Source organism: Nyctereutes procyonoides, unplaced genomic scaffold (genome assembly GCF_905146905.1).
Source record: "Nyctereutes procyonoides isolate TBG_1078 unplaced genomic scaffold, NYPRO_anot_genome, whole genome shotgun sequence".
Classification (NCBI taxonomy): Eukaryota; Metazoa; Chordata; class Mammalia; order Carnivora; family Canidae; genus Nyctereutes; species Nyctereutes procyonoides.
Window position 1 is genome coordinate 5,325,549 of NW_026575020.1, and position 137,780 is coordinate 5,463,328.

General features: G+C 51.2%; 7 protein-coding genes, 1 non-coding gene and 1 pseudogene across 12 annotated transcripts; 6 read left to right on the forward strand and 3 right to left on the reverse strand.

Moving 5' to 3' along the window:
• The first annotated feature begins 6,154 nt into the window (after positions 1–6,154).
• Positions 6,155–24,254, forward strand: CWC25 (CWC25 spliceosome associated protein homolog). Its single transcript, XM_055336268.1, has 10 exons — positions 6,155–6,423; positions 8,947–9,119; positions 12,961–13,197; positions 15,130–15,199; positions 15,913–16,040; positions 16,708–16,771; positions 17,402–17,598; positions 17,983–18,081; positions 21,894–22,055; positions 22,883–24,254. The coding sequence occupies exons 1-10, from the start codon at positions 6,406–6,408 to the stop codon at positions 22,995–22,997; spliced, it is 1,263 nt and encodes a 420-aa protein (XP_055192243.1). The 5' UTR covers positions 6,155–6,405; the 3' UTR covers positions 22,998–24,254.
• Positions 24,255–25,183: 929 nt separating this feature from the next.
• Positions 25,184–53,655, forward strand: PIP4K2B (phosphatidylinositol-5-phosphate 4-kinase type 2 beta). Its single transcript, XM_055326251.1, has 10 exons — positions 25,184–25,465; positions 36,063–36,160; positions 39,368–39,464; positions 42,299–42,451; positions 43,259–43,405; positions 44,434–44,472; positions 44,951–45,064; positions 48,343–48,601; positions 49,037–49,140; positions 49,647–53,655. The coding sequence occupies exons 1-10, from the start codon at positions 25,307–25,309 to the stop codon at positions 49,725–49,727; spliced, it is 1,251 nt and encodes a 416-aa protein (XP_055182226.1). The 5' UTR covers positions 25,184–25,306; the 3' UTR covers positions 49,728–53,655.
• Positions 53,656–54,748: 1,093 nt separating this feature from the next.
• On the reverse strand, positions 54,749–66,319 carry PSMB3 (proteasome 20S subunit beta 3). Its single transcript, XM_055322333.1, has 6 exons — positions 66,200–66,319; positions 65,746–65,930; positions 61,453–61,560; positions 57,328–57,505; positions 55,745–55,839; positions 54,749–54,848 (listed from the first exon to the last, which is right to left on the reverse strand). The coding sequence occupies exons 1-6, from the start codon at positions 66,200–66,202 to the stop codon at positions 54,800–54,802; spliced, it is 618 nt and encodes a 205-aa protein (XP_055178308.1). The 5' UTR covers positions 66,203–66,319; the 3' UTR covers positions 54,749–54,799.
• LOC129518558 (small nucleolar RNA U3) lies at positions 64,257–64,353 on the forward strand (annotated as a pseudogene).
• Positions 66,320–67,146: 827 nt separating the features above from the next.
• On the forward strand, positions 67,147–67,220 carry TRNAN-GUU (transfer RNA asparagine (anticodon GUU)). Its single transcript has one exon. It is a non-coding gene; the product is annotated as a tRNA-Asn (tRNA).
• A 3,524-nt stretch (positions 67,221–70,744) lies between these two features.
• Positions 70,745–82,928, forward strand: PCGF2 (polycomb group ring finger 2). 3 transcript variants are annotated; one of them, XM_055322312.1, is made up of 10 exons: positions 70,745–70,886; positions 77,527–77,678; positions 78,263–78,359; positions 78,671–78,726; positions 78,810–78,860; positions 79,065–79,173; positions 79,358–79,412; positions 79,502–79,600; positions 80,630–80,710; positions 81,256–82,928. In XM_055322312.1, the coding sequence occupies exons 2-10, from the start codon at positions 77,567–77,569 to the stop codon at positions 81,631–81,633; spliced, it is 1,038 nt and encodes a 345-aa protein (XP_055178287.1). In that variant the 5' UTR covers positions 70,745–70,886; positions 77,527–77,566; the 3' UTR covers positions 81,634–82,928. The 3 variants fall into 3 exon arrangements, with proteins under 3 accessions (XP_055178287.1, XP_055178278.1, XP_055178294.1); XM_055322303.1 differs by lacking the exon at positions 70,745–70,886 and adding an exon at positions 71,133–71,204; XM_055322319.1 differs by lacking the exon at positions 70,745–70,886 and adding an exon at positions 71,133–71,204 and having other exon boundaries at positions 79,505–79,600.
• A 229-nt stretch (positions 82,929–83,157) lies between these two features.
• CISD3 (CDGSH iron sulfur domain 3) lies at positions 83,158–86,402 on the reverse strand. Its single transcript, XM_055328412.1, has 4 exons — positions 86,019–86,402; positions 85,677–85,733; positions 85,045–85,164; positions 83,158–83,561 (listed from the first exon to the last, which is right to left on the reverse strand). Exons 1-4 carry the CDS (start codon positions 86,400–86,402, stop codon positions 83,382–83,384), a joined length of 741 nt encoding a protein of 246 aa, XP_055184387.1. The 3' UTR covers positions 83,158–83,381.
• A 168-nt stretch (positions 86,403–86,570) lies between these two features.
• Positions 86,571–108,995, reverse strand: MLLT6 (MLLT6, PHD finger containing). 3 transcript variants are annotated; one of them, XM_055322671.1, is made up of 20 exons: positions 108,542–108,995; positions 107,267–107,346; positions 106,758–106,812; positions 106,406–106,515; positions 105,415–105,518; positions 105,081–105,174; positions 102,663–102,821; positions 101,881–101,979; positions 99,191–99,416; positions 98,068–98,682; positions 97,431–97,618; positions 97,071–97,179; positions 95,599–95,665; positions 95,247–95,392; positions 94,544–94,741; positions 94,347–94,435; positions 92,912–93,261; positions 92,376–92,466; positions 91,015–91,365; positions 86,571–90,444 (listed from the first exon to the last, which is right to left on the reverse strand). In XM_055322671.1, the coding sequence occupies exons 1-20, from the start codon at positions 108,648–108,650 to the stop codon at positions 90,403–90,405; spliced, it is 3,282 nt and encodes a 1,093-aa protein (XP_055178646.1). In that variant the 5' UTR covers positions 108,651–108,995; the 3' UTR covers positions 86,571–90,402. The 3 variants fall into 3 exon arrangements, with proteins under 3 accessions (XP_055178646.1, XP_055178654.1, XP_055178638.1); XM_055322679.1 differs by having other exon boundaries at positions 99,278–99,416; positions 102,663–102,824; positions 108,542–108,994; XM_055322663.1 differs by having other exon boundaries at positions 102,663–102,824; positions 108,542–108,994.
• Positions 108,996–131,509: 22,514 nt separating this feature from the next.
• Positions 131,510–134,731, forward strand: EPOP (elongin BC and polycomb repressive complex 2 associated protein). The gene has a single exon (XM_055325518.1). It carries the CDS (start codon positions 131,955–131,957, stop codon positions 133,077–133,079), a length of 1,125 nt encoding a protein of 374 aa, XP_055181493.1. The 5' UTR covers positions 131,510–131,954; the 3' UTR covers positions 133,080–134,731.
• The last annotated feature ends 3,049 nt before the right edge of the window (positions 134,732–137,780 follow it).

Consider the following 137,780-nt stretch of genomic DNA (forward strand, 5'->3'; position numbering starts at 1 on the left):
CTCAGAGTTATGAGATTGAGCCCAGCACTGGGATCCCTGCTGACCATGGAGACTACTTAAGATTCTTCTCTCTCCCTCTCTCTCTGCCTACGCATTTGTGTGCTCTCATGTATACAACAACAGCAACAACAAATTATATGCATGCTGAAGTATTTAGGAGGAAGTATATTATTGTCCATTATTTATTTTGAAATGCACTGAAAAAGAGATGGCTTAATGGATGGAGAAGGGAATACATATGGGTATGCATATATATACATACATAGGAGGAATGTGATAAAGCAAGTATAGTAAATATACTAAAATGTTCATTGTAGAATCTAGGTGGTGTGTTTATAGGTGTTCCATGTCAAGTTCTTTCACTATGTTGAATGTTTGAAAATTTTCATAATAAAATGGAGACTTTTTTAAAAAGTGAATCAATATAAGTAAATGTATTAAATAAGTATCATTGCTATATGACAGACTTATGACAGTGGTACTTGAATGACTGAAGTGGGTTAGCAGAGCATTGCTTCATTGAATCCACACAACAACCTTATGGAGTAGGTTAGGTAGTAATAAAATGATTGTTTTAGCACTGGGGAAACTGAGGCTCAGAAAGGTTTTTCTGACTTGCAATGTGGCATTCCAGGATCCCAGCCCAAGTGTATTTTGACTCCAGAGCTCATTACACTTTGCTGCTTGTGCAAAAAATTATTTCTCTGTGTTAATGTGTACATTACTTTGTACATTTCTCAATTATAGCCTGAGTTATACCATAGTGATGCCAAGTGTTTACCTCTTTCATACCATGAGCGCTTTGAGGGCAGAAACAGTTTCCATCTTTGTAGCTTCTGTGTATAATATAGTGCTAAATAGCCTATAATCATCTCTCCCTTAAGGTGCTGATGGATGAAGAAAGAAGAAAAGTGAGGAAGGAAGGAAGGAAGGAGGGAGGGAAGGAAGGAAGGAAGGAAGGAAAGAAAGAAGAAAGAGAAAGAAAGAAAAAGAAAGAAAGAGAAAGAAAGAAGAAAGAGAAAGAAAGAAAAAGAAAGAAAGAAAGAAAAACAAAAAGAAAGGAAAGGAAAGGAAAGGAAAGGAAAGGAAAGGAAAGGAAAGGAAAGGAAAGGAAGAAAAAAAAGAGAGAAGACTTCCTGACTTCGATGATGTTTTGGCTTAACCTACCTCCAAAGCTCTCTCTCCCATCACTTTCTGCAAAGATCCATGCCTAACCAGACCATTTGATTAGAGCCTATCCTTGTTCACTGGGCTCAACAGCTGTGGGACTATTTATGGTTACTTGACATGGCTAGTTGCTACAAGCGCCAAGGAAACATAAGTTGGAGCATCTGTCTTTGGAATAGCTGAGGAGTAGCAAAGACTTAACTTTACCTCGGGAAGAGCATTAATTAGTTTGCAAACTATGGCTACAATACCATTTATTCAGTGTCTGACATCTATCGAATGGATGAATGAATGCTGTATAGCTGGATGAAAAGGCAACACAAGTCAGCAATGGTGATTCATTCCTTTTTTCTCTCCTCACTGGGGAAACAGCTCTGTATTACAGTGTTTGTGAGCAACCTTCACACTTCCTGGCTTAAGACAACACTACTTTATTTTTTTTCTTTGAAAGCTAACTTTATTCTAAAGAGGTTTTCAAATTCTACTGTGTATTTGAATCACAGGAGCAACTTGTTAGAATCTGGGAATTCCACCCTCTGGGAAGTCTGATTGAGTGGTCAGGCGTAGGGCCCAGAATTCTCTAGGATTTAATCAAACTCTCAGGGCAATCCATTATGGGTAGTCCCCAGGTCACAGTTTGAAAAACACTGGTGAGATGAAATTGATTATTTCTAGTTCTCTTTCCTCCAAATACAGCTCTGTCCTGTTTTCAAATATTTCCCACCACAAAACTATGGCACTGTTGACCTTTAGAATCATCCTTGTCCTCCTCCGGGCTTTGGTGTCAATCAGATGGAGTCTTAGAAAAGAAATTATTGTGGGTAATAGTAACACAGTAGGTAGAATGATCATTTTTAATTTTTAAAGATGAGAGAGATATCTTTTTAAAAGATGAGTGAATAAGGGGTAGGAAGTCTTACGAGGCTGGAGAGTTAAGATGAGTCAGGTCATGAAGGGCCTAGAGAGAGAGGCAGAGACACAGGCAGAGGGAGAAGCAGGCTCCATGCAGGAAGCCCAATGTAGGACTAGATCCCAGGACTCCAGGATCACGCCCTGAGCTAAAGGCAGATGATCAATCACTAAGCCACCCAGACGTCTCTAGAATGATAATTTATTGAGCACCTGCCATCTGCTAGGCACTATGTGAAATGCTTTACAAATGCTATTTCATGTCATACGACAACTTTTCACAGTAGCTGGTAGTAGAGTTATTTTACAGATGGGGAAAACCCCTCCAGAGAGGCTATATAACTTGTCTAAAGTCACAGTAATACACACAGCAGACTTAAGATTCAAACTCAAATCAGGGATCCCTGGGTGGTGCAGCGGTTTGGCGCCTGCCTTTGGCCCAGGGCGCGGTCCTGGAGACCCGGGATCAAGTCCCACGTCGGGCTCCTGGTGCATGGAGCCTGCTTCTCCCTCTGCCTGTGTCTCTGCCTCTCTCACTCTCTCTGTGACTATCATAAATAAATAAAAATTAAAAAAAAAGATTCAAATCAAAGCCATTGGTTTTCAAATATATAATCTTATTTATTTATTTAAAGATTTTATTTATTTATTTTAAAAAGATTTTATGTGTCTCCAGAGAGACACACACAGAGAGAGGCAGAGAGAGAAGCAGGCTCCCTACAGGGATCCTGATGTGGGACTCCATCCTGGATCCTGGGATCAGATGCTGAACCACTGAGCCACCTAGGCCTCCCTATCCCATTATTATTGTTAATTATTAATAACATTAATGATTACTATTATTTCTATGAGATCATACCCTAAAGAAATATCTTGGTCAACTTTGACTCCAGGACACATGGCCTTTAAGAACTCAGTAATCCATTCACTCATTCATTTATCCACAGGTGTTGAGAAACTATCCTGCACCAGAATCGGTGCCAGGCAAAAGGGACACGAAGGTGAACTAAAGTCTCTAGCACTATGGAACTCATTTAGATACAGACAAGTATACAGGCAATTTATAAAACAGTGATAAGTGCTGTAACATAATTCTCCAAATTAACCTAAATATACGATCTATCCCACAAAAAGGACTATTTCTGGAATGGACAAGTTGACGTTGAAAGTCACTTGGAGGGATCCCTGGGTGGCGCAGCGGTTTGGCGCCTGCCTTTGGCCCAGGGCGCAATCTTGGAGACCCGGGATTGAATCCCACGTCGGGCTCCCGGTGCATGGAGCCTGCTTCTCCCTCTGCCTGTGTCTCTGCCTCTCTCTCTCTCTCTCTCTGTGTGACTATCATAAATAAATAAAAATTAAAAAAATTAAAAAAAAAAGAAAGTCACTTGGAGGGGATCCCTGAGTGGCTCAGCTGTTTAGCACCTGCCTTCAGCCCAGGGCATGATCCTGGAGACCCAGGATCGAGTCCCACATTGAGCTCCCTGCTCCCTCCTCTCTCTCTATCATGAATAAATAAATAAAATCTTTTTAAAAAATAAAAAAAAGAACGTCACTTGGAAAAACAAAAGTGTAAGAAGGGCCAGGAAATTCTAGAAAATAAAAGAGCAGTGAGGAAGTAGTTTACCAGTCATTAAAAGGAAGTTATAATAATGAGGTCAATTTGGTAACAGCATATGAATAGATGGACTAATGAAGTGAAATGGAGAGTCCAGAAACAAACTAAGATGCAAATGGGAATATAAAAATAAATAAATAAATAAATAAATAAATATTAAAAAATGGGAATATACTATATAATAAAGGGATATTTCACAACAGTGGGGGTAATATAAGATAATTCTGTAAAATGTTGAGGCAAATGTGTAGCCAACTGGAAAGACAATATGCAAAAATAAATTCTAAATGGATCAAAGACTCAAAAATAAATATTCAATATATAATCGTAAAGGAACATGAGATAAAAGAGCTCTGAGGAGGATATAAGGATAGTGGGAGACTTTTTTTAGTGTATTGTCTTTTGCATCTTTTAAAATATATTTAAAATGTATTAACTATTTAAAAAATGTTAAGAGTGTTTGGCCAGGGAAATAAAAGTTAGGAGAGCGAATAAGGGGTAGGAAGTCTTATGAGGCTGGAGAGGTAAGATGAGTCAGGTCATGAAGGGCCTAGATACGTTTATTTATTTTATTTTATTTTTAAATTTTTTTTTATTTATTTATGACAGTCACACACAGAGAGAGAGAGAGAGGCAGAGACACAGGCAGAGGGAGAAGCAGGCTCCATGCACCGGGAGCCCGACGTGGGACTCGATCCCGGGTCTCCAGGACCGCGCCCTGGGCCAAAGGCAGGTGCCAAACCGCACCCTGGGCCAAAGGCAGGCGCCAAACCACTGCGCCACCCCTAGATACGTTTAAAGTGTGGTCTTTGGGACGCCTGGGTGGCTCAATGTTTGAGCGTCTTGCCATTGGCTCAGGGCATGATCCTGGAGACCTGGGATCAAGTCCCACATCGGGCTCCCTGCATGGAGCCTGCTTCTCCTCTATCTGCCTGTGTCTCTGCCTTTCTCTGTGTGTCTCTCATGAATAAATAAATAAAATCTTAAAAAAAAATAAAGTGTGGTCTTTTAGTATGGATAATGGGGAATTATTAAAGGTTTCAGAGCATTGGGATGGATACATCAGCTTTGCACTTTAGAGAGATCACTCTTAGCTATAAAGGAGAGTATAGATGGGTAAGGATACAACTGAAAGTGGGGAAATAAGACTTCTCTCAGAGGAGGGATGATGGGGCCTTAGGCTGGTGGTGAATGTGATAGAGAGGTGGACAGATGTGAGAGATACTTAGCAGTAAGGATCTTGTGAAGTGATTGGATGTTGGAGGTGAGGGAAAGGTCTTGAATGATGTCCAGATGGAGAAGTGGTGGTAATGAGAGAAAAGAGCCAGACTGGGGTAATCGGGATAGGTTAGGTAAGGAGTTCAGTTTCCAACTGGAAATGTCTAACAGCCAGGTTTAAAACCCTGGAGCTTGAAAGAGAAATAGGACTGGACATAATGAATTTGGGATCCATCAATATACAGATGGTAAGTGAAGCCCTGTGAGTAGATGAGATCACTCAGGGAGAGCATTCAGTGTGAGAAGACTCAAGCCGGAACCTAGAGCAAGATGAAGAGGCAAAATGAAGTAGAAACAAAATGATCCCTGAGAAGGGAGTAGGGAATAAAACAAAACCCTAGAGAGTGGTGCAGACAAGTCATGGGCAAAGTGTTTCAAAGAGGGGAGCGTTGTCCTCAATACCTTTCAAGGCTAGGGGAGGTCAAATGGGGATGCAATGTGGCTTTTGACTTAAATCGGGGCGGGGGGATTACTGAAGATTATGGGGGAAAAATAGTTAAGTGGAGGGCTGAGGTTAAGCAGGAGATGAAATGGAGGCACCTTGTCTCCTGAGTGGAGACAGCCCATTTAAAGTTTGGTTAATAAGACAGAGTGGAACAGCTGGGGGGAAAGATGTGGTTGTTTTCGTTTGTTTTGTTTTCTTAAAGGGTCAATTGAGCGCATCTAGAAGGCTGGTGACATGGGGCCTGGCTGGCTGAGACAGTAGGGCTTGGCTCTTGATCTCAGGGTCCTGAATTCGAGCCCTACGTTTTGGGTAGAGATCCTAATGTGGGTGGGTCTCACCCAATAAAAAAATAATCAAAGTCTGGTGCAGGGGAGCTGATGGAATCTCCGCTGGATGCTTTCCACCTCGCTCGGTAACCCAGGCCGGGACTCAGGGAGTTGACCCTGCGCGGAGGTCGGGGAGGAGTGCAGGTGTGGAATGCGTTTCTAAACCGCCGGTGTGTGGGCGTGCGTGCCGGGGGAGGCGAACAAGCCAAAACAGTAGCGGAGCCTCGCGACGAGAAGCGGGGTGCAGCCTGTGGGGGGCGGGGTGAACGTCCTGGCACGCTGCCATGGCAACAGGACGGCGGGGCGGAGCCCCCTGTAAGTGGCCCGGCGCGGTCTCAACGCAGCTTTCCCGAAACCGGGTGAGGCGCCCGCAGAGGAGTCCAAAACGGGACCGCGGGCGCCGCGAGATCTGGGCCCCAAACCACGAGACTGCCCGTGGCGCTACCCCCGCGCTGCGCGACAGAGTACCAAACGTCATCGTCGCGCGACGCCGACGCAGTAATAGGACGCCCTCCCGGAAGTGGGCTCTAGATCGGGCAGTAAAAGTGGCAGCCGGTGGCCTCCGAAATCCGGGGAGGTCGCAGCTGATCTCTTTCTCTACGTTTCCTCTCGATTCCGCCTGAGTCCTCCAGGTTCGCGGCGAGAGAGGAAACTTCGCCGCCGTCATGGGGGGCGGAGATCTGGTAAGTGAGCGAGGCCTGGGCGGGGGAGGACGGAGCCGGAGATTGACCGGGGGCTGAGGACGGAAATTGGAGGGTGTGGGAGTGGGTGACCACGGCTTTCGAGAGAAGGGAGCCGTAGCCTTGGAGAAGGAACCGGTCTCTGTGGCCATGGAGGGACCGGGCGGAGACTTGGGAAGGTGTGCGAAGCGTGTCGCCACCGGTGCCGGCTGATGTTTGTGTGTTTGTTGGAGGGGGGGCCCTTACGCCTGGAAATTCTGGGAAGGGCCAGGAGGGGGTGGTGGTGCTGGAACCATGCCTCGGAAAGGAGACAGATACCGAGTCGAGCAGGCTTTATTTTGTGCATCTTGGGACACTTCTCTCTTCCTCAGCTGGGGGTTGAGCCTTGTTTTGGGCTGTAGTGGGAGTGGGAGTGCTGCCCCATTCTCTAAGCCCTTGAGCCATTTCTATTTCAAACCTGAAGAACTCTTCTACATGTCCACTTTTCTGTCTCCACTTCTCCTTCAATGCTGCATTCTGATTTGTAGTGACAGTTTTCTTCTTAATTTATAGCACTTAGTGTAAGTCATGTGGCAATTTCTCTTGAACTGTATAGTTCATTTGTAGTGTGCTGAAGCCCTCCGTAGGGCAGAGGACCCACAGGAGCATGGTGCAAGATCGGAAAGATGCTAACCTGTTTAGTGTCCCTGGTTGAATCAGCAAATAGATCAAGTTAGCCACCTATCCAGTATCTATATTAGAGTTTGTCAGCGGTTGTTGATTAGAATGCTTTCCAAGGCTCCAAGATTCATGTAATGTAGTGCATTCTTCAGGTAACTGCATTAAGAGACAGGAAAGCTCTAAATCAGGTTTCTCAGCCTTGGCACTATTGACATTTTGGGTTGGATACTTCTTTGTTTTGCCTTGTGTGTGGTTGGGTGGGTGGTGGTCCTATGCATTGTAGGATGTTTAGTAGCATCCTTGGCCTCTAGCCTTTGGATGCCAGTAGCACTCTTCTCCTCTGATTGGGACAACCAAAATTGTCTCTGGACATTTACCCTAGGGGGCAAAATCACCCATATTGAAGGAGAGAGAGAAAGACCAGTAGGATAGGGCAGGGATGGGGTCGGGGTAGGGGACTGAGCAACCCGATGAAGGGAAAAGAAGGACAAGGCAGAAAAGAGAAAGGAAAGAAAAGAGCCGTCATTAACTGAATACCTTCTACATGCCAGGTACCTTGTGTAGGTTTTCTCATTAGGCCTCTTAACTGGTCTCCTGGTCCTCAATCTCTGCCCTCTCCAGTTCATTCTAAACACAATAGCTAGGGGACGCCTGGGTGGCTTAGCAGTTAGGCGCCTGCCCAGGTGTGATCCTGGAGTCCTGAGATGGAGTCCCACATCAGGCTCCCTGCATGGAGCCTGCTTCTCTCTCTGCCTGTGTCTCTGCCTCTCTCTCTCTCTGTGTCTCTCATGAATAAATAAATAAAATCTTAAAAAAAAAAACACAATAGCTAGTCATACCTGTCACCTGCATATTACTGTTTAGTGTTTCTTCTTGTCCACAGGAGAAAGCCCACACCTTTAACATGGTTTCAAAGGCCCTTATTCTTTTCCTTTCTTTTTTTTTTTAAGATTTTATTTATTTATTCATGGAAGACACAGAGATAGAGAGGCAGAGACACAGGCAGAGGGAGAAGCAGGCTCCATGCAGGGAGCCCGACGCGGGACTCGATGCCGGGTCTCCAGGATCATGCCCTGGGCTGCAGGCGACGCTGAACCGCTGAGCCACCCAGGCTGCCTTCTTTTCCTTTCTTAGTTGTCTTGGACCCTCCTCATCATTATCTTGCATGCTATCTTTAGCCACATGGAATCATTTGTGCTATGTTCTTTCTCCCCACTGAGCCTGCAGTTGTGTGTGCTGTTCCCTCTGGAAATCTACCCCTGCTCCTCCTTGCTTCCTGGATCACTAGGTTAAGTTGTAATTGTCATTAGAGGTCACTTCTTCCCCCCTTCCCTGGTTGGAAGCTGAAATAAAGCAGTGGCTTGTGGGGAGGAGGGGGAGGAGAAGCATTTTTGAGGTACTTCAGTGGTGCAGCGTGAAGGAGAGATCAGAACTAAGGGGAGATTCCCAGGAAGGAAGACTGAAAGAGGTACTTGGTGGGGTCATAAACTATGCAAGGTTAAGGCTGGTTAACTGGACTCCAGGAGAAGAAGATTGTGTTCATAAAAAAACGATTGTCCCCTGCTAAACACATTTGAGTTCTCTTGCCTTTCAGAGTTTACCTTCCCACCCCTCTGCTCATTTGTGAAGCTGATCCATAAGCATTTCAAGCTAAAAGTGTTCAAAGGAATCCAGAAAAGGCCTGTTCTATCCTGAAGCTTTACGTACTTGAACAAAACCCCCATACGTGCAAGAGATAATTGGGTGCCATTCTTGCCATTATGAAGGACATCTTGCCCTTAGATGTGTGCTTTGGCACAAATGGAATATGGGGAGGGGGGCCCACCCTCACCCCCTGCATTGTTTTCTCCCTCCTTTCATTCACAGAATCTGAAGAAGAGCTGGCACCCACAGACCCTCCGCAATGTGGAAAAGGTGTGGAAGGCTGAGCAGAAGCATGAGGCTGAGCGGAAGAAGATCGAGGAGCTACAGCGGGAGCTGCGGGAGGAGAGGGCCCGGGAAGAGATGCAGCGCTATGCTGAGGATGTCGGGGCTGTCAAGTGAGTAAGAAGCTGAGGCCGCAGCGGGGCAGTGGGTCTGTGGCTGTCCTGGTACATAGGGCACTATGAGGCTGGCCTGCCACTGCATCATCCACTTGCTATAGAACTGCTGGCTAAGAGCATGGGTTTTGGAGTCAGTCTGACCCAGGCTCTAAGGCTGGCTTTGTGTGTCCTAGCTTAACGGTGTAGCTGGGAGCTAGTTGGGGGGGGGGGCTCAGTTACCTCTAGAACTGGGGGAGTGAGAGTACCCAATTCCCAAGGTGTGGGGAGGATCAGATGAGATAATATGTAAAGAAAGGGCTTAGGGTAGGCCTAGCTCATGGTAGGTGATCGACAAATAAGCATGCCATGCCTCTCCACTGCTTCTCAGTGTGTGTCTCAGCCTCAGTCCTCCTTTTGTTTGTTTATGTACTGTAGACTCATTTTCAGTGGCAGTGAGGTCTCATGGAAGCAAGTGGGTAGCGTCTGTCAGTAAAAGTTGTGACTGTGGACAGTCCCACTCAGTTTCACCTGGCTTTAATTTCCTCGTATATAATATAGGATAGGAGTAGCAGATACTCGTTAATGTATCCATCTCATAAAATGAGGCAGGAGCAAATGTATTCTGAGAAAAAAAAAAGGCATAAAATGTACAGTGTATTCTTAAGTTCAGTGAAAACAGCCCATAGACTAAAATCGAGTAATCTGTACTGTCATTCTCCTGTTCATGTCCTTGTGAGCAAGTCCCTGGAGTGGTGTATGGCATACTCTCCCCATTGGATATCTAGGGCTTTTCCTTAATACTTCATGTCAAGAGGATCTGTGACTTGCAGTGTTGTGTGTCTGTGTCAAACTTCTACATGGAAATGCCATTATGGAACTTAGGCATGGTGACAGTCATATTCTTTCAGGATATTGGATTGGGAAGAAGGCCATTCTGACTCAAGTGTGAAACTTGGAAAGTTTTAAAATAACGTTTTAGAATTTTTAAGTAGAATAAAATTTATTTATGACCATAATACATCAAATGAGATAAAGGAATGAACTTTTATGGTTTTTTTATCCATAGACATACATTAAGTTATTTTACTTTATATAGTTTATGTAAATTATTTACTCTACAGTTTATAAAATGTGGGGTTTTTTTTTCTTTCTTTTTTTAAAGTAAACTCTGCTCCATCGTGGGACTCAAACTCACAACTCTAAGATCAGGAATTGCTTTCTCTAGCCAGGCACCTACATTATAATTTTGTGTAAATACATTTCACACATTCAGATTAATTCCTGAGCAGCTTATAAGGTGCACACACATGGTTCTATGGGAAACTTTAGATTTTGTGAACCCTTGATTTTAAAACAGATACCAATTTTAGATTCAGTACTCATTAGTCAGGAATTTGCTTTCCCACTAACCAAAGGTAAAAGATTATTTTGGAAAAAAAATTTTTTTTAAAGATTTTATTTTAATATAATCTCTACACCCAACATGGGGGTCAAACTCACAGACCCCAAGATCAAGAGTCACATGCTCTTCTGACCGAGCCAGCCAGGTACAAAGCACCCTTTGAAATTCTTATTCAGCAAAGCATTACACATCATATGCCTAATGTATCAGAAATTTGGGCTTTGCAGAATCTAGGTAATGAGGTGGGAGTATAGTTGAACAGCTCCAGAGCAGGGAGCTCAATGTTTATCCATTGCTGATCCTCATGCCTGCTTATCTGTTGTGAATAGGAGGAAGTTGATTGATTGATTGATTTCCCCCTCATATATCCTCCAACTTTATAAAACACAAATGTTAGCATGTATGTCCTTTTTTTTGGTCTTTACTTGCAAATGTATTTAATCATTTGCTTGTCTGTCTCATGGCTTTGTATAGCTGTTTGCACAGTGGCATGGTTTTTTTTTTTTATTTTTTTATTTTTATTTTTTTTTAATTTTATTTATTTATTTACGATAGTCATACAGAGAGAGAGAGAGGAGGGGGGGGGGCAGAGACACAGGCAGAGGGAGAAGCAGGCTCCATGCACCGGGAGCCCGACGTGGGATTTGATCCCGGGTCTCCAGGATCGCGCCCTGGGCCAAAGGCAGGCGCCAAACCGCTGCGCCACCCAGGGATCCCCCACAGTGGCATGGTTTTAATTTATCCTATAAAATGCCAGTAAGAACTTTTTACTATGTAGTGATTAACTTCCATGAGTCAAATAATCTTTCCTGTGTTTGTAATGCATCTCTCTGAACAATTAGAAACCTTAATCCACATATTATCCTGGATGTCCAAATCTTTCTTTTGCAATAGAGTGTTGCTATAGGGTTTACTGATAATGATAATGCTAGGAAATTATGTGTTCTATAAAGTGGTCTATACCAGTGTTTCTCAATCTTTTCACCTAGAGTGTTCTTGGAAGATTTTATTTTATTTTATTTTTTTAAAACAGGCTTTTTTTTTTAAGATTTTTTTTTTTTAAAGATTTTATTTATTTATCACGAGAGACACACACAGAGAGAGAGGCAGAGACACAGGCAGAGGGCAGCCTGGGTGGCTCAGCGGTTTAGCGCTGCCTTCAGCCTGGGGCCTGATCCTGGAGACCCAGGATCAAGTCCCACATCAGGCTCAAGTCCCACATCGGGCTCCCTGCATGGGGCCTGCTTCTCCCTCTGCCTGTGTCTCTGCCTCTCTCTCTCTGTGTCTCTCATGAATAAATAAAATGAGTAAAATCTTAAAAAAAAAAAAAAAAAAAAAAAGACACAGGCAGAGGGAGGAGCAGGCTCCATGCAGGGAGCCCAACTGGGACTCGATCCTGGGTCTCCAGGATCACGCCCTGGGCTGAAGGCGGCATTAGCTAAACCACTGAGCCACCTGGGTTGCCCTTTTTAAGATTTTATTTATTTATTCATGAGAGACACAGAGAGAGAGAGAGACAGAGAGAGAGAGAGAGAGAGAGGCAGAGACACAGGCAGAGGGAGAAGCAGGCTCCATGCAGGGAGCCTGATGTGGGCCTTGATCCCGGGGCTCCAGGATCACACCCTGGGCTGAAGGCAGGTGCCAAACCGCTAAGCCACCCAGATGTCCTTAATTGTTATATAATCTTAAGCAAAACTATATACACAAATGTTAAAGAAGCATATTCAAAAAGTGTTGAATTTGATGTTACAGTTGATGCTGTTTTGATGAAACTACTTTGCTGCTTTCAGTGTGAATGATATGTTGGCTGCTTTAACACATGCACTTGTGAATTCAGCATGCCTTTACTGTCTGTTGTGTAAGGGTTCCATTTTCCCACGACTTTTTTCTCTCAGAGCCAGTGGGCAGTATTCGTTTGGCAAATACTGGACATACTTGGCCCCTCTCTTTTGGCTTGAAAGTATAATTTACTTATTTGGTTATCTCTGATCTTTTCTCCTTATCTTCTCAAGTGTAGAATTAGTGCATGCTTGTGCACATGTGACCATACACACCAAAACACACTTCACACAACTGCATATGTGGTCTTTGAAATTGTTCTTGATAATGAGATGATCCAGAATCTATTGTTTCAGATTATCCTCAAAATGAAAGCATAATATAAAAGCTTTGTAAAGGAAGCTTAAGAAGCCCTGAGCAAATGATTGAGAGATACTCTTTCCACATAAATGGCTTAAGTGTGTGGAAACGATGTCTTCACTGAATGATGAGCCCCATGCCGACAAGCATCATTTCTTCTTGTGTGCCACATGGAGCCCAGTGTTTAGCCCTTGCTAGATGCCTGGAGAATGAGTCTTGCTCTGACCAGCTGGAGTCCTCTACCTTGTGTTCAGGTTGTATGTGCAGGTCTTCAAGAATCTACATTTCCTTTCATTGTATTTTTTTGTCTCGAACTAGGAAAAAAGAAGAAAAATTGGATTGGATGTATCAGGGTCCTGGTGGGATGGTAAACCGTGATGAGTACTTGCTGGGGCGTCCCATTGACAAGTATGTTTTTGAGAAGATGGAGGAGAAGGAGGCAGGCTGTTCTTCGGAAACAGGACTACTCCCCGGCTCTATTTTTGCCCCTTCCGGTGCTAATTCCCTTCTTGACATGGCCAGCAAAATCCGGGAGGACCCACTCTTCATCATCAGGTACTGATAACAGGGTGGGAAGGGTTGTTGTTGTTGTTGTTGTTTTTTCTTAGTTGGTTTCCTCTTGGCTTTTGTCTGCCCTGTAAAAGGATTTGTTTCCATTTGGGCTCCCTGATGTTGGGAAGGAGGATCCATCAAGTGTGTCTTATCTAGGCCATGTGATAGGACTATGGCAAGTGGACCAGACCAGACCAGATTATTCATTTACCTTTGACCCTTGAACAAAAATAGGAGTTAAAAGCAAGGTGAGAAAGGCTGGCAGCTTCTTGGAAATGTGAGGATATGTATAGAGTGGGATAGGTCAGTGAGCAGTCCTTCTGCCTCCCCCAACCCCTCTTTTTTTTTGTACAGCAGAACCTTTTAAAAAGAAACCTTAGAATCTTCCTTGAAACCCTAATATATACTATATCAAAGTAGAGTTGCATTTTGAGTGCCAACTCATGCTGTGTATACTAATTTTTTTGGTTTAATTTGTAGCATTTTATTTCAGGTATATAAAATTGAACATCGAAAACATTTGTCATTTATATTTCTAATTTTGACAACAATTTTAAGGCTATTTACATAATAAAGACATTGCATAGGCGTATATAAAGGTACTGTGTGTGTGTGTGTGTGTATATATATATATGCAAATATTTCTCCCTCTTTTGTCAGCTTCTTAATTACCTTAGTCATGGTAAGATAAAACATAACAAAATTTACAGTCTTAACCACTTTTAAGTGTACAGTTCTGTGTATATTCACCCTGTTATGCAACCATTAGCACCACCCATCTTTTTTTTTTTTTTTAAGATTATATTTATTTATTCATGAGAGATACACAGAGAGAGGCAGAGACATAGGCAGAGGGAGAAGCAGACTCCCTGCAGGAAGCCTGATGCAGGACTCAATCCTGGAACCCTGGGACTGTGCCCTGGGCTGAAGGCAGATGCTCAACTGCTGAGCCACCCAGGTGTCCCAGCACCACCCATCTTTGGGAGTTTTTCACCTTGCAAAACTGAAATTCTTTAACCATGAAACATGAAATCCATGTTTCCCCCTCCCCCAGCCCCGGGAGCCACCATTCCAGGTTCTGTGTTCATGAGTTTGACAACTCTAGGAACCTCATGTAAGTGAAATTACAGAATAATTATCCTTTTGTGGCTTATTTAACTCAGCAGAAGGTCTTCATGGTTCATATTGTAGCATGTATCAGAATTTCTTTCCTTTTTTTTTTTTTTCCTTTTTTTGTTTTTTAAAGACTTTATTTACTTATTTTAGAGAGAGAGTGCACACATGCAGGGACAGGGACAGAGAGGGAGAGAAAACCTCAAGCAGACTCCCTGCTGAGTGGGGAGCTGAGTGAGGGGCTCAGTACCACCACCCTGAGACTTGACCCAAGCCAAAATTGAGTGCAACGGATCGAGCCACCCAGGCACCCCTCCTTCCTTTTTAAGGCTAAATAATACTCCATTATATACATTTCTGTTTGTCTCTTCATCTGTCAATGGACATTTGGGTTATTTTCACCTTTTGGCTATTGCAAATAATGCTGCTCTAAACATTGATGTGTTTATATTATTTTATAAACTTTTTTTAAACCTAGTTATATATGGCAAGCATCTTTCTGTATCACTAACTGTGCTTTTAGAATATTTTTTGTGTGTGTCTATATTGTGTGAATATACCGTAATTTATATGCTTTCTTACTGGGTCCCTAACTTGTTTCCAAATTTTAATTGTTATAATATGGACAGCTTTGTAGGGACTCTCCTTGATTATATCCTTACAGTAACAAATTCTTATGGAAAAATTTATATGATTAAAGAGTATGCAGGCTGTGATAAGTGTTGTCCAGTTGTTTTCCATGAAGGCTGACCAGTTTACCCTTAGTAGCAATAAATGAGAGTAGGACTTTTTTATAATTTCCTCTTTTTTATTTTATTTTAGGAAGAAAGAGGAGGAGAAAAAAAGAGAAGTGTTGAATAATCCTGTAAAAATGAAGAAAATCAAAGAATTGGTAAGCAATGCATCAAGGAGGGTCTTGTAACTACTTTACGTGAGAACTTCTCTCCATTCCCTCTTATGAGAGGGAAAACAGAATGGCTTTTAAATTTTGACTTTAAGAGACCTTCTGGTGATTTTATGCAATCTTCCTTGTCAAGCTTAATTAAGCTTGATTTCCTCTTATGTTGTTTGGTTGGAAAAGCACCATATGATGTCATTTGTTTTAGAAAAGGAGTATGGGATGTGCCTGTGAAGTCCTGATCATACAGTGTGTTCAGGAGATCAGGTGTTATTAAGCCTCTAGGGCCCATTTATCATTCACGTGACAAGTCATGCGATTGTGGGTTTTTTTTTTTTTTTTTGCGATTGTGTTTTGGATTGTTGGTAAGGGAAATGTAAAATTGATCTTGCAGTCCCTGATTGCTTTCAGGGGAGTTGGCGTTCTTTTGACAGTTTGGAAATTCCTAGGCATTGGTTCTAGGGATGGTTTAAAATACCAGTTCCTAGCCCCAGCCACCAGAGATTCTGTTCAGTAGTCTAGGGGGTGTCTGTGTACTCCCGGGGTTAAGACTTGCCCCTCTTGTTGACAGGGAAGCTCTGATGGCATCTTGGACCCCTGTAGACCCAGAGGCACAGAGTCAGGTAGTTTGTGTATAAACCAGGCCCTTCTGAGGGACTGACAGGATCTCAGTGATCCTATGTGGCTGTGTTCTGGCTGTTTTCTAGTTGCAAATGAGCCTGGAAAAAAAGGAGAAGAAGAAAAAGAAGGAAAAGAAAAAGAAGCACAAGAAACATAAGCACAGAAGCTCAAGTAGTGATGGTTGCAGTAGCGAGGATGAGCGCGGTCGGGGGAGGTGAGTGTGTGGAGGCGGGCCTCCCTCATTGACTCATTGACTCATTCATTCTCCAGATAGTCATGGATGCCCCGCTCTATGCTGGGAACTGCCAGGCACTGGGGTTGCAATGGTGAGCACTCATATGCGGGCTCACCATGTCCACAAAACTTGCCATCTAACACTAGAGTTCTTTGGAGGTCTTGGCATGGCTCTGGACAGAGCTGACCATAGCCTTGCAGGTCTTGGTGCAGACATCCTAGATGTGACTTTCATCTCTGCTTGTGACTCCTCCAAAGTGGAAGTGGATTTTATGTAGGCCTTTTTTTTTTTTTTTAAAGTGCATTAATGGGCCCATCTGGGCCCATTCTGTGTGTCTTCTCTGTGGGAGCAGTGAGCATTGTCACTGCTGACTCACTCTCAGTCCCTGGAATAGCAGCATGAGGTGAGGAGGAGAACGTGTTCAGGCACTGAGGCTGAAAAGCTAGGCCCACGGGTTTTCACAGGAAAAACATGACTGTGCTGGTGCATCTTCCAGCAGAGAGAGTCCAAATAGAGAGCCACGCTCCTGAGTGATCATGGAAGTGGGAAAGATCACGTTTGAAGCAGGAAGCACATTTCAGCACAAGAGACTTACCCTGGACCTTTATGCGTTACCTTTTTCAATGACTGTCTTTTAATCCCTTAGATCTCAAAAGAAGTTGGCAGATTCTTCCTCTGTGTTGTCCAAAGCCTCTGGATATGGCTTACAGGTAAGGATGTGAGCTTCTCGGAGTGACTGTGGGCTATAGAACGTGTTAACTCAAGAGCGTTTTTGGACAGAGAGCATTTCTAGCAGCCAATCAGACATAAGGGAAGGGAAGTTTGGGCAGCCAGGGTGGGGGCTTCTGGGGAGCTGGCCTGTTCCTTATCCCGGAGTCTCTGACCGGGGCTGAGAGCCCTCTGAGCGCAGAGCCTAACCCAGCAGTGGGGCCTGTAGCCATTCTGTCTGGTCCTCTGCAGATAATTTACATGGAATGCAGGCATTTTAAGCTTCCAGATCGATGACTTTTGACAGATGGACATCCCTCTGGATTCCTTTTTTCCTTAGTAGGTTTAACCTTAGGCCTTGTTCTCCTTGCTCTGTCTCTTGGTCCTGCCCAGGCTGTGCTGAAGAGTCAACAGAGTACAGGTGGCTGGTGGCGTCCGTTCTCTTAGGGGATTCTGCAGAGAACTTGGCTGATAACTTTGAGTGGTTCTCTGTGGTAGCTGTGTGATAGGATCGGTACGCCTAGTTGGCTTCTTAACCTCAGTGCTTATTTCATTTCCTTGTATTGCTGCCTTTTGTCCTGAGCTGCAGATTTTCCTGTGAATACCTTTTCTTCTTTTCCTTGATGCTGCAGATCAGGGACCCCTGTCATAGCCAGGGAGTACAGAGTTCTTTAATGGCCAAGCAAAAGGGAATGCACGGGTTGAGGAATCATTCCAGGTCCAGAAGCTCCTCCCACTCACCCCCCAGACATGCCAACAGGAAGAGCACCAGGGAAGCAGGGTCCCGAGACCCAGGCAGAAGGTCACGGTCCCCGAGGCCAAGCAAACCGTGAGTGTGGGAATTCACTGGGAAATGGCCTGTAAATGCAGGGGCTGGTTACAGCAGATACTTGCTTTTACTGATGTCTGTTTGTTAATTTTTCCAAATGTCTTTGCTTTATTTCCTTTATATATTGTCCCCTCCCCACCTCAATGTAAAGCTCAGGCTCCTAGAACTACATATTTAGATATGTGGAATCTTTGGAGGGAGTTCAATATCAAATCTTATATATCTTTATGTGTTTGTTTTTCTTCCACTTCTGCCCTCTGTTCTCTTCAATCTGGATTATAATTCTAAGACTGTTAGCTTTTCTCCAGTTATTTGAGGGACATGATAAAAGCCCCTGTATTAAAAAGGCTTTTCTCCTCTCTGCCCTCTGTGTGTCTGTCACAGGCACAACTCTAAGGTAAACAGGAGAGAGAGAGGCCGAACTAAGAGCCCATCGCCCAGAAGAGAGGTCTACCAAAGGCGGCACGCTCCCGGATACACCAGGTGAGTCAGGAGCCCCAGAGGTGAACTGCAGATTCTGCAGGCTTAAGTCCAGGAGTGGCTCAAACCGGGGCAAGTGGAAAATCTACCTCACCTTTCCTTGCCAAACCAGCTTTTTTTTTTTTTTTTAATTTATATATTTGACAGAGAGAGAGAACACAAGCAGGGAGAGCAGCAGGCAGAAGGAATGGGAGAAGCAGGCTCCCCACTGAGCAGGGAGCCCAATACGAGGCTTGATCCCAGGACCCCATGACCTGAGCCAAAGGCATACGCTTAACCGACTGAGTCACCCAGGTGCCCCTAAAATAGCTGTTTATCTTTAACAGCTATAAAGATAAAGCTTCTCTTTTGTAGTAAGATGCTCAATTTATTTTATTTTATTTTATTTTTATTTTTTTAATATATATATTTTTTAATTTTTATTTATTTATGATAGTCACACAGAGAGAGAGAGAGAGAGAGAGGCAGAGACACAGGCAGAGGGAGAAGCAGGCTCCATGCACCCGGAGCCTGACGTGGGATTCGATCCCGGGTCTCCAGGATCGCGCCCTGGGCCAAAGGCAGGCGCTAAACCGCTGTGCCACCCAGGGATCCCCTATTTTATTTTTTAAGATGCTCAATTTAAAGAGATTTTTGAGGTACCTGAGTGGCTCAGTTCGTTAAGCATCTGACTCTTAAGTTTGGCTCAGGTCTCACAGTTACGAGATTGAGCCCCACCTAGGGCTCCATGCTCAGTGTGGAGTCTGCTTGAGATTTTCTCTCTCTCTCCCTTTGCTCCTCTCCCCGCTCGTATATCTCTTACTCTCTCTCAAAATAAATAAATGAAATTCAAAACAAAACAAAACAGGGACGACTGGGTGGCTCAGTGGTTGAGCATCAGCCTTTGGCTCAGGGCATGATCCTGGGGACCTGGAATTGAGTCCCACATCGGTCTCCCTGCATGGAGCCTGCTTCTCCCTCTGCCTCTGTCTCTGCCTCTCTCTGTCTCTCATAAATAAATAAATAAAATGTTTGGATCCCTGGGTGGCTCATCGTTTAGCGCCTGCCTTTGGCTCAGGGTGTGATCCTGGAGTCCCGGGATTGAATCCCACATCAGGCTTCCTGCATGGAGCCTGCCTCTCCCTCTGCCTGTGTCTCTGTCTCTGTCTCTCTCTCTCTTTCTCTCTCTCTCTCTCTGTCTCTCATGAATAAAAAAGAAAACAAAACAAAATAAAAACCACTTTAAATAAATAAAAAATGTTTTTTAAAAATTTGGAAAAAAAAAACAATTTTTATGGGATGACTTTTTCTTTTTTCTTTTTAAGATTTATTTATTTAGAGAGACACAGAAAGAGGCAGAGACAGAGGCAGAGGGAGAAGCCGGCTCCATGCAGGGAGCCCGATATGGGACTTGATCCTGGAACTCCGGGATCACGCCCTGAGCCAAAGGCAGACGCTCAACCACTGAGCCACCAAGGCATCCCAAGACTATTTTTTCTTGTAAAATTTTTTGAGGGTCTTGTGGGATTCCCATTTAATTAAATATTTTTCATTGCTTTCGAAATTTCAAAATTTCTTATAGGCAACATAGCACTTTTATAATTTTTTAAAAAGATTTTACTTATTTTAGAGAGAGATGTATTTTAGAAAGATTTACTTATTTTAGAGAAAGAGTGAGGGAAGGGTCATAGGGAGAGCATATCAAGCAGACTCCCCACTGAGCTCTGAGTGCAGAGCCCCTGAAGCTGACTGATCCCTTGACCCTGAGGTTGTGATCTGAGTCAAAACCAAGAATCAGGCACTTAATGGACTGAGCCACCCAGGCACCCCCTCCCTAATTTCCAAGAGCTCTTTTACATTCTGATTGTTCCATTTTAAAAATCTTTCTCTTTTCATCAATGTAATATCTTTCATTATCTCTGAGTGAGATTTTTAATTATAAACTTTAAAAAATTAAAAAAAAACATTTATTTATTCATGAGAGACACACACAGAGAGAGAGAGAGGCAGAGGCACAGGCAGAGGGAGAAGCAGGCTCCATGCAGGGAGCCTGATGTGGGACTCAGTTCCGGGTCTCCAGGATCCCGCCCTGGCGGAAGGCAGCGCTAAACCGCTGAGCCACCAGGGTTGCCCCCCAAAAAAATTTTCTATAGAAGGAAAAAACCCTCTGCTTGCCTGACTGATGGCTCTAACTGGCTGCTGACATCTTGGGAGGCATTATTTTCACCCCTGGTGGCCCTGCCAGCTTTCTTTACTGTGCCTGATGCACCTGCAACTTCTGAGTTCTTGTCTGGCTTAGTTCTTCAGAAACTACCAAAACGGTCTCTTTTGGATGGTCTCCTGTTGATGTTTGGAAGAACAATCACTGGCTTCCCCAACTTGGGCATGAGGACTTGGGGTGTCTTAATTGCTTCTCATACAGACTTTATTTATTTATTTATTTTTTTCATACAGACTTTAAATCATTCCCTTTGTTTATAGCTTTACCACCATCCTCCACTTGGTGCCTGCAGTCTCTGAGCCTTCCCTGGATTTTGCTTCTGATTAGTGTCTGGCACTTCACAGGATTGAGTTTTCTTTAGTCTGTGAAAACTAGTTACGACTCCTTCATCCACTTCCATCTTCCAACAGTTTTTAAATTTTTTTTTAAATTATTTATTTATGATAGTCATACAGAGAGAGAGAGAGAGGCAGAGACAAGGCAGAGACACAGGCAGAGGGAGAAGCAGGCTCCATGCACCGGGAGCCCGACGTGGGACTCGATCTCGGGTCTCCAGGATCACGCCCTGGGCCAAAGGCTGCGCCACCCAGGGATCCCACCAGTTTTTAGACATCTCTTACCCAATGTCCTCTCCTCTCCCATTCTCTTTGTGGTTTTGTATATTTTATTTAGTGGGAGTTTTGAAGTGGATCATTGTCATTTCACTATAGACAACTAAATGTCAAGTTTTAGTGTTTTAAGTTTCTGTCTCAAAATTGGGCTCCACTCCCTTATGAGACTCCACCAATTATTTTTCCTCTTTTTTTAAAAAAATATTTTATTTATTTGAGAGGGAGTGAGAGCATGAGCAGTGGGGGGTGGGGTTGGGGGTTGCAGAGGGAGAGAGAGAAGCAGGCTCCCCACTGAGCAGGGCCATGGGCCAGGATCCTGGGACTGAGCCAAAGGCAGACGTTTAACTGAGCCACCCAGGTGCCCCAATTATTTTCCTCTTAAAGGGTGATATTTTACATGGGTATATCACACCCATTTGAGAAACAATGGATTTGGATTTCTAACCTTGTCAAATGGTGATTGAACTGGTTCGTTACCTCCTCTTCTTGCTCTGACTTCATTTGCAGTGAGTGCCAGGAAAGAAGACCTACCTATTACTCTCTGAGGTTAACTTGAATTGACCTGAATTCTTCAGACATCTGGCTTCTAGCTTATTCCTAAAGTGGTATACTCCTGGGCTATGTCCATGAATTTCCAAGCATTTCCAGCGAGGGGATGGTAGAGGTCCACAGTCACATGGCTAACTTAGTCCTGTGTTCTTCAATAAGTCAGTGAACAAACAATTGGAATATTTTGAATTTAATGTTTAGAATAATCACTCCAGAGATTATTGAGAGTATGAAATTCTTCACTACAAGTGTTTGGAATTTGGATGAAACCACCTGCCCAAGATATTAGGAATGAAGGAACCTCATGCCGAGTGTGGCTCTGGGTTGGGCATTTCCATAGAAAGAGCTGGGTGAATGGAGAACCTGGGTCCTACCTGATTTCTGTTCTCCCTATAATGTTTATTTTTTTGCTGGGAGAGAAGCAGACCTGATATGATGGTTTTTGTGTTCAACAGAAAGCTCTCATCAGAGGAACTAGAGCGGAAACGTCAAGAGATGATGGAAAATGCCAAGTGGCGGGAGGAAGAGAGGCTGAACATCCTCAAGAGGCATGCTAAGGATGATGAATGGGAGCAGAGGTTGGAGAAGCTGGACTCCCGGGATGGGAAGTTTATTCAGTGAGTGCATCTTCTTGCTGCCTAACAGCTTTCATGGCTGTGGACCCAAGGAGGCAGCTAGGCAGCTGATCCATTCATTGTGTCCTGGTGTTTCTGTGTCTGTGCAGTGAGAACGGGGACATCAGCCTCCAAGCTAACCTTTGTTATTACTCCCAGCATCTAGCCAGACATTGGGATATTTCTCATTTGAAGGGAGGAGCAGTGAAGTGTTATTTTCATTGAATCTCCTTGATTTTTATTTAAATAAGAACTCATGGCTCCTCCGGAGGCCTTTTTCCAATGAGGCTTTACTTTCCAAAACAGATAACTTTTCCCTGATGGATATTGCTTTAAAAATTGAGTTCCCGGGACGCCTGGGTAGCTCAGCGGTTGAGCTTGTATGCCTTTGGCCCAGGGTGTGATCCTGGAGTCCCGGGATTAAAAAAAAAAAGTAAAAAAAAAAAAAAGTAAAATTGAGTTCCAGATGGGAATCCACTCAAAAATTACCTACATGGGTTTAAAAGAGCTTGGGTTTCTATTTTTTTTTTTAATTTTTTAAATTTATTTATGATAGTTACACAGAGAGAAAGAGAGAGAGAGAGGCAGAGACACAGGCAGAGGGAGAAGCAGGCTCCATGCACTGGGAGCCCGATGTGGGATTCGATCCCGGGTCTCCAGAATCGCGCCCTGGGGCAAAGGCAGGCGCCAAACCGCTGCACCACCCAGGGATCCCGAGCTTGGGTTTCTAGATCTGTTTTCTGGCAACCTGTTTCTTCTAATTCTGCCAGAGAGTTGACCAGTTGACAAGTATTTGTTACTCCTATTATTCTCCTATCTTCTCTTCCTAGCCGCATGAAGCTGGAGAGCGCATCTACTTCCTCTCTGGAAGATCGGGTGAAACGGAACATCTACTCTCTACAGAGAACCTCAATAGCTCTGGAGAAGAACTTTATGAAAAGATGAAAATTATTCCCTCTCCTGCTGGTTTTCCTGAATTTTCCAGGGAGGCTGCTGATCCCTTAAAAATTCTCTTTATAAGAGTTCAAGTGACTTCTTCCATAGTTGGCAAACCACCACTGTTCAAAGTGACTCTCCTCCAGTGATTCCTGAAACAGCTTCCTTCCTTTGAGAACCAGTGTGACTCGCTTTATGGGACCCTCAGTAACTTTTGCTGAGTGCCAAGTAGGTTTTAACAGGTGGGCAACTGTGTGCCTCGGTGTAGACCGTACCTTTCAGAAGCCTCTCTCTGGAGTTGGCCAGATAGATTGTGCTTAGTGGGGTAAATGGACATCTACTTGATTTAGTAGATAATGTATATCAGCTTAGGGCAGAGACAAGGGGGGTGACAAATAATCTGGACAAGGAAACAATACAAAAAGGACTAAATGAGCTGTTGAACTATTTGGACTATCTTTTGAACTGTAAAAGTGTAGTGTGTATGTGTATATAAATGTATGATTTTTACATGCTTTTTAAAAAGTTAGCTTCGTGAGAACATCTTGTTTGGTAAGTGACTTTACCTATATCATGGAACCATATTGTATCTTGTTACTGAGTAATTACAGTAAGGCAGATCAACTATTTTTCCCCTCTGGGTCTGGCTAGTTTAGGAGAAGCTTGGGTTTGTAGATAGGATCCAGGGTATCTATCCTTTTAACCCTGCTTACAGTCTCCCATGTGGGCAGTGCAGTGGTGAAGTCAAATGGTTTAGGAGTCAGGACCAGATTACTTGTGTGCTCCCACCCTGGCTCTTAAAATGGAAGCGGTTTATTTCATGGCTTCCTTTTTATCATGTAACAATCTTATTCTAATTCTAGATTTTTAGGAGTTTGCTACTATTTTTTTAGTCAGGTATAAAAAACAAACCAAAACAAAAACAAAGACCTAAAACTTGTGGGACCAGTCTCCTAATTTTACGCCTTTCCCTTTTGTTTTACCAGAAGCCTCATTTGACCCATGAACTCCTAGGCCTTCTTGACCCACACATTAGCCGGGTTAGTTCCTTGTTCTGCTAATCCCTAATTCTGCTTAAAACGAATTTGGATTTATATTTTTGCGCACTCAGGATGCCAGGCACTGTAATACTTAAAACCCAGTCTTTCCCCAGAGAGAAAGAAAAGTAACATACACTTGTTATTCATTTAATCACCTCATCCTGCTTCTCTATGCTAATTATGTCTTTTATTTTATTACTTGGTAATAAAGGCTACGTTTATTTTTGTAAGTGTTTAAAGAGCAACCATGCGCTGAGTACCGAATTTACAAACAATTCCTGTGCAGAACAATACTGACCCCGTAATTTGTGTGGCATGTATGGAGATCCTTCGTCCGAGAGGAATTATGTAACAAAGCGTGGGCAGTTTACTCAAAAGATGTCATGAAGTGAACCAGAGAATAAGACGATTACGATGCTCTGCTGTAGAATAGGTGTCTGAAGGTGCCGCCGGTCTCTGAACTCGACGCTTTGGAGGGAGGGGGCCGAGCGGCCGGTGGGTGGGTGCGGGACCCATTCATAAATCCCAGGGCTCCCGGCCCGCGGCTGTCATTGGCCCCGGGGGGAAAGGGGCGTGACCTGCGGCTGGAGTGCGCGCCAGGTCCTGGGGAGTGGGAAGATCCACGCACGGGTGGAGCGAGGGGGCGTTCCTTGGCTCTCCCGGCTGGACTTTTCCCCCTGCTGTGTTCCGCCTCTCTCCCCCGGGGTGGGATGGTACGTCCCACCCTCCTCGCATTCCCGTCCCTCCTCCCCTACGGAGCTGTGGCGCCGCCGCCATCTTGGCACGTCAGGTTGAGGGAAAGAGCCAAGCCTGGGCTTTGGCGGGGGGGAGGGGGAACCCGGACAGGGGGACTCTCCCGCGATAGACAGCGACCCTAGCCCCAGCCCTTCTCCCCTCCCCGTTGCGGTGCGGGGCTCTGAGGCGTCTCCAGGCCAGCCCGGTTCCTGTCAGGCCCGGGGAGGAGGGCCGGGCCGGGCGGGGCGGCCGCTGCCTCCCCGGGGCGGGCGCTACCACTCGGGCGGGGAGAAGCGAGCCTAGTGACGGCGGGGCGGTGGCGGCAGCGCCCGGGGGCGGGGCGGGGCGGGGCGTGGGGGCGGGGCGCGGGGCGGACGAAACCACTGGGGCGGGGTGGGGAGGTAACGGGACGGGCGCGACCATGGCGCGGTGAGGGAGCGGGGGTGGGGATCGGTCCCGGGGAGGCCTGGGGCCGCTGGCTCGTGCGCCGTCTCGGCCGCCCCCCCTTTCGCCGCCGCCGCCGCCGCCGCCGCCGCCCCGGGCATGTCGTCCAACTGCACCAGCACCACGGCGGTGGCGGTGGCGCCGCTCAGCGCCAGCAAGACCAAGACCAAGAAGAAGCATTTCGTGTGCCAGAAAGTGAAGCTATTCCGGGCCAGCGAGCCGATCCTCAGCGTCCTGATGTGGGGGGTGAACCACACGGTAACCAGCTCCCCCGCGCGCGCCCCTCGGAGCGCGGCCCCGCGCGCTCCCACGCCCCCCGCAGGCCCGGCCGTCGCCCCGCGGGCCCTGACGGGGACGCCCGCAGCCCCTCGCCCAGCCGCTTGCACGCCCACCGCGCCCTTGCACACCGTCCCGGCCGGGTGTGCACTCCCCGCGCGCCACGCGAGGCCTGGTGTCTCCGACGGTGGTATGCCGTCGCCCCCTCCCTTCCTTCCAGCCCCTCCAGCTTCCTGCGTCTGGCTTGCTCGCTACGGGCAGCCCCTGGAGCGCAGGGGGAAGGCCTGGGTGCGGCGGAGCCGCTTTCATCCCCTCACCCTGTGTGTTGCATGTGTTTTACCCCCTTGTTCTTTAACTGGCGGCCAGCTCACTGTCCAGTTGACAGGGCAAGTGGCATCGGCCTGCCTGAATGTTCCTCCGTTTCTGGTTATTTGGATGGTGCGGCTGCTTAAAGTTTCCCATCCTCCAGACCTCACCCCTGACTGTAGAAATCCTCCCTGGGTTTCCTTTTTTTCTTCTTGAACGAGGTGTATCAACTGGAGAAGCACAGGCTTCCTTGAACCACCGACTCTCTACCGGGGTCTTCCTAGGTTAGGGAGAAGAGAGAATGTAACCATTTGAGAGAAGGTGAGGCCTGATTATAAGGAAGACTATCCGCAGTAGAAATAATGTGGCTTCCTGCATTCCCCTGTCGTGTTCATGTCAAAGACGTTGACTTCTCTTTTATTGAGCTTTCTGTTGTATGGTCATGAAAGCTGTGGTAACGGGCAGAAGTTAGGATGAGAGGGTGATCTCTGGACCCTTAGGGTGCTTGAGAATGTCCCATTAGGAAGTTGGAACCCAGCATTAGCGCTTGAGCTGGAGGACTTTGTGCCCTGTTTGTTGAGGGTCTTTTTTCTTTTCCAACCACTCGCTCCTTGCCTTCTGACCATTTGCACTGTGCGTCCCAACGCCAGGAATGAGCAGAGGAAATAAAAGGACCTGAAACACCCAACTTCACCAACTACAGGTTTGGAATGAGGAAGATGGAGCTAATAGCTTGGGTTTCCTGTTAATTTCAGTTCTTTAGGCACCCTGACTTTTCAGAGCACTTGAAATTGCCCACAAGATCAAATGCTGACAGAGGGACCTGAGGCCAGCGAGACTTTTTGCTTTGCTTTGGTAGAGGAGCCTTTGGCTGGAGGCGGATGAACCTTAGTCTGAGCCAGAGTTTTAGATCTTTGCATCTAATACAGAAAAGTGCATATGTATGGGGGTGAGGTCGCTATTGGTGTTTTGGTCTCGGGCAGGTTACTGTTTTCAGTAACCTCACTCTGGTGAGAGTCCTGGCCAGAGTAGGGAGTAGTACTGGTTTAATGTCCAGACCCCTGGAAGCTGTTTTGGGCCAGTAGTCCAGCAGACTTTGTTTCTCCTGCTTTCTGCTGCTTCAGGGGTCATCTGACAACATTGCAAGGGAAACTGGGTCATCAAAATGTGGACCTTGTGTCCCTGCCTGAAAGTCAATCCTTGATTTTGTTCTACAGCCTGTTTCTCACTAGAAAGCATCCTGTCTGTATAAGAACTGGTGGAGGCTCTTAACAGCTCCTACATTGGAATAGTACACCTACCTACCTTGGGTCCCTTATTTTATACACGAAGAAATGGAGACCCCAGGTGGAGAATTAGCTCACCCATGGCCACAGCAAAAGATGCAGCTCATTGTCCGGCACCACGGACTGTTATTCAGCAGTAGTGCTTGAATAGTAGGTCTCACTTTCTGTGCCTTCTGGTCCTTATTCTGTTCCTCAGCCCAGTGCCGGGATAGGTGGGGATTATGGTCTTGTTAGGGAACTCAAAATGTACGCTCAGGTGTGTGTGCCTGTGCATGCCAGCTCATGGGAGTGTGTGTGATGTTGGGTGTTCTGATACGCAAGCAGTGAGTCTGCCTAGATGGGGGCCTCTGAATGGTAGATGGATAGGCATCTGTGAGTCTTACTTTCTTGGACTAGGCAGTCACCCTCTTTCTTTGCCAACTTGAAGGAAAGTTGGAGGACTAGCTGGAAAGGCATTGACTTTAAGCAAGACCCAAGGTTCTGAGCGTAATGAGTGGGCGCCTCAGGGGAAAGGCACTGGCGCAGCTCCCTGGACAGGGCAAGTTGTGCAGGCCACCTGGTCCCTAGCATTTAGTGTTTCATCTGGACCTGAGGTAAGGTCTAGAACTCTAGGATTTCCATCTGGGAAATGGAGGCATCTCCCCAGAAGAAGAGTGGTATAAAATCTTGTGGTTCTCCAGGGGGTCAAGACCACATAGTTGTGGATTGCTAGCCTTTCTGAGAGGTTACCTTCCTTCAGAAGCCCACTTTTGCCACTTTTTGCAATCTGAGGTTTCAGATGTCACATTTCTTTGATTCTTTAGTTCCTCCCCCTTTTAGGTATTTAGGGCATGATAGTCTATGGCTGATGGTGGATGAGATATGAAGGATGGATATATATCTTTATCGAAAGCAAAAGTCACTCTTTCCTGATGTGGTTGATTTACTTCCAGGTGGAAAAAGAGAGGTTTTTGAGCTTGGTGTTGTCACAGGAGCTCCTCTCTTGGACAAGAGTTGCAGCCCATGGACTTTGTGGAGAGAGAGTATAGGAAACAGGATCTAGGGTGCCTGGCTGGCTTAGTCAGTGGAGCACACGGCTCTTGGTCGCAAGTTTTTGCCCCATGTTCGGTGTAGAGTTTACTTAAATAAAACTTAAAAAAAGAAGAAGAAGAAGAAGAAGACTTTAGCTCTGTCAGGGAAGAACTAGTAAAGAGAGAACACTAGTGTTTTAGTGGATGAAATACAGTGTAGAGGCTCTGGAATTAGAGAAGAGATTTCCCTGGAGAGGGGCATGGAGACCAGAGGGGCATGGAGACCAGAGGGGCATGGAGACCTGCAAGAGGAGGCAGACCTGGCTTGATAACCTGCTGGTTTTAGAAACCAGGTATGCATGAAACGTCACTCAGGTGGTCACAAGGAATAGGAGCAATTGGTGGTAACTGTATTCAACTATATTGGAACCTGCTAGACTGTTCTTCAAAGTGACTGCATCATTGTACATTTCCACTAGCGGAGTGTGTGTGTGTGGGTCCAGGTTCTCATCCTTGCACTTCTCTGCACATCCGCAACACTTGTAATCGTCTTTTTTATTATAGCCACATTGATGGGTGCGAAGCGTTACCTCATTGTAATTATGATTTATATTTCCTTGATAACTAATGGTGTTGAGTATCTTTTCATGTGCTTATTGGCCATTTGTATATTTTCCTCAGAGAAACGTCTGTTAAGATCCTTTGTCCATTTTTTTTTTAAGATTTTATTTATTTCTTCATGGAGACACACAGAGAGAGGCAGAGACACAGGCAGAGGGAGAAGCAGACCCCATGCAGGGACCCCAATGTGGGACTGGATCCCGGGTCTCCAGGATCAGGCCCTGGGCTAAAGGCGGCGCTAAACCACTGAGCCACCCAGGCTGCCCTCCTTTGTCCATTTTTAAAAAACATTTTTGCCCAGTTTTAAATTGGGTTATCTTTTCATTGTTGAGTTATTAATAGGGCTTTTTGTTTGTTTGTTTTTATAGAACTCCAGCACTAGTTGGGGTGGGGGGAGGCAGTGAAGGGCAGAGGGAGCAGGAAATTCTGAGCAGGGAGCCAGATGTGGGGCTTGATCCTAGGACCCTGAGATCATGAGAAAGCAGAAGCTTAACTGACTGAGCCACCCAGGTGCCCCTGGAGTTATACGAGTTCTTTGTATAGTTTAGGTACAAGTCCCTTATTAGATATATGATTTGCAAGTATCTTCTCCTGTTCTTTGGATTATCTTTTATACTTTCTTTTTTTTTTCTTTTATACTTTCTTGATGGTACCTTTTGAAGCTCAGGTTTTTTAATTTTGATAAAGTCCATTTATGTATTTTCTTTGCTTGCACTTTTGGTGCATATCTAAGAAGGCTTTCCCTCACCCAAGGTCATGAAAATTTACTCCAGTATTCTAAGAAAAACTCTCATAGTTTTAGCTCTTACATTTAGGTCTGTAATCCATTTTTAAAAAAGATTTTTATTTATTTATTCATGAGAGATACAGAGAGAGAGACAGAGACACAGGCAGAGTCAGAGAAGCAGGCTCCTCACAAGGAGCCTGATGTGTGACTCGATCCTGGATCCTGGGATCAGGCCCTGAGCTGAAGGCTGACGCTCAACCGCTGAGCCACTCAGGCGTCTCAGTCTCTGTAATCCATTTTGAATTAATTTCTGTTTGTGGTGTAAGGAACAGATTCATTCTTAAGTCTCCATTCTCTCCCACACTCCACCCCCATTCTGTCCATGCATTTTCTTTGCTTAATGCAGACCTAGAACTTCTTTTACCTGCCTTTTTCTCTTGCTCTGCTACTTTGAAAATCTTTGGTAAATATTCCTGCTCTGGTGAGACCTTTGGACAAATTTGCCCTTCACCAGACCTTTCCACCTCATGGAGAACAGGAAGAGAAGAAAAACCAGGGTGTGAAAAAGGAGGAATAAACCTAGGAGTGAATTTGTTGGCACCTGTGGCTCTGTTCTTGCCCACTTCCCTCTCTAGCTTGAGGTGTTGCCTGGACTTCCTTGGTCTTAGGGTTTTTCAGTATATCATATTTTCTGATGGTGGCAGGTGAACATGATTGTCTGCTGTAGCCAGCTTATTGCTGAGCCACCCACAAAATCGCAGGACAAGTCAGGAAACCTGCGTGCCCTGCCCACACCTCCTGGGTAACAATTCCTATGAAGGTCACATAGGGAAGTAGAGGCTTCTGGACTCAGAAGTTCAACAGACTGGAACTAGTGACTGAATTTTCATCTCAGTAGGATCAGTGTAGAGTGAATTCTCTGCTCCTGAATTTCTTACTCAACTCGTTTAGCCTCCTTATTATTTATGCTGATGGCTCCTGGAGTTAATCATGTGGATAATCCAAAAACCACCTACATGTTGTGAGATACAGCAGATTTACCATCCTAATATGTTGTACTTAGCATGATACTTGAATGAATATGCATACCAAAGTGTGCTTATGCTGAAGGTGAGAGGGGTCAGCCAGGATTATGCTAGATAATAGAGGACAGACACATCTTCCTGAAACATTCAAGAAGTCATGACCTTTCATGCTTCAGAACTTTTAGTTACTTTCCTTTGTCTACCACATAAAGTTTACTCTTCTCTCTCTGCTATTTAAGATTCTTTATAGGGACGCCTGGGTGGCTCAGCGGTTGAGTGGCTGCCTTTGGCTCAGGGTGTGATCCTGGAGTCCCGGGATGGAGTCCTGGGATGGAGTCCTGCATCATCCCTGCATGGAGCCTGCTTCTTCCTCTGCCTGTGTCTCTGCCTCTCTCTCTTTCTCTTTCTGTGTCTCTCATGAATAAACAAACACATCTTTAAAAACAAGATCTTTACATCATAGACTCATTACATCTGGTCATAGACTCCATAGCCAACTTTAACCTTCATTCCCACCCTCCAGACCGAGTCTTTGGTATGGTCACAACAGCTTTGCTGTCTCTTTTCTCTTTATTCTGGAGTTAGCCATACTTCAGTCCCCTTTTTCTCGCCATCCATCCCCCTAGCCAGCATGTATTGTGCAGCTACTCTGTGCCAGTTGTTGTGCATAAACATGGATACCATATTTTCTTCCTTCTAGGGCCTCATAGCCTTGTGGAAGAATCAAACATGTAAGCAAACAGTTGCCCAAAATGAATGTGCCATTTGCGATATAAAGATGCACAGAGGAGTGAGCATCTAATTCAACCTGGGGAAGACAGGGTAGCTCTCATAGAGGAAGTGTCATTTAGCCAGATCTTGGATGATTCTATTAGCTTTATCCTTTCTTCTCTTCCTGCTGCCATAGTCTATCACCTGAACTACTAAAGTGGCCCTATAAATGGCCTTACTGCTTATTTTTACCTTTTCCAATCCCTGCTTGATTTTGATTCCAGGATACCTTTCTGTATCACCCGTTTTATCATGTGAATTCCCAGACTTGAACCCAAGAATACTTCCCATTTCCTGCATAGTCAAGTCTAGGTTTTTATAGTGGACAAATCTAAGTTTAAATCCAAGTTCTGCCCCTTACTAATAGCTTTGGAGCTTCATTTTACTTTTCTGTAAGATGAGCAGAAACACTTTCCTTGCAGATTATTAAGAGAGAAGCAAGGAATGGGGAACACTGCCTCAGTCAAGTTAGCTATCCAGAAGAAGGCTCACACAGCACTGTATACAGAGCCAAGGTGTGGGTACCAGACAGACCTGGGAGCAAATCCTGATTCTGCACATCCTGTCTCTGTGACCTTGAGGAAGGTTTCTTGAACCTCTTTTGCAAAATCAGATTAATAACAATTAGTGTGGCAATTAAGTATTAGAAATAATAGCAGGGATCCCTGGGTGGCGCAGCAGTTTAGCGCCTGCCTTTGGCCCAGGGCGCGATCCTGGAGACCCGGGATCGAATCCCACATCCGGCTCCCGGTGCATGGGGCCTGCTTCTCCCTCTGCCTGTGTCTCTGCCTCTCTCTCTCTCTCTCTCTCTCTCTCTCTCTGTGACTATCATAAATAAAATAAAATAAAATAAAATAAAATAAAATAAAATAAAATAAAATAAAATAAAATAAAATAAAAATAAAAAATAAATAAATAAAATAGCACAGGGCAGCCCAGGTGGCTCAGCAGTTTAGCGCCGCCTTCAGCCCAGGGCGTGATCCTGGAGTCCCGGGATCGAGTCCCATATCAGGCTTCCTGCGTGGAGCCTGCTTCTCCCTCTGCCTGTGTCTCTGCCCCCCCCCCCCGTGTCTCTCATGAATAAATAAATAAATTATTTAAAAAAAATAGCAATAGGGGATAGAAAAAAATAGAAATGGGTGGCTCAGCGGTTTGGCGCCTGCCGTTGGCCCAGGGCGCGATCCTGGAGTCCCGGGATCGAGTCCCACATCGGGCTCCCGGCATGGAGCCTGCTTCTCCCTCCTCCTGTGTCTCTGCCTCTTTCTCTCTCTCTCCCTGTGTCTATCATAAATAAAAATAAATAAATAAATCTTTAAAAAAATAGAAATAATAGCACAATATGTGATATCTATGTGATGCCTATGATATATAATATATAACATTGCCTGTGATATATAATATATAACATAAAGCCCCAACCACTTCTAGGTATTCATTAAAAAGAAGCAGCTGTTATTTATTAATATTAATAATAGGCTAGGCCATTCCCCTATCTTCCTATGTTCTTTCCGTGCACTCCTTAGAACTTCTATCCTACCCTGCCACCTGCCAATCTACTGTGACACACCGTACTTAAGCTCTTGAGTCTTGGGTCTGACTCTTTCCACTACCTGGGGATTCCCTTCCCCCTACCCCCTACCCTCTCTCTCTCTCTCTCTCTCTTTTTTTTTTTTTTTTTGAGAACTACCATCCTAGGCCTTTCTCACATGCATTTATTTCTCTACAGCTTCCTCTAGCAAACAGCTCTTGGGAATCCTATCCCCAGGCAGCACCGATTTCTTCACCTGTTTCTCCCCCCTCCCTTTATTCATAACTCTGCAGCACTCATCACATTGTATTCTTTGTTGTCTGTTTTCCCAGCTGGACAGAGCCCACCTTCTCATTGTTGTATCCCCAGCTCTGGCACAGTCCTGGCATATATAGTAAGGCCCTCAATACATTTGTAGAGGTTAACTGAAAAGGAGTTTGTCAGATCAGAGTCTGAGCCAGGTCAGGAAAGGCCTTAAATGCCAGGCTAAGAAGGTGAAACTTTACCCTGGGATTGATGAGGAGCCATGGAAGATCTTCAGTGGGGGTATAACATGATCTTGTAGTCTTCCAGTGTCAGGTGCTCTTGGCAAAACCAGGAGAGGCATTAGGTGCTCAGTTTCTAGCCTGATGTGTGAGGGCCAGGAGTTTGTGACCATATTAACCTCACCCTCAGCTGTTCTTGCTGTCACTTCCCCGTGTTCGCGCTCATTGTATACTACTTGATTTTGAGTTTCTCTGTGCCATGAGTCTGTCTCATCTCCCAGATAATAGAATAAGCCTCCTCCTTTTTGTGTGCACAGTGTGCAGTGTGCCCCCTCCTCCCTGACATGAAGTGAAGCATGTAGTAGGTATCTTATTAAGTGCTTGTTCAATTGAAATTGGCTATAACTCTCTGGGGTGATAGAATTTAGCACAACTAAAAAATAGTACAGCTAATCCCTAGAGTGAATCATCTGCATGGGCCCAGTGGAAATGAAGGGTGAGCCTACCTCACCTAGTTCATATATATGGATTGTTCACCAAAAATTATCTCAGAAATCTCCTGCCATTGGGTTGTGTAGTCAAGAATTGAGATGAAGGGAGAACTAAAAACTGACTAAATTACGACCTTCTGAAGTAGGTGGAATCAAAAGTTACAGAGAATTAACAAATAGAGCATTCTTGAATAGCTGCCGTTAGAAAAATCCACCCTGGCTGGCTCTCAGGCAAGGGCTTCAGTCTTTTCTAGTTGTTCTTGCATCAAGCCCTGGCCTTCACACCAAATCTAGATTTTAGACTAACCCAGAATCAATGAGTAGTACATTCTAGAACATTCTGTATAAAATCATGCCCTTTGAGTCAGTGTGGAAGATGAACTAGAAAATAGAAAAGGTGGGATTACACAAGAGCCATGAACTTCTTAACTTCTTCAACTGTCCAAGCCAAGCAAGCAATACATGCCAGGAAAAAGGAAGTGGGACAGCTACCATGAATTGTTTCTGTTGACAGGAAAACAAGGAAGTGGAATGGTTTCCTCTGTAGGCACACACTTCACAGTCAGGTTCCCTCGTGAGCACCCCCTGGAATGGGAATTGGTGTGGTTTTTTTTTTTTTCATGTGGCTGGTAAGCCGGTGTGGTGGGTACCATAGACCTGGGTGCTGAGAATTTTCAGTGTCTGGTTTGATGAATTTTGATAGATGATGAATTTCGATAGATATATGGTCATGTAATTATCACCCCAAACAATACGTAGAACACTTCTGTCACCCCAGAATCAAATCTCTTATGTCCCTTCATAGTCAGCTGCCCCCAGCCAATCGAGGCAGCCTCTTACTGGATTTCTCTCACTGTAGATGCCTGTTCTAGAATTTCATGTAAATAGACTCATACAGGATATACTCTTGTGTCTGTGCTCATCACTTTGGGCCAGGAGTTTATTGAGTCTCTGCCCCACTGCCAGTTTCTGCCGCCTCCCCATATATACACATGCCTGTGCCTTCATTTCCCCAGGAGCAAATTAGGTTTTTCACCACTGCTAGAAAAGTAGGGTTCCCCAGCCCAGATACTGCATTAATTTGAACATCTTCCGTCCTCTGACATTTCTAAATAAAAAAGGTTTGGAGCATGAAAGGGGCAGCAAATTAAATGCTGTTTCCCCTATTTGTGCTCCTAATGACTCTCTGTTATCCCCTCACTGCCACATGGGCCTCATTGAGATAATAGGATTTGCAAGGAAGGTTTCTGGAAGACCTAAGGCTGTGCATCCCCTCCCCCCCCATCCATTAAGGCAGACCTAAGGTTTCCTCTGTAAATCCTGAATGCATTAGTGGCAACTGGGTTGAGGGTCAAATGTCAAATACTCTGCTGTGAGGGGAGAGGACATCTGTGGCTAATTAGACCACTAATTGGCTAAGCTGGGGACTGGGAAGGGCAGGGTATACTCTCTGAGCTCTGTGCCAATGGGAAGCCAGCTCCCTGTCTGCCTCCAGCTCCCTTAAGAGGGATGAAAGCCAATGGGAAGGTTTGCTTGCAGTGGGGGCAAGGCATCCTACCCCATCTCCTCCAGTTCAGTATAATGCAGGACATGGCTTTAGGAACTGGCCCTGTTTTAATCAGGAGAGTAAGAGTGAGCCAGTGGCTAGATGTCTACCTCTTCTTCTCACTTTAAATTTGATCCTTTACTTTGGAGATGAGTTACATACCCACACAAACTCATCCAGCTTTTTTTCCTACCCCATCCTGACATCTTGAGTGACCCACAATTTGTATAAAGATGTTAAAGGCCTCAGTACCCACATAGGTTGTGTAATGTTTATTCATTGATCCACTTATTGCTACATTTAACAAATATTTATATAGTACCTGCCATAAGCAAATCACCGGGCCAACCCTGAAGGAACCTCCAGAGATCAGTTAGATGACCTTTGCTTAAAAAGATCAGTAATACAGTCTTGCCTCACTTATAGTCTAGCAAGCTTGCGAGGTTTATAAGCATTAACCATGATATGAGGGAGACTGTGTTATGGCCAAAGGATGGATACAAGCACAGGAATTCCAGAATGAAGAAGAACATTTATGGTCTGGAGAATCATGGAAAGCTTCATGGAGTAGGTGCCTTTTGAGCTGGAACTTAGCAGGTGGGAAGAATTTCAATAGGTGGAGATGGGTTAGGAACTTATTTGAAAAGAAGAGCAGAAATAAAGGCAAGGAGGGAATCCATGGACATGTTTTTGGTAAGATGGTGGCATTCACGTTGTGGCATATTGTGTCTCTGAGGCAGGTGGCCTCCTGGCTGAGAATGTTGCTTTTCCCTTGCTTTGCAGATCAATGAGCTGAGCAATGTCCCTGTCCCTGTCATGCTAATGCCGGATGACTTCAAAGCATACAGCAAGATCAAGGTGGACAATCATCTCTTCAATAAGTAAGTGGCCTCCTGAGTGGGCTCAGGTTTTGTGGGTAGTCCTTTCCCTCAAGGCAGAGAACTTCTGAAAACTTGCACATGGCAGTGCCAAGCCAGCACCTGGCAGGGTGTGACAGCGACACCTGGATCTCAGTGCTGACAAACTGGCTGGGAAAATGCATTCATTATGTGCCTCTCCTGTTTGTGTCATTCTGTCATCTCCTGTATCCGCCTACCTCCAGGGTCCCTCAGGGCATGTGGTCCAGGCCTGGGTGATTCATCTGGGGCCAGATTAGGTAGCAGTGAGCTGCTCACGAGCTGTGGTATCTACTGTGAGGCTGACAACAGTGGCCCTATCTTGATCTTCGTCTGTGGCAAGAAGCTGCCAGACATGTTCCTGGCCCAGGATACAGCCAAGCTCTTTTCTCTCCCGATGGTTGTGTGAGCCACAGGCTGAGCATGGTGCCCAAGGGTGCCATCCAAAGTAATTCCTCCCACTTTTGTTCCTCGTGGCTTCTCGGACGGTGTCTGAAGGGCATCTCCAGGTTGGAGCATGCAGGGTGGGGCCTGCTCTAAGCCCTTGGGAGGCCGTACTTTTTCAGCCCATCTTGGGTCATCCGGAGGAGCTCTTGCTGCCCACACCCTTCTTTCTGCGCTTGCATCCTGGCACCACTTTCCATTGTCCCACGGTCCCTGGCATCCCTCCAGCTGGGCTCTGTCACCTCACTGTTGCCAGACTGTTAGCCTAGAGGGGAAGCTTGGTTTGAAAATATCCCTTAGTGGCCTCTGTCTGCCATAGTAATATCAACATCTTATTCTAGAAGCCATCTGTCTTCAGAGCTAAGTGGCTACCTGTATAGAAGAAAGACTCCTGTTTCTGCTCTGCTCTCACACTGCCACCACATTTCACTTCACTGGGTTTTCGGAATCAAGCAATTCTGAAGGATACCAGCAGGTTGTCCTGCCAATTCAGTTCAGTTCTGATACTATCTACCCGAACTTAGCATCAGGTCCCTCAGGTTCAGCCCCACAAAACTGCCCTCCTGCCTTCAGATCCCAGTTAGAAGTCTAGGTTGTCACCTGTGTTAATGACCAACTTGCTGTGGGTCCTACATTCCCATGACTCTCGCCCCCTGGATTCAGTGAGTTTGCTAAAGCGGCTCACAGAATGCGGTAAAACATTTTATTTACTCGATTATGGGTTTATTATAAAGGATACAGCTTAGGAACAACCAGATGGAAGAGATGCATGGGGCAAGGTGTATGAGGAGGGGCACGGAGCTCCCGGACCCTCTCTAGGTACACCACCCTCCCCACACTTAGACATGTTGACCAGCCTAGAGCTCCTGAGCCCTGCCTTCATTGCAAAGCGTGATTGATAAAATCATCAGCAAGTGGCGATTGGCTCGACCCCCCAGCCCTTTACCCCTCCCTGCTGGCTGGTTCCCCTGGCAACCAGCACCCAGCCCTCAAAGTCTTTCCAGAAGTTACCATGCGGCTCTCCAAAAGTCACTTTTTTTTTTCTCTTTTTTTTTTTTTTTTTTTAAATAGGCTCCATTGGATGCCCGGGTGGCTCAGCGGTTGAGCACCTGCCTTTGGCCCAGGGTGTGATTCTGGAGTCCCAGGATCGAGTCCCTCCATCAGTCCCACATGGAGCCTGCTTCTCTCACTACCTATGTCTCTACCTCTCTCTCTCTCTGTGTCTCTCATGAATAAATAAAATCTTAGAAAAAATAATAATAAAGTTGGCTCCACATCCAGTGTAGAGCCCAATGCAGGGCTTGAACTCACAACCTGAGATGAAGACCTGAGCTGAGATGAAGAGGCAGATGCTTAACTGACTGAGCCACCCAAGCACCCCCTCCTCCAAGTCACCTTTTTAACATAAACTCAGATGTGGTTGAAAGTCTGAGAAACAAGCATTACTAGAATGTAACAGGGCTTGTTGAAATGTTGAAAGGGGTTTGTTATGAATAAAAAAAGACATGTTTATTGCTCTTATGACTTCAGAAATTCCAAGGGCTTAGTTGCTCTGTGCCTAAAACAGGAATGAAGGCTAAATATATATTTCTTACTGTATCACAATATTATACCTTCTAAGAAAGGAGAGGCAGTCCTTGGCCCTGAGTCAGGAAAGGAGGTGGGTCTGTCCCAGGGCTCAGGGCTCTGGAAGAAGACGTTGCTCTGTTGCCTATTTCAGGGTCTGTGGCCTCTGGTGAAGTTCTACCACCTTGACATCTTGGCCTAAAGCAGAGTGTCCAATCTCTTCATTTATCTTTCTTTATCCCTTTTGTCCTTTTAGCAACTGTTGATGTGCTAATTATTGGACTACGGTGCAGTTTACTAAAAGAAGGGCACATGAGGTAGAGCAGGCCCCTACCTTCATGAGAAGCCACTGCTGTTTATTTCCTCAAAGTATGTCATCCTGGAGTATAGTCAGGGAGTCGTATTTCTCAAAGGGAGTTCCCAAGAAAGGGGACATTGTAAAGGTGGAGGATTCAGAGAAGGCATCCCTTCAAGGCGATTCTCTCCCCTCCTGGGATTATTGACTAACAGGTGGGCAGGGTGGAGATGGTGCCAGCAGCCCACAGACGAGGCTTCCTGAAAAAATGGGATCCTAGTCAGTTGACTGAGGACCTCTTCAACCCAAAGCACCCTCATCTTCCATCCCAAGGGAAGCCCAGCGTAGGGCTTCCTGGATGTAACCATCTTTAGAACGTGTTGATAGAAGCATCCTCAGAAGAAAGGGTCCCTGGGTCAAGAAAGGCCACTCCTTTTAGTGGCCAGACTGCCATCCACCTCACAGCAGCTGTTCACATGCAGCCACTCACATGTAGCAAGTATAGCTCTTAAGCAGTGGACCTACACTCTGTCACACTTCTCGGCAGGTGAGGGTTTTTCCCCTTTAATGTAAATTTTGTCAAAAGAGACCATACACTCAGAAAAAGTCCACAAATTTTAAGTATACAGCTCAACTAGTTTTTACAAAATGAACACACGGATGTGAAGTTTAAAAGCTTTTACATGCTCAGAATCACCAGGATTGTCTGTTAAAAGTGCAGATTTCCAGACTCATCTCCAGAATTTCTGGGGCCTAGAAACCTACATCCTGAGTGCTGCAGATTGTTCAGATCCCGGTGACCTGTGGACCAAACCCAGAGAAGTTCTGATGTAAGAATTAGATGGACAAGGAGAGGCTCACAAAGACATTTCTCTGCTTTGCCCTAGGGAGAACCTCCCCAGCCGCTTTAAGTTTAAGGAGTACTGCCCCATGGTGTTCCGGAATCTCCGGGAGAGGTTTGGGATTGATGATCAGGATTACCAGGTACTGGCTATGGGCTTTCTTTTCAAAGTCAGAGGGGTCAGAGAGTGGAGTGGGGTCAGGAGGCCACGGGACAATTTGAGGAAAGACTTGTCTACTGTCCTTGTGCTATGCCTTCCTGTGCTGTCCTGTTCCAGCCTGTTGGTCTCTACCTGGGTGCTTGCAGGCTCCTGGAGGGGTCAAAACCCTAGAAGTGCTTCTGAAGCTGCCTGGCAGGCTCACACTCCTCTCGTGGGGGAAAGAGCCGTGGGAGGGACAGGGGCTGCAGAAGCTGCTTCATCTCAGTCTGACATTCCCAGTCTAGGCCCAAGAACCCTTCTCCTCCATAGTTTGGCTTAAGAGAGAGAATTGTTGCCAGTGGGTGATGAGGCCTCTTAAAACAGATAAGACAGAGTAGAAAAGGAAGACTTCCAGGGTAGTGTAACCTTGCCAGGTACACAGGCCGCCTCCTACATGCATCCTGGCCTGCTGCGGGAGTGGGGCAGGCGTGGCTGGCGACTGTTCCTCCTGGGCCTGACAATGCCAGGTCCCAGTATCAGGGATGGTACAGACTGACTCCTACTCAGTGGTTTCTGTTCCTGCTCCACCTCACACCTGCCTCCAACCTTCTGCCCCTGGCAGACAATCTGCCAATAACTGTGGGAGAATTTTCCACTTTACTTTGCTAGCAGTAAGAAATACAGCTGATTTGTGGTTGTCTGGAGAGAAGAAAAGGAGTGCATTTCCTAGTGAAATTTAAAATGGATGTCCAAATCTTTTAAAATACTATAATGCCTCACGGCTGGCCAGCCGGATCCCAGCAAGCCTTTCAGGGAGTAGTTCCTGAGGAGCAGAATGCACTTCAATGAGGCCCCTCCCTGCTCCCCTCCACTCGGAGGACCACCTGCAGAGATGCCATTCCCCAAGAGGAGGGCATGGGGAGGCAGGGGTGGAGATGCCAGGGACAGAATGCTCAAGGCGCCAGGAGGCAGGAGGAGGAGATGCCAGGGACGGAATACTCAAGAACAGCTGTGTCTAAGGTACTGGGAAGAGCTTCCGGCCCCTTCTGTCAGCACCAAACCCTGAGCTAAATCATGACCTGATTGGAGCTGGAGGTTTTCTGAAAACTCTTGCCACTGTTGAAACCCCAGGTTGCTGAGACATCTTTCTTCTGCTGCGGCTCCCTTGGTGCTCTAACCACATCCTTTCCATGTCTGCATTTTTTCTCTGCGAACCTTGTGGGCAAGTGACTGTGCTCACGACTGAGGGAGACGGGGTGTGTGGTGCTCAGGGAGGGGACTCTAACCGTGTAGAGTATCCAAGCACGCAGCCTGGAAACTAGGCAGGGATGGAAGCATGCTTCCCCATGAGGCTGGGCACCTGCACATCTTACCAGAAGTAGGAGAGTGAGGCCCTTGGCTTAGTACCCTACTCAACATTTCTGGGTTGGGGACACCCTATTTTGGAGGTGTCCTTTTTTTTTTTTAAAGATTTTATTTATTTATTCATAGAGACAGAGAGAGGCAGAGACACAGGCAGAGGGAGAAACAGGCATCATACAGAGAGCCTGACGTGGGACTCGATCCAGGGTCTCCAGGATCACGCCCTGGGCTGCAGGCGGCGCTAAACCGCTGCGCCACCAGGGCTGCCCTGGGGGTGTCCTTTTAATTTAGAGAGCGCCTCACTACCTCAGACTTGAGTCTTCCCTTGAAGGTGGCACTCTGGGCAGCCTGGGTGGCTCAGCGGTTGAGCACCTGCCTTCGGCCCAGGGCATGATCCTGGAGACTCGGATCGAGTCCCACATTGGGCTCCCTGCATGGAGCCTGCTTCTCCCTCTGCCTGTGTCTCTGACTCTCTCTGTGTGTGTTTCTCATGAATAAATGATCTTTAAAAAAAGAAGTGGAAAAAAAAAAAAAAGAAGTGGCACTCCCTCTTGCCCCCAGGGTCTTGTGAGGAGGCACTGGGTGAAGGCAGAATGTGGACTCCTAGGTGAGAGCTGATGAGAGGGCTTGGAGAGGAGGCATTTCTGTGAGCAGATCCCTATATGTGTCTGTTTGGGAATAGGGACAGCTGGGGCCTCTCTCTCTGCCTCGCCTTTCAAAGGTCCTCTCCCGGCGTCTGCTTTGTGAACACATCCCTTTGCTTGACTCACACCTCCCCCTCCACCCTCTCTGGAGGCTTCTACTGCTCTCTGATCCTAATGGGAATGGGGCCTCGAGGAGGAGCAGTGTCAGAGCCAGAAAAGCTCCCCAGAACTGCCTCATAGCTCTGCACAGACAAGCAGGAGTTTGAGGTGCTCAGGGAGAGGTGCTGGGCAGAGAGGCCAGGAACACCTGCCTGCTTCGGGAAGGGTTCTCCAGCATGTATGTACAGGGAAGAGGTGGCTGCCCATTGCTGCTCTATGCTGGCCTGCTTAAATGTTTCCTAAGCTTTGTCTTTGTCACCCCAGGAAACTGGGAAAATCATCCTGGACTGCCTCCTTGTGTTCCAGGTCAGGAAGTTCAGGAGTGGAAATGTGAAGTGGCTCACCCAAGGTCAGGTTACCTGTGGGCATCAGGGTTAGGGCCCAGCCTGAGGCAGAGATTTAGTTGACAGGGGAGTTCTCAGGGGTCAGAATGAAAGATGTTTCACAGCCAGCCCTCTGCCCATCCAGTCAGGGATTAGGAGCAGGTGGTCTGGAACAACTTTACCACTCTTCAGGAGGACTTTTGGGAGAGAAGCAAACTTCCCATGAGACCAGGGGTGGGTAAGTTCCTGCCTGTCTCAGCATTGTTGGCCTTAGAGCAATCTGGCCCAAGTAAAGATAAGAGTCCTTGTTCTTCTCCCGAGACCAGCCTGCTTTTGTCTTGGTCCCTCAGAACTCAGTAACGCGCAGCGCCCCTATCAACAGTGACAGCCAGGGCCGGTGTGGCACACGTTTCCTCACCACCTACGACCGACGCTTTGTCATCAAGACTGTGTCAAGTGAGGATGTGGCTGAGATGCACAACATCTTAAAGAAATACCACCAGGTATGGTGAGTCCCGAGCCTGGGCGGTAGAGGATAGGTGGCAAGGGGGAGGAGAGAGCCCCTGGGCAGCTTCCTGGGGAGAGGTCAGTCCCCTCATGGTGGTCCCCGCCTCCCGAGACCCAAGCGCTTGGCCCTGCCTGGCTCTCCCTGGGGCCGTGTGCTGAACCGAAATGCCTGCTTGTGAAAAGGGAAAAAGGAGAAATGAAGGCATGTTACCCACTCAGTCCCCATTGAACAGCTGTTTCTTGTCAGAGTTGGGAAGTTTCCCACTCTGGCACCTGCCACATTTCTTCTAAATGAGGTCCTGTGGGCTTGCAGGGTAGCTTCCTTTCCATCTTGACTCTCCACTCGTCAGGAAGCCGTCCTGGAGAGAACTAGGGGAAAGCTGCCCTCTCCCCGGAGTACCTGGAATGTACTGAATGGGATTGCTGATCTTTGGGGCTCCATTGGAACCCCTGGGACACAGCATGGCTGAGAGCTCCTGGCAGGAGGCCCTTACTCTTTCCCAGACCGCAGCCCCGCCTCCATCTCCCTCATATGCCCCTGGCCTAGCCTGCCTCAGTGACTCTCTGGTGGCAGAAGCCTATTTCAGACAGAAGTCTCAACAGAGTCCCAGTAACATGAAGCCAGAGGCCTCTGCCAAACCTGCTGGGGGTGGGAATGGCGTGGTCTGTTTAAGTCCAAGGAATCCCCTGGGACCTCCTGGGACCCATCTTAAAAACGACTGGTCTGGAGGCCTGGGGAGAGCCCTGTCCATCCCAGTGTCTTCATTGTCCCTCAGCCGCCGACCTTCCTCCCTCTGCTCTAGTTCATCGTGGAGTGTCATGGCAACACCCTTCTGCCGCAGTTTCTGGGCATGTACCGCTTGACCGTGGACGGTGTTGAGACCTACATGGTGGTCACCAGGAATGTGTTCAGCCACCGGCTCACTGTACACCGCAAATATGACCTCAAGGTAAAGGGCTTGGCGTTTCCAGCTCTGGGGCTGCCCTCCACCCCCCGCCCCCAAGGCTTGGAGGGGCCGAGGCTCCACCTTGCACAGAATGGGAAAGCCTCTGGAGCATAGGTTTTGGTACAGAATGGGAACTGGAGTTGATGTGTCTAATTCCTTTGGGTCAGAAGCTGTTTGAAGTCCAGGTGACAATGACAAGAGGTTATTTAATGCACCATGTTTACATCACAGTTGATGTTCTTCAGCTCCCGTCAATAGGACGTGCACACTGAGGGTCACAGTCTGGGGATGGGCGTGCTGACACCCTCACCCTGGCATCTGTGAGGGCACTGTGGCCTAGCAGCACAAACACGTCTCTAGACACAGAAAGGGACATGCTTGTGTCTGTGAGCTGTAGTGCTCCGCTGTTCTGAAAGCTGCCTTCGTGCTTCGTCACCTTACACCTCTGTCTCTCTCCCTGCCACAGCCACAGCGCTGTCTCTTCCATTCCTGCAGGGCCTGTGGTCTGCTCCTCCCCAGTGCCTCTCATGGCCGCCCAGCCTCTGCCCTCCTTGCTCTTTTATTCATCTCTGCCTTTCTCAACCTGATTACTTCTTTCTCGGCTCAGATGTCACTTCCTGCAGGAAGCAAGCCTGGACCGTTGCCCCGCCCCAGCCTAGACCATCCTGTGCGACCTGCTTGCAGAGTGTGGTCCTCCCTTGTACCACCTAGCACCCATGTCATTGATGGATTAATGAATCGTGTAACTACTTCTTAATGCCTGTCTCCTCTGTTGGAAGGAAAGTCCCCTGAGGGCAGGGACTATGTCTTAGTACAGTCCTGTTTGCTGAGCGCAGGCCTTGTGTCTACTCAGTTCTGACAGTGGTCTGTGAAAGAGGATGTTGAACAAATTGCTGCCTCCTGGCCCCTCTAGGATTCTAACCAGCCTCCTTCCGTTCACCTGCTGCCTTTCCCCAAAGACGGGTGCATGTTTCCCTGCTCAACGGACTTTGCCTCAGCTGGACCTCTCCTGATGGCTCTTATCCTTTCAGGGCTCTACTGTTGCCAGAGAAGCAAGCGACAAGGAGAAGGTATGCTGGAACCTCTACCGATCAAGTGTGGAATGGGTCGCTTGGAATCAGAAACACGTTCTGTCGGCCATCCTGTCCCTTCCTCCACCACAGCCCCTGGCCTGGTTCCCAGACATGCAGTCTGTCAGTGCTGTGTCACTAGGCACCCACCTACCCTCATCTCTGGCCTAGGCCTTGCTCTCCAACCTTGCTGGGTTGTCCACAGTCCCACAGGGCTGGTGATTTCTGTCTCATAGTCCAGCTTGACTCGTGGAGTGGCTGCCTGAGCCCCGAGGTGGTCCAGGCTCATTGTGTGACATATGCCACATATTTGCCATCCCTGCCTACTTGAGGCCTGAGACTATAGCCTCCTGTGCTGAACCTATTGATTTGACAAGTTGCCATCCCGTGCTCTAAGGACCCTTCCCCTTTTTGTACCATCACCTCTTGGGGTGAGTGTATTAGGTCACCCAGCCTAACAGTGCTGTTGCTCTCCCAGGCCAAGGACTTGCCAACATTCAAAGACAATGACTTCCTCAATGAAGGGCAGAAGCTGCATGTGGGAGAGGAGAGTAAAAAGAACTTCCTGGAAAAACTGAAACGGGACGTAGAGGTACTTAGTAACCCTTATTTTCACCTTGGTTGAGGAGGCCCCCCTCTTGTCCTCAGAGCAGGAGCCTCTTTAACCTTAAGAAAAATTGAATTCATGGGGCACCTGGCAGGCTCAGTTGGAGGAGCATGTGACTCTTGATCTTGGGGTTGTGAATTCAAGCCCTACATTGGTTGTAGAGATTACTTAAAAATAAAATCTTAAAAGAAAATTTTAATTCACAACGTTTCACATTCTTGGAAAGGAAGGCTGGTGATTTGAATGGTATAGGTGCAGATGAGTATCCCATCAGGGGGACACATTTATGCCAGTAGAATCTTTGTAGCACAAGTTGGAATGCTTTCCTTTATCTTTTCGCTAATCTGTTCCAACACCTTTTTCTAAAGCCCCTAACCTTCCTTTCTGGAGGTATCCCCATAGTGGAAGAGGGGTCGGCCATCAGAGCAATGGGAAGCCAGCTGTTAAGATCCACAACCAGGCCATTCTGTGGCTCGGATTCTTCATTACCCAGCAGCCTTCTTTTAGAATAGGACTTCCTGCGGAGAAGTTCTTCTGGGGAGGACAAGTGCTAAATAGTGAATTTGTCACCTGAACCACTTGATAACTGAGCATCTCCTATTTTAATAAATTGGGAACCTGTTCGTTGAAACCAAATCCTACACACTGTTAGAAGTGTTTTATTATTTTTTTTATTAGGGTAAAAGATGCATAAAGTTTACTATCTTAACCATTTGGAAGTGTACAGTGCAGTGGCATTAAGTACATCCACACTGTTGTACAACCATCACCAACATCCATCTCCAGAATTTTTCATCTTTTCAAACTGAAACTCTGTCCCCATTCAACACTAATTCCCCATTCCTCTTCTCCCTAGCCTCTGACAGCCACCATGCTACTTTGTGTCCCTATGAATCTGACTATTCTAAATACTTTTTATATAAGTGGAATCATACAGTATTTGTCTTCTGTGTCAGGCTTTTTTCACTTGTCAAAATGTCTTTGAGGTTCATGCATGTTTAGCATATGTCAGAATGGCCTTCCCTTGTAAGGCTGAATAATATTCCATTGTACATTTACACTCCACCTTGTTTTACCTGTTCATGCATCAAAGGGCCAAAGGGCTGGTATAATAGTTAAGATTTTCCAGAGAAACAGAACCAATAGATGGTGCTGAGACATAGATGGTTAGACCAATACGTAGTTAAGTAGACAGGCAAGTGTTTATTATAAGGAATTGAATCTCACAGTTATGGAGGCTGGCAATTCCTAGAGCCGTAGTTGATACACTGGAGACCCAGGAGAACAGATGGTATAGATTCAGTCTGGAGGCCAGTGTGGTCTCAAGACCAAGGAAGGGCCAATGGTTTAGACCATGTCTGAAAGCAGGAAAAATTGATGTTCCTGTTCAGAGGCACTCAGGCAAGAGGAGTTCCCTTTTACTCACAGAAAGGTCACCTTTGGGGATCCCTGGGTGGTTCAGCAGTTTAGCGCCTGCCTTGGGCCAAGGGCATGATCCTGGAGACCCGGGATCAAGTCCCATATCGGGCTCCGTGCATGGAGCCTGCTTCTCCCTCTGCCTGTGTCTCTGCCTCTCTCTCTCATTCTCTCTCTCTTTCTCTCTGTTTCTAATGAATAAATAAAATCTTTTTTTTTTTAAAAAAAAGGAAGGGTCACCCTTTTTGTTCCACTCAAGCCTTCAACTGATTAGATGAGGCCCACATCAAGCCCAATCTGCTTTACTCAATTTGCCAATTCACGTGTTAATATCATGTACAAACATGCTCATGACGCATGCAGAATAATATCTGACCAAATGTCTGGGCACCTAACATTAACCATTGCACTTGGATTGATTCACTGTGTGCTGCTATGCACATGGGTTTTGCAAATGGCTTTAGTTCCTGGGAAGCTTTTCTTTCATCCCTGCCTGCTATGTCTATGCCTTTATTCTGCCTCTAAGTTTGTCCCTTTCTTCCCTTTCTCCCTCCTCTCTTTCTGAGAGGAATTTAAGGCAGTTTACACATTTTGTTTGTTTTCACTTGCCTGTTGCTTTCTAAATGTTCTCAGGTCGATAGGAGTGGGTGTGGGTCAGGTACTCTCTTTGGTGACCTTGGCCCCCTCTCCTTGGACCTTGAGAAGGGCTCGTCTGGGGGTGCTTGGCATGGTGCCCCCGCCTTTCTCTATAGAGGAGATGCACCTGATCTATCATCAGGGCTTCTTATGTTTTTAGCAGCCCAAGAGTCTGTGTAAGGCTGCACTGGTCACAGTGCTCAGTCAGACAGTTTCCTGGTGACTGTGGCAAGTCCCGGCTCATGCCTAATGGCGGTGGCCAGCTACCTAACAGGATTTGGAGCATGACTGTGGCGTCAGTATTCACTGAGCTGGATTTCCAGCTGGCCAGTTCCATCCGTATTAGCCCCACACTTTCATTTTTCAAGACATGGAATCCTAGATCAAGAGACCTGAGATGCCGTCTTGCTCACAACACTCCTGTAGATGTGAACTCTGCAGCCCGTGCCTTCTCCCCCTTGCCATCTCCCCCTGTGCCATAGCCTCTTCTGACCTTTGGAAAGAGGTTCAATTGTCGCTTGGCTCTTATGGGATGTCCTTTTTCTTTATCTCCCTGTTCTCACTCTTGACTGGTGAAGAAACTGAGTCACATGGTGTTTCAAACCTCACCTGTGACTCTCAGAGATACATTTACTTCACAACCCAGCACACACACATACACGCACACAACTGAAATACTGTCCATCTATTTAATATTACAAACTCTGGCATTATCTATTTCTATTCTATTCTATTCTATTCTATTCTATTCTATTCTATTCTATTCTTAGTATTTAATAATTTAAAAAAAATTCCTGGCCCCAGACTACTCAACTAGATATAGGGCTCCTGATGGGGAAGGTTCATGGTCTGAAGGAAACTGGCCTGTGGTGTCAGCCTCTCTTGATCCCAGACCCAACGGGTCATTTCTCTTCCTCGGTGTTCCTTCTGCCTTTCCTCCCACAGCTTCTGCCATCCTTCTCAACTCCTCTCCCCAGGGAGGCCCCTCTCCCCACTGGCCCTGGTTCCCGAGGCTCCTTGCCCTCGGGGAATGGCTGTCCTCCCCGCTGGACTCGGAGCTCACTGAAGGCAGAGATTCTGATGGCTCGTTCTCACCTGTTTCCAAAGTAGAGAATGGACTCAAAGGGAGTGCCTTTTCTCCCCTTGCCAGATGCTCCCCGGATGCCCTGTGTAACCTCTTCCTTCCATCTCTCCTTCCCCACCTTTGTTAGTTCCTGGCCCAGCTGAAGATCATGGACTACAGCCTGCTGGTGGGCATCCACGATGTGGACCGGGCGGAGCAAGAGGAGATGGAGGTGGAGGAGCGGGCTGAGGACGAGGAGTGCGAGAACGACGGACTGGGTGGCAACCTGCTCTGCTCCTACGGCACGCCTCCCGACAGCCCTGGCAACCTCCTCAGCTTCCCCCGCTTCTTTGGCCCTGGGGAGTTCGACCCCTCCGTTGATGTCTATGCCATGAAAAGCCATGAAAGTAAGTGGGAGGCCACACCTGCTCCGCCCAGCCCTGCCCCCATGGCCTATTGTTTAGATACCTCTGGGATCTGGACCCCCCACTTCATTCATTGCTGACTTTGGCCTTTTCCTGCCTCCGGGCTCTCTTACCAAACCACCTCCAGGAACTGTGGCTTCTGGGGCCCCCAGGGTCCTTCTCTGTCAGGCTTTCCTTCACCTCTGCTTATCCTGGATGTCTGAGGCTTGCTTCTGCCCTCCTTCACGGTTCTGAAACCTTCTACAGACTGTCAACAAGAAGAGAAGAGCACTGAAGACTTGTGAAAAGGGCCCCATTAGGATTCCTTTCCTCAGGTCCAGAGCACTAGGGGTGGCTCTGGATCTCCGGTCTGCAGGGTTCTGGAGCCCCTGCTTTCTGCTGTTCTCCCTGCCACCTCTCCTTCCTTCCCTGCTCTAGGTGCCCCCAAGAAGGAAGTCTATTTCATGGCCATCATCGACATCCTCACGCCATATGATGCGAAGAAGAAAGCTGCCCATGCTGCCAAGACAGTGAAACATGGGGTAAGTCCTTCCTGCTGCCTCCAGGCCCCCTGCCTCGAGACACCCCACCCCCCCAGGCCACCCAGGCGCTCTCACTGCTCTCCCTGCCAGGTGGTTTGCCTAGTGGATATTCCCTGGTTCTCAGGCCGGCGGGGCTGAGCTTCTGTGGCTTTTCCCTTCTGGCTGGGCACTAATAGCTTTGGAAATGCCCATGCTGCTCCCCCAAGAACCTCTTCCCCATGGACTTGAAGCTCCTCTGTCCAAACAGGAACCTGGCCCCAAGATCCCAAGTCTCTCCACCACTTCCCCACCACCTTGCCCCTCCTTCAGTGGGTGCAGGCTTAGGGTTGTGAGTCAGAGGAGCAAGGCCAGGGTAACTCTGAGTGGGAACTGCCGTCTGGACATAGCGTTAGGCTCTAAGGCCGAGCCAGAGGCTGCTGAATCCGCCGCCCCTCCCACTGGATCCTTCCAGTAGCCTCCCATTTGGGGCCATGAGCTCCACCTGAGTCAGCCTCTGTGTGTTACAGGCGGGGGCCGAGATTTCGACGGTGAACCCTGAGCAGTACTCCAAACGCTTCAACGAGTTCATGTCCAACATCCTGACGTAGTTACTTTCTACCTTCAGCCAGAGCCAGAGAGCCGGATGTGGGGTCGGGTCAGAAAAGGGAGAGGGTAGATTTGGGCTGGACGGGAGGGTGGGAAGCAGAGTCAGAGTCGGGGGACGGGAGGGCTTTGGTGAGGAGCTGGCCGCCTGTGAGGGAAAGACTAGCTGGGGGGCAGGAGAGATGCTGCGTGAGCTCTCTCGGACTCACAGGGTGCGCCTCACCTTCCGCTCACCCTTAATTTTCCTCCCATTTGACCCAGGTTGAAAAGGGGTTTCCTTTTTGTTCCCTTGTAACCTTTTACAGTACCTCGGGGCTAGAGATGACTTTGTGGGTTTATGTGGGTTTCTGAAATCTCATTGCTCCAGGTTTGCTATTTATAATGATGTATGTCATCACCCCATCACTCTCCCCATCCCTGCTCTACTCTGGGTTCCCTTTAGTTAAAGAGGCACCCCATGGACCTGGCCAACGGTCCAAGTGCTCTGATGCCAGAGAAGAAGAGGTCAGACACCTCAGCCCTGCTGCATTTGATCATGTCTGGATTAACTTTTTTATTTTACGGAGTTTTGTGCACAACTTCCTCCACCTTTCGCCTCGGATCCAAGTGAAATGTTACCTGATTCCTCCATGTAAATGCTGTCCTCCCGAAGGAACGTTCCAGATCAACATCAGGCACCTTGGATCAGGAGAGATCTCCCAGGGGCGTGAGTTCATCCTCATGGGATGGTTAGGGGTGGGGGTAACGGCTGGGCTCTTGGACAGCTGGTTCTCACAGAACCCCGCGAACATCACCCAGGCCCCTGGCTCCTGGCGTTCCGATGTCCTGTCTATAATGCCTGCCTTTCGTTGGGTCAAGAGGAACTAGGGAGCCTCTTTACTTATAGCAGGACCCCCAGAAGCTGATGAGTATCAAATGAGGTCTTGTGCCCTCCATCTGTTCACTTCCTTCTAACCTTGGCCCAGGTGCCCTCCCTTGTAGTTGAGCTTTTAGCTGGGGCACATCTCCACGCGCCTGGGGTGCTCCTTGCAGAGATACCTCTTCAAGTGCCAGGGCTGCCATGTAGATAATCTGATGCCCTGTGCCTGTGGTCTGTCCCTCGGACGGTCTTGGCCAGCAGGGAGCGCCCCCCCCACCTTGGAAGGTGGCACCCATGCCTGACGTTGCTTCAGAGTTACTTGATGATGGGACCCAGGAAATCACATTTGGAGGCCTGATACAGGGATCGACCTGGCGCCAGCTTTGGGACTATTTTCCTTGATGCCCGGGTGTCAACTTTTAGCAGATCTGCCATCCCCGGGCTTCCTCAGGAGTGGCATCCTGCAGCTTCCTTCTGGGTCTCCACCCACCTGCTGAGCTACCCAGATCTTAGAACTGAGCCACATGTCATTCTTGATGCCATCAGAGCAGCTTGGTCTGGCTAGGAGAGAAACAGCCTTGTGTTGGGGGAAGTACATTCCTGCATCTTCTCACCCCCTCACCAGGAACTGGGGATTTGGGATGAGATATGGCAAAACTTGTAGATAACCCCACAGATGCGAAGAAAGTCTGTGGAAACACTGAATGGATTGCTTTCCTGTGGCTCCCTCCAAACCTGGCCAAGCTCAGCTTCCGGAGCAGGAACCAGCACTGTTTCCGTGACCTCCCCACAGCTTTTAAGGTCAGGGAGGAATGGAGGCAACATTTTTGGACTCCACAGGGGCTTGCTGGCACTGTTCTGGAAAGGGCAAGCAGGTCAAACAACCACCCTGGCCCCAAGAAGGGGCCGTAGGTAGCTCTGAACATCAGCAGCAAGACCACCAGGTGATTTGGGGAAGAACGTGGCACCAAGTGGTTCATGGAGAAAACAAATCTGATGTAGGAAGGGATTATGTAGAATAATGTTTGGACTTGATTTCCCCACCTCCTAATCAAGAATGAAAATTTGGATCTGCCCCTCGAGAGGCCCAACATCTTCAGAACTTGGCAGGCTGTCCTTCCGTGGCTGCCACAGCCTTGGGCTCCCACCGGCTTCCTGCGTTTGGTCCACTGATCATGTTGCCATCATGTGTATGAAAAGTGTAACGTAACACAATCCATCAGTTAAAGATGAGCTACCAGGTATCTAACTTCTTTAACATTGAGTTTTTGTGGGTTTTTTTTTTTTTTATATATATATATTGTTTACATTTTGAGAGTAGCATTCTGTTTCAAATGCTCTTTGTTTTTCTGACAGTATTGTTGTTTGGGCCGAACATTTGAGCTGTGGTTGGGTGGATTTTAGATTTTTTTTTAAAGGTCATTGTCTGTGCTTCTTCAAAACCTTGGGTTTGGCTCTCTAATTCCTTTGCCATTCAAATGTTCAAGAGCTATTTATCTTGGTTTCTGTCAGTTTTCTTTCTCTTTTTTGGAATGATGCAGGTATATTTGGTTTGTGGTCTGAATGTGGAGAAAGGGAACTGACCCCCAAGCTTTTGTGTGCCCCTACTCCTTTCCTGAGCCCCACTGTTCCCTCTGTGGGGGCCCTAGAAGGTGTCCAAGGGCACTACCCTCAGCCCTCCTCTCTGGAGCCTTGCAGAAAAGCTCCAACGGTCTCCCAGCAAGCATCCCAGAATAATTTGGGGTCTCCCAAGAACAGGGGTGTAGGAATAGGACATGACTGATGGGGTGAAGCCTGAATGGAGAGAAGAGCAAGATTCCTCTCCACCACCCCCACCCCTGCCCTGACCGCCTAGCCAGCCACAGCTTCTCCCGTCCTCAAAAGTTTGTGGCTGAGACACCAGCCTCCCAGGCCTCCCAACCAGAGCGAGGCTTTTCTGGAAAGTCTGCCTCGACCACTAGATGAAGGCCTCTGGCCCTCGTTCCTTTTCACGCACCAGAGTCTTTGTCTCCCAGTGCAAGCTCCTTCCCTGTGCCCTGCAGTTTGGGGGTCCCGGGCAGAAGCCAGCAGTTCCAGGAGCAGACTGAAGCAGTGCTCCATCTCTCCTTCTCTAGCTCAGGGGTTACTGGTCTGTGGCTGTGCTCAGTGGCTCCCTCTAAGTTCCCACCACAGGCAGCTCTTCCTCCCCTCCTCCTTCCTGTTTCTCCTGCCTATGCTTTAGGCCTCAGACAGGTCCCCCACCCCCACCCCCGTAGTGCTCAGGACTGGGGACAACAGACTTCTGCCCTAAGAATCTGCCCTGGGGAGGTGGACCAAAGACCCGGGACTTTGCTCAGCAGCCAGCCCCACTCCCCCAGTTGTCTTTTTACCAATTCTTGTTGGGAGAGAAAAAAACTTCAGCACTCCCTAGCATTTGAGTTACTCAAGTGTTAGGGGCCAAGAGGGACCTTACAGCTCGGGCTTTAGAGCTGTGGTTCCCCCAAGTCTAGGGACCTCACTTCTTTCTGGCAGAAATGGAGGGTCCGGCCTGAGCACAGGAATCCTAGGGAAAACCTATTTGCCCCCCAAATCTACCAGCCATCTGCAGGGGGCAGGGACATGGCCCACCTTTCCACCGAGATGTGCCACCTATGAATAGTGCCTCCAAAGAAAAGAGGAGATTCAGCTGCCCCCACTGGGTTGTCTTGAGATCCTTGGGAGGCTGAGGAGGAAACTTCAGAGGATTCCCTTCCCCTGCTCAGAGCTATTTCATGAGTTGTGAACCAGCAGCCTTTAGGGGGAGGCCAGAACTGCTCGGCACATCCAAGCATCAGGTCAGATCATCGTCATCAAAAAATGTGAATGAAGCTTAGATTCACCTCGTGGGGGGCGGGATACACTAGCACCCATCAGATGTACGTGACTTCTCAGTTTCTCACTGCGACCTCCATTTTTTTAAATAGGAATTTTCAACCCCTTGTGCTTGTCTCATGTCTGCTCGAACAGTTCGAGACCCTATTACTGTTTTAAAATGCATGCACGTTAAGATGAATCTCCAACCCAAGGAACAAATAAAACTCAAAAAGCTTTGTGTACACACCTGTCACGTGTGAGTCCTTTGGAAACAACCCTGTTTTTCAGAATTAAAAGGTTTGGGTCCCAGTTTCAAAAGTTGCTTGGACAAAATCCGTGTATGACTTGAGTCTGGAGAAAGGGTATATAGGCTGGGACTGTGGCCACCTACTTTCAGACCTGGCTAATAAGCAGGGATTAAGGGCACAGGCACCAAGCTGGTCAGGTATTGTGACCTCACTGTGCACATTGAGAAATGGACAGATTGCTCACCTCTCACTTCCAGCTGTGTAAAACCAACACTGGCTAGGAGCCACACACATACACCTGTCCCAGCTCTCCCTTGACCAGCTACATGGCTGTCTTTGAACAGGTCACTTCTGTGTAGCTCATGTTCTCCATGTAGACTCTTAGCTTAAAAATCTAGGGGTCCTCCCAGTGTGGTCCTCCACCAGCAATAGCAGTAGCAGCTGGGAATCAGAAGTGTCCAGGTCCCGCTATAGGTCCAAATCGGAAATGGTTTTAGCGGGCCCTCCAGGTGATTCTGATGGAGGCACAAGTTTGGGAGCCACTGCCACAGGTTGCAAGCAGGAATCATTTGAGAAGCTTTTAGGAAAGACAGACCTTTAAAAGCCAGTTAAGTCACAATCTTGAGGGATGGAATCAGAGTAGCTGTGTGACTAATGTGCAGCTAAGGTTAAGAAACGCTGATCCCCAAGTTATTACTTGTGGCTACCTGGCCCAATTTCTACCTGAAACAATGAAAGATTTAAGAGTTTTCCAGTAGAACGGAGTGAAAAAGGATTCTAGGCTTTGAGGTCAAATGGAATAGGAGTTTCCATCTTTGCTCTACCACTTATTAAAGTGGCCCTGAGCAAGTTAACTGCCTTAAGTCACCGCGGTGATTAAACTCTAGAATGTGTAAAGCACTTTGTGCAGGCCTAGCACACAGCAGGCACTCAGGAAGTGACTTGTAGGTGTCATCCCCACTGGCGTACCACTAGGGAAAGCCACCAGTCAAGAAGAAAACCAAGGTATACCCTGGGTAGCTCCTTTTAACTGCCCAGATGGAGACAAAGATCCCTGGTAAAAGACTCAAACACAAAGAAACAGAAATGAAAGAAAAACTATTTATTAAAAAAAAAAGTAGTCTCTGGGAACGGAGGGTTAGTCCATGCGGGCCTTCAGTGTCCTGGTGGTGATTTTGTCCTTCTCACTGCAGAGGGAGAAAGTCACAAAACATCTGTACCATTCTAGACTGCAAAACAAAGAGCTGTGCTGCCAACTCTCGGTGGAAGTGTCTTGCTCGTGTTACATTAGCATTAGCTTGTCTGCCTGGCCCGGGAGGAGGAAGGGGAGAAAGGCAAAAATGGGGAGCCTAGATTCTGGGCCTGGCAGTGCAGCCCTCAGAGAAGGGCAGGGGCTCCCCCAGGCCCAGAGAACAGGGAGGTGTGTGGTGTTTCGTCCCCAAGAACATAAAGGACCCGAGTGGTAAATTCTCTGTATCAGCCCCACTCTGCTTTTCATGATAATTAAGCAAGCTATCCTGTAACAAAAGGGTCCAAATGCTTACTTTGGGATGCACCCAAGGAAAGCTATCGGGAGGACCTCTATTTCATCCAACCAGGATCCTGGTGACAGCTCCAGAATTACTAAGGGGGAAAGGGAATGGTGGGGAAGAAGCTGGCTGGGGCTGGAAAATCCGTTCCCAGAGCTCAGGACATCACCCAGATGTGCCTCAGAATGTCACCCAGAGGCAGGAGCTGGGCGAGGAGGGAGTTCCTTAGAGTTCTGATCAATCTGCAGGAGTTCTGCTGTGGCTCATCCCAACACAGGTCCCTGAGACCTTGGGGACACTTAGGAAAGAAATGTCAACTGTGAGCAAGCGGGGAGGAACTCCGGGTCATGGAGCCTCACCTGACAGAGGGCAGGGGACCCAGGAGAGGCTCCTTGTTGCCACCCTTGGAGAGGCACAGATTTCTATCCCAAGCCAGCCACAACTGCCTTTCCTTCCTCACCCCTGATCAGGGAGGTGGGAAGATCGGGTGTTTGTTGGGGAGAGGAGAGGCAGGTGTCTGCAAAGCTTCTAGACTTCTCCCCACTCATACTCACATGATGTGGACAATGACTCCCATGCCTGACACCGCATCCCGATCCACAGCATTCAGCATGGCTTGTGAGATGGTTTCAAACAGGTGTTCTGGGTCCTGCCAACAGACCAGAAACCTCAGACTCAGAGCCTTGGACCCTAACTGGGTTTGACCCCTTAATTCTCTTTTTATAGGCTCAAGGTACCCCCACTCTGCCTATCCCTGTGCCTGAAGTGAGGGATGGTTCCCTGGATGTGGGAAGCCCCATGAGCTCCTCCAAAGAAAGCAGGGAATGTAAGGGAAAGTGAAGGAGAATTCAAGCCCTGAACTTCCTCCACTAGCCAGCAGTGACCGGGGCAAATCACATGTCCCTTCACTAAGCTCAATCTCTTCTGTAAAATAAGGAGAATCCCTGTTCAACTTCCATGTGCTTTACGAGTTGTCTATGGGCTCTCCTCCTGGGTGTCACAGGTATGTCAGAACCTGTCCACAAACCCACACCCCGCACAAACCTGTTCCTTCCACATCCTCCATCTTGGTTAGCTTGGCTAGAAAACTCCGATATCTGCATTATCTCACCACTCTCAACTGTTTGAGGTGACCAAATCCTCTGGACTCTGGCTGTCCCCGACCTCCGACTCCCTCTCCCAACGACCTTTGCTCAGGTCTCACTCAGTGCCTCCTACAGGTGACCACGAAGCCTACGAAGCCTACGGCATCTACCTGCAGGCTCTGGATCCTGATTGCCTTTGATATCAAGCGCTAGGAAGAAGTTCAAGCTCTTTGGCACGGCATTCAAGGCCTTCTGAAGTCTCAGCCCACTCTTGCTCTCCACCATCATCTCACCCCACATTTGGCCCACACTGCAGCAGCCACAGCAAGTTCTCCATCACTGAACACACCTGGCCCCTCCAGTAACTTCCCACAGGCTGTTTCTTCTGTAAGCCAGGCCCTTTTCGCTTCCCTGATTCCTGGCAAACTGCACTTTAACACCAATTCGGGTGTCTGTCTTGCTTCATTAGCTTGCAGTAAACCCGTGAAGACAGACTCCCTGGTCCCCAGGGCCCGGCAGCGCTGGCACGAGAGCCAGCCCTCACTATCAGGCACCATTCCAGTCTTCATGTCTTCCTCACACCACTCCCCCTAAGGTAGGCTACGTTATCATCCCCGTCTTAACAGCAGGGGCAGTGGAGGCACAAAAAGGTAAAATGACTTACCTAAGAACAGAACTAAGTGACAGGTGGGTCCAGGTTTCCAACCCAGACAACCTGGCTCTGGAGCCCATTCTGTTGAGCTTCCTCTAACCCTACACCTGTTAAACGTCTATTTGATGAATGGATGCGAGAACTCTGTAAACCCAAGGTCAGAAACTATCTTTTGTTGCAGCAAATATCTGACTGGGATCTCCTAACAAAAAATGCTCTCCCCTGGAGCTGGCCTGCATCAAGCCCTGGCAGATGGGGTTTCTGGACACCCTCGCAAGGCCCAGCAGCTCTTGCTTTCTCCCATGTCTCCTCTTATCACATGCCACACAAACACGTTTCCCCCTGATGGCCAAGGGGTGGACAGCTCTGAGCCTAGCACTACTCCATGCCACCAACTTACCATGTTGGGCTCCCAGAGGGACTCGCACATCCCATACATTTGTTCGGAGCAGGTGCCACTGACCACAAAGTCATCAGTCACCATGGGGCAGCCGATGAGGTCTAGAGAGCAGATGAAGGGCTTAAAGGTCTTTGGGTCCAACCCAGCGATGACTGGCTCTGTGTAATAGGGGCCAAACCTGTGAGGGCCAGGAGCAGAGAGAAGCCACAGCTCAAGAACATTTGCTTTCCTGCTCAGGCCTACTCAGACAAGGCCCCAGCTCAGACCCGGGGAGGAACACAGAGGGCCTATCTGGGAAGATCCACTTTCCCGACGTCAGCTTTTATTTATTTAAATTTTTTTTAAAGATTGATTGATTGATTATTTATTTATTTATTTATTTAAGACAGAGAAAGGCAGAGACACAGGCAGAGGGAGAAGCAGGCTCCATGCACGGAGTCAATGTGGGACTCCAGGATCATGCCCCAACCTGAAGGCGGTGCTAAACTGCTGAGCCACCCAGGCTGCCCTGTTTTGTTTTGAACTCTATACACCCAACATGGGGCTTGAACTCAAAGACCCCAAGATTAAGAGTCACCTGCTGTGGGACGCCTGGGTGGCTCAGCAGTTGAGCGTCTGCCTTCGGCTCAGGGCGTGATCCTGGAGTCCCGGGGTCGAGTCCCACATCAGCTCCCTGCATGGAGCCTGCTTCTCCCTCTGCCCGTGTCACTGCCCCCTCTCTCTGTGTCTCTCATGAATAAATAAATGAATAAATAAATAATGAATGAATAAATAAATAAAATCTAAAAAAAAAAAAAAGTCACCTGCTCTACCGAGTAGAATAATGAATAAAGAAATAAAATCTAAAAAAATTATGAATAAATAAATAAATGAATAAATAAATAAAATCTAAAAAAAAAAGTCACCTGCTCTACCATGAATAAATAAATAAATAAATAAAATTTGAATAGATTTTCATGAATAAATAAATAAAATCTAAAAAAAAAAAAAGTCACCTGCTCTACCAACTGAGCCAGCCAGGTGCCTCCCCATACAGCCAGCTTTGGTTCACCCTTCGCCACCTCCTGGCATCTGAAAATGCTCTAAGACTTCTTTTCCCTGACACTTGCCTTCATATCCTCCTCACGTCTGACCCTCTCTACCACACTCTTTTTTTGGGGAATTCCGATTTCTTCTCATCTTCCTTATCCTCACCAAAGTCCTGGCACCATTCAATTCTCTAGTCATACATCTATCTATACCTCTACTCCTTTAGAAAGCAGCTTTGAAGCAGTTCATAAGAAAAACACTGAAAAATAAAATGAAACCATGAAAACAGAGACACTCAGACCGAATCCAAAGTTTTGTTGTGAGTCTCCTGGCAGGCAAGGCAAAGGACACTCATCGAGTTGGGTTATTTCCTTGTCTGCCTGTGCCAACAAGGAAATAGGAGATTATCAGTTACTTGTTCTGGGGGACGCTTAGATGGCTCAGTAGTTGAGTGTCCGCCTTTGGCTCAGGGTGTGATCCTGATCCTAGGATCAAGTCCTGCATCGAGTCCCGCGTCGAGCTCCTGATGGGGAGCCTGCTTCTCCCTCTGCCTGTGTCTCAGCCTCTGGGTATTGCTCATGAATAAATAAAATCTAAAACAAAAACAAAAACCCAAAACCTTGTTCTAGATCCTGAGCTTTTTTTTTTTTTAAAAACAATGTTTTTTTTTTTTTTTAATTTTTATTTATTTATGATAGTCACAGAGAGAGAGAGAGGCAGAGACACAGGCAGAGGGAGAAGCAGGCTCCATGCACCGGAAGCCCGATGTGGGATTCGATCCCGGGTCTCCAGGATCGCGCCCTGGGCCAAAGGCAGGCGCCAAACCGCTGCGCCACCCAGGGATCCCTAGATCCTGAGCTTTGAGAAGAATTAATCTCTGGAATCTCTCTATAAAATACTCAGAAACTAAAAAAAAATAAAAAAAAAACAACTCAGAAACTGACCACTATTCTCAATAGAAACAGTAACTAAGATGTTTTGTCTTTACTTATCCCATGTCTTATACCAGTTCTCAGTAATATCTAAGAATATGGCCTTCAATTACAGCTCTACAAAAGAAAATTCTAAAGACAAAAACCTAGTTAATTGTAACATGAAGGGGTTGAGACAGTGTGCTTTGAACCCTTGTTTCTTGAACAGAAGCCTGGGTATCAACTTATTTAAGAAATTTAAAATCCAGGGGCACCTGGATGGCTCAGTAGTTGAGCGTCTGCCTTCAGCTCAGGTTGTCATCCCAGGGTCCTGCGATCGAGTCCCACATTGGGCTCCTTGGTCAGTGGGGAGTCTGCTTCTTTCTCTCTGCCCTTCTCCCTTATTCATGCTCTATCTAAAATAAGTAAGTAAAATCTTTTTAAAAAATTGAAATCCTGTATTTAGTTTACAATAAACTGTAAATACATATAAGAATATTCTAGGGATCCCTGGGTGGCGCAGCGGTTTGGTGCCTGCCTTTGGTCCAGGGCGCGATCCTGGAGACCCGGGATCGAATCCCGTATCGGGCTCCCGGTGCATGGAGCCTGCTTCTCCCTCTGCCTGTGTCTCTGCCTCTCTCTCTCTGTGACTATCATAAAATAAAAATAAAATTAAAAAAAAAAAAAAAAGAATATTCTAGATTATTTGGGCGACTTTTTTTTTTTTTTTAAGATTGCATTTATTCATGAGACACACAGAGACATAAGCAGAGGGGAGCCTGATGCAGGACTTGACCTGAGCCAAAGGCAGACGCTCAACCACTAAGCCACCCAGGTGCCCCTCCAAGTGACAACCTTTAAATACAAAACACAGTTCAGGGTCAGCATTTAGATATCAAGTCACACTGACCAAGGTTCCACCTGAATGTAATAACTTTTACGGACAATGTCTCACAAAGAGAGGTACTTGGATGGATTCTCTGGGACCATGGGAAGTTGTTTCTTTGAAAAAGGCTTTGCACATTGCTCAAAGTTGCAAATCACAGCACTAGCCTATCCTGCTGGAAAGTCACTGACTTCAGCTGGGCTTATAGAGAAAGCTCCTGGCTAGCGAAGAACCTAGAATTTTCCAGGTCAGCCTCAATGTTCTGCGTTTTTCTTATTTTCAATAAACGCAATAGCTAAGTTGGTAGAGCATGTGACTCCGTTTGTGGGTTTCTTTTTTAAGTTTACTTTTTTATTTAAAGTAATCTGTGCACCCAATGTGGGGCCTGAATTCACTACCCTGGTTGTGAACTCAAGCTCTATGATGGATTTATGTAGAATTTACTTAAAAACAAAAATATGAGCCATTACAAATATACCTAAATGTGAGTTATCTTTAGGACTGTGTAAGACATTGTCCCCCTCTATTAATCAGTTTTAAAAGTCATTTAGGCCTTTGTCAATTCAGGATTTTGATAAACATGGTTACTATACATGGCAGACAATACACATCTGAGGATAGATATTACCACACCTAGAAATACGCAATCGTTTTATAGGTTTTTAGATTGTACACTAAAAAGGCAACAGTATTGCTCCACGTATGGAAATGGCAAAGACTTAGTTGTAAGAGCTAAAGAGTACTTCTGTAACTTTTCCACAAAGTTTGAAATTATCGTAAAATAAAAAGTTTAAAAAGAAAAAAGAAAACAAAAGAATCCCACTTGTCTTTCTGCCACCCAGTGTAGCCCAGAGATGAGTGGAAAAGTCCCCGTGGGGCTCTTCTTTGATTTCTGCTTCTGCACTGGATTCTGTGCCTAGGCCTTTACTTTCCTCATCATGAAGTCTTCAAAGAAAACTCCATTCCTAGGTCCCGAGAATCTAGTGCCAACAGAATTAGCTCTGGAGTCAGGATGGCTCCTGGCTGGGAGACTCCAGGGCACTCTCTGGAAGGGTTAATTCTGTTGCCTGGAAACAAGTTTGTCTGCTATTTGCATTCCTTGTCTTCTTCTGAAGTAACTGTTCCTGTCCTATTTGGTTATCAGAAAGGCCCATGGAAAACAGACCCAAAAAGTAAGGTTATCACCCTGCAAACAAGAAACGGGAGGCAGAGGAACCTTCCCAGGCATCTCCCCATACCATGTGCCTACTCGGCCCAAGGTTTCTGCATTCCCCAAGTCCTAGGCTACACTCCGCTCACCGTTTCTCATACAAGAGGTTGGCCACCATGCTCATGAGTGTGTAGGGCTTGATCTGCCGGCCTTCCTTCAGCTCATACAGGTTTAGCCGGAACTTGAGACGCTGGGCACTGTGACAGAAGAAAAGTCAGGTAGTAAGTCACAACTGAATGGTCCCCTGGTGTCCACCCTCTGGAGGTCAGGATGTATGTAGGGAGACACACAATTGCCTCCCCCTGCCAAGACTCTTCTCTTTCCCTCCCAGTGATTTTTCTCACCAGAAATCCAGCCTCACGTCCATGTTTCAGATTGTCCAACATTTACCACCTGTAAACCTACCATTCTGTAACACCTCTCTTCCCATACCTTTTGCTGAGGTGAGGGGAACTAAGGAACAGATTTTGCCTTTCTTTTTTAAAATTTTAAAATTTTTATTTATTTATTCATGAGACACACAGAGAGAGGCAGAGACAGAAGCAGGCTCCCCATGGGGAGCCCGATGCGGAATTTGATCCCAGGACCCCAGGATCACGACCTGAGCCAAAGGCAGTCGCCCAACCACTGAGCCACCTAGGCATCCCCTTTGCCTCTCTTTCTTGAGGGACAATTTATATACCATAAAATACACAGCTCCTCTACACTCTTGGCAAGAGTCTACCTGCAGACACACAGATGGGAAATGACAGTCTAAAGAGCAGTGGACCAAGAAAAAAAAAAAAAAAAACAAAATGAAAGAAAAGAAAGAGCAATGGACTGCAAGAGCTGACCTAAGCCTTCGTCCTCCCACTTAATTTTACCGTCTCTAAGACAGGAACACAACAAATCACTAGGCAGTGAGGCAGTGTATGGGGGGACGATCAGGTGCTTGGAAGACCACAGTCTTCTGTGCGTTAAGCAGCAGCTGCTGTACTAATGGCCTGGGAGGTGCATAAGCAAAAAGGTGGGGGATCCCTGGGTGGCTCAGCGGTTTAGTGCCTGGCTTCAGCCCGGGGCCTGATCCTGGAGTCCCAGGATCGGGTCCTACATCGGGCTCCCTGCATGGAGCCCGCTTCTCCCTCTGCCTGTGTCTCTCTCTGACTCTCTCCGTCTCTCATGAATAAATAAATAAAATCTTAAAAAAAAAGCAAAAAGGCCACACCTCCTCCAGTGCCACAATTCAGAGCCCAGGATAGGCCCCTGCAGAGGGCAGACCAATGCGAGAGCTGCCAGAAGCAAAATGGTGAGTCAAAGGAAACAGAACAAAGCCTTAGACAAAACATGAGCTTCCTTACAGGTGAAGAACCTGATGCCTAGCAAAATTACCAGTTACTGCCCACAAACACACAAACTTGGTGAGAAAGCTTCCTGAAGAAAAGGAAGGAAATGGTGTGAGGGGAATGCCCGTGACTGGGGAGAGAAAGGCTGATGGGGGCCTTTAAAGGGATGGGAACTCAAAGCTGTCACCTTGATTCCACCAGGATCTGGCTGGAATCTAGGAAGAATTTCTAAGTCCTGTGTTCTTGAGACTGAGGAGCTTCAAGGGGAAGGGGAAAGAATTCTCTGACAAACTTTCATCCACATTAGTGAACCATTGTCTTGGTCTTCTAAGAACTAAGTACAAGAATTGCTGTTCCTTGAGACGCCTGGGTGGCTCAGTGGTTGAACATCTGCCTTCAGCTCAGGATGTGATCCCGGAGTCCCAGGGTCCAGTCCCATGTGGGCTCCCTGCATGGAGCCTGCTTCTCCCTCTACCTGTGTCTCTGCCTCTCTGTCTCTCATGAATAAATAAAATCTTAAAAGAAGGGATCCCTGGGTAGCTCAGCGGTTTAGCCCCTGCCTTTGACCCAGGGCATGATCCTGGAGTTCCGGGATCGAGTCCCACATCGAGCTCCTGGCATGGAGCCTGCTTCTCCCTCTGCCTATGTCTCTGCCCCTCTCTCTCTCTGTCTATCAAGAATAAATAAATAAAATCTTTAAAATAAAAAAAATCTTAAAAAGAAAAAAAAAAAAAGAACTGCTGTTCTTCAGGCCACCAGCTTCCTGCAGGACTTGCCACCTGCAACTACATCTTCCCTCTTCAAACCCTATCCTGATTCTTTCCCTTTGGCCTCTCTTCTTCGCCCATTGCCAAATATACAGTTAGTTAAGCTCTCAAACGGCAGCTAATTTTTCTCCTCTACATATTTGTCTCTCCAAAATCTGTTCCCACAGGGTTAAATGATCACCAGAGTCTCACCAGTCCTGAGATACATAACTTCAAGATCCCAATTGCTTGAAGGTTGTTTCCTACTTGGCTTGGCTTGTCCCTTTCAAATTAGTGTCAAAATCAGTCATCACCTTTCCCTAAAACTAGTCCTCCCAATTTCCATATTTCAGTCAATATGCTCGAAACACAAATCATCTTTAAAACATTTCTGGATTGGGATCCCTGGGTGGCGCAGCGGTTTAGCGCCTGCCTTTGGCCCAGGGCGTGATCCTGGAGACCCAGGATCGAATCCCACGTCAGGCTCCCGGTGTATGGAGCCTGCTTCTCCCTCTGCCTGTGTCTCTGCCTCTCTCTCTCTCACTGTGTGCCTATCATAAATAAAAAAAAAAAAAAAAAAAAAAATTAAAAAAAAAAAAAAAAAAAAAAAACATTTCTGGATTAAAGACTATACTTTCGGGATCCCTGGGTGGCGCAGTGGTTTGGCGCCTGCCTTTGGCCCAGGTCACGATCCTGGAGACCCGGGATCGAATCCCACGTCAGGCTCCCGGTGCATGGAGCCTGCTTCTCCCTGGGCCTGTGTCTCTGCCTCTCTCTCCCTCTCTCTGTGACTATCATAAATAAATAAAAAAAATTAAAAAAAAAAAGACTATACTTTCAGAGATCATTTCTATAGTTTGTTCTCTAAAACATTTCTGGATTACTTACATGTCATGTACTAATCTAGATGCTAGTAATAGATAAAAAAAGACACAAGCTCCACTCTCTTTTTTTTTTTTTCAGCCCTAAGTAATTTTATTTTTAGTGAAAACATACTTCACTACTGTAAGTGGAAAAAAAACAAAAGCCAGGATCATTTTGTCCCAAATAGAAGACATTTATAAAATTAATACAATGAAAGCAAAACAAAGTTATTAAATTCAAGCTAGAGCCTGCAGAAGTCTGAGATCTGCTCTCTGTTAATAAAAGAAATGAACAAGTTGGAGAGGGGTGTTGAAGACATACTAGCAATTGACCAAGTCTTTCTTCCTGTAGGAAGCAGAAATTTAGAGATGAAATGCTGTCTCATGGTGATCGCGTGCGATTTACCACTAAAAGATTCTTTGAAAATCAGGCCAAATAGTGGTAAACAACATTGATGCTGCTTCAGCTGATAGAATAAATGCTTTATGTACATTTTTTTAGGTCATCTTCTCACCACCTAGGAGGTCAGCATGATCATCACCACCTCAGGTGGGAGCTGAGGACTCAGGAAGCAGCTGGGTCACCCCCACATCAGAGCCGCTGTAACTCACCTACCGCATGCCAGCCTAGGAGGGCTTAGCCTCCCATGGGAAACTGGGATGGAGGGGGTGCATCTGCCAGTTATCAGACCCCAACCTTGGCCCCACAGGACTGTCATCAGCCCCACTCCATTGAGTCTGCTGGGGCAGGGTGATGGGGCTGGAAATGACAAGCTCCACTCTCAATGAATGACTCTGTAGTCTCACAATATTCAGGCAGCCACTAGGACTGGTCAGCAACAACTCTCAGAAACACCGTCCTTTCCTTTCCCACCACTACCACCCCGTCAGGACAATAACCCTCATTCCTGGACCAACACAAGAGCTACCTATTTCATCTCCCAGATTCCCCCTCCTTTCAAATCACACAGCCTCTATCCACATCTGGAGCCTCTATGACACATCTAGCAGGTAATATGCGTCAGGTGTATGCTGGGGTTAGTTATCTTTCTGTATGCGTTTCCCAACTAAACCTAAAGTTATTGAGGGACTGCCCACAGGACTGAAAGAGCCCTGCACTGGGATCCTGGATGACATCCATTAGCTTTCCTCTTGGGCAAAAAGCTCTAAGACTCTCAGTTTCCTCATCTGCCAATGGGACAGCAATAGGGTAATGTAGTTAAGAGAATTAAATGAGTCCATGCATGTAAGGTGCTCTGCGCAGAGTCTGGCACTGAGTAAATGCTGGTGCAAGCTGGTTAGGACACAATTCTGCAAGGTTTACGGTGTCCGGCAAAGTCTCGGATTCACTGGTGCGGTCTGGTACATGACTGATACCTGGGCCACTCAGGACGCTAGGCAAGGCTAGTCCAGGAAGAGGCCCGCGCGTGGGCGGGGACCCCGACACTTACACAGTCTGGACATCCGTGGCGAGCCCGGCCAGGCCTATGTACAGCCGGTCACCCATGGGAAAGATCTTCTGGAAGTCCGTGGTCACCATCTGGGCCTGGATCCCGAAGCGCCTGTCGGCAGCGATGGCCACGCAGTTCTTCCCCTTCATGGCCATGACGGCCCCTCCATTATAGGACATAATAGACTGCGGCAGACAGAGCGAGGGGGGCTCAGCGCCAGGGGCCAAGTGCGGCCAGAGCCCCCGGCGCCGCCCCTGGCCCAGAGGCGCCCGGACACCCCGAGCTCCAGCTCTGTGCAACTGCGGGGAGCCGCCTTCCGCCCCTCGGTCCTCACCGTGGTCCGCTTACCTTCGAACTCCCAACGACCACCGAGCCCTCTCCGCCTCCCACGCCCCCCAGGCCCCCCTCGCCGTTCACCCCTACCCCGCGTCCTTCTGCTCGCTCCCCATCTCACCATGGCTGCGGTGCCGAGGGACCCCCAATCGCCGCAAGCCCACTCTACCGGCGACAGCCCTCACCGCGCAGCCACCCCTGCTGCCCTCCCCTACTAGCCGGAAGGCCGACCCTTCCGGGACACTTTGACTTCCCATTGGCTGAGGCTCTCCGTCAGTCGTCGGTGCCGGAGTTTGGTTGAGAAGCCAACGCCGAGAACGGGAAAGCGGAAAGTGAAAAGTCACTGTGAGTGCGGAAGAGCCTGGAGCCGCGTTGCAAGCTGGGATCGCGGCGGACCTGGACTCCGGACGCCAGCGGCCCGGGGCGGGGACCTGTGAGCACGTGGGCTGGGGAAGCCTGAAGCGTCCGCGGTCCTAGCTGAGGAGCCGGGGTGATGCTTATGAACGCGGCGTGTGCGTCGACGTATTACTCACGCTAGCTTGCTTCATTTATTCACTGCAGAGATACATCTCTTACGTGCCAGGTACTTTGCTGGGCTCTGGACATTCACTGGCCTAGAACGATGCCTGGTGCTTAAGAGGTGCCCATTCCGTAAATATTGAATGTCCCGAGCAGGGTTAGGGTTAGGGTGGAGCTGGGGGAGGGCGTCACGGGTGTACTGCGGGGCTACAGGGGTTCAGCTGCAAAGGTTATTATGCTTTTTGGGACTCTCAGCAGGTCGACTTCATGTAGCCCCAAGACTCAGGTCACCCTAAAAAAAAAAAAAAAAAAAAAAAAGACCAGAGTCGTCTTGTCTTCCTCTAAGAGCGCCCTAGAGGAAGCCGGCGACTACCCCTCCCAGAACCAACCGTGAAGGTCCCCCCTCCTCCGCTCCTTCGATCGGGACCCTTCCCTTTCTCTCCAGGGTCTGACTTCTTTCGCCCGAGCGCAGGGTTTCGGTTGGGTTCCCGCGCCACCGCAGGCTCGCTCCCATTGACTCCGCTCGCAGCCACGCCAGCAGTTGTCGCAGTCTCTGTGGCGCAATCGGTTAGCGCGTTCGGCTGTTAACCGAAAGGTTGGTGGTTCGAGCCCACCCAGGGACGTAGTTGTTTTTTCTCCCTTCCTATTAAAAGGAAAACCTAAGCGCATCCTCTCCACCTCTAAAATGCCAAATTTCGTTTTGAAATGGCATAGAGACTTTCTTGTAACAAATCAGAGCATCAGTGATTGGAAATTCCTTGTTGTTCTGAGATTTTTTTTTTTTTTTTTTTGATGGGATAATTTTCTCCAGCACTTTCCAACCACTGCCTACCTCCCACTCCACCCCCAGGCTGGATTGCAGGAAAGGCAAAGACAGAGGTTTTTGTCTCACTGTGCAATACGTTTCAGGTTGCATTTTTCATAGGATTAAGAATGGATTTGCAGTGGAGGTGGGACACTTTTCCATTGTCTGCCTGAATCGATGTTACAGTCTGGAAATACTACGTTTGGAAGGGAGGAAAGTAGCGCCGGAGAGAGACAAAGGCAGGGAGAAACTGTGGGATGAAGTGAAAGGTGAGAAAGCGAGGACGTAGCTGAGATATACCCAGACGGAAAAGGGACACCACCAAGAAATAGGCGCGGTGAGCGGAAGGAAGGCTCCAAGAAAATGGAGGGAAAACAGAGGCAGTTAATAGAAGCTTTTGAAAAAGAAAAATGACAACAAAACTAGACATACACACAGAGAAGTGGGGCAGCGGTTGGAGAAACAGAAACTGACAAAGGACATTGTCTTGGGGAGAGAAGAGTGAAGGACAGGTAAAAACAGTCATAAAATTACTAGAGGAGCTGCCCTGTGCTACCATTGTCATCATCTTCAAAGGGATCTTATCTTCCCAGTAGCTCTTGGCATATGCCAGAAATTGATTACATATCCTGGATTCCTGCCCTCTGGAAGCTTCTAGTCTGTGACAGACACAGTGATTCTTCTGATGAGAAGTTGTCAGCTAGAGGACCCTGTGAGATGACGACTAGCACAGAACGCAGGGGAAGCATTGACATCTAATGGCAGCCAGAGGCACATCCCAGGACCAGGAGCTAAGCAAAGGACTCTCAGGCAGTTCCCTTCAATGTCTGGCTTCTCTTCAAGTTTGGACTCAAAGGACGCCTCTTCTGAAAACCTTTCCCAGCTGCCCCCCTCCCCCTTACCAGGTGCTCACAGGACTGGTGGGGACAAATCAGAGGGATATCTAGTGTCATGGAAGCTAACGGGACAGGCTATGTAGTACCACTGGCCTGTGAGCTCCTTGTGGGCAAAAATGTGGCTCATCAGCTTTAGGTCTCTGCTGCCTGGCAAAGTATTTGACTTCGTATATGACAAGTACTTTTTTTTTTCCCCCAGGGAAACCAAAGAACTTCAGATGAAAGGTTGGGTCTCCGAAGGCTCTCCTGATAATTCAGGAAAGGTCAGGGATGTGGAGACAGGTGGCTGAGGATGGAAATGATTAAAATGAAGTTTTAGTGGTAGTGGGGTCTTCATCTCTGTGTCTCATAATTTGCTAGTGACTGGCACTTAATGACTGAGGGACACGTGAATGGATGCGCCGCCAGCTCGGTGGGCCCCCTTGCTGCAACGCTCCGGATAAAGGACGGAAGCAGGGACTTATCAGCCCTCTTCCTAGTAACTGAGACCACCTCCCCCACCCCCCACATACATACATACATACCCCCTAGGTCCCAGGTGGATTGTGTGTGATGGAGATCTTCAGGAAGCCCCTACAGTTTGCCTTGCCCCCAGATCTTCTAGCTGGAGTGACAGACAAGGAGTCCCTGCTGCGCTACTGCCCCACAGGGCAATTAGGGGACAGTAGAGGATGCACAAGTCTTCCCTGGCAGAGTTCGGGAGGCTGGCGACACACTTGCCCTAGAACAGTGGGTGTGTCCTCCCCAAGAGCCCCCTTTCCAGGAAGGGCGGGGAAATCCCAGTCTCCGCGTGCAAGTACAGGGGAATAGGTGACCGGGTCCTCCCCCAGACCTTCTCCCTTCTCCTGCGGGTTCTCAGACCACCCCCCCCCCCCCCCCCCCCCCGCTCTGGGAGGAAATCTCTCCCGCCCAGGCTCTTCCTCCCCGCCCCCATTCGGCCGGTGTGGGCTGAAGGCTGAAGCTGGGGTCACTGGGCGGCCAGTGTCCACAGGTCTCCTGGTCGCTGGCCAAAGGGTGAAAGCCTTCAGTCCGGGGGGCCCAGCTCCGGGTGGGCCTGAGCTGCGAGAGCGGAGAGAAGAGGAGGCGGCGGGCACTCCGAAGCTTGCGGATTCGTCTCCTAATTTCCTAACTCGAGCCACCACCGCCAATGCGCTTAATGGCCCGTCTGGCCGGATAATCGAGCTCTCTGGAGGGACAGACCCAGCGACCATCTCTAATAAATCTTGAATAACGAATAAGCGAATCGACCGTCCTAACGAGGCAGGGCCCGGGTCGTCGCCGTAACGTAGTATCGATTGGCTTCCCCGGCGCCAGCCTCGGCCGCTCCTCCCCGCCTTTCCAAGCCTCCCTCGGCGTTTTCCCCTCCCGGCGGGAGCCACTGGCGACGGGAGCCCGAGCCCTGGGAGGAGCTCGAGCGGCGGTCGGAGGCGGACTGGCACCAGCCGCCTTTGCGCTCGCTCGGCTCCTCCCGCGGCCCGGCCGAGGGAGGCGCACCAGCCGTGCAGGGCTGCGAGCGCGATCGGCGCCCCGGAGAAAAATGCGGGAAGCAGCGCAAGGCAGGAGTAAAAGCGCGGGCCCACTTTCGAAACCCAGCGCCTGGTGTTCTAGTCCAGTCGGACCGGGTTACTGTGTCCCGGACCCGGAGCCCGAGTCCCCGTCTTCAGCTTGTCTCCCGGCCCAAGTTGTATTCCATTCTTATCCGCGCGAGCACGCGGGGGACACCAGCCTCCACTCCAGCAGACCGACCCCCACCCCCAGCCTTTCCCCCGAGGCGCCCCAGCTGGGTCCCGGGGGGACTGCCTTTTAGAGCCGGTGATCGGGCCGCCGAGAGGGGCCGGGGGAGGGGGGGTGGCGAGGACACGCTCTCTCCCACGGTTGCAGTTATGCAGTTATTAATTTTAAGGGAGTGTCACTAGGAGTGAATGAATATACCCTGGACGGGTGGCCGGAGGCGTCGCGTCCGCTGCCCCAGCCCAGCGCCCACCGGCCCGGGCCGAGGCGGGCAGGACTGCAGAACGAGCCTCATTTCAGCCTAGTCTTCATTTTCCAGGCGCCCCAGCTTAGGGGCGGGGATCGCAGGGTCAGGGGGTGGGGGGCACACACACACACATTTTGGGGAGAGGCAGGAAGGGTTAACGGAGGTTAACAGAGAAGGTTAACAGAGAAGAGGATGCACCTTCCAGGCTCACGGGCAGTTTGGGAAGAGTGAGGTCGTGTCCCAGTTTAGGGGGCCCCGCACCCGGCGTGGGGGCAGCCGCGTTAGCCTCTCCCCCCCCTCCTCTTCCCCTCTCCGCAAACACCCTAAAGGAATGAGGTCACGTGGGTGAGTAGTGGGCGGGACCTACTCTTGTCTGGAGGAAAAAAGCCATTTTGTACCCCCCCAGCCCCAGTCCCTCCCCTCCCCCCTTCGTCCCCTCCCCTCCCCTCTCTCCCTCCCACCCCAAGCCGCTTTCACAAACTCCTTTCTTACCGTAGGTTTCTCCCCTCCCGCCGCCGGAGCGAGCGACACGGCTGCGGCCCCCCTCCCCTCCCTTCCCTCCCTCCCTCCCATCCCCCCTTCCCCGAGACCCACCGGACCCCGAGCCCAGGTAAGTGGAGGCGGACTCCGTGTCCTTCCCTCCTCCTACCCCGCCACCGGAACGGGGCTGGGGGGCCGGTCCATCCCTCTTTACACACCCCTGTGGGAGGGGGAGACTCTGAGCCGGGCCTGCTCCTCGCGTCCCCGCCCCACCCCGCCAGCCCCTATCCTGGCTCGCCCCGTCCGCCTTTCTTTCTCCCTTTTCTCTCCCCTTTTCCCTTTCCTCCCTTCCAAGATGGCCGAAGCGGATTCCCCCTTGTAGCGATTTGGCGTCTCCCTCGACCACCACCTCTTTGTGCCGCAGCCCCCTCGCAGACCTGCTCCCAAGGTAGCGAGGGGGAGGGTCCGAGGCCGCCGCGGGGGCTGCGGGCTGCGGGCTCCGCGCCGCGCCGGGTCTCTGCCCCCCTGGCCGGCCCCGCGAGCCCGAGCGGCCCCTGGCCCTGCCCTACCGCCCCCTCGGGTTTGGGGAGGGGGCGCGCTCCGCTCCTTCCGTGGGCACCGGGGCGTCGTAGACGCGCAAGGACTTGAGGCCGGGGGCCCGGCGACAGGGCTTTTGGATCGCGGCGGGGCCGGGGGAGGGCGCTCCTCCTCGCGCGGGGTCTCCGGCCTCCCGGGCACCCCCCCAGCGGGTCCCTTTCCCCCCCTGGCCCGGGACTGGGCGCCCCGCCCCCTCCCCGAACCACCCCGGCGGAGCCTCTTTCTCCGGAACACCCCTCCTTGGGCCCCGCCGAAAGTTTGACTCTAGGGAAGAAGGTAGGAGCGGCCGCCGGGTAACTGGGGTCCCGGATCCTCTGCCCCGGGCTCGGGGGGAAGCCCGGGAGGAGTGAGCAGGATGGAGATGGGGGGAGAGTTATCGCGATATTTCTCGTCGCCGGCGGAGGCGGGAGGGGTCTGCCCCGCGGGCCCCCTCCTGCCTGGAGCCCCGGGCCGCCCCCTCCCCGCCCCGGCCCGCGGATGGGGTGGGACCTCTGGCCCGCGGACGCCACTGCCCCTCCTGCCTCCACGGAGGGCCCCGGCCTGCCTCTCCCCCTCCCCCACTGCCCCCATCTGCCCAGAATTGCTCCGGATGGCTTGAGGTGGGGAAGGAAGAGGCCTGGGGGTGGTGCATTTGCCTGTAAATATTGTGGAAGTGTTACCCCGCGCGTCTCCCCGGTCTTTGTCTCTTGGAGAAATCCCTCTCCCCATACATAGATCTATGCCTCAGTCTCTCCTGGGCTCCCCGTCGCTCCCGGGGAGGCAGAGGGTTTGTCTCCGGGTTGTCTCCCGCTATTCTGATGCCTCCTTCTCTGGACCTCTTGCAGTTTGTATATGTTCCTGAAACTCTATAATTTCTCTTCCTCCCGCCTTCACTCTGTTCCGAGGTGTTCCTGCTTGGAGCATAAAGCCAGCTCTGTTGCAGCTTTTGGGCTAGGAGGTTTTCCCTGGGGTTCCCTGGTTTGGAGTTGGGGATTGAGGTCTTAGAGCTGTCTTTGGAGGAATGAGGCCAGAAACAGACCCCAGGTGAGGCCTGGACCCAGGATGCGGACCCTGTGTAGTTTGAGGGGGGTTCAAGTGGAAGTCTTTGGGGGTGGGCAGCAAGGGGGGGGGTGCTCTCTACTGCCCCTGGCCTTGCTGGAGAGATCTTGGTTGATGGAGCTGTTGCCATGGGAATGGAGAGAGCCTGAACAGGAAGAGGCTGCATCTTTGTGCAGGTCAGATGCCCACCCTACCTCCTGCAGCCTCTGGCCCCCAGAGTGGAGGTTGGGAGCTGCACTGCCTTTGTTGCTGGAAGACTTATGTTATAATTTACCCTGGGTGGACCAGGGATGCATAAATGGTTAGTGGGTATTTGCAGCTCTGGTTTCAGGCAGGCATGTCATACTGTGTGCTTCTGGGGTAGGTGGGGGTGGCTTGTGCATCTGGCAAGTGTGGGCCTGGGCTCTGGTCTGGCTGTGTGTGTGATGGGGTGTGTCTGGCCTGGGATGTGTGTGTGTGTGTGTGTGTGTGTGTGTGTGTGTGTGTGTGTAGTGTCTGGCCTTGTGTGAGAGAAATGGAGGGGGTGTGTCTGGCTTTGTGTGCATATGTGTGTATTCGGCAGTGTGTAGCTCTGTGTGCATATTTTGGGATTTTGTCTTTGTTTGGTCTTAGGAAGCTGTGAGGGGCAATAAGCCCAGTTTCAGGAGATGAGAGGATGTCTCGATGCTGCTGGCAGGAGAAGCAGTTTCCAGGTCCAAGGATCAGGGAACACTGAGAGGTTGACATTGTCCCAGGGCAGGCCCCTGTACTCCCCCTCCACACACAAATACACGCAGAGCTTGTTCAGTTGGACCCATGACACCTCGAAGAGAAGCGGATCCAGTAGGTTCTGGCTCACTGTACTTCCATGGAGCCTCAGTTTTCCTACCTGTTCCATGGAAGTGGGATGAGGTGATTCTTCCCTGCCCCTCTTCCTGCTTCAAAGCGAGAATGTGTGCTGAAGGTCATGTTTGTGCCAGACTCTGACCCCTCCCAGAAGGCTCACTGAGTGGTCTTCTAGGGAACCTGGAGTCCTTCTACCTTCTACCTACCTGGATGGAGTCAGGCCAGGCTTACTGATTTCTTAAATGAGTGGGGAGCCCAGCCTGTGTGCCAGTGTGTCAAGAGCACTGGAATGGGAGTCAGGCAGTTTCTAGTCCTAGGACTGCCACTGTGTTAGTGGGTGATCTTAGCCACCTTTCTTCACTTGGAAAATGAAAAGATTGGGATCCCTGGGTGGCGCAGCGGTTTGGCGCCTGCCTTTGGCCCAGGGCGCGATCCTGGAGACCCGGGATCGAATCCCACGTCAGGCTCCCGGTGCATGGAGCCTGCTTCTCCCTCTGCCTGTGTCTCTGCCTCTCTCTCTCTCTCTCTCTCTCTCTCTCTCTCTCTCTCTGTGTGACTATCATAAAAAAAAAAAAATTTTTTTAAAAAGAAAATTAAAAGATTGGACAAGATTCTTTCTTTCTTTCTTTCTTTCTTTCTTTCTTTCTTTCTTTCTTTCTTTCTTTCAGGATTTTATTTATTTGAAAGAGAGCATGAGCAGGGGGAGGGGCAGAAGGGAGAGGGACAAGCAGACACTGCTGAGCAGAGAGCCTATGCAGGGCGGAATCCCAGGACCCCTGAGGTCATGATCTGAATCAAAGTCAGAAGCTTAAGTCATGAAGTCCACTTAGGCACTCCTCTTTTTTATGATTTATTTATTTATTTATTTTAAAGATTTATTTATTTATTCATGATAGACATAGAGAGAAAGAGAGACAGACAGAGGAGGGAGAAGCAGGCTCCATGCCGGGAGCCCGACCCAGGACTCGATCCCGGGACTCCAGGATCACGCCCTGGGCCAAAGGCAGGCGCTAAACCGCTGAGCCACCCAGGGATCCCTTGATTTATTTATTATTTTAGAAAGAGAGCAGGGGTGAGGGGAAGGGGTAGAAGGAAAGGAAGAAAGCATCTCAATTTGACTCCAAGCTGAGCAGGGAGCCCAACGTGGAACTCTGATCTCACCACCCCAAGATCATGACCTGAGAATAAGATGCTCCACCAACTGAGCCACCCAAGTGCCCCTGGAGAAGAGGCTTATAAGATCCCTTCTACTACTTCTGTTTTTCTAGGTGTTGGGATGTGACCTTGAGTGACTTTTCCCAAGACCTGATGATGCTCTAGTGGGGGAGTGAGCTAATTTCATGTGAAGGAAAGGCAGAGCAGAGAATGCTATCTCAGAGCATCTGAAGGAGCAGAGACCCCTGGGTTATCAGAGACAGGCTATCCTGCAGAGGAAAATGGAAAAAAACAAACAACAAAACCTGGCAGTGAGAGAGGCCTAAATGGCAGGGAGCTTCCAGCAAAAGACTGGCTAGGACAGAGGCGGGGTGGGGGGGTCTGTAATTAGTAGGGACTTTGAGGAAGGGGAAAGACAAATGCCGGCTTGAAAGGCCAGGAGGAACTGGGCTTGGGTGCTGGGTGCTCACCCGAGGTCCTTTGCTGCCACTGTAGCAGAGACCTGGATCCCCAGGGGCCAGGAACATGGGCTACCCAGAGATCATGTTCTCATAAAGACAGTGGTTTGAGTATAAAAAGTGTTGAAGGACTTGGCTGCCGCTGAGGTGGGGGGCAGTGCTCACGTCCCTGTGTTGCTATCATTGGAATTGACCTGTTAAAGCCCCCAGAGCCCCACAGAAGCCACTTCCAAATGGCCCATGGCCTCTGTGGATTTTGTTTCTTTCTCCCTCAGGCTGTTTCCCATTTCCCAATGTCTTCCCTAGAGTGATGACAGCTGGAGGTCCAGCCACCATCACCCCTCTTCCCTCTCCTTCCCATAATACACCCACTAGCTGCAACGGGGGAGGAATTGGGTGTCAGGTGTGGGGCCCTGAGGCCTTGGGTTGGGAGGTGCGCCTGGGCTCCTGTTTACAGTTGTTCTTGGCACCTGCTGGCAGGGCCCTGCAGGTAACCATGGCAATCAGGTGCAGAGCCAATCAGTGCTTCTCCCCGCCCCCAGCCCCAGAGGTAGCAGTCTGAGGCCCCTGGGGATAGGGTGGGGGGAGCAGGGAGCACAGTGAGGGGGCCTGTTCTTACACTGGAGGAGGAATATTTCATTCTGTAAGCACCACAGGGCTCCCTCTACCCCTGCGTCTAGAAAGGAGCTGGTGTGGGAGGGGTAATCTTGGTCAGAATTCTCACCTATGCTAAGGGAAGTGAGAGGGTAAAGGTCATGGCCACTTGTCTAGGAACTCCCTTGTGTTGAGGCTGCAGTCTGCCGGACAGGAACTGGATGGGAATTCTTAAGAGAAAATGTCTGTTTTGAAAACACAGCCAATGTGTGAATGAGGTGACTAAGGCAGGGGGAGGCGCCTGCATGTTTGTGTGTATATACATGTGTGTGTATGTGTGTGTGAGAGAGAGTGTGAGAGAGACGGGGGTGCAAGATGCATCCGTGGCAACTTGGACACCCAGCATCAGCCACAATGTGTTGTTTCTCTCTGTGCGTGCACATGTAGATTCATCTAGACCCAGATACACGTAGGAAGGCCGTCACACAAAGTGCCTTTGGAGGCCCAGACATCACGTACACATCCGATGGATATTACACACACACTCAGTGAGACAGGCACTGGGAGTTTGCTCTCTGGATGGTTGTAATAATATTTGGGCATCTTGCCAGGGCCAGGGTTACTATGGAAACAACCAAACAGTGGAGTAGCCAGCGAGTCTGCATCATTTTTAAGGGGGAACCCTTGTAGAGAGGGCCTGGCCCTGGGGCTGCCCTCTGAGAGACAGGCACCCCTCCTTCCCAAAGCCAGATCGCTGCTGCCCGGTTGCTGCGTGTCCACTGGCTCCCTGGGCTTGCCCGTTTCCCCTCCGTCTGCCCTGCAGATTTGCTGTCTCACCCACATGTGGCCTTTGTGCGTCTCTCCATCTCTTTCGGTCTCTGGCCAGCCTCTGTTGGCTGTTTGGGTCCTGGCCAAACTCATCCTGGGGTCTCTATAGAAACTGTTGATCCTGGCTGCGAATTTCTGGTCCTAGAAAACCCAATGTGGTGGCTTTAGAAATCTTTCTGGAAAGGAGAGAAGGGTGTGTGTTGTGAAGGCGTCTTTGGGGGCTTGGCCACCTTCCCGAGCCCCACCCCTTGGACTTTTAGCTGGGAAAGAGGAAGGAGGGAGGGGCCTTCTGTAGGTGTGGGTTTGATTTCTAGATCAAGAAGTTAAGCATCTCAGCCAATCCAGAGTTCAGCTCTGACTGACCTGTCTGGACCCTGCCAAGGCCTGGCTGGGTCTCGGGGCTGCTGCTCAGAGAACTTTCTTGCCCCGCTTTGGCAGGCATCCCCGAGAGCCTGCGGTCTGTCACTGGACAGTCTGTGGAGATGTGCCCACATAGGGGAATTCGTGGATTTGCATGAGACGGAGGTCCTGGGATCCAGGGGGACTTGTGCAGTGTGCTGTCCACCCGGGAACGGTGGCCGCATTCCTGTGGAAGGGGTGGTAGTGGTTTTTTCTTTTTGCCCAGGCTCTCTGCCATTACCTTCAGGGCCCAGGGCCGGGGTCAGGCTGGAGCTACATGGTCCCCACTGTGGGCATATGAGCACCAGACCCAGGGCCAGGCTGGATGTTGAGCTAGGAAGACAAGCGATGAGGTGCTCCTTCTAGTCTTAGGGTGGCCCATGCCTATGGTGTTTTCAGGGCTTCCTGGAAGAAGAAGTGTTGGGATGGAAGGAGAGGAGGATGGAGCAGAGAGACCCAGGCGGCAGTTGGGGGGTGGCTCATATCCAGGTAGAGGGAGAATCTATGTTTCCTCAGCTCCTAGCACTCACATGAGAGAATATGGGGCTGGGGAACATCAGGGACATTTTTAAAAATTATTCTTTTCCATTTTTCCTGCCTCCCTATATCCTCTGGAGAGTTGTTCTTACTTCAGACTGCTCCTGCTCTTGAGATGGAGCCTGACCTCATTGCCCAAGGTCGTAGGACTCTCCACAGCTCCCCAGTCCAGGGAACACACAGGGACCAGGAGGAGCCAGTCCCAGTCGTGTAGCCAGTCTAGCCTGGGAGGCAGAAAGCAAGGGTTTTGGGCCTCGGGCCAGATGTCGGGTGGTGCAGAGGGGACTGTGGGAAGGGCTGTCTGGTCTCTGGATGTCTGATTCCACTCTCATTTCTCAGGGTGACGCTCCCCAGGCCCCCTGCCCCCCACCCCGGCATCATGCACCGGACCACCCGGATCAAAATCACGGAGCTGAATCCTCACCTCATGTGTGCCCTCTGCGGGGGGTACTTCATTGATGCTACTACCATCGTGGAGTGCTTGCATTCCTGTGAGTTGGGTGGAGGGGCTGCTTCTCAGGGTGGGCGGTCTCTGCCCAGGTTGGAGGGGCATGGCCTTGGGAGGGCAGAGCATGAGCTCCTGCCCTGAAGAGTGCACGTGTCCACATGTCTGGTGGTGGTCCCTGGTCTCAGGAAGACTACTGGGGTGGGGAGCCTCGAGGGTTCAGCCCAGAGGTTTGTTTCAGAAGCTTTCACTGAACCCTCATGGGTCCCCTGCACTGGCAGTCCTGGAAGATGCAGGTGCCCCTCGCGTGCACTCTGGGCTTGGTGGCAAGGGGTCAGGGACCCTGGGAGGTGTCCCGACAGGCTGGCTCTTGTTCTGTACTCCGTCAGACTTGGGGCTCACCCACTTGGGACACAACGCTGGTCTGACACAAACACACCCACACTCCGTCCTCCAAGGATAGACAAGGGGCGATTGCCATCTATGCAAAATAGGACCACATTGAGCCTCTGAGTGGGCTAGCTGTGGGGACAAGCTGGAGAGGAGGGGATACCTGAATGTGAGCAGTGAGCGTTGGTCCTGGATTACAAAGGGGGCTCTGACTCCGCTTTCTTTCTCCACACCCCTAAGTCTGCAAAACCTGCATCGTGCGCTACCTGGAGACCAACAAGTACTGCCCCATGTGTGATGTGCAGGTCCATAAAACCAGACCGCTGCTGAGCATCAGGTGGGCCTGGCGCTGTCCCTCCTGCCACGCCAATCCTGTGGGGCAGCTGCCTTCTGTCCTCAGGCGTCCCTGCTTCTGACGACCAAGGTGGCAGAGGGGAGAAGCACAGGGCGTCAACCCAGGGCCCTGCCCCTCCCCTTGTTCTGTATCCAGCTTGTCTAGGCTGAGAAATGCCAGAGGGGTAAAGACCACACCTCTAGGGACCCTGATAGCTGGGCCCTGGATCAAGGAAGGGAGGTGGGAGTAGGGATTCCTGGCTGGGGAGAGGAGGGTGAAGTGGTCGCCCACAGGACTCCGTACGTTTTTTCCAGATCTGACAAGACCCTCCAAGACATCGTCTATAAACTGGTCCCTGGGCTTTTTAAAGGTATCTGCACACCCTTTGTCTGCCCTGCTGCCCCCCACTTCCCTACCTGGTGCTCCCATCCTCACCCTGCCTCCCTCTTCCAGATGAGATGAAACGGCGGCGGGACTTCTACGCAGCGTACCCCCTGACTGAAGGTGAGTGTGTGCACGTGTCCGTTCGCGGGAGCGTGTGGTGCTGCCGCCGGCACGCGGGCTGTCTCTCTTGCACAGACCGCCACACCACCGTCCCAGCCTGGAGGATGGCTGGACTCACCCCGATGAACGCTGAGGTCCCGGGGTCCTTGGAGGGGCTCTTTTTGCCCTCTTAGGCCACCCCCTCAGAGCTCTCTTCTTCTGCAGTCCCCAATGGCTCCAATGAGGACCGCGGCGAGGTCCTGGAGCAGGAGAAGGGGGCTCTGAGCGACAACGAGATCGTCAGCCTCTCCATCGAGTTCTACGAAGGTGTCAGGCAAGTGTGACCCACGCTGGTCTTCTGGGGTTCTAGGGTGGGTCGCCCCTTTCTCCCACCCTGACCCCTCCCCCTAGGAAGAGAAAGGACCCTTGGGAGGGCCTTCTGGATGTGTGCATTAGGGGATTAGGGGATCCTGCCGGTTCCGGGGTCTCCCTAGCTTCATTCTTTGTCCTTCCCCCAGGGACCGGGAGGAAAAGAAGGGTCCTCTGGAGAATGGGGATGGGGACAAGGAGAAGGTGAGTGCTAGGGGCCTGCTTAGGAGTGGGACGTGGGCTGGGAGAGAGTGCCTGGAACGGACCCCAGCCCTTGGGTGCCTCTTCCCCAGCAGACAGGGGTGCGATTCCTGCAATGCCCAGCAGCCATGACCGTCATGCATCTCGCCAAGTTTCTTCGCAACAAGATGGATGTGCCCAGCAAGTACAAGGTGAGTCCCTGGGCCTTCAGAAACTGAGTGTCTGTGTGTGTGTGACAATCTGTGCATCTCAGCCACTGTTCTGAACTGGCTGTGTGATTGAGCTCGAAGAGAAGAGTAATTGAAACCAAGATTAGGGTGGGGCAGTCATTATCTGTTGAAGCCAGTGTTCCAGGGTGCTGGGACAAAGATGACGAGTAGTGTGTGTGCATGTCTGTGTGCACACATGCATACTTGCACGTTCAGAACTGTGGCAGAGGTACAGGTGCAAAAATATAAGGTCTTGTCTGGGGCAGCTGGCTGAAGGAAGGCCGGTCTGGACTTCCAACGGCGCTCTTGGACAGTGCTTCTCAAATGCGAATGTGTCAGTGATTCTCTAAGATCTTGATAATGCGAATGCGAATGTGTCAGTGATCTCTAAGATCTCTAAGAGTAGATTCTGATTCAGTAGGTTCTGCAGTTCTAGCAAGCTCCCAGGTGCTGCCAGTACTCCTAGTCTAAATACCACACTTTGGGTATCAAGGCTCTAGGACAGTGGATCCCAAACTTTGCTGCAGGTCAGAATCAGGTGGGGAGCTTTATTTAAAACTCAACTTACGTCATACCAATTAAATCAGAATCTCTGGTGAGATCCAAGCACTGGTATTTCTTTTAAAGCTCCTTGGGTCATTCCACTGCAGCCTGGGTGAGAGCCACCTTTCTCTGTGAGATCTTTCTCAGCAGGGCTTTTTCTTTGCCCCCATTATCTCTGCCCAAGATAAAAGGGGACCCAGACAACTGTGTGGATGGCTGCAGGCAGGGATTGTTAACAATCTGGAGACTTTCTCCGGATCCTTTCCCATCTGGTGGTTGGGAATTCTGTTGGGTCAAGTCTGGTAGCGAAGTCAAACCCACCATGAAACCCCAGAGTATCTCAGGGAACACCTGCTAACCCTTCCTCCCCAGTGTCCCGTCTCCTACCCCTGGCTTAGAGCCTCATTGCCAAATGGCTGGAGCCTTGAACCTGACCAGGGTCAAAGTGTCCTCCGTGTCCTCCTCTAGGTGGAGGTTCTGTATGAGGATGAGCCACTGAAGGAATACTACACCCTCATGGATATCGCCTACATCTATCCCTGGCGGCGGGTGAGCTGGGCAGGATGGCGCAGGGCAAGGGCAATGCCGGGAGGGGAACCCTGCAGGGTCTGGCATCGGTCTATGGCCACAGAGACCACACAGTGACCAGTAATCACAGTTTGTGCCTTGTCCCGAGAGCTGGGTGTATCCAGGGTGGCCTGCCACACCACACCAGCCTCCAAGCCATCCTTTGATGATGACCTGCCATACTCTGAAGTATAAAAGGATCCTTTGGCAGATGACATGCCCCAATTTGGGTCAGAAAGTAGGGTCGGGTGGCTACAGAGGAGCAAATGTTGCTCCCTGCTTTTCAACCTCCCTCTCCTCTCCAGCCTGTGGCCTTGCGTGTTCTTTCTGCCTCTCTGGGGCTTTGTGTGCTCCTGTATCTCTGGCCTTGCTTGGTCCCTCAGCTTTGCCTATCCCCTCATCTCCAAGGCCTGGACCCCTTTCTTCCATTGGGGCACTCTGGGGTGAACGTCAGCTTGCTGCCTGACCAGCCTCTTTCCCCTGACCCCCTCCCCTTCCCTGCCTCTCTCTGCCCCCTCTCCCTGCAGAATGGGCCTCTTCCCCTCAAGTATCGGGTCCAGCCAGCCTGCAGGCGGCTCACCTTGCCTACAGCACCCACCCCCTCGGAGGGTACCAACACCAGCGGGGCATCCGAGTGTGAGTCCGTCAGCGACAAGGCTCCCAGCCCTGCTACCCTGCCAGCCACCTCCTCCTCCCTGCCCAGCCCAGCCACCCCCTGCCATGGCTCCCCCAGCTCCCATGGGCCCCCGGCCACCCACCCTACCTCCCCCACTCCCCCTGCCACAGCCGGTGGGGCCACCGCAGCTGCGAACGGGGGTACCTCGAACTGCCTGCAGACACCATCTTCCACCAGCAGGGGGCGCAAGATGACTGTCAACGGAGCTCCTGTGCCCCCCTTAACTTGAGGAGAGACCCTCTCTGTCCTCCAGCCATGCCTCTCCATCCTCCACTTTTTCTGGGCCCCCTTTCCACCTCTGACTTTCCCCAGCTCCTCCCGCCTTAGGGGTGGGGGGTGGGTTTTATAAATAAATCTATATATATATGTACATAGGAAAAACCAAATATACATACTTATTTTCTATGGACCAACCAGATTAATTTAAATGCCACAGGAAACAAACTTTATGTGTGTGTGTATGTGTGGGGGGTGGAATGTTCATTTTTAGGGGGTCTTGTGTCATTTGCCCTGCTCTCATTTTGGGGGTGCCTGGAGGTGGGCTAGAGGGGCCACCTGAGGCTCAGTAAAGCTCTGCTCCATCCTCCTCCTGTTCCCCAGGGCAGATGGGGTGTTCAGGGAGCACTCCCAGTCCCCAGAGCTTTAGACATAACTCCAGCTGGCTGCATGTGGGGCCTCCCCTCTCTTCCCCCCATCTTGGCTGCTGTCCTGCCTCCACTGGTGCCCCTACCCCCACCCCCCATTGTTGAATGTCCAGAGAATCGCTAAGACAGTGCCTTTTACAAATGCAGTTTATCCCCTGGTTCTGAGGAGCGAGTGGGTGGTAGAGATGGCATCTCCCTTACCTCCTCCTCTTGCAGTGGAAACTTTGTGCAAAGAATAGATAGTTCTGCCTCCCCCCCCCCCCCCCGCCCCATGTGTGTGGCCTTTGCATCATTTATCTTGTGGAGGAGAAGATTCAGGCCACGGGAGGCCTCAGCCCTTGAAATTCCACTGTGGCTTTAGCAATGTGAACCACTTCACCGGGTCCTGCCCCTGCCCCCAGCTGGGAGCCTTGACTGGCAAGGCTAGCACTCCTGGGGGCCTGGGGTGCAGTGGAGAGGTGGAGGGGGGTTCATCTCAGACAAGCACAGACCCCAGATTGTGCCAAAGGCCATCAGCCCTGCAGTCCCCTCCCTGCCCCCAGCTGAGGCTAAGTCAGGACAGACTAAAAGCACAAGATGGAAACCTGTAAGCTCTGACCTTGGCTCCATCCTGAGAGGTCAGTGGACTGCCCCCTGAAGGGCAGACCCCAGCAGATCCCTGCACACTTGTTTTTCCTCCAATGTACATAGGATCAGCTTAGGGAGGAGGTGAGGAGGCAAGACTCCCTTGGAACCTAGGTGTTTGGGGTCAGGACCCTGCCCCCCTCCCCATCAGGTTTGTCTGTGTTTGCACCTTGTCTTGTGTCTGAGGTGACTGTACCCTCCTCCTGCCCTGGGACATTTGTATCTCCTGGCTTTGTAATAAATGCTGCATACTCTCCGGAACCTGTAGTTCTTTGGGGGATAGGGGACAGGGAAAGGGTGGGCGGGTCCTTTGGCCTCCTCCTTGTGTCTCTTGTCTCTGGGCTAAGCCAGCCTTGGGAGGCCCCATATGGAATGAATGTGAACTGCCCCCCTCCCTGTGGCCAGTCAGGTGCCCCAACCCAGGTTAAGATCCAGAGCGGTGGGACACCATGTGCCTCACACCAATGACCACAAGAGCACCATGCTGGGGTGGGCATAGTGTTTAATGCCATCTTCACTGACAGGCAATGAAACTGGGGGCATGTTCCTGGCTGCCCGAGACTCCTCAGGTATTGGGAGCAAGCCCTTCACAAGCCAGCAGTGTGTACTGGGATCCCTGGGTGGTCCCTTCTTGGGCTCAGCACTCCCATCTCCTTCCCCACAAATGGGGTACCTGTCAGAGGCCTGGGGCTGGGCAGGAGCCAGCCTCTCAGAGCGGGGAGCCCAGTTCTGCCTTCTGCACCCGCTCACTCCTGTGGGTACCATCGCAGTACGGAGGCTTCTGGGTGGCCTTGCAGGTACAGAGGGCCATTACTCGGGTCTCCTGGGCCTTGAACTTGAGTGGGGAGAGGCCAGTGCGTTGGAAGAAGTGGGAGCCATCACAGAAGGGCTGGTGAGGGAAAGAGAGAAGTTAGAGGCCCAACCCCACCTTCTGAGGTAGGACAGGTCTAGAATAGGGTTCAGGCTTCTAAGGGAAACTGCCTGGATCCCCTAGTTTACTCTCATCTGCAGTGTGAGAGTGAGAGGAGAGCTGTCCCAAGTAAAAGAAATAAATAGTGGTTCTTACACACTTTGCTGGCAGAGAGTGTTCAGTAAGGAGTCTACAGCATTCGTCTCGGGGACCCAGAAGACCAGGATACAAGGGCAGAATTTTCAAGGTGAAATGGGACTTTCAGTATCAGCAATGTTTACATGAATAGATTTTTTTTTTTTAATGTCTCTGAGTCTCCAGTGGCTCATGAAATTTACTTCCTTCCACATATTCTCAGGGTAAGACCTCTGCGTGGGAGAGAGCCTGCATGCATCACAGTGCTCTGAGACTGGGCTATCGCTTTTGTTTGGCCCCAGGAAACAAGTGGGCATGTTATAGGGAGTGGATGTCACAGGGAGGAAGGGTGAACCGTTGCCTGGTGCAGGCGAATATTCCCCATCCTTCCCAGAAGCTGTTCAAGCAGAGACAGGGTAATGAAAACAGGCCTGCCTTGACTTGCTAGTTAGCAGCAGAGCTGAGCCAAGCAAGGCCTCTTGACCCTGAGGTCAGGGGAGGGGAGGGGAGGAGGCGACCTGAGGGAAGTATACAAATAAAACACAGCAACCTGTCCCAGAGGGCAAAAGGCAGGGAGGCAGAGTGCCAGCCTGCGCCAGGCATGTGGCTGGCGTTCCCTCAGCACTGTTCTACCCTCGGGAGGACATGCTCCAAAGTCAAGTCAGTGGCAAAGTAGGACTTGGGACCCAGGGCGCTGACACCACACCACACCCACACCACTTAGAGGCACACAGTTGAGAGCCCAGCTGAGGAAGGAAAGGGGCCCTGGAGGCCAAGTGTATGGGTCAGGTTCCTGCTGGAAAGAAGGCTCCTGGGGCGGGAGGGAGTGGGAGGTGGGAGCAGGCAGTGCCCGGCAACCAGGGAAGCCATGTCAGCTGAGAAAGGGAGGGTCTGTGGGAGAAGACGCAGGCGAGGGGCACTTGGAACCGGAGAGCCTGCAGTCTTCCAATGCTGGGGTCTAAGGCCTGGGAACCTTTGGCTCAGATGCTTCCTAGAAGGAGGGACAGAAGAAGGGAGAAAGACAACCCAGCTTCTCAGGGCTCAGAGCAGAGTCCAGGCCGGGGCTCCAAGGGGGGCACACGGGTAGAGGAGGCCAGAACCCTGGGCTCCAGCCACCTGGCTGTGGGGCTGAGTCTCTCTGTCTCTCTGGCCTCATCTCAAATGGTGGATACAGAAAAAAGGGAGCTCAGGGATGTGGGTGGCATTGGCTTGAGGGCATGCTTTCGCCCCCAACCTCCCCTGTACTTCAGGTATGTGTGGGAAAAGAGGAAGGTCTCCGCAACCAGGGGTGCCCTATGGTAATGAGAGGCGGGTAGGGATCTCTCACCTGCTTCTTGCTGCGCCCACACACACACCATCTGTAGGTTTTCCCAGCTACCAACTCCACCTTGATGGGCGCTTTCAGGGCCACCACAGACTTGGCTGGGGTTTTAGGGAACCATCGGCTCTGTGGCAAGGGAAGACGAAGGGCTTGGGGTCAGCCCATGTCCTGGAAGCAACTTCCTGCCTATGGACTTGTCCAGGTTCCCAGTGGCTCTGGCTTATGGCAGGCTTCCTCTGCAGGAGGCTGATTTGATGCCACTCCACAAAGACATTCCCCCAGGACAGGACCCTGAGCTCCAGACAGGGAAGAGATTTCAAGCCCGTCCAGGCATTCTAGTTTCTGGGGCGCCCAGCTGCTTTCCCCAGGTGGGAGTCCAGGATCCTGGCAGCCTGGGGCTGTGTTTGTCAGGCACTGCCATTCCCAGCGGGGAAGCCTGGCTCCCTGCCCTGTGCCCCCTGGTCACTCTACCTCCCATCGGGGAGCCATCGGGGAAGGGAGCTGGATAGAGGCAGGGCATTCTGAGGTTGGAGTGGGGAAGCAGAGCTGACCGTTTCTCGTTTCTTCTCTGGTCTCTACCTTTGGGGGTCTCTGGGCCGGGGGGACTTGGGGGAAGGGAAGGGGAAAGGGGTACTTACCAGCCAGGAGGAGAGGTCGCGCCTCTGGCTCAGCCTCTGAAAGGTACGCAGGCATGACTAGCCAGGCGGTTTGGAAGCAGAGGGGGAAAAAAAATCAGTGGAAAGCGTCGGAATTCCAGAGGGAAGTCATCTGGGAGGGAAGAGACGCCAGGGATTCGGGGCGTAGGAGAAAGCAGAGGGTAAGAAAAAGAGGGTCACAGACAGGAAGTGGAGTTGCTGGGAGGTGCTGGCTGCATCCACCGCGGCGCGGCCAGGGAGGGCCGCACGGCAGCGGGCGAGGCGGGACTCGGGGACGCTCAGCGGGGGACGGACGGGGCTGGGGCGCGGGGCCGAGGTGCTCACCCAGGCCGCAGGCCGCACGGACGCCCCCACGCCACTCATGCCGGGCTCCGCCGCCGCGCCCCGCCGGCTCCGCCCCGCGCCCGGGTCACCTCCCGCTCCCGCCCAACGGGCCGGCCCAGCCTGCCGCGGCCCGGAAGACGCCCCGGGGCTCCGCGCGGTGGGGGCCGTGGCCTGCGCGGTCGGCCGGCCCCGGGGGGGGGGGGGGAGGGGAGGGGGAGGGCTGCGCGGGGGCGTCCCGGCCGCTGCTCCCGTAGCCTCGCCGCCCCGCGTGGGCGGGGACCTCCCGGGAGCCGGCGGCTCCACGTCCTCGCCCGGGGGCTCGCGTTGTGAACGGATTCCCGCCTGGCCCCTCCTTGTGGGTGGCACCGGTATCGGAGTCTTCATCAGGAACCTGGGGCGCTTGCGCTTACCGGTCTGTGAACTATTACGAGTGCTTCTAGAAATATGACAGACCACCAGCCCCAGCCCCTCCCCAGGCTCCCACAGTTGGCACTCCCCTCCCTTCCCCTTCAGTAAAGCCAGACAAAGCAGGGGTCTTTGGATTTTTTTTTTTTTTGTAAAACATTCTTTTATTAAAAGAACAAGTGCTGTTTACGAACTGCCCTTCGTACAAATAACATCCGTTATACAAAGATACAAGATCCGGGTTATGCACAATTCCAGGCTTGGAAGTGAAAGGAGGGGGGCATTGCCTTTTGGGCTGAGGATATAAAGGAGGTTCTAGAAAGAATGTAAAAGGAGCCCCTGGGTTTGCAAACTCTGGCTTCCCCTCCCTGCTCCCCTAGGAAGGGTCTGCTACATTGAGACAGGCTGGGATGGCTAGGAGGGAACAGGGCTGGGAGTCAGGATTTGGGTCTCCAGTCCTGCCACCTGAGTCCCAAGTTGGGCTGGAGGAAGTGAACAAAGGGCAATGAAGGCACCCCTCAGTCCCCAACTTATCAGTAGATCAAGTCAAAGTGGTTGGAAGCTAGACACACTTTGAATCCGGATTGATGTGACTGGAGGGAGCCAGGGTATTGTGCCCCACTTCCTCCAAATTCCCCACCAAAGTCACCTTAATCCCTCTAGGCACCTCTCCCCGGGGAAAAATAAATTGAGATAAAGGACAATAGGGAGCAAGCTGCCTACTCCTAACTTTGGCCCACTGCACACACCAAGAAGATGCTGGAAGTTGGCCAAGGGAGCCTGTGCCTTTGAAAAGTTGTCTGCATTTCCAGTTTGGATGAAAGGAAAATGTGGAGGTTACCCTTTCTCAGAGCTCACCCCTGGCTCTGTATCCCCTCACTCGTCCAGGCCCTTCCCTGGAACTCAGTATAGGCATGGGTGGGGAGCTCTCGACCTCAAGGTTAGAGCACCAGGAGGCAGTGGGAGACCCAGGAGCCTGAGGGGAAAGACACACACAAATAGGAAAAAACTTAAAAAAAAAAAAAAAAAAGCAATCTTTAAAGTGTCATTGTCTACGGAGAGGATCCATCAGCTCTGAGCTAAGACTATCAGTGCTACATAGACACCCTCCCACCCCAGGGCCAAGCCCAGCCCCCCCCCCATACACAGGGACAGACAGACAGCCACATGGAGGTGGTGCAGTGGGGGGCGAGAGAGCCCAGGACCAGGAGGCCAGGGTCCTGAGGGCTGGTCCTGGCTCTGCCCCTAGCCCCTGCCCCTCCTAGGCTTGGAGCTATCACCTGTGAAGCAAGGAACCGGTTTCCAACCACCCCTAAAGACAAGTCCCTTCCAGCTCTGATATTCATGCACCAGTCGTGACCTCAAAGCCAGACAGGGGTTCTGCATGCACACCCCTCACACCTCCACGCTGAGCGTGCTTACACACGAAGCTCCTCTCATGCATTTTCAGACTCCATTTCCGTCCTGCAAACCACATCCTTTCTCTCTGCTAGGCAGAGAGACCTACAAATCTGTATTTTTTCCCATTCCCCATCCGAATTCGTCCTTGAAAAAAAAGGAACAGGGGATGGGAAAGGAGGGTGAGGTCAGTAATAGCCATTCCCCTGCATTGGGATCCAGAAGATCTCCAGAACTTTCCTATTATAAAGCTCCCTCTGAGGAAGGAAATGCACTACTTCTCTCACGCCCTGCCCCCTGGCAGAAATAGAGGGACAGCAGCGATTCATACCCAGCCTGGGTCCCTTCTAATCTAACTTAACCTACCTGCTGCTGCACCCCAGCCTGGGGAAAGCTGAAAAAAACATAGGCTCTTGGAGATGAGAACCCCAGGCTCTCGGGTGCTGGGAGGGAGGGGGAGGTCTTGGTTCCAGTGCACTAAATCCTAGGGACCCCTCGCTCTCTGCCACAGCAACCTTGGAGTGGACTGGCTTCCCTCAGCATCCAGAACAGAAGTTGACTTCAGCTCCTAGTGGGTGTGAGTGTGAATGAGCAATTCTTCTAAGAATCTCTGAAGGTTATTTTTCTTTTCAGTGGTTTGGGGGCAGGGAATTAGAGAGCTTAACAGATGAAGATGAATAAAATGCTGAATCCTATCGTTTCTTTCTAATTGATATTTAGCCTTAATAAAAAGTGAGTATTTCTGAGGTCATCACAACTGCCTTCCCCCCACCCCCAAGCCCTTGCAAGTGCCTAAGAAATTGCCTCTGAAGGATTCCCACCCACCCCCTCCTTTATCAGCTCCCTAACATCTTACAAAGTCTTATCAACAGGAATATTAATATTATTTTCAGTATCAGAAAAAAACCAGTTGAGCAGCACAGGCAAAAATATATCTGCACTACGTTTCTGTCGTTGCCAAAAATATACACATCTTCTTTTCTTTATTTAAAAAAAAACCAACAATAACAAAAACCCAAACAGAAACACACACAAAAAATCCACACATGCAAAGACTGACGAGACATGAGCATCAGGGAAAGCTGGAAACGCCTTCTCCCGGCTCCAACCCCAGTGCAACTGAAACAGAGACACAGGCTTCCCCCCACCACTCTCCTGGCTGCCCTACTGGCCCCTCGGCCTTTGCCACCAAAGGCTCTGAGCAGGTGGGGGCTCTTTTAGGTGAGAACTGCCCCCTCCACCCTGGGGAAATAGCTGGTGGGGGAAGGGATGGCTGTCAGGTCAGCTCAAGTGAAGGCTCCTGGCTCCCATGGTTGGTCGGGGCGGGAGTAGGGTGCCGGGAAGCAAGCTGGCTAATCCTGGGAAGGAGGTTTTCTCCGCTGAAGGATGTGGCACTTTACCCCCCACCCCTGCCCCATCCCCCAGATCCTTGGGACTCCCCCTGTGCCAGTGAGGCAGGACCAGCTATCAGTGGGGGAAGGAGAGCTCTGAAGGGGGCAGTGAGGCCAAGTGGGGTCTGGGGGTTGGGAAGGCAGGATATTACCCTGATTCAAAGCCCCCAGCCCCCATTACTCTCCAATAGTGGAGTACTGTTCTGGTTTTTGTTAACCATTCACGCCCCAGAAAGGGACCAAAGTTGGTGAGGTGGGGAGGGTGCAAACAAAAGTTGGGAGCCCCCTTCTGGTGCTGCCTCATCTGAGCACTGCTCCTATCCCTGCCCTCGGCGGCCCCAGGCCCAGGGGGAGTCAGTCAGACAGACAGACAGACAGACAGACATACATACACACACACACACACACACACACACACGGACACACAGGCACACACGCTCTCTGAGTCAGGCAGCTCCATCTTCCCACCCTCCGCACTCCTAAATCCAATAGTGCAAACAAGGGGCAGGGCCCCAGGGGGCTGGGCCTCCTCCCCCTGCGCTCCCCCAGCCAGTCACCTGGGGGCTCGCCACAGGTGGGGAGGCTCCCGCTAAATCTGAGGCCCTGCTGCCCCTTCCTCAGCTCCCTAGTCTGTGGGCTTTTACAAGCTCAGCTTGTAACCATTGTTGGGGGGGCGGGGGAGGGGTACCAGGGAGACACAGTCCCAGGGATCTCTTCTGCCATCTGCCCAAGCTAGGAAGAAACTGCAGGTAAAGCAGGGCCACCCCTTCTTTCCTAAGAGATTTCCGTGCACGAACAGGCCCAAGCCTGTCCCCCTACCTCTCCCCACTCAAGTGCTGATCCATTTTCTGTGGAGGGTCCAACCAACCCCCCACTTATGCCATAGCCCACTTTGCTCTTGGAGGACCTCAAAGCATTACTGAGAGTGGGGGCTCCTAGGTGGGCTGGAAGCCTGTCCTCCCTCTGAGCCCCTCACAAAGGGGTCAGTGCGGAGGGAGGGGGGCCCAGTGGAAGGGGCACCCTTCTCTGGCTCAGTCCTCGGCACCAGGTGCACCCTGCACTCCCCAGGCCTCAGCACACGATCTGGGCTGGGGCTCTCCAGGGTCTGGATGCAGGTGCCTGCTCCAGGCTAGGACCCTCAGGCCAAGATCTGCCCCCTCCATCTGGGGATCAGGAGGGGCTGGGTGGATTTAGCCTTTTTCCTGGTTGGCTGAGGTTCCTTTGTCAGCGGTCTGGAAAGAGAGGAAGGGAGGCTGGGGGTTTAGGAGGTGTCTGGTTCTAATACCCAGTTGAGAACAGCTGCCAGGGGAAGGATGCTATTGTAGGGTCCAGTGAGGGAGCCCAGCTGAAGCCCCTGCCCTGGGCTCTTGGCTAAGGCCTGTGTTTGTGGTTCATAGGGGGAAGGGGAGGGCAGGCTGCCCTGCACAAGCGCACCCATCTAAGCGGGCATGTGCCTGCCAAGGCTGGCAGCACCCTGGGCTCTGACAATATGCCCTCAGAGGAAGGAGGGAGAGGTGGAGCCTTTGGAGAAAGGCCCACCCAGAGCATCATCTTTTTCTAATTGGTCCACTCGGAGAGCAAACAGACTTTTCTAATTGGTCTTCCAGAGGAACATCATTTTCCAACTGGTCCTTTTGCTACTAGCCTGTGCTCAGTTTCTCTCTGGCAGATCCAACAGAGGCCCTGGGGCCTGCAGCAGGGTGCCTGGCTGACCTAGGGGGTCACTTCCTTCCTCCTTCTGATGCTCCACCTCTGCCCCTCCCGGAGAAGGCAGACAGGACAGCCCTGTGCCCCCTACTCACCCCGCCTTTGGGGCCACTGCCATCCGCCCCTGCCAGGCTGAGGAAGGGGTTGGTCTGGGCCGTGAGGACTGGAGGTCCGCCTGCTGCTGCTACTGCTGCGGCTGCTGCTGCTGCGGCCATGAGACTCGTGTTGTTGCCGAGCGAGGGAGCCACCAGGGCCCCGGCAGGCAGCAGTGGGGGGGCGGAGGCCGCAGGCAGCAGGCCAGGGGTGCCCGCAGACAGCAGCGGGGTGGAGCTTCCCGCCAGCAGGCTGGCCATGGGCAGCTGGGAGCCCCCAGCCATCTGCAGCCGCTGCAGCTCCCGCTTCTGCTGGATCTGCTGGATCATCTGGTAGACAACAGTCTGGTGTTCCTGCAAAGGGGCCAGAATGCTCATGGGCCAGTGGTCCCCGGAGCCAGCTTGCCCTACTTGGCCCAGGCCCCGTCCCATCTCACTGGAGCCCTGAGGAAGGAGACCTGGGGACAGTCAAGGTCCTGTTTCTAACTCCCTGCTCGGGGCCTCAGTCTCCCCATCTGGATAAGAAAGTGGTTGCTGCCATCAGGGTTGGTAGACAGGCATTACAGGCCTAGTGCTGGAGGATGTTTGACATCCCTGGCTCCACCCCCTGGCTGAAGCGATTCCTCAGTCGCTATGACAACCACAAATGCCCCCAAGGGTGGGATGACCCCAAGTTGAGAAACAACTAGACTAGGTCAATAGTATTCAACTCCTCCTCTTTTTGTTTGGTTTCTTTCAAGATTTATTTTTGCTTTGAGTAGGCAAGGCGTTTTCAGTGTTCTAAAAACCAAAATGATATCCAGGTTTACCTTTAAGGAATCTTGCTGCAACCCCTGTTCCCTTCTGGCCCCTACAGGTAACCAGCTGAATTGATTTCTCGGGTTTTTAATGTTTCTTTATAGGAAAATGGTTCTGTTTTCTGGTTTTTCAGTTCCCTCCTTTTTAAAAAGAACTTTTCTCCAAAGGAAACCATCGAAGAACCCGACATACAACACAGACGTAAAAGGGGCTGCTCTGGTTGAGAGGGTGACCACCTGCTCAGCCACAGACCCTGCAGCTCCCGCTGAAGATCCTTGGGACTGGGACTGGAAATGCTCCGTCACTGGGAACTCACCCCTCAACAGGCCTTTCCCCTAGGATGTGATGCGGGGTCACTAGAGCATCCCTTCTGCTATGCCCAGGGCCGGTAAGCGACCCTTATCCTTTTTGTCCCTACATGCCCCACAGGGGCCCAGCCTGGGGCTGCCCTCCTCCTTCCACCTTCCCTCCCAATCCCTGCGGTGCCAGCCTGGGTCAGCCCTAACACGGTGAACCCCCACCTTCACCCTGCAATGCGGGAGCTGCCTGGGCAGGGAGGGCATTACCGGGGTCAGCTGTGGGGAGGCCAGGAGCTGCTGGAGCTGCTGGAGCTGCTGCTCTTGCTGCTGCAGGAGATGTCTCTGCTGCTCTGTCAGGCTGAGGCAGGGGGACAAAACACAGACCATGGGAAGGGGCGGGGCGACACTCCTCTCCCACCCAGGCCCTCCAAGTTCCCAGACTCCCTCAGACCCAGGTGGAGAAAGGCAGGGGTGTGCGGTGTTAAAGGACTACAGAGAAACAGAGTGAGCTCAGAGACCACTGGGAGGGAGACAAGTTGGACGGAAGAATTTTTCCGGACGGGAGATCAAGATTGGGGGTGCAAGAAGGAAACTGATGATTTTGTCCCTGGAGAGCTACCATCCAGAGGACACTCACATCTACCATCTAGGGAATACTTGGGGCCAAGAAGTGACTAGATTCTATACCCTGTAAGACTGAAGAATGTTCTTCCTTTTGGGGGTGGGGACTATGGGTGTTTGGGGGGGAGTCCCTCCCCAAACCAGCCTCCCCATTCCCTTCCCCAGGCTGAGCTCTCCCTCACCTGTTAAGACAACCTGGCAGCTGCAGCGTGGGGGCCCCGCCAGCCTGGCTCAAGCCCGCAGGGTTGGGGGCAGCAGCCCCATTCAACCCCCCCAGGAGCCCATTGAGGGGCAGGGCCCCGCTGCCCGCCAGCCCCCCCAACAGCCCCTCAGCCATGGGCATGGCCCCCAGCCCCGATGCCCCCGGTGCCCGGCCCAGCCCGTTCTGTGGCTGGGGCGGGAGTGGGGCCGGGGCCCCAGGCAGGGCCAGGGGCAGAGTAGCAGGGCTCTGCTGGAGCAGGGGCAGCGGTGGGGGCGTGCTGTGGAAGGACAGCGACGAGCTGCTGCGGCTGGGGCAGCCTGAGTGTGGGTCCTGGGGAGGGAGGGGGAAGGGAGGGGTCAGAGGGGCAGGGGGCCAGCATGATCTTTCTGGCCCCCGGCCCAGCACCCACCAGCATTCTCACAGAGCACAGCCACCCCCACCTCACCCAGGCAGAGCCACCCAGGGGGAAGGGGCATGGCCCAGAGATAAAGGCTAAAGATCCCAACAGTCTTCACAAATATTTACAGATCACATCCTGGGGGCCCAGTGCCCCTTGCAATCCTTGTTAATCAGGAACAGTGAGGTTGGCGGTGGACATCTAGTGAACTAGACCCCAGCCCCAGGGTTCACTGCTTGCCCTGAATTATCTAATTATTCCCATATACGGGTGAAGCCATTGATTCTTAGGCAGGCTAAGTAACTGCAGGCTGGAGAATGGCAGCTGGAGGGAAAGGCTCAGGTTCAAATTCTGTGTCCACAGTTCACTGGCTTCTCTGTCTTACTCATAACGTGGGGGCAATAGTAACACCTATTCCATAAAGTCTAAAAAACAGTGCTTTGAAAATCTCAGCATAGGACATGATTTCAGATGGCAAGTGTGCAATTAATATTCATTATTGCTATGATCACTGTTGCTCAGGTACACAAGCACCCCATTTGTTTGATTTCACTAGTAACCACAACCTAACAATAGATTGTTCCTCCCCACCTTGACCGCAAAGCACAGGAGGATTATTTGGTGCCACTTGCTATAATGAACCCTTTCCAAATAGTCTCAAAGAAGCCTTCCCTAACCACCTCCTAGCTCCAGAAGAATCCCACCCCCATTCTGCCTCACAGCCCTCAAATTATTCCCATTTTTGCACTTTTCCTGGTTTGTAATGATTATTTTCTTGGATCGCTAGTCTATCTTCAGAGGCAGGGCCCAGGCCGTTTTGCTCACTGATTGTTGAGCCAGTGCCCAGCATTAAGTAGGCACCTATAATTATCATTTAAGGAAGGAAGGAATGGATGGGTCAACCAATTGCTCAGCCAGTCACTTCACTGCCAGGCCTCCAGTAGCTGCAGCGTGGAGGCCTGGCGCTTCCGCTCTTGCTCCCCCCCACCCCCTCCTTGCCTCCCCCCGCGGCGCCCACCTCGGAAGACGTGGACAGAGAGTTGTCCAGGCCAAGGCTGTTCTTCCCTGGGGGGCTCTTGCTGGTGCTTAAGGAATCGCTGCTGCCGGCTGAGGGAGGGGAGTAGGAAAGGAGGTCAAGGGCTGCAGTCGGGGCCCTTGTCGCGCCGCCCGCCCGGCAGAGGCTCCCACTCCCGGACCAGGTGGGAGTCCCCTTACCTTGGGGAGGCAGGCCATAGGGCCCAGGGACTGGGCCGTTGGCGGCAGGAAGGGCGGCAGGCAGGGCGGGGAAGGGCACAGACAGCTGCACATTGAGAATCTGCAGCCGCTCCTTCTTGGCCGTCAGGCTCAGGATCTGCTCCTGAAGCCGCTGGTTTTCCTTCTGCAGCGCGTGCAGCGCCTTCAGCATCTCCACGACTGCAAGGAGAGGGCGAGAGCGCCTGAGCCCCGCGGGCCGGGAGAGGCGGGGCGGAGGCGGGGCGAGAGGCCCGGGGCGGGGCCTGGAGGGCGGGGCCTGGCGGAGGAAATCAGTCTGAGACCTAGAAGAGAAGGCGCCAGGCAGCAAGAGGCTCAGGTGAGCTCCGGAGAGGCGGGACCTGGGGGAGCCAGAGGTGTGAGGACTAGAGGCGGGGCCTGAGGCTCGGGGTCGAGGTGTGACCGAGAGCGTCGAGGTGGGAGGAAGTTGGAGCAGAGTAAGTTAAGGGCCAGGAGGCCGCGGGGACCGAAGGCGGGGAGCACAGGTGGCGGGTCCAGGAGTGGGGCCTAGCGAAGGTTAAAGGTAAGGCTCGGGGTAGCCCACAGTTAAGGCTGGAGCGGGGCCCAGGGGCGGAACCTTAAAAAAGTTTGGGGACCTCGCAGAGCAAGGTGACCGAGCCTGGGGGTCCTAGGGCAGGTCTCCCCGCCCGGCTCCACCCCTCCTCACTGTTGACACCGGCCTCGCCGTCGCCCTGCTTCTCCAACAGCTGCTCCATGTTCGTCGTTCCGGGGGCCGCTGGGTCTAACTGGCCGCCCCCGCAGGGTGCAGACGCTGTCTGGTCAAAGAGTGCGGGGAGGCTGCTGATGGGGGACCTGGGGTCAGAAGAGAGAACCGGGCTCAGGCTAACCTCATGGCCCCACTCCTGTCTCTCTCCCTCCCCCCTCCCCCTTCAGGGGTCCCAGTCGCCCCTTCTCGGATCCCACCCTCTCCTGGCGCCCCGCAGCCGTCCCCTCCTCCCCCTAGTGTCCCTCCAGCCCCGCTCCCAGCCCCTCCCCCAAGCCGCCGCCCCCTCCCTCACATGGAAGACAGACTCTCCTGGGGGGAGGTCCCCCGACACCGGAAGCTGCAGTCCTCCAGGTCTGGCTCTTGGAAGGAGAAGGGGAGCAGGGATCAGCGGGGGAGGGGTGCCATCGGCCTCACGGTCCCCGCCTGGGAAGTGGGTGAGGGATCTGGGACTTTACCGCAGACTCCTTGCCCCCAGGATCTCCCCCAACCCCAGGCTGGCAGTTCTAGCTCGTAAGGCTCTGGGAGCCCGGTCTTGGAAACCTCGCCCCGTGGGAGGCACAGTTATGGATCTGGTCTCTTTTCCTTTCTTTAGGCCGAGAGGCGGCCGCTGCCTAGCTTCTTTCAGAACCACCTCCCAAGTTCTTTCCTGGTGGATTCGGGGTTCTAGAAATTCAGGGCCTAGACAGTCCTGGGTTGAACTTGGACCTGACACTTCCTACATGACCTTGAAAAGGAAACTAATCTCAGTGGGACGCCTGGGTGGCTCAGCAGTTGAATGTCTGCCTTCGGCTAGGCAGGGCGTGATCCTGGAGTCCTGGGATCTAGTCCTGCATCGGGTCCCTGCATGGAGCCTGCTTCTCTCTCTGCCTGTGTCTCTGCCTCTCTTTCTCTGTGTCTCTCATGAATAAATAAAATCTTTAAAAAAACAACAACCCTATTCTCTCTGAAATGACTGTTAGAGGAGGATTAAAAATAAGGTAATAAATGTGAAGTGTCAGCTGTCCTGCAACACGTCCTAATAACTGCCACTATTCTAATTAGTCTTGTGCAATTTTTCATATCATAAACTCATAGGTTAGAGTGCAAAACCTTTTGCTGGGCCACAGAATGCCAATTTTGGTCTTGGAAAACGTAGTCACCCTGCGCTATCAGGCCATTAATTCTGGGATCGGATTCGGCCCCTTTAAGAAGGTTTACCTGGACGGGCGGGCGGGAGGTGAGCCCCGCCCCCTAGCCAAGCAGGTGGTGTCTCAGCACCAATGAGCTCTTTGGGGCTCGGTGGACTCTCCAGGGAGGGGGAGGGGCGCTTGCGATCTTCCCCCTTAACTCCGAAATATCCGGAGCGCAGCTGCCAAGCTAGTGGACTCTCTGGAGGCCCCATCCCGGGGAATAAGAGGCCAGCTGGGAACTATGCTGCAGTGACCAGAAAACTGGGCTTGGTGTCAGGACCAGAATTTGAGCTCTGGCTCTGCCTTTCTCTACTTCAACTGTTTGAGCAAATCATTAAGCCTCTTTCTTCTGTGGGATGGAGCAGTAGACATTCTGGCCGGTCCTGCTCCCACCGTCCACGGTTTTGTTTTGGTTTTGTTCTTAACGTGAACGCATACTCTGGTTTGTTGTGTGTGATTTTTTTTTTTCAGGGCAGGCAATGGCCAGAGGGAGGGGGCAGCCAGAAAGCCCTCCTATCCTTCTGGGGTGACATGCAAGTGATGGGTACCCCTTAGGTCCTTGGGAAGACAGGGGAATGGAGTCAGAAACACATACCTGTGTGGCTGCTCTCAGCTTGGGTGAGGAGGGGGTTAACGGCACCCATGGGGGTTCCAAAGATGTGGGTAGAAGGGAGGCTAAAGGTAGAGCCAGCCAGAGAAAACACCTGAGGGAAAGGAGGTATAGCCCAGCCCATGGTTATTCTTGGATCTAGGGCACAACTGTGTGTGTATGTATGTGTGTGTGTAGGGAGGGAGAGGGGGATCAGGTGTGCTGGGGAGGAGAGGACCAAGGAGAGGGAGACATTCTGGTGGCCATCAAGCCCCATCTCTCAATCTCTCCCCTGGAGAGCTGGCATTCTGGGCAGCCTGTCCCCCACCTGCCCAGGGATGGAGGAGTGCAAGGGTAAGGCCTCACCTGAGTGGTGGAGATAGAAGCAGAGGAGGAAGGGAGGGTGCTGGTGAATGGGGAGCGGCTGAGGCGGGGCAGGGCCGAGGTCCCTGGGGGCCCCAGCAGGCTGGAGGAGAGAGGGGTGCTGCAGACAGCGCGCAGCATTCCGCCACTGCCACCATGGGAGATGGGGTCCTTATTACTGGTGTAGATGCCTACAGGCACAAGAAGGACACAGAGGGAAGCTTACTGTCACTGCTCCCCCAGGCCCCTCCTCAGTCAGATGGCTGGGGCAGCCCCTCCCCAGGGAGGATACTCCTCTGGATCTGGCCACACACATCAGTCTGACCCTCTTGCTGCAAAAATGTCACTTCTTGCCTATGTGACATCTGCTTGACATGCCTGCTTATTGGACTGCCCTGCCAAGACCAGCGGGATTCCAGGGTTTTTGAATAGGTTAAGTCCCATTGGCAGTTGACTCCAATCTCTCCCACTACAACTCTGCAGAAAATGGCTATAGGGGAGTGTCTTACAGGTGACTGGCTCTTCCATCCTTTATCTCTGGCTTTGGAGCAGTTTCTATCACATTGCCCTCTGACTGCATGCTTATGCCTCTGTTCCCTCACTAGACTGGCTGGGCCCTGGATGCCCAAGGGTCACTAACCTGCCCCTAGCAGGGGGGACTCCAGGCTCAGGCTGGGAAGGCTCCCTGAAGGCCCAAAGGTGCGGGAGGCCAGACCACCCAGGCCAGAGCTGACCAGGGAACCTCCGGAGAAGGGTGAGGCAGCAGTGGCAGTAAAGCCAGCCAGCTGGGCACTGGGCAAGGAGGGAATGGTGACGCCCCCAGCCCCCTCCTTGTTCCGGCTGCCCTTAGGACGACCCGGTCCATGTCGGCTCCTCTTGCTAGCTTTGTGCTTCTTCTCCTTCAGGCCTGTCTCAGGGGTCTCCTCAGCAGGCGCAGGGGCGGCACTCAGTGTGGGCATCCGCTTGTGGGTGCCTGCTGAGGCCCCAGACCCCGAAACGTGGGGAGACTTATAGTCTCCAGGAGACGGGGCCCGGGCCCGGCCCGAGCTGGAGGTGGTGGTGGAGAAGCGCATGATGGGCCCAAAGCCAGAGAAGACCACCTTCTGCTCAAAGAGGTCTGCCTTTGGGGGCTCAGGGGCTGAGGGAGAGGGGGGGGCCGAAGGGGTGGGGGCTGCAGGCTTGGAGTACTTGTCCTCCTCTGGCTGCTCCAGCTTGGGGAATGCCGAGAAGTCAGGGGAGCTCTGCAGGGACGAGACTGCACAGAGGGAAAACTGCATTACAGCCGCCCCCCCCCCACCCTACCCCCCACTCCCAATGGCACTAGCTGGAGAGAGCTCTGGTCAGGGGGCTGGGGAAGCCTGAGTTCCTATCCCAGCTTTGGCACTGTCTCTATGTCTTGGGATGAGTGTCCTCTGCCACCCCGCTCCAGCTTCCCCACATGCAATAAAGGGGAAGAACTCCTGCTCAACTGACCTCACGGGACTGTAGAGATTACTGGAGAGATCATTAGTGTTGGTACTTTAAAAATGGCACCTCATGGTCCAAGTGCAGGGGATAATGAATACAGCTATGGCAGTAGAGGGATGGGGCCTGAGAGGGAGGGGCTGAGGGGAGGGATTTTAGAGGAGTAACTTGGTGAGGAACCCCCATCTTTAACCAATTTAAGAAGCAAATGAGATGCAAACCAGTGTGCAGAGGCCCTTGCTAGAGAAGCTCTGGAAGGCTGTCCCGCCCCCAGCTTTTTCCATGATGCCCACACTCACCTGCAGGCTGGAAGGGCCCCCCAGAGGAGGAGGAAGAGGAGGAGGAGGAAGAGGAGGAGGAGGAGGCGGAGGTGAAACTGCTCACACCTTTCCCACTGCTCAGTTTCTTCCCCTTGTGACTCAGGCTATGGCTGGAAGACTTTTTCCCCTTGGAGTCCCTGCTGCTCTCAGAGGTCTCCTGAGTGCTGGCCTCATGGTGGGAGGAGGAAGAAGCTGAGGAGGGGACCTGAGAGGAGGAGAGGGGAAGGCTCAAGGCCAGCTGCCTGGGCTCCCCGGACCTGGCCAAGGGGCAGGAGGACGCAGGGCCCCAATGCAGGAGGACACAGGGCCCTGGCTCTACCAGAAGAGCCCTAGTTTGGTTTGGGAAGCTCTTGTAGGTGGGGAGGGCAGATCAGGGAGGTGGATGGCAGGAGAGGAGAATCTGTCTGTCCTCCACCTGAGGCAGAAGAGAGTAAAAACAGTCCCTGGGCCTATACAGGTGTGCCCATCTGTTCACTCATACATTTAAGAAAGCCTTAGTGGGTCGCAGAAGGCTGGACTTGTGCTGGCTGGGACATGTGCCATTTAAGAAAGGCTTAGTGGGTCGCAGAAGGCTGGACTTGTGCTGGCTGGGACATGTGCCACGGAGAGAAACCGCTGCCCTGGCCCTGCCCTTGAGCCTGCCAGTCACCACCCCTCCCTGGGTGGGGGCAACCACCTGACTAACACCTCCTCCCCTGGCCACTCTGTGCCCTTCCTAGACAACCTGAGATTGCGGTGCCAAGCTTCTGCCTGGGAAACCTCTCATCCTTCCAAATCCAGCTTGGAAGTCCACGAGGCCACCTAGATCCCTGAGGTGGGCCCGGTCACTCTGTCCTCTAGTTCCTGAACACTGTGTCCTCACATCAGCCATGCCAACAGTTGCCACACGGTACTGCAATATCCAGTCCCATGTCTGAGGCCTCTGGCAACCCCCTAGAGGGCAGCAGGGTAGTGGCTGGAGGAGCATGGGCCCTGGAGTCAGGCAGAGCAGGCTGTGAGCCTGGTGGGCTCTGCCATCTGCTTTGTTCTGTTGTGCAGCTTCTCAACCTTGCTGAGCTGCAGTGTCCTTCCACGGCCAACTAGGCCTCTTTGGAATGTCACGAGGAGCGTAGAGCCAGATACATACATAGTGTGGGGTCAGTAATGTTGACAACTCTGATGCTGGTAGCTGCTATGAATATACTGCAGAGATTGTCCTGTGGTGGGCAAGAGCATGGGCCTTTAAGCCAGACTGCCTGCACTCAGATCTTGACTCCACCACTTGCTGGCTGTGTGCTTTTAAGGTAAATTACTTACCCTCTCTGTGCCCCGGCTTCTCATTTATTAGGGTTAATAAAATGCCTAATTCACTGGATTATTTTGAGGATTAAAAGAGCTAATCCCCACAGACCCCTTCCACCCTCCTATTCTAGAAGGGACCCTGGCATGTGGTGAGTGAGTGAGTAAGTGAGTTAAGGCTTTGTATTCCTGCCAGGGTTGGTGCTTTTCCTTTGGGTGGAGACCAGGTATTCAGTAAGAGAGTAAATGCTAGAGGAAGGATGGGTCAGGGGGAGGAGAGCCACCCTGCACTGCCCTTCTCTGGGAGGAGTCCTGTCTCTGTCTTCCTCTTTGTTCTTTTCAACAGCTGGAGTTCTGAAGGGAGCCAGATGTGGTTCTGAGCAAGGGAGGAAAGGGGCGAGGGGGCGGGGTAGCTGAAATGCTGGGGTGGGCAGAGGGGGGATGGGCAGAAGGCTCCCAGAGGTCCAAGAGGACACCTAGGCACTGGGAATTCCCATTTTCTCTGGCCCTGTTTCCACCTGCCTGCAGGCCCCAGGGAAAGGTCAGAGGGCATGAATGACAAGCTTTTCCAGGTGAGCCCTGGGAAGCAGGTGGGGACAGGGTTACTGGGACAGTTGCCATAACATCACCCTGGAAACCTGATGCCTGAGCCTCCTACTAAGATGCCCAGAGCTCTGCCAACCTCCTAAGGCGGGTGGAGGTGAACAGGGTAGTAATGGCAACAGGAAGAAGCGGTTTCTCCAGGCCCCTGTGCTCCTTCCATAGTGGGGTGTGGGGGTGTGGGCTGGAAGGAGGGGAAGGAAGGGGCTGCTCTGGCTTGGATTAGCGATTCCCTAGCCTCGGGTAGGGCCTGCTGGTTGCTCCTCCAGATGTTGCCCATTTCTGGAGACAGGCCTGACATACCAAGCCTGGGAAGGGTGGGATGAGTGGGGGGTTTCAGGGTACTGTCCATGGGTCTGCCCCCTGCCACCATGGGATTTTGGCTGGGAGATGGGCTTTGGGCAGTGCCCTGATGGGGGGAGGGGTGAGAGCCAAGAGGTCCTCTCTATCTCTGGGGAAGTGGGTCCCAGAATTTGTAGAATCAGCCTGAGTACAGTACCCGCAGACAAGAGCCAGTACTGAGGCTGTCTGTCTGGACAGAGGCAGATGTAAACATCTGGCAGCCAGCAGGCAGGGCAACACCCCTACTGCACCCCAACCAGCCTGGTAGGTCAGTGACTGGTGGGGCTGAGGAGCATAGGGTAGAATGGGGAGGTGGAGAAGGGTGGGGTAGAGAATATTGGCATTAACTTGAAGCTGCTGGGGGGTGCCCAGAGTCCCTGGCTCACTCTGAGCCTCTCCCTCCCTACCTCAGCCACTCCCTCCCCCCACACTGGTGTGCGCAGCAGTACCTTGTCAGCAGTGGGGACCACAGGTGGGGTGAGGATGCTGGGGGGTGACTCAGGCCGCTTCTTGTGCTTCTGTTTAAGGCGTTCTTTGTCCTTTCGACTCTGGGGAGGGAGAAGTAACCAGATATGGGTTGTGGGGGACTGTCTGGTTGAGGATCAACATGGAATGTGCATGCAGGCAGTAGCCCTCTCTTGGGGATGGGCTTTGTGGGCATCATCTCCCCTTCTGGACAGACTGGGAGACTTAGGCTGGACAAGAATGGCTCAGGCAGGTTGCTTTGGGAGCCAACGGCCCCTCCCCCTCATCTTCTCTGCTTATTAAAGATAGCCTGTCCCATTTTCACACCAGAGACACAGTACCACACACATGAGCACACACCTGCAAGGGTACCCACCTGGGACATGGAGCTGTGTGTGCAACTGAGATGGGAACCAGGCATGCTGTGATGTACAGTGCAAGGGGACAGAGACAACCTGGCTGACACATGGCGAGACTGTGGAGGGGTCTACAAACGTGCATGGCCAAGTGTTGAGGGCTTTGGAAACATGGTCATGTCACAGGGAAGACACGAAGGAACCACAAAGACAGCTCCAGAGAAGCCAGGCCCTCATCTTACCCTCCATAACCCCCATGTGTCACTTCCTCAGCCCCTGCTGGCCCTTAGTGGACTCTGAGGAACGGGGGGCAGGCCCCAAGGCCTCTTGGGCACCTTGTGGTGGCTTCTTGAAAGACTTATGTGTGCGTGTGCGGGGGGGGGGGGCAAGGAAAGAGAGAATACATTTACCTTCTTCTGGCCTCTTTCATGGTGAGAAGGGTGCTTCTCTTGCTGGGTGGATGGAGAGGCTGACCGGCTTCTCCTGCCAGCAATAAAACCACTGCCACCGCCCCCTGTGCTTCCTCCTCCCCCTGCTCCTCCGCCTCCCCCACTGGTATGCCGGGATGTCTTCTGGGGAAAGAAGAGAGAGGAACAGCCAAATCCTTTCACTAGGTTAGGAAAAGATTCCTGAAATGATCTGGTGGGGCCAGTCCCTCCCACCCTGCTTGTCACTCAAAGGACCTTGTGTCTTCAGTGATGCTCTGCTCAACAGAAGGCATTCTCTAGCCTTAAATCCTAGAGCTTTCCCAGCTGGCTTATCTAATGCACAGATTCAGTAACTGAGGCCCAGCAGAGCTAGAGGCATCTTGGCCCCAGCAATGTACCACTGGAGGTAGGACAAGTCTCTTCTTATCCACCTACATCTTTCCATGGCACCTCTTGGCCCATGTCAGGCAGCCCAAGCAGTCCAGTTCTGCCTCTTTCGCTGGGGTACAGGCGAGGTGGGGGCCCTCTCAGGCAATCCCTGCTCCCCCTGCACTCCACTCCATGCGCCCCTCCAGATAACTTCATTCCAGCCATCAGCCTTCTGTCTCTTGATCCTGGCCCTCCCCCTCCATCAAACACAGCGGATCCTTCTGTCCCAATGGAGTTGATGCCCTTAAAAAGGGGGAAGTAAACATGCACAACAGCAAAAACCCAAATGATCCTTGTTCTGCATCTCCTCCTCACCAGGGCCTGCCCCCTCCTTCCCTTCACTGCTGATGACTTCCCCCTGTCTGACCGTTTCACATGTCCCACACCAGTAGGTCACCCACTACCTCCCAATTGCCAAATCGAAGGACTAATTGCCAAATCTAAGCCCTTTCCAAGCCAGTTCCTCCCCAGTGGTGGGTACTGCTCCTAACTTGCCAAGCACTAGACTCTCCCCTTCACAGTCCCCCTCACACCCTGACCCAGTGTACCCTGGTGGGCACCTGAGGATTCCAGCCTTGCCTTCTATCCTTGGGACTGCCACTACCCTGCCTCTGGGGCTGACAGCCACCTAATCTGAACATCCCCACTTGGCACCTCCTATCTGCTGCACCGAGCTCTCTACCTCGTCCTAAGTTGTCAACAAACCCTGAAACCAAGGTGACTATATAATTCATGATTCAAACCAGGACACTTTTGAAAACAAAAGGGGGAACTATTAATAATTACACCAAGGTGACAGGCACATACTGGAACTATCCAGGGCAGTATAGGACATGTGCCAATCCGACAGAAGAAGCCCACCACACCCCGTTCATAGCATTCCCAGGTGCCCAAGCACTGACAGCCTGACTCCTCTGTCCCACCCTCAAATCCTCCTTCTCGGCCACCCCCACATGTAGGCCTGTCTACCTAGAAATGGTTCTAGAGTCCAGCTTTATCCCTCCAGTCCCCCCCACCCCCCACCCCTCGCAGCTGTCTCCCAGCCGCTAGCCTCAGCCCTTTGGATCCAGCTTCACATTGGCTGCCAGGGTAATCTTCCTAAAAAACAAATCTGATCATGTTACCCTCCTGCTCACAAGCCTGTGGCCTGGGGGTGAGGTCCAAGCTGCATTCCCAGGCAGGCTGCAGCCTCCCTCTCTAGGACACCTCACAGTTTCTGGAGCATGCAGGTCTCTCCACAAACAGGAAACAGAACCCCTCCACCAGCCTCTCCTTGGGCCCCAGAAGCCTAGGGCAAAAGCTGGCCTTGCTCTGGCCCTGCCTGAGCACTTTGCTCATCTCCTGCCTCATTCTCACCAAGCCCCCTATTCTGTTCCTACATTCTCTTTTTCATCTCAGGACCTGGCCCATGCCAGTCCCTTCACCTAGACAGTCCCAGCACCTGTCTTTGCTTGGCGGGTCCTCGAGGAGCTTTCAAAGCAAATCGTGTGTTCCGAACCCCACATGCCAGCTGTGGTGGAATAAGTTACACGACCTCGGTGGGTCTTAGTTTATTCGTATAAAATGGAAAATACAGTACACCTAGTTCTTAGGGTTGTGGGGAGGACCACATAAAATAACACACATAAAGAGTTTCAGAGGCTGGAGCACAGTAAACCCCACAAATGTTGGCTCTTATTGCTTCCACTTCCACTCAGCTTCAGTGCTGCTTATTCCTTGAAAACTCTCCCACACTCTGACAGGCAGGTGTCTGAGCTCTGTCTCCTGGGATGGACTGCTGGCTTTGGCCCTCATTCACCTCCCTTGGGCTGTACTTCAGCCTATTCCTTATCCAGTGGCAAAGCTCCTCAGAGCAGGGACTAGGCTCCTTCCATCTCTGTCTCCCAGCACCAGGCACCAGCCTGGTCCACAGCCCATACCCTCTAAGGCATGGCTGACTGACCCACTCACACCCTGGCAGACAAGACTCACCATTTTGCTGAAGTGGTATTTGCAGTAGCCACAGTACTTGACGTTGTCCACCTCTAGCACTTCCTCCTCACACAGCAGGCCTGCCATTTGGGCACTAACCGAAGGAGGTCATTCTGAGAAGGGCAATGGCCACAAACCAGACCAGCCCCCTTCTTCCCACCCGCCCTGGACCATAGCTAGGGTGAGGCCAAGACCATCCACAGAAACCACTGTCATCACCACCAAAGAGATAGCTGTCTGTGGCAAACCTCGGAGGGGGTTGGTACAGCTGGCCAGGAATCCTCAAGAACCCTGAAGGGGGTGTGGGTCCTCCCCACAACCCTGGGGGTCTCACCAGGTGACATGGAAAGCTTGCCGACATCCGTGGCGGTTACAGGTCATGCAGGCTCCCGAGGCCGCCTTGCTCTCCCGGCCCTGCTCCTCACAGATGTAGCACGTCTGTGGGACACAGCACAATTGTCCTCTCCTCCCTTCTACCTGAGGGATCCCTTGGCCTTCTCAACTCTCTCCTCTCCCTGTGATCCCACATCAGTGCCATCTAATCGAAGTTTCTGTGATGACGGAAATTGTCCAATATAGTAGCCATAAACCACACAGGCTACTGAACGCCTGAAATGTGGCTAGCGTGACTGAGGAATTGAACTTTAAGTTGTACTTTATTTAAATTAATTTACATAGCCACATGTAGCTGGTAGCTACTGAATTGGATAGCAGTCCCTGGATGGTGAGCCCTGTCAGGGCGGGGACTGTTGCTTTGCTTCCAGTGAGCTTATCCCCACCTCTGGGCCTTTGCTCATCTAGGTTCCTTCTGCCTGGATCTGGAACCCCATCCTCTCAAGGTGGGCCTCAGTCTACATATCTCTTTCCTTGACCACTTATCTATCGTAAGCCCCCCATGAGGTGTTCTTTATTTTAGTACCTTGTTTCTTTTCATACCACTTACCACAAACTGCATGTATTTTATTTGCCTGCTTATTGCTAGCTACAGTTTTCCCACACGGAGAACACATCTGTTTTGATATGTAACGCTGTGTGCCTGGTGCCTTGGCCCAGGTTTGGCCCATGGTAGGCATTCAGGAAAACGTGTTCAGCGGATGAATAAGCGAACCCCCCCGCTGAAGTCTACCCCTTGGCAGTACTAGTTTCCATGAGTTCCAGAGCACAAGTGTGTGTCTGTTGATGGAAGGGGCCTAGCCACCTCCTCAGTTCTCCTTTGGCTGCACAGAATCAGATTACACTGGATGAAGAGAGAGCTGGAGGGACCCAAGGATGGATGGCTGGGATGGGTGGTGTGGGCAGGGCTGGTATGGGGCAGGGCTACTGACCTTGTTGAAGCGATCATGAGGCACATACTGCAGCACAATGGGCTCCATGGTGAGCACGTTGGCAAACTGTACCTCTGGGATGTAGAGGGCGCACACCACATGGGCCCAGCCTGGGGCGGTGGGAGGCTGGCCTCAGAGCCTGAGACCTGGCCTCTCACTACCCCACACTGCACAACCCCCTCCCCCCACCATACCCTTCCCATCAGAATCCAGTGCCAGCCAGGGAAGGGAAACCCAGCCTCCATCCCCACCCTGCCCATCCCAATGTCATCCACTCCTGCCTTCCCAGACCCTGCTCAGGGAGCTTTGCTGACCTCCACAGATGAGCTCTGGGGCTCAGGGCCCCCCTCACCTCCATTATCAGTCCTCTTCAATGCCCCGTCTTTGTGTGGGCACAGCTCACACCTCTGCCAATGCAAGGGGGGGGCACAGGGATTTGGGGTGGGGGATCTGCTGAGCTGGGCCCTTCCTGAACACATTCAAAGGGCCCCTTGATGAAATAAGCTGTCTGGGGAATGGATGGGGGTATGGAAGAAACAGGATTGGCCATGAGTGATAACTGTAGGACACGAGTGATGGGGACATGAGATTCATCATAGTACCCTTTTGGCTTCTGTATGTGTTGGCAACTTTCCATAACAAAAAGTTCACACAACTAACAAACAAAATAAAAGGCCCAGTGCCAGAGGTGAGGCAGAGTGAAGGATAAGCTGAGGGAGAGATGGGTTGGTGATAGATGACAGGAAACAGGAAGTCCTGTGTGACAGTCCCACCCTAGCCTCAGCCTCTGAGTCCTCTAGTCGAACTGGGAGGAGATGCTCAGGTGTACAGGAGCAGGGAGGGAGTCTCAAACAAACTCACCACCCTGGCTGCTCGCTCCTGAGATTCACATTTCCGGCAGAACCAGGGTCCCGTTGGCACCTGGACGATGCCATAGCAAGCTGGGAAGAGGGGGAGAAAGAATCACTGAGTAAATCTGTCAGCAGTGGCTTTTCCCAGAGCAACGGGGGGCAGAGGACTTTAAGGGAGAGGGGCTGCTCCCCTATCTGGAGTGGCTCATGAGACAGCAGGACCACAAAGAACGCCTAACAGCACATGGCCAAACTTCAACCACACAACCAAGCATTCTAAGAAGTCTTGAGTCCTTGACCTTAAACTTCTAGAAGACCTCTCACCCCCACCCCACGCTCTTTCTGGACCTGTTTCCCAACTCCAGCCTGGGAACAGTCCTCATCCTCAGGAATAGAGAAAACCAGAGAGGGAGAACATTTACTATAATCAAACACGTTTTGTTGTTATGGGGGGGGGGCGTTTCTTAAAGGGCCAGTAAGGGAAGAGGTGGGGAAGGAGGGGTCCGGGGACCTCATCTTAAGCCTCTAACTATAATAGGTACAGGTCAAAAGTCAAGGCCCAACGCAGGTGCAGTGCAGGTAACCGATATGAGAGCGCAGGGAAGCCCGGACAGCAACAGCATTAAGGGTTGTCCCAGGAAGAGGGGGGGCAGCTGGCTGTGCCAGACAGGCGGGAGATGCCAGCCTGCGCCCTCGGCAAGACTCCTCAAGGAGTTAACTCCCGAACCATGTGCTGTTGGGGGAAACTCCAAACCTCCCTCTTCTCGATTCCCGGCCCCCTGCACAACCTCTCTCCCATGCGCAGCTCTTCCCGGAGGATTTTAGGAGTCCCCTCTCCCCTGGGACCCTTCTCTCCTCCCTTCCCAATTCCGCTCCTCCCAGTATCCGGAAGCGGGAGGGGGGGATGACCCCCCCTTGACCTCTCCCTCTCCGAGCCGGGACCAAAATAACCGGGCGGGAGGGGACACCTCGCAGGTAAACATTCCCCCAGCAGCCCCGACACTGGCGGTGTGGGGCGCGGAGAGTGCACTCACTGCCCCCTAGTCTGTCCCCAAACTCCCCCAACTTGGGGTGGGGGGCGCGGGACTGGAACAATAGGCAAGAAAACAATGCCTGACCCGGTCCTCCAGGACCGGGCGGGGGGAGCCCCTGACGCCTCCCTTCCCTTCAGGTGGGGTGGGGGAGGGGCGCCCGAGCCCCGGGAGGTCTCCAGAGGGCGCGGCCCGGGGCTCCCCGCGCGCGCCGCCCCCGGGGTCCCGCCGCCTCCCGCGGGCCACCCCCGTACCTTGGTGGACAGCCACGCTGCACGCGTGCCCATCACAGTAGACCAGCGGGTTCTCGGCCCAGCCCCTCTCGTCCGAACATACGCAGCAGCCTCCTACCATCTCCTTCATACTCCCATGAGCTCCCTCCGGGGCTGGGGCGGGGGGCCGGCCGGCGGGGGTCGGGGGTCAGGGGGGGAGGGAGGGAGCGGGGGGCCGCGCGCCTCCTCGCTCCCTCCTCCTCCTCCGCCGCCGCCGCCGCTTCTTTTCTTTGCCTCCTCCTTCCTCCTCCTCGGCGTCCTCCTCCTCCTCCTCCTCCTCGCTCGCTCTGTCTGGCCGCCCCCCCCGCCGTGCTCTCGCCCTCATGCCCCGACGGGCCCCCCCCCCAACAATGAGACCCGCGCGCCGGGCTCGCCCCCTCCGCGCCGCGCGCCCAGCTACCAGGGCCGCCCGGCCGCCGCACAGCCCGGGCCCGGCGGGGGAGGCGCCGAGTGGCACATCGCGGGCGCCCGCCCGCCCCGCGCCCGCCCCGCGCCGCCCGCTCACGCGCCGCCCCCCCGGCCCCCCTGCCCGGCCGCGGCAGCCATGGCCGCGCGCCTCCGCTCGCTCGCTCCCGGCCCGCCCGCCGCCCGCCGCCGGGTAAAGTCTTAGGTTCAGGGAACAAAGCCTGGCTTGGTAGGGAGCTTTTCGCTCGCTCGCTCCGCGCGTATTTTCTCTCTTTCTTTTTCTTTCGGTGGCTCTTGGTTGTTGCTCCTGAGCTCTCCCTCCGCCTTGCCCTTCCATCTCGGCCCCAGTTCCCCGATTCTCCATCCCGCTCAGCCCAGGTCTTCGTCTCTGCTCTTTAACTCCAAGGAAACTCAGAGGTGGAGATCAGAGGAAGGGGAGCAGGAACGAACGGGAGCTACGTGGGTCGCTCGCCTTTCCGCGTCTAGGGGGGCTCTTTGGGTGGCCGTTCGTGGGCTCTTTCCTCGGAGGCCCCTCTGGAGGGTAGACACTCACATGCGGATGTTTGTTCATTACACAAATATTTATTGAATGGTTACTATGTGCAGCCGCTGGGATAGAGCAGTGTAAAAAACAGGTATGGATTCCTGCCCTCAGGGAGCTTCCGATCCAGCTTACAGACCCAGACGCGCGCGCACAGGAACTCGGACCCCTCGGAGGCACACCGAGGCACCCCAGACCCACAAACTCACCCCTAGCCTCATCCAGCCACACCACTTGACTCTCCCAGAGCCGCAAACCCCAGGTTCGGCCCCGCAGGCACGCTTACAGACCCACGCCAGTTAGAGACCCACGATTGCGGAAGTGCCCGCAGACAGCAAGGTTACACTTGACCTCTAGGCGCACACACAGACACCTCACATAAACCTACACACAGCACCCGCAAAGGATTAAGCCCCTGAAACTGGGTCTTGGAAGAAGTGAGGGGAGTCAGCCCGATGGCTTTATCCCAAGACCGGCGTGGGCCTAGGGAACGCAAGCTGACCCCCCTCCCCCGCTACTTCCTAAAGGAGGGGGCGGACGCCCTCAGGGACCAAAGGTCACACTCCCTCAGCGGGAGGTGGGGTGGCGGCGGGGAGAAGGCAGCCCTACGGGCTTCACCGACACTTCAAAGACCTCGCGCCCGGAACGCTTCCTGCGGGGGAGGGGCAGAGGGAGAGGAGAGGGGAAGACAGGCAGGGGGACTTGAGGGTGGAGGGGGCCGCCCCCCCCTTCGGCGCACTGCCCCCCTGGCCGACTCTTCCGCCGGGACCGCCTCCTTTTCACCAGCACCTGTTCAACCGGAACATCAAGGGGCCGGGACCCGCCGCCACCCCTCCCTTCGCGTCTATTTAGTACCTTTCATCCGGGAAGGGGGGGTGAATCCCCGCCCAAGGTGGGGGGAGTAGGACGGGGGAGAACTTGTCCTTGACCTGGTGTTTGGCGTCATGGATTTACTCCCTAATCCCGGCGACACTGGCGTTTGGGGAGGTCGGGGAAGCTGAGCTCTGGGCAGCAGCCCTCCACCTCCCCTCACTCCTGCAGGGACCAGAGAATCCCGGAGGGCTGCCAGGACGGAGAAGCTCTGTCTAAACGGGCGCGGCGGGGAGGAGGCCCGTCTCTGCTGCTTCCGTGCCTGGGGGAGGGGGCCGAGAGCTAGGGGATTGTCGGGGCTGGCCCGAGGACCGGGATCCCTGCGAGGACTGCCAAGTGCCCGTATCTTGGTCTGCTTCGTGAACTTCGCTCATACGAAAAGTTAAGAAACAGACGAGAAGTCTCACTTAGGAGTTTCTAACGAATTACTTTTCCTAACAAGGATAAAACTTCCAGAAAATTGAACGCAAAAATGTCAGCTCCAGCCATGCACCGGTTTCGGAATATTTGAATATTTGCTTTCGGGACCGACCGCGGCTGAAGTGGCCGAAGTACAGGTTTCGCCGGACGAGGGTCACTCGAAGGCCCATTGGTCCCTGCATCCAGGGTTGGGCAACGTGGAGTCTGGGTCAGCGGAGGCTTTGTCTCCGGTTCTCATCCCGTGGGGGTGCACCCCCCGAAGATTGAGAGGTGAACGCGAGAGGATACTTGCACGTTTACTAAGTGTATTAAGAACACTGTTTCGTTTAATCCTTCCCATAGCCCTTTGGGACCGGGGTTAATATCCCATTTTATAAATAGATTAGCTGAGGTTCTAGCGGATGAAGTGACTTGCCCAAAGTCACACAGCCTGAAAGCGGCAGAGCAGGGACTTGAACCCAGCCTGTCCTCCGCTGGGGCTGGGGCTTCGCCACCACGTGTTGGCCAAATGACTGTGTTTAACTGGTATGTCCACTCATCGCGAATGTTCCCTTCCGAGGTCTGGGAAAACCCGGTGCCGCGCGGGTTGGGCTGGATTCGTGGCGGGTGCTCCGAGGGCTGAGCTGTAAAGCTCTTATTCCTGGTCTTCCACTGTTTTCCTGAGAACCTACTCTGTGCTTCAATTCACACCAAAGAGAGAAAGAGCAGGAGTCAGCCAACAAGTGGTTCGAGTTCGCCTTGCTCTGTTTGGCGTAACTGAGCACCGATTTGGGGTGTCACGCTGATCTCGGCTGTGCAGTTTTGGGCGAGTGACTTCACCTCTCAGGCTCAGCTCGTCCCTCTTAAATGGGTCGTTAACTCCCTCTGGCAAGTGCCAGAGTGAAGATCTAACGAAAATCCTTGGGGAAAGCACTAAGGCACACAGTAGGCGCTCAATCCCTGCTCTCCCCCTCTCCGCCCGCCCCTCTAAGCGTTCCGGGGCAGCGCGTTCCCGCTCCCGCTTCCCGCCTCCGGCATCCCTGCCCGACTCGCGCGTCCCGCGGCTAAGGGACTGGGGCAGAGAGGACCAAACAGAAAATTATTTCCGCCCGCTCGGCCCGCCCCGCCCCGCCCCGCCCCGCCCGTCCCCGGAGCCAGAAGGGGATTGTGGGGCCGCCGCGGCCGCCGCCGGAGCCGAGCGGGGCGGAAGCGCGCGTCGCGCTGCTGCTCGGGCCCGACCGCGCCGGCCCCCGCACCTCCCGGCCCGGGACTGCGGGCTGTGGTCGGGGCGGTCCCGGGGCCCGAGGCGGCTGCCGCCGCGCGCGTTTCCACGAAGCCTGGCTCGCTGGTTCCCAGAAGCGAGCGGGGGAGGCTGAGGAGTGTTGAGGTTTCGCTTCGGCTAGCCGGCCGGGCGCTTGGTTGCGCGGGTCCCGGGGGCTGGGGGCGCGCCCTCCGGATTAGAAAGCCCCGGGCTCCGGGGAAGAACTGCGCCGGCGCCCGCGGCTTTGCGTTTCCTTTGCGTCTCGCTTTCTCTCCCAAAAGCAAAGCTTCTGACCTTGGGGGCGTTCAGAGAGGTTAAGTCACTTTCTCTAGGTAACCCAGTCGGTAGGAGGCTTCAGGTAGTTTCCTGCCGGGTGGGAGAGCCTGGCGTGCCCGAAGAGAAAAGGGAACGCGAGGGTCAGAAGGACCTGGATTCAAGACCCAGCCTAGCCGCTTGCTGGCTGTGCTCTCCATTCCCCCGTCTCAGAATGCGGACGGTAGTCCCAACCCCAGGGGTGGTGTGAACAGTGACACTGTCAAGTGCCAGGCACGGGAAAGGGTGATTTCCCCGTCAAAGGTTATGTCCCTGCGGTGGTCTCTCCAGTAGGCCGGGCTGGGGTGCGCGGGCGGGTGGACAGGTTCTTTCCTAAGTCAGACATCCTGTGCAAGAGGGAAAGAAGTTCGATTTAAAGAGGAACTGATGGGACTGAGGGGATTCCCCGGCCATTAGGAGGCCACTCGTCATGATTATTGTAAATAGTGACTCTGCACGGGTGGGACTTTTGGCTTTTCAGATCTTTCTACAGAACAGCACAGTACTTAGTGTCAAATCCTGCCTCTGCCATTAGCTAGGAGTGTGGCACAGCCTGGCTACCTCAGTTTGCCAATCTGGAACATGGGGATAATTGGATGCCCTCTTCCAATAGTCAGGGCTTTGGCAACTCCAGCCAGCCAAGATCCCAACAGGGGTTTTAAAAGTTGTGAGTGAGCCCAGGCAGTCCCCATTGATTACTTTAGGCACAAGGGACTTCTTTTAGGGGGCTAAGATGGATAGGAAAGGAAGAAGTTCATGGGGTGAAGCAGCCATCTGGAATCTACTCCCAGCCCTGCCCCTAGCCAGCTGTGTGACCTTGGGCAAAGCACTTGCCCTCTCTGGCATTTGGTTGGGTAACCAGATCTTGAGAATCTCCTTGGAGTTAACATTTTGTGGTTGATGACTGCTCCTGGGAAGTTTCCAGGCTGAGAGATGACAGAAGGATAGTGTATTTGTCCTGCTGTGTTCCCCTTTTCCACCAGTTCCTCCTGAGGTCTAATCTTCATTCCTCCTGTTACAGTTGCCATCACGACAGAAGTTGAAAACGTTGTATTATTCAGTCTTTTAGCAGACACTCCATTGAATCATCTTAGATGGGCCGGCCATAGGAGAGACACAGCATCCAGGATGGTCGGAGTGACAGACATATAGAGAAATAACTCCAAGGATAATAAGAGCCATGCTAGTGCTCAAAACAGTGCTAACACGGGCAGGAGGGAAGTAATTATGTTTATGGAGCCAGAGAAGGTCTCAGCTGGGACCAAGTGGGTACAGGCAGATAAGAGACAGAAGAGCATTCCAGGCAGGGTGGACAGCACGTTCAAAGGCACAGAGGTAGGAACCAGCAAAGTACTAGAGTTGTGCCTTGTGGCAGCGACAAGGTGGTATATGTGGCAGGAGAGCAGGAGGGAGGGTTAGAGGAATAGCCTTAAGGCAAACGCTAGATTAAGGGGAATTTGGATATTTTGCTAAGGGGTTTGGACTTAATCCTGAGGGCAGTGGGGAGTCACTAAGGGCTTTTAAGAGGTGCAAATGTTGGTTGTCAAGTTTGGGGTTGGTCAGTGTTGGGAGAGGCTAGAGGTTGGGAGATTGGTTAGGATAGCAATTCTCAACCTTTAAAATGCATGGGAATCCCTGGGGGGTCTTGTTAAAATGCAGATTATGAGTCAGTAGGTCTGAGGTGGGGGTCTGAGATCCAACATTTTTAATAAGCTCCCAGGTGATGCTGTGTTGTTGATCCAAAGAACACACTTGAAAGCAAGTGGTAGGAGAATTATAAGGGCCCTGCTGAGAGAAGATGGTTTGATTTCGGCAGAGCAGAAGGAATGAGTGGAGGGCTAGGGATGAGGATGTCCAAAAAGTGGGATTTTAAGACCAGGATTGGGACTGCTTGGCAGGGCAAGACTAAGCAGATAACTCCCAGAGGGGCAGCTTGGGAATTTGGTGCATGGGGCTTATCTGTCCACTCACTGATAGACCCCAGGAGTGAGGGCGCAGGGGAGATGGAGCTGGTAAGAAACTGCTTTGGGCACGCTGACATTGGGGGCTTGTGGCACACGAGTTGGTGATGCTCACTAGACAGCCGACTGTTTGTGTCTGGGTCAGCAGAGTCTGGGCTGGAGAGACCCAGAGTGAGAGGGCAGAAGCCTGTCCAGAGAAGCTGGAGAGTTCACATCATGGAAGTTGGAGAGGAACTTTTAATAAGGAGGAAATGATGCCAGGGTCACATGCCATTGAGAGGTCGAGAGAGGAAAGGGCTCTGCAAGGAGGAGGTCCCCAGTGATCTCAGTCTGGAAAATTCCAGGCACTGGCGGTGTGGCTCAAGCATGGATTGGGAGGGGATAGTGGAGAATGCACTAGGGGGATGGGAGGGCGAGGAGACAAGGATGGACACCTATGGTGATTATGATGATGACAGTGACAGCTCACTTTTGATGGAGCTGATGTGCCAGACACCGTGCCAGACTTCTCATGTGCTCCTTGCAGCACCACTGAGATAGATTCTGTTCTTGTTCCTATTTTACAGGGAAGGGAACAAGCTCAGAGCACAGAGAGTACAGCCAGTGGGTGCAGAAGCAGGATTTGAACCCTTCTTTTAACTGTGGGGTTGATCCAAATGATCATTAAGAGGGCTGCTCTGGAACCACTTAACAACTTACTATATCCCCTTCTCCCCAAATCTCTCCCTATCTGTGACACTAATTCACTGTCGCTTATTTAATCCACTACCATTTGTTGACTATGTGTGAGATAATGGGCCAGAGTTTGGTGATGCAGAAAGGGTCGAAGCAGGTTGCAGCTCTGCAGGCGCTCAAGGTGGACAGGAGGGGCTGGTTGGTGGGTAGGCAAGCCACACCGTGCAGTACGATGTGTTATAATGGGGGCTGGACCACTCTACACAGAGAGCCCTGGAGAAAGAGCTCCAGTGGCTGCCTCAGGAAGTTGGGCAAGGCTCTTTGGAAGAGACAGGGTCAGAGCTATGACTTGAAGGTGATCAGGAATTTGCTTGGTAGCCAGGTGAGGGAAGCGCTAAAGGCGGAATATTAGCAAGTGTCCTTGCTAGCGTGAGAGCACCACTGTTTGGGGGGACAAGTGTTCAGTGAAGGAGGAGTGGAAGGTGGGGTGGTAGTGGGAGGAAAGGAAACATGAGAGCAGACAGGAGGGGAGACATCAGGGCACTTCACATGTGGACCAGACTTGATCCCAGGAGCAAGAGATCCCGTGGTGGAAGGTGCCAAGCAGAAGTGCATGTTACAAAGTCCAGTGGGTGTAGCAGAGTTGGAGGTCTGAGGGTGAAAGTAGAAGACAGAGTGACTTCTGAAATTATTGCAAGTGCTAGGATGTAACTTCCATAGAGCAGTGATTTTTGTGTGATGTGTTCGCTGACGTATCCCCTGTATCCCCAGTACCTAGATCAGCGTCTGGCACGTAATGGGTGCTCAGCTAATATTTGCTGAATGAATGAATAGATGAACAAATGAGTGAATGAGTGAATGAATGGATGAATGTTTGACCATCCCTGGGAGTAAGGAAGAGGACCTATACAGGAGTATGGGGACTAAGAGACAGGACGTGTAGAGGGTGAACTGAAGAGAAGGGGGTGATGGACAGTTGGCAGTTGTGGAGTGGGAGCGTGACTCCCAGGTTTCTGTCTTAAACAGCAGGGCTCCTGACAAAGGAAGAGAAGGAGCAGGATTGGGAGAGGTGATGAATTCAAATTGGGGCTTGTTGAATTTGAGGTCTAGTGGACTGTCCCAGAAAAGGGTTGGATACGTGTGTCACTTTAAAAATTGTAAAATGCTTTTGAAGCGTATGTGATATTTTGTCCACCTCGTCTGCCATATCCTTGATACTCTGAAAAAATATCAGAGACATCTTTGAGCATTGTCAGCACTAGACAGTAACTGAAGCCCTGGTGCGGGTGAGATCACGCTGGGAGGCTGTGCAGGTGCAGAGAGCAGAAGGCCAAGGCCAGAGGCATTTAAGAAGGGGTAGAGCGAGAGAAGCCAGGCAAAGAGCATGAGAAGTGTCCAGAGATGGAGAAGGACTTAGGAGAAAACAGTGTCATGGAAATGAGAGAGGAGGGAGGGTGGGAGTGGCCTGCAGGTTTGGGGTCTCAGAGCGGGACAACTGGCCCAGCATAGTGGAGCGGGGTGGCAGTAGATTGCACGAGGAGGGGGAGGATGTGTGAGTTTTGACAACCTTCCTAGGGACTGGTGGGAGACAGGACAGCAGGGGAAGAGAGTGCCAGGTTGTGGAGGTGTGGCCGGCAGTTTTCTGGGATAATCTCCTGCACAAGGCTGGGGTGGACCAGAGGGCGCTCTGCCTCTCTCTCTTTCAGGCAGGAAGTGAAGGATGGGACTGGTGAATGTCGGACTTTTCTGCTTGTTAGCACGTATCTTCTCTTTTTAAAAACATTTTGTAGGGGCACCTGGGTGGCTCAGCAGTTGAGCGTCTACCTTTGGCTCAGGTCTTGGTCCCGGGGATTGGATCCCACATCAGGGTCCCCATAGGAGCCTGCTTCTCCCTCTCCCTATGTCTCTGCCTCTGTGTGTGTGTGTCTCATGAATAAATAAATAAAATATTTTAAAAATTGTTTACTTCTCTACATTTCCTCAGTTTTATTGAGATATAATTGCTAACTGCATATTACTTTCAGGTGTACAACATAAGTATATATTGTGAAATGATCACCACAATAAGCTTAGTTAACATCCATCATCCTCTATTTCCTTAAATCAACTTTGTATGGAATAATTCACATGTAATAAAATGCACACATCTTAACTGTACAAGTGATGACTCGACAAATATTTACAGCCATGTAGCCCCCGCCCTGATAAAGATATAGAACATTTCCATCTCCCCAGAAAGTTCCTTCCTATTCCATTGCATTCCTCAGCCCCAGGCAAACACTGATGTGATTACTATCATTCTGGATCACGGTGGGTTCATTTTGCTGGTTCTAGAACCTCCTAAGCATGGAATCTTAGGAGATGTACTCTTTTGTGTTTGGCTTCTCTTATTCTGCACTGCACTGCATTTTCTTTTCTTTGAATCAGGAAGCGAAACTATTACTGGGATGGAGGCTCAGGTGGAGAGCAGGAGAGAGAGCCCCTTGGGACTGGGGGGCATCCAGTAAGCTGTGCTCCCCAAGTGTGTCCCATGGCAGAAGCAGAGAAAGCAGCCATGTGGATGTGGGTTCAGTGATGAGCGTGTGCTCAGAGCGCTGAGCATTTCAGGTGCAGTTGACCTTGGTCACAGCAGGGGCGGGGAGGCCCCAGGGCTTACTGGCGTGAAGATGAGGAGGCCCATCAGAAGTGGACATTTCAGGATGGATGGTAGAGTTGGGACTGAAAATCCTGGAGTCACACCTCACTTCCTGCTCTCCAACATTGGCCGGGCCACATCTTCTGTTGAAATGTCTCTGGAATCCTTCTCTTTGTTCCTTGACCCTCAGCACCTTGAGCTTGAACCTCTGCATGTCTGGGCGAAGCCTCTGCTGGGTCACATCTGTCCTCCCTCTTGTGGGGTCTCTTTATCCTGATCTACCTCTCCCCTATCTGCCTCTTTCTCATGCGCTCCATCCCAAAGGCCACCTCTCTGCACTCGTCTCTTGGTTTCTCTGTCTCACACCCCTGCTCTGCTTTACACAGCTCCCGTTGACTCTCTGCCCCTACTCACCCCTGCTGAAATTGCTCTGTCAGTGGTCACCAGTCACGACCTGTCATGGGGATTTTCTGAAGGTTGTCTTCTGCTCAGTGCCCCCCTTCCTGTTTCAGGGGAATGTCCCACTGGGTGATATACCATAGAACTCTCTATTTACCATTACTTCCTCACCTTCACCTGCGCAAACTGCTTCTCCCACGGCCTTCTCCATCTCCACTGATGGCAGCTTGATCTTTCTAGCTGTTCTGGCCCCAAACCTGAATTTTGCTCCCACCTCTGCTCTGTCAGCAGATCCTGCCAGCCTCACCTTCATGATGCACACATAATCTGATGACTTCCCACCATCTGCACCATCATCCTCTCCCCTGGGTTACTGTGGTGGCCTCCTAACTGCTCTCTCCGCCTCCACCATCGCCCCCGACATCTGTTCCCTACACAGTGGCCAGAGTGGTCCAATTAAGCTGTAAGATGATCATGTTGGCCCTAGGATCCAGAGAGTTCCCAATGTACTCAGAGGGAAGCCCAATTCCCTACAGGCCGTGAGGTCCTGTAGAACCCGCCCTCCCAATCCCTCTGGCCCCATCTCTGCTCTTCTCCTCATTCCTGTGCTGTGGCCACACCAGCCGTACATGTGGGCATGCTCCTGCCTTATACCTGCAGCCTGTGCCCTTTCTACTCGACTTCTAACCTTCCTTATACTTTTCCTTTGTCCTTAACCGTCTCATTATTCATATTTCTGTCTGTTGTTTGTGGTCGGTGTTTCCCCTCCAGTGGAAGTGCCATGAAGACGAGGACCTTTTTGGATTTGGTTGCTGTTTTCAAGGGCCTAGAAGTGTGCCTGGCACATACTTGGTACTCAATATTTACTGAAAGAACTGAAGGAAGGAATTCTGAGCATCTGTCTTCGCGCCCTGGACACTGAGATGTAGGCCTGGCATCCAAGCTTTGCCAATCTGATGGCTTCATGCTCAGCAAGTGACCAGAACAGAGGCTGGTGGGGGTTCCCTCTTGATGGCTTTGCCCATGGTACCCAGGGGGTGCTGCATCCAATTCCCGCTGAGAGACAGCTGTGCTTTTTGCTTCTTGGCCCCCAGGGCTCCAACTCCAGGAGATTCTTTCCATTTCTCTGTTTTTCCTAAGAAGCCAGAATCAATTTCCCAGACCCCTGGCTGGTTCATTTCAGAATCACTAAGGCCAGCTCTTGATCATGGTCCAGCTTAACTTCTCCATGGCATGGAATCCCCATGACCGCCCTGCACGTCTCATCCTCTCATATTTCTCAGCCCCTTTGCTGGGATCCTTTGCCTCTGCCTATCCCACAGGGGTCCTCTTCTGGATCCACATGACTGCTTGGAAGAGTGTATCCATGCCTGTAGTTTCTACCCTACCCTGGGTGCCCATAACTTAGTCCTGATACTCTCCAGTCCTAAACCTTTCCCTGGGGCTCCTCAGACCACACCCACTTATATTTGGTCCCTTGAAATGTCAATTCAAGACTGAACTGATATTTCCTCATCCTCATCCCTCCTCTTGTCCTACTTTAGTTAATAGCCTCCTCTCTCTCCTGAGAAAGAAATCTGAGGGTCCTTCTTAACTCTTTCTCTCCCTCCTCCTCTGAATCAGCCAGCAAGTCTCCTAAAACCTGCCTTGCCAAAACCTCTTAAATCAAAGTTTCCCTAAACACAGCCCTCTTTCAGTCTTCAGCATCCCTGTGGCCAACCTCAGCAGGTGCCTCCCAGCTGTCTTCTCTTAACCATCTTCCTCCTCACTGTGCCTCCACGTGGCTCTTCTGCTGGGCACTGAATGTGTAGCACTGAGCACTGAATGTGTTGGTTCCAGAACCCCACTCTCAGGCAGCTCCCTATCTGATGGGGCGCCCACACTCCTAAGCCCCGGAGACAGACACACACTAGCTGAGAAAACAGACAGCCCATCCACCAACTTCAGTTTCTGACCCACTTGAGCCAAGAGAGACTGCTTGGCTCTAGATTCACACTCACCCTTGTATGGCTCACAGAAAACAGGTCTCATCAGAATGAATGGAAGAGTGTCCTTGCTTTGAATGAAATGCCAATGAAGGATAACTTAAGCTAATTATCGAGTCATGCCGGAAGCCAAATTATAGACATTGTCATGTTATAAACAACATTTCCTAAGAGAGCGGCTTGGAGACATCTGGGCAGCTGGAAGCTTGAGCTCATTATCTTCCCCTCCAACCTGCTCTGTCTCCTGCTGCATCCCATCCATGATGCACAGGAAGTGTCAGCCTCCCCTCTTCCCCATGGCCAGTTGCTTACAAATACTGCTAATTCTCCCCGCAAATACCTGCCCAGGCTTGTGGTCACTGACTCCATCAGGTCTTCATCATCTCTTGGGTGAGTGACAGCAAGTGATGCCTCCACGTTCCTCATCTGCAAAATAGGATTCTTGTTTTAAACACAGCAGAGGTTTCATTTTGATCAAGTATGCCAAACACAGAGCACAGAGTTGGGTTCAGGCTGAGCATTCAGGACATGCTGGTTCCCTAGTCCCTTCATCCTTCCCCACCCCCTTCCCTTGCTAAGTCTGACCATGTGATTTCCTTTGCTTAAAAGTGGTCCTTAATTCCCAATCCTACAGGATAAAATTCAAATTTCTTTTTTTATATTTTACTTATTTACGCATAGAAACACACACACACAGAGAGAGAGGCAGAGAGAGAGAAGCAGGCACCATGCAGAGGGCCCAACCTGGGACTCGATCCAGGGTCTCGATCCAGGGTCTCCAGGATCACACCTTAGGCTGCAGGTGGCGCTAAACCGCTGCGCCACTGGGGCTGCCCCCAAATTTCTTTTTTTAAGAAAGATTTTATTTATTTATTTATTTATTTATTTATTTATTTATTTATTTATTTATTTATTTACAGAGAGCACGAATGGGGGTTATGGAGAGAGGAAGAGCAAGAGCAAGAGTTACCGCAAGAATCACAAAAAGAAGGACGCCTGGGTGGCTCAGCGGTTGAGCGCCTGTCTTGGCTCAAGGTGTGATCCTGGATTCCCAGGTTCAAGTCCCACATCAGGCTCATTGCATGCAGCCTGCCTCTCTGTTTGCCTGTGTCTCTGCCTCTCTCTCTCTCATGAATAAATGAAGAAAATCTTAAAAAAAAAAAAAAAAAAAAAAAAAAAAGAATCTCAGGCCGACTCTGCTCCTAGCCTGGAGCCCAGCAGGGGGCTCAATTCCACAAAGCTGAGATCACAACCTGAGTGGAAATCAGAGTTGGATGCCTAACCAACTGAGCCACCCAGCACCTCTAAAATCCAAATTTATTTTTTTAAGATTTTATTTATTTATTCATGAGACACACCACACATACACAGAGAGAGAGACAGAGACAGAGACAGAGAGAGAGAGGCATAGGCAGAGGTAGAAGCAGGCTCCATGCAAGGAGCCCGATGTGGGACTTGATCCCAGGATTCCAGGATCATGCTCTGGGCTGAAGGCAGGTGCTAAACTGCTGAGCCACCCAGGAGTCCCAAAATCCAAATTTCTTATCAAAGCATTCAGACCTTTGAGTTCCTGCCCTCCGTCCTTATCACTGTTCAGCCACACTGACCTACTTCATTCATTTATTAAAAATACAGTCATGCATGGGATGAGTGACTGGTTGGTAGAGCAAGTAACTCTTGATCTTGGGGTCATGACTTCGACCTCCACATTATGCATAGAGCTTACTTTTAAAAAATTTAAGGGGGGCAGCCTGGGTGGCTCAGCGGTTTAGCACCACCTTCAGCCCGGGGCCTGATTCTGGAGACCCAGGATTGAGTCCCACATCAGGCTCCCTGCATGGAGCCTGCTTCTCCCTCTGCCTGTGTCTCTGCCTCTCTCTCTCTCTCTCTTTATCATGAATAAATAATAAAAACCTTTAAAATAAATAAATAAATAAGTAAATAAATAAAATAAGGATAAAAATATAAAACCACGATCATTCCAAAATATCATCCCACAGATTACTAATGCTGGCCCTAAAGGAAGAAAATGCTTCTTCTCAATAAAGAAATCAGCTCTCACCAATGGGACCTACCAGTCAGTGGTCCATTACAAAGGCTCGAACTCAGGGATTGAGGAGATGTAGCACAATATGAAGGAAGCATTACCCATGAGGTATTTTTGCTAGTCTAGTCAACCTGAATCTAATCAAGCCTATAGATCTAATTTCCAGTTTGTAGGAAATACAGGATAAACAACACCACGAGGAAGCAATCAGAGAAATCTAGAAGGTGGGACATGATGTCTGTAATTTACTTAAAATACTTCAGCAATTCAACAACTCAATGGCATGGGGGAAGAAGTTGTTCTAGATTTAAATGAAACTTAAGAGACATAACCAATTGCAGTGTGTGGACCTGATTTATATTCTAGTTGGAACAGGCAAAATGCAAACACAGTTTGGGGGGATAGTCTGAGAAATTTGAATATGGTCTGGGTATTGTATGATATTAAGGGATTATTGTTAATTTTGTAAAGTGTGGTAAAAATATTGTATTTTTAAAAATATTTAATTTAGGGATCCCTGGGTGGCGCAGTGGTTTGGCGCCTGCCTTTGGCCCAGGGCGCGATCCTGGAGACCCGGGATTGAATCCTACGTCGGGCTCCCGGTGCATGGAGCCTGCTTCTCCCTCTGCCTGTGTCTCTGCCTCTCTCTCTCTCTCTGTGACTATCATAAATAAATAAAAATTTTAAAAAAAATTAAAAAAAATAATTTATTTATTTATGAGAGAGAGCAGGGGAAGGGCAGAAGGGGGAGAGAGAGGGAGAGGGAGAAAAGGAAGGGCAGAAGGGGGAGGGAGAGGGAGAAAATCTCAAGCAGATTCTAAGCTGAGAGCAGAGCCTGATGCAGGGCTCTATCTCAGACCCTGAGATCATGACCCAAGTAGACATCAAGAGTCAGACGCTCATCTTACAGGCTCCCAAATCATAACATCATATTAGGAAAACTTCCTATTTAGGGATGCACAGTCATGCAAACTCTAAATCACTTGAAAATATTTCAGCAAACATGATAAATATGCAAAACGTTAATAATTATTAACATAATTGCCCATCTAGATAATGGGTATATAAGAGTTTTTTTACTGTTCTCTGCTTTTCTCTAGGTTACAGATGTGCATAATTAAAAAGATTTTTAGGAGTGCCCGAGTGGCTCAGCCAGTTAAGTGTCTGCCTTTGGCTCAGGTCATGATCCCAGGGTCCTGGGATTAAGTCCCACACTGGGCTCCCTTCTCTGAGGAGACCCTGCTTCTCCATCTCCCTCTGCCTGCCAACTCCCCCTGCTTGCACGCTCTCTCTCTGTCAAGTAAATAAATAAAATCTTTAAAAAGCATAAAAAAGATTTTTAAAATGTATTTGAGAGCCAGGGATGTGTTAAACACTGAGCTAAGGCAAAGTCTAATGTGCTTCCTGTCTACGTGAAACAGAACATGGTAGGGGAGAGGTGAATAATGTTAATCACAGTAATGAATAAATAGTGACAAATGGGTGAAAATGATTTGAAAGAAGATACATAGGTTTTGAGGGGGGATAAAGATGGAAGCTGACCTGGTCAGGGTTTGGAGGAGTGGGAAAGGTTTTCTCTGAGGAAAAAATGATTTAGTGAAGCTCTGAATGGGAGCAGATATTGGCCAGGTACCTGTGAAGGCAGGTGGGGGGAAAAGTTTGCAGTTGGAAGGAACAGTATGTGCTAAAGGGGGAGGAGTGGAGGGAGCTTGTTGCTTTAGGTACTAGAGGAGGTCTAGGTGGCTGAAGGGATAGAGGATGACACAGGGAGGTGGGAGGTGGAAGGTGAGGGTACTCATCCCCTCTCCCCAGGAGGACCAGTGGATAGGGTTGTCAGACTCAGGTAATCCTGCCTGTGAGCCAAATCAATTATTTCACTCTGCATCTGGAAAGCAGTGGGAAGCTATTAAAAGGTTTTGAGCAAGGGGTAACACAATCCAATCTGTGGCTTAGAAAGATAACTGGTGACTACGTAGAGGGCATGGTGAGATGTGGGGGTTCTGCCAGTGTAGGTGGAGTAGAGGTAGGCAGAAACAGACATGGCCATGTGACTTGGTGAAGCATTGGCTTGGAGGTGCCAGGATGACCCCAGGGTTTCTGGCTGTGGAAGTGGGTTGATAGAAGAATCATACACTGGGACATGTTTCCCTGGAAGTGGAACGGGGTGGGGGAGCAGTGGAGGCGGGTTGCTGATGATCTGGGACAGGTTGATATTGCTGGGCTTTTGGAACACTTGAGCTAGAGGCTGGGTGGGCAGTGGAATGTCTTGGTCAGAGCTGAGAAGAGAGGTGTCTGGCTGAGCCCCCCGGTGGATGGATGCTGATTGTGGAGTGGGCACAGAAGAAGGTCCAGAGGAAAGAAGAGAGAAATTCTGGACAGAGCCTTGAGGACCCCTGACGTTTGAGCTGAGGTGGGGAGAATGAGCCTGCGCCCATACCTTGAAGGAGCAGCCAGCGAGGCAGGACACCAGGAAAGCAGTGCCCGGGAGGTGAAGGACTATAGAAGGTTCCTAGAAAGAGGAAGTGGCCAATCATGTGGATGTTGTTGAGAGGTCAAGACGAGAGAACTGGCAAGAGCTTGCCAGTTTTGATGAGATGGACGCCACTGGGACCTCAGCAAGAGCTATTTCGGTGGTGGGTGGGGGTGGAAGCAGATGGAAGTGGGTTGAGGAGCAAGTGGGAAGTGAGAAACGGAAGACAGTGTGTAGACAGCTCTTGGGGGGAAGTTGGGCTGTGAAGGGGAGGACAGAGGGATGGGGGCTAGAGCCTATCGGGTCAAGGGAAGACCAGGCTTTTTAATGGGAAAGACGTGCTGATGCCTGTGTGAGAAAGATAAGGGATGACTCAGAGGGCGGATGTGCCGGGAGTGATGCCAGGGCGCCCCCTCTACTTAACAGGAGAAAGAGATGTTGATGGCTGCTAGTTGGCAGCACAGGGGACAGGCATTTGCTTGCCTCTGTTCCTTACCCATAATGTTTCCTGGGTTGGAATTATTGTCTCATGCTTCCTTTGGCATTCCTGTTCATCCTTTAGAACCTACGTGGGAGATCACCTTCTCTGAAAAGACTTCTCTTCCATATAGTTACTCTGACTTGACCGTTCCAAGGACCATGGTCATCCCCCTGTTGCTCCTTCTCAAATTAGCCTATAACGTCCATCTCCCCAACCAGCTGCGTCCCCATCAACTCTGAGTACCCACGGCCTGGACTGGGGCTTGCTACAAGGGGTGGAGGGTGCTCAGTGACTGTGGAGTGACTAGATGAATGAAGTACCTATAGATATGTGGAGGAAGGGATCCCTGGGTGGCGCAACGGTTTAGCGCCTGCCTTTGGCCCAGGGCGTGATCCTGGAGACCCAGCATCGAATCCCACGTCGGGCTCCCGGTGCATGGAGCCTGCTTCTCCCTCTGCCTATGTCTCTGCCTCTCTCTCTCTGTGTGTGATTATCATAAATAAATAAAAAAAATTAAAAAAAAGATATGTGGAGGAAGTAGAGCAGCAGGAGGGCAAGCCTGGGATAATTCTCAGGTTTGATGTGGAGCAGGGGTGGGAAAAGGAAAGAAACAGAAAGGAGAATGGCTAGATTATTGCCAAGAACACTGGCATTTATCAAGGGCTTCTAATAGACCAGGCATTAAACTTAAGGGTTTCTTATTTAATCCTCACAGAATCCCCAGGAGGAGTACTGTCTGTACATTCCCTGGCTTCCCCCAGTTTACTAGAATGTAAACTCTCTGAGGGCAAGGAGCTGTCCGCCTTGCTCACTGCTGTGCCTCTAACACGAGATAGGCACACAGGTAGGGTTGCTAGATGAAAGACACACAGGACGTCCGGTTAAATTTGAATTACAGAGAGAAAATAATTTTTCTATGAGCACCTGGGTGGTTCAGTGGTTGAGCATCTGCCTTTGGCTCAGGTCATGATCCTGAGGTCCTGCAATCTAGTCCCACATCAGGTTCCCCACAGGGAGCCTGCTTCTCCCTCCGCCTTTGTCTCTGCGTGTCTCATGAATAAAGAAATGAAGTCTTTAAAAAAATAATTTTTCTAGCCTAAGTGTGTTCTCTATTTTTTGTGCTACATTTGGCAATCCTGCACATAGTAGATGCTTAGTAAATATTGTTGAATAAACGTTGCCTGATTGAATGATGTAATGGGGATGCAATCAGTAAATTCCAGACCATGGGAATTCTAGATGACAGCCTCATATCTTCAATGACTAAACTGTAAGGAGAAAATAAAAAGAGTTAAAGAAGGAATTTCTAAATTAGAAGTAAGAGAAACATCAGCCGCTTGAAATCCTTCTTTGGATTTTAATTCAAATAAGGCAAATTATGGGCAGCCCCGATGGCCCAGCGGTTTAGCACCGCCTTCAGCCCAGGGCCTGATCCTGGAGACCGGGATTGAGTCCCACGTTGGGCTCCTTACAAGGGGCCTGCTTCTCCCTCTGCCTGTGTCTCTGCCTCTCTCTCTCTCTCTGTGTCTCTCATGAATAAATAAAATCTTAAAAAAAAGGCAAATTATAAAGAAAAAAATATTATAAGATAATTAGAAATTTGAACGCTGGCTGGCTATTTGATGATATTAAAGGATGAGCATTAATTCTTTTTATCCTCTAGTTCCTTTTAGATTTGATAGCATTGGGGTTATGTTTACTTCCAAAGAGTCCTTACGTTGTAGAAATGTGAATTGAAATATTTAGGAATGAAATTGTATGATATCTGAGATTTGCTTCAAGGCAATATGGGGTATGTTCTATACCTTAATTGTAGTGTTTACATTCATTCATGAAAATTCTTTGAAAAAAGAAAAAAGAAAACTCTTTGAACTGGGCACTTAAAATGTACGTTTATTGTATGTAAATCATATGCCAGTAAAGTTAATTTTTAAAAATGGGAATAGGGTAGGAAGTGGATGGGGTAAGGATGAAACAAGATTGGCTGAGTTGATAAGTGTTGAAGCTGGATGTTGGGTACATGGAAGTTTATTATGCTCCTCTGTTTATTTTGTATGGGTTTGAAAATTTCCATAATAAAGCACTCTTTAAATTGCTTGAAGGAAGATGCTATTTCTATTTTACAGATGAAGAAACTAAAGCAGAGGTTAAGTAACTTGCCCCTGAATTACACAGCTGGTAAAATGATGAGTCAGGAATATGAACAGACCATCTGAGTCCAGAACTTAAGCTATTAATCATGGTTACAGGGCAGCCTGGGTGGCTCAGCTGTTTAGCGCCGCCTTCAGCCCAGGGCCTGATCCTGGAGACCCGGGATCGAGTCCCATGTCGGGCTCCCTGCATGGAGCCTGCTTCTCTCTCTGCCTGTGTCTCTGCCTCTCTCTCTGTGTCTCTCATGAATAAATAAATAAAATATTTAGAAAAAAATCCTTTAAAAAATCATGGTTACAAATTTCCAGAGAAGGTAGAGCAAAGTGTGCTTGTGGTTACAGGGGGAGGCAGCACTGCTGGGTGAGAACAGAGTCTAATTTAGAGAATTCTGGAAGTGAGATGTACAAAAGTGGTGGTGGCTAGCTTGCAGTGCATCAAGGAATGGGTTCTTTCTTAGATTCATTGTCATGGAGTAGACTTAGATTGGGAGCATGGTCTTGGGACCCTGCTGCCTGGGTTTGAGTCGTGGCTCTGACACCTGCTAGCAGTGTGACCTTGCGAAAGTCACCTAAAAATCTCTGCCCTTACTTTTTTTATTTTTTTATTTTTTTATTTTTTAATTTTTATTTATTTATGATAGGCACACAGTGAGAGAAAGAGAGAGGCAGAGACACAGGCAGAGGGAGAAGCAGGCTCCATGCACCAGGAGCCCGACGTGGGATTCAATTCCGGGTCTCCAGGATCGCGCCCTGGGCCAAAGGCAGGCGCCAAACCGCTGCGCCACCCAGGGATCCCTGCCCTTACTTTTTTTAAAAAAAAGATTTTATTTATTCATGAGAGATACACAGAGAGAGGCAGAGACATAGGCCGAAGGAGAAGCAGGCTCCCTATGGGAAGGCTAATGCAGGACTCCATCCCAGGACCCTGGGGTCCTGACCTGAGCCGAAGGCAGACACTCAACCACTAAGCCATCCAGGTACCCCTACTTTTCCCAGTTTGGCAGTTTCTTAAAAAGTGAATATAAGTTTACCATATGACCTGGCAATTCCTCTCTTAACATGAAAACATTTGTCCACATGAAGAATTGTATGCCAATGTCCATAACAGTATTATTCATAATAACTGAGAAGTGGAAACAACCCAAATGTGGTTGGCTACACAAAATGTGATGCGTCCACACTATGGAATACTACTCAGTGATAAAAAAGAACGGACTGCTAGTACATGCTACGGCATGGGTAAACCTCCAAAACATGCTTTTGTGAAGTAGTCAGACGCAAAGACCACATATGTTGTGATTCCATTTCTATGAAATGTCCAGAAAAGACAGATCTATATGGGCAGAAAGTAGATTAGTCACCCGGGGCCGGGGGTGGGAATGGGGAGTTACTGTAAGTGGAGATGAGGGATTTCTTAGGAAATGTTCTAAAATTGGATTGTGGTGATAGTTGTGTAACCTTGTAAGTTTAATAACATTCATTGACTTGAATACTTAAAATGGGTTATATATGGTATGTAAAATTAAAAAAAATAGTGCCTATCTCCTAGAATTGTTATGGGGATTACATAACATAAAGTTCCTAGACAGAGACTGGAATGCAGTCTCTAGAAGTTACTGTACTGGGCTGGACCTCTGGGGCTCCTTCTCTGCTGTGCCCTTCCAGGGAAAGGACCACTGAGCTGCTCCCAAATCCTTAAACACAGGCCTTCGGGTGAGACCCAGATGGGCCACGGAGGGGGAAGGGCTGGCTTCCAACTCTCTCCAGGCCCTTTCCTATCCCTTATTCCTGAGGTGTCAGATGGGACCCAGCATCCAGCCTTGTCCCTCTTTTTCTCCTCTGTGGGGAAGGGCTCCTGAGAAGGGTGTTGCCTCCTCATCTTGCCAGCTAGGGATGGGGTCGAGTGTCCTCTACTGTAGGCAATGGGAATTGCAACAGCCGGGCCAGCCCGCTCACCTCACCCTCCTGACTGGTGAGGAGCACTGTAACCCCCTTTTACTGAGAGGGACACGGAGACTCAGAGTGTGTAAGTGACCTGTCCAGGGTTGCACAGCAGGCACCCCCAGCCTACGCCCTCTGAAAATGGAGGCTTGATGACTTCAGGTCCTTTCAGCTAGAGAGTTACTCACACCAACCCCTGCTGTTTGTAAAGTGCTTCCATGCCCACAACCCAGAGTTCCCATCTGGGCTGTATTCTGGGGGTGCCTGATTCAAGGAAGGAGAAGTGGAGGTGGAAGGAATTCCTTCTCCAGGGAAGGACTCCCAACAGTAATGATCCCAACTAAAGCCCCTAGACTCAGATCTGAAGGACCGAAGGCTTTTGGAGTGAGAGAAGGAGGAGGCCATTGATCTGCATGGTTAGGTAAGATTCATTCATTTATTCATACTGAAGAACTTCCTGAGCATTTTCTCCTTATGTCAACACTACACTAGGCACGGGAATGCAAATATGAGTGAGACTATAGGGGAGGATCAAAGGAGTTTCCTAGTCCAGGTTCCTGTAGGTGGGGCCCAAACTCCCTCCCCAGGATCTCAGCAGCGGAGGCTGAAGGAGTAAAGTGGGAGGTTGAAGCAGATGCCTTCCGCCCCACAAGCAAAAGAAATCTGTCACTGCTGTCTCAGGGTAAGAGTTTTCAGCATTGTCCCCCAGAAGAGACAGCTGTGAAGATCATCATCCTTCCAGAATTTTCCTCCTGTGTGTGTATGGGGGGAGGGGTGGCAGAAGGTGGGGAGGGGAGCCAAGGCTTTTGGAGCACTCAGGAATCCTGGAGTGTAGACCTGGCAAGATCCCAGGATATCTCCTAGGACAACTACCCTGAAGGCTTCTACCGAATATTCTAGGGGGTTTTTGGAGCAATAGAACATCATACCCTCCGGTTCCTCAAACCCTGGCTTCACTCAGGGCCTTTATCTGTGGCCTCTGCAGAAGGAACCCTTTCCTCCCAAATGTTATTTGATGATGACATATAGAAAAATGATTCTTCTGTTGTCACTGCCAGGAGCCCCAGGACGCAAGCTGCATCATTTGCCCCTTTACAGAAACCCAGTCTTACCCTGGCTCCAGAAGGAGATATTCTCTCTGTGACACTCTCCCCAACTTCCATATTCCAACTTCCAAGCTATCATACCAATTTCTTTATATCTCTGGGGATGGGAAGCAGCCATATTCCAGTAACCTGATTTTTATCAAGAGAGAAACACTCCAGGGATTCGTTCATTCACTGCAAATATTTATTGAGCACCTATTAAGTCTGGGCACTGTTTAAGGCGGTAGGGATGCAGTAGTGATTAAGATGAAGTTCTTGTCAGCTCATTTCCAGACTAATGAGAAACAGACAATAAAAATAAATACGTTCAGACTTTTGTATAATAGTAAGCTATACAGAAACTAAAGAAAGTTAAGGGGGATAGTACATGTTGGGGGAAGGTGGTCCTTCATCATTAGGATTTATTTGGGAGGGGAGATAATTCACTTTTTTTTTTTTTTTTTTTTTTTGCTTCACTCTCCTTTGAGATAAGAGGGTCTAGGTGTCCCCTACTCTGGACTCCTCGGCCCATTTTGGCAGCTCAGCTTCAGAGGGCAGCGTCTTGGTATTTGAAGGGGCCGGAAAACCAGCCCCTCGGAATTTGGTCAAGGGGCCATTAGAAACTGCATTAGAGAAACGCAAACAAGCCTATTTATCATCTTCCCTGGGTGAAATAATACTCACCGCCCCCCCCAATTGCTTTTTTTTTTCCCTTTGTTCATCTTGCATACACTGAATACCTAACTCCTTTTCAACATTTTTTTTCTTTCTTTCTTTTTTCTTTTTTCTTTTTTTTTTTTTTTTTTTTTTCAGCTCAGTGTGTGCCAGGCGCTGTTCTCGGGCTCCGGAACAGAGAGGAAGGAGGCATTCTCTGCCCGCGGGAGTCCCTGCCTTGGCAAAACTTGTAAACAACCATCGCCTCACTTCAGTTTTTCACCCAACTCAGTGTTCGTGATCCATCTATGTTGATTCATGCAGCCCGCAAGAGGGTAGATGAACATTCCCATTTTACAGATGCGAAAACCGTGGCTGCTAAGGGAAAAGCGAAGCGTTCCGCGACGACTAGAGGGCGGGACGCCACCGGGCCACGTGCAGCGGCGCGTCTCGCCCCTCGCGATCCCACCCGCACACGCTCCCTCTCCTCCTCCCTCCCAGCCGCCGCCGCGCCGGGTCCACGTGTGTGTGTCTGTGTGCGGAATGGGGCCGGGGGCGGTGCCGCCGGAGGGGTGGGGTCCAGGCCAACGTCACAGGCAGTGGCGCCCAATCAGCGGCGGGCTCGCGGCCCCGGCGCTGGTATTGGGGCAGCGAGGGGGCAGTTCTCTATAACGCGGTCTCCGGGAGCCAGCGGGGAAGAAAGAAGCCGAGCGGGCGGAAGGCGCCCTCCCCGCCGCCTGGGCCCGGGCACCGGGTGCCGGGCCCGGGGTCCTTCCCGCCTCCCGCGGCCGCCGGCCGCTTTGTTTCCCCAGCCTCTGCGCCCTGGTCTACTCGAGAGGGGCTCCCGCCGGGGCTGCGCAGGGAACGCGGCGGCAGGAAGGGCGGCCGACCGCGCCGGGACTCGCAGGGACCCAGGAGTCCGGCCGCCGGGAGGGCCGCGTGACGAGATCGAGGAGGGAGCCAGAGCTCCGCGGCCCCGGGTTGCGGGCCGGGGGCGCCCGTGAGCAGAGACCTCCCCGTCGAGGGGGGGCGATGTTCCCCTCGCCCGTGGGCTCTTCGGGCAGCCCGGGCACACCGCCGCTGGGACCAGGGCCCCCGCAGTGGGCGCCCCCCCGGGCGGTTCCATGGAAACTCTGTGCCCCGCTCCCCGCCTCGCAGTGCCGGCGTCCCCGCGAGGGTCGCCCTGCTCCCCGACACCCCGGAAGCCGCGTCGGGGGACCCAGGAGTTCTCTCCGCTGTGCCTGCGTGCCCTTGCCTTCTGCGCCCTTGCCAAACCTCGGGCGTCCTCTCTGGACCTGGGGCCTGGGGAGCTGGCGCCGCGGGGCCCGGTGCTGCTGGGCCCTCGCGCCCCCCTGTGCACCGGCGGCTGGGCCCCGGATGGCCTGAAGCACCTCGCGGGACCCGCCGGGCGGTCCAGCGATCCGGACTCCCCGGCCGGTCAGGATGCCGCCGCCGCAGTGTGCCGCGGCCGTGGCGAGGAGGAAGAGGGCGGAGGCGGTTTCCCGCACTTGGGCTCTCGCTCCGGCGTACCTCCCGGCCGCTGCCCGGCGCCCCGGCGCCCTCGGGAATCTCCGACCAGCTCCGCCTCCGCTCCGCCTCAGCCAGCCTCGGGTCTCGACTCCCAGCCCGGCCCCGCCGCCAGCCCCCGTCAGGAGCCCGGTTCCCCGCCTCCGCCGCCACCTGCGGGCCTCGCCACCGAGCCCGCGGGTCCCGGGGCCGCGCCGGAGCCGCCCGCGCCGGGCCAGACGGCCGCAGTCGATGGAAACGCCCCGCAGGCCGCCCCGGAGGCACCGGCCGCTAGCCCCTCGACGGCCGCGCCCGGCGATCTGCGCCAGGAACATTTCGATCGTCTGATCCGCCGGTCGAAACTTTGGTGTTACGCGAAGGGCTTCGCCCTCGACACTCCGAGTTTGCGCCGGGGCCCGGAGCGGCCGCCTGCGAAAGGGCCCGCCCGGGGAACCGCCAAGAAACGCCGACGGCCGCCGCCCCCCCATCGCAGCGCACAGCCCCGCCGCCCTGCACCGACGCTCCCCACCTCCAGCACCTTCAGCCTCCTCGACTCCTTCCCCTGCCCCCCGGCCCTGGTGGTGGGGGAGGACGGAGACTTAGGGCCGGCATCCTCGCTTCGCCTGCAGGGAGACGCTAAGCCCCCGCCTGCCCACCCGCTGTGGAGGTGGCAGATAGGGGGTCCTGCTGTCCCTGAGCCCCCAGGCCTCAAATTCTGGGGGATCAACCTGGAGGAACTTTGAGCCTGAGACCTCTTCTGCCAAGGGGGAAAGTTTGGGGCCACGGCCAAGCTTTGGGCCCCAGGATAGGGCCTCGTTTCTCACATTTTGCCTGTTCCTTTACGTTTTATGGGCTGCGGTCAGAGGGACCTCAAGTGACAGTGATCTTCAAGCACCTAAGTGTTTGGGGTGACACCCCCTCCCCCTCATCCTTTGGAGACGAACCAAGGGCTGCAGTCAGGAGAAGGCTTAACGGAAAAAGGCTTAATGACATAGATTCCAATCCCTCCCCTCTTCCATCTCGGATCTCTGGGGGCAGGGCCTTCACCCCAGGGGGAGTAAAGGAGGCTACCGCTCAAAGACCAGGAAAAAAAAGAGGGAGAGACCTTGGTGATGGACAAACCGGTTGTTTCTGTGGGCGAGCCAGGGGTGGAGGGGGCCGTCGTGGGGGTGGGGAGGTGATTGGCAGCTCCCTGGGGGCATCCCCCACCCCCACCATCCAGGCCTTTAACCCTTCACTCCCCTCCGGCCTTCCCCTGCACTCCGAGCCCCGCCTGAGCCTTCATGGGGGAGGGGACAGCCTGAGCTAGGGGCAGATCACTCCCTCCCTCTTTTCCCGGGCCCTCTCCCCTGACCAAGGCAGGTGACCCCTAATTGGTGATGTCTTCAGTCTCAGCCACCAGCCTTTCCCCTTTTGTCCGCTTTTTGAAGTTTCTCCCTTTTAATTTTTCCTGTTTGCTTTCAGTTTAAAAGGTCCGATGGGTAAAAGAGGTCCTCCTCCTGGATCCATCAGCCCCCTCCCCCAGTTTGCTTCTCTGGTTTGTAGTGGACCGCCGGGGGACCGCCTCCCCTCCAAAGGCGCAGACCTTGCCTGGGGAAAGGGCCGGGGATGGTCCCAGGGAAAGTAATAGAAGGTGGAAGAGTCAATAAAATCAGACCAAACAAGTTGCCTTTCGAGGTCCTCTCTACCGATTTATGCATGAGAGAGGGTGGAGGTAGAGGGCAGGCCTGGGTCCAGGCTTTGGACACCCAAAACTCAGCCCCCTCGAAGGCTGGAGGTGAGGCCAGCTGCTCCTTACAGAAGGGGTAAATTGAGGAGTTCTTGCCCTAACCTCCAGGGTCCCGCGGGGCCTGAAGGAGCGGAGTTTGAGTTTGAATGGGAGCTGGGCTAGTTGTCTGCAGTTTCCTTCCCTAACTCCAGGCATTTCGGGAGTTGTCAGGGACCTGATGGATCCGATGGGGGCAGGGCTAGGGGATTAGTTTTGAGGTCAGAGGTGCTGTTTTCCAGGGGGGGAGGGGAGTGGTAGGCCTGGACCCCGCCCGGCTGCTGCTGGGACGACCCCCTAGAGTTTGAGAGGGCTGAACTGGCCCTCTCCTCCACCCAGGTGAGGTCAGGGGAGGTTAGCTCTTAGGGAGACTCCTTAGGTGTGAGGGGAACCTGGGGGTGACAGATCTGCCCGCCAAGTGAGGGACCCAGTGACCCTTCTGCCCACACTAGTGAATAGCACCCCCTTGCCCCCCCCCAAAACGGGGTGAGGGAGGAACAGTTCCCACGTTCGATACTGGGGAAGGACTTGTCTCCTTTTCTGTGAAAATGCTTTGTAAAAAGTTGTTATTGTTTGCATAGAGCAGATTCTCAAGAAAAACTGTTTGGGGCCACAAAAATTTTGTTTGTTTTAAAAGCTGTCTCTTCTCATTTTTTTCCCACCCCCACCGCAAGAGGGTGAGGATGGGGGTGGGGTAGGTGGGCGTGGGTTGGACTTTGCTCTCTTTCTCCTCAACATCTGGCCTTTCTGAACCCGGCTGACCTCCCCTCCCCCCTCCAGCTGTGTTGTGGGGAGGAGGGGGAGGGCAGGGAGAGGGCCTCCCACTCCTGTGCTTCAGGGTTCAGGGGTATCCAGCTTATTTTACGCCCCTCAAGATCGGGGAAGGCGGAGGAAGAAGGCCGACCCGAGAGGTGGGAAGAGGGGGTCTTGTCTGCAAGGAGAAATTCTGAAAGGCAGGCTCCCGTTTTTAAAAATCTCCCTGCTTTTACTAATGTGGTCCGGGGTCAGCTTTGGCCCTTTCTCCACCAGCCTGGGCGGGATGGTGCGCGCTCTGGGAGCAGGAGAAAGGTGGGTCCTTAGAATACCCTTTGCGGACTCTACTTCCCTGACAGTGAGGTGTGATGCAGTGAATTTGTCTGCCCTCCTTCCTCCTTTGGTGAAAGCATTCAACATTAAACCTTAGCCTGGAAGGAGTCTAGGCGGTGAGTTAAAAAACACACCTTTTGGCCAGACCTGGAACTCCCCTCCCTTGCTGAATAGTTTAATTTGGAGAAACTCAGGGCTAGAAGCCTCTCTAGAAGCTTTCTAGTCATTCCGCAGAATGGGGAACTGTATTAGTTTTCCTGCAGCTGCTGTAACAATTTACCACAAACTTGGTGCCTTCCAACAAAGGGAAATCTTTCCTCTCACGCTTCTGGAGGCCAAGGGTCCAAAGTTAAGTTGTTGGGAGGGCCCTGCTCTCTCCCAAGGCTATCGAGGAGAATCCCTTCCCTGCTTCTTCCAGCTCCTGGAGGCTCCAGGCGTTCCTTGGGTTACGGCCACATCACTCCCATCTGCCTCCATCTACACGTGGCCCTTCCTCCCTCCCTCTACTTGTGTCTTTTATAAGGACACTTATGGATTTAGGGCCCACCCAGATAATCCAGCATGAGTTCATTTTGCCAGTCTTAATTTGGTTACATCTGGAAAGACCCTTGTTCCAAATAAGGTCACATTCATAGGTTTCGGAGGGAGGGGAGTTAGGATACAGAGATCTTTTTGGGGTATTGCCATTCAGCCCATTACAGAAATGGAGTTCCTGAAAGGGGAAACTTGCCCAGATTTTCTGGGGGAAGGAAGCACATGCTGCAGTATGTGGGGTTGGTTGGGTGTGGGGCCATAAGTCTTCCTGAATTGGAGCAGTTTGGAGAAAGGGTAGACTTGGACCCCTTGCTTTTTCCAGGCTAACCCCAAGGATGCTAGGACTCCATCCCCCACAATACTGAGCCAGGAGGGCAACTCAGTCTCCCCAGAAGGGTCCCATGAGTCTCCCTTCCTCCCTTCCTGTTTCCTCACCCTGCCTTTGGAGCCCTCCCTTTGGAGCCTCATCAGTGTCCCCAGCCCCTGTTCTCAGATTGTCATTGGGTGTGTGTCCTTCCTTCTCCCTCTCCCCACCCAAACTTCGCATCCTCTGATGCTCTGCCAGTGGTCCCTATGTGTTTGGCGGGATATGGAGGTGGAGGGTCTTCCTTGGCTTCTGCCTGGGTCTCTTTCTGGGTGTTCTCTTTCCTTTTAGTCTCAGATGGTCTCTCTTCTGTGGCCCCCCCCCCAACAGCTCTGGGGCCGGTTGTCTGCTCCTCCTCATCAAGACCACCTGCAAGACCCTGAGAGTGAAGGGACTCCTTAAATTGTGTTCCCCAGGCTCCTTGCTCGCCTCCCCCTAGTCTAGCTCTGCTTGCCATACCTCCCTCCTCCTGGGAGCTGCCCCCACATATTCTGCTTCTTGCCTCTTAAATCTTTGCAGCTTGACTTCTCCCTGACATGACTTTTTCCAGAGTCACTTACCACAGCTCCCCAACCACACATCCAGGGGTTGCCTCGGGGCCATCCTGACCCTTGTGTTCCTCCATGACTTCTGCTGGATATTCACCAGGGTCGGTTAGTTCTCCTCCCATAAGAAGTCCCTGCTCTGGGGCAGCCTGGGTGGCTTGGTGGTTTAGCACTGCCTTCGGCCCAGGGCATGATCCTGGAGACTGGGGACTGAGTCCCACGTCAGGTTCCCTGCATAGAGAACTCTCTGCTTGTGTCTCTGCCTCTCTGTGTGTGTGTGTGTCTCTCATAGGTAAATAAATAAAAATCTTAAAAAGAAATAAAAATAAAGGGATCCCTGGGTGGCTCAGCCGTTTAGTGCCTGCCTTTGGCCCAGGGCCTGGAGTCCCAGGATCGATCCCGGCATCAGGCTCCCTGCCTTGAGCCTGCTTTTCCTCCCTCTGCCTCTCTCTATGTCTCTCATGAATAAATAAATAAAATCTTTAAAAAAAATAGAAATAAAAATAAAGTAGTCCCTGCTTTGTCTTCTCTGCTCCCTCTTTTTCCTCTGACTTCAGGAAGCTTTAAAATACAAGGAGCTCCGTGATGTCCAGGTGGTGTCTCCCCTTCGCTGCTATGTCTCCCCAGGTGATTCCCTTCATCTCTTCCTCCCTCTCAAGTCTTCATCTGTCACTTGCATAGGTAAGAATCGAAATGACTGTCCCTGCCTCCTTGCCCTCCAGCCTAGCCCCTCTTCTGAGCTTTGGTCCCAGTATCTCCAAGTGGTTGCTGGCAACTCATACTTTCCTATTGAAAACTCAGCTTGGTCTCTCCACGCCCTGCCCACGTCAGCCCCCGCCCCCACCAGTCAGCCAACATACTGGTGACAGCTCTGTCTTTCTACTCAAGCCTCAGCTCCTTGAATTCTCACCAGGGTCCTCTCCTTTGACTAACTGCTGTCTATTTCTGAACCTCCGCCTCCTGCTGGTGTCTCCAGAGCCTCTTGTATCCTCTCCATGAGGGTGTGACACACTCGATGCCTAGTCTGGGCTATTGCAGTAACCACCTAACTAGTTTCTATATCTCTGGTTTTCCTCTGATACCCTCGCATCTGATTACCTTCCTACTCAGCAAGTTCCCTGATTTTATTAAATGCAGCCTCCTTGGCCCA

Bases quoted from the DNA above. Each gene is read 5' to 3' on its own strand.
- CWC25 (XM_055336268.1), top strand. The intron at 16,041-16,707 runs GTGAGTGTGTGG...TTAATCCCTTAG, and splicing joins GATGAGCGCGGTCGGGGGAG to ATCTCAAAAGAAGTTGGCAG. The intron at 18,082-21,893 runs GTGAGTCAGGAG...TGTGTTCAACAG, and splicing joins CACGCTCCCGGATACACCAG to AAAGCTCTCATCAGAGGAAC.
- CISD3 (XM_055328412.1), bottom strand. From the start codon at position 86,402: ATGAAGACTCCGATACCGGTGCCACCCACAAGGAGGGGCCAGGCGGGA. The intron at 85,734-86,018 runs GTGAGCACCTCG...CCGCCTGGCTAG, and splicing joins CCGTGCGGCCTGCGGCCTGG to TCATGCCTGCGTACCTTTCA. The intron at 83,562-85,044 runs GTGAGAGATCCC...TTCCCTCACCAG, and splicing joins GTGGGCGCAGCAAGAAGCAG to CCCTTCTGTGATGGCTCCCA.
- PCGF2 (XM_055322312.1), top strand. From the start codon at position 77,567: ATGCACCGGACCACCCGGATCAAAATCACGGAGCTGAATCCTCACCTC. The intron at 78,360-78,670 runs GTGGGCCTGGCG...CGTTTTTTCCAG, and splicing joins AGACCGCTGCTGAGCATCAG to ATCTGACAAGACCCTCCAAG. The intron at 78,727-78,809 runs GTATCTGCACAC...TCCCTCTTCCAG, and splicing joins GGTCCCTGGGCTTTTTAAAG to ATGAGATGAAACGGCGGCGG.
- EPOP (XM_055325518.1), top strand. From the start codon at position 131,955: ATGGAAACTCTGTGCCCCGCTCCCCGCCTCGCAGTGCCGGCGTCCCCG.
- PSMB3 (XM_055322333.1), bottom strand. The intron at 61,561-65,745 runs GTAAGTGTCGGG...CTTCTGTCACAG, and splicing joins GCCACGGATGTCCAGACTGT to TGCCCAGCGTCTCAAGTTCC. The intron at 54,849-55,744 runs GTGAGTATGAGT...CTCCCTCTGCAG, and splicing joins GGAGTCATTGTCCACATCAT to TGAGAAGGACAAAATCACCA.
- PIP4K2B (XM_055326251.1), top strand. From the start codon at position 25,307: ATGTCGTCCAACTGCACCAGCACCACGGCGGTGGCGGTGGCGCCGCTC. The intron at 36,161-39,367 runs GTAAGTGGCCTC...GCTTTGCCCTAG, and splicing joins GACAATCATCTCTTCAATAA to GGAGAACCTCCCCAGCCGCT. The intron at 48,602-49,036 runs GTAAGTGGGAGG...TCCCTGCTCTAG, and splicing joins TGCCATGAAAAGCCATGAAA to GTGCCCCCAAGAAGGAAGTC.
- MLLT6 (XM_055322663.1), bottom strand. From the start codon at position 108,650: ATGAAGGAGATGGTAGGAGGCTGCTGCGTATGTTCGGACGAGAGGGGC. The intron at 106,813-107,266 runs GTGAGTTTGTTT...TTGCATTGGCAG, and splicing joins AGGAGCGAGCAGCCAGGGTG to AGGTGTGAGCTGTGCCCACA. The intron at 94,742-95,246 runs GTGAGGAGGGGT...CTCTCCTTGCAG, and splicing joins CGGCGAGGCCGGTGTCAACA to TCGTGGAGATGCTGAAGGCG.